The sequence below is a fragment of the Ylistrum balloti genome, unplaced genomic scaffold (genome assembly GCF_031769215.1).
Source record: "Ylistrum balloti isolate Yb309-2 unplaced genomic scaffold, AGI_CSIRO_Ybal_v1 Utg371054, whole genome shotgun sequence".
Taxonomy (NCBI): domain Eukaryota; kingdom Metazoa; phylum Mollusca; class Bivalvia; order Pectinida; family Pectinidae; genus Ylistrum; species Ylistrum balloti.
Genome location: NW_026782583.1, coordinates 175,744 through 319,922, shown reverse-complemented (window position 1 = coordinate 319,922; position 144,179 = coordinate 175,744). Strand labels below are relative to the sequence as shown.

General features: G+C 35.3%; 12 protein-coding genes across 12 annotated transcripts; 9 read left to right on the top strand and 3 right to left on the bottom strand.

The window, feature by feature from the left end:
• Nucleotides 1–4,357: 4,357 nt before the first annotated feature.
• Nucleotides 4,358–5,851, top strand: LOC132560368 (zinc finger protein 862-like). Its single transcript, XM_060225038.1, has 4 exons — nucleotides 4,358–4,470; nucleotides 4,689–4,778; nucleotides 5,100–5,262; nucleotides 5,597–5,851. The coding sequence occupies exons 1-4, from the start codon at nucleotides 4,358–4,360 to the stop codon at nucleotides 5,849–5,851; spliced, it is 621 nt and encodes a 206-aa protein (XP_060081021.1).
• Nucleotides 5,852–6,154: 303 nt separating this feature from the next.
• LOC132560366 (zinc finger protein 862-like) lies at nucleotides 6,155–7,678 on the top strand. Its single transcript, XM_060225037.1, has 5 exons — nucleotides 6,155–6,311; nucleotides 6,531–6,660; nucleotides 6,785–6,919; nucleotides 7,043–7,220; nucleotides 7,409–7,678. Exons 1-5 carry the CDS (start codon nucleotides 6,155–6,157, stop codon nucleotides 7,676–7,678), a joined length of 870 nt encoding a protein of 289 aa, XP_060081020.1.
• Nucleotides 7,679–9,722: 2,044 nt separating this feature from the next.
• On the top strand, nucleotides 9,723–22,334 carry LOC132560365 (solute carrier organic anion transporter family member 2A1-like). The gene is made up of 11 exons (XM_060225036.1): nucleotides 9,723–9,805; nucleotides 12,170–12,541; nucleotides 13,055–13,404; nucleotides 14,918–15,004; nucleotides 15,506–15,706; nucleotides 16,716–16,880; nucleotides 17,717–17,891; nucleotides 18,254–18,371; nucleotides 18,726–18,883; nucleotides 19,161–19,225; nucleotides 22,069–22,334. Exons 1-11 carry the CDS (start codon nucleotides 9,723–9,725, stop codon nucleotides 22,332–22,334), a joined length of 2,040 nt encoding a protein of 679 aa, XP_060081019.1.
• A 5,047-nt stretch (nucleotides 22,335–27,381) lies between these two features.
• On the bottom strand, nucleotides 27,382–41,494 carry LOC132560388 (succinate dehydrogenase [ubiquinone] flavoprotein subunit, mitochondrial-like). Its single transcript, XM_060225055.1, has 16 exons — nucleotides 41,404–41,494; nucleotides 40,427–40,528; nucleotides 39,633–39,794; nucleotides 39,342–39,485; nucleotides 38,617–38,781; nucleotides 37,771–37,919; nucleotides 37,264–37,388; nucleotides 36,898–37,066; nucleotides 36,158–36,353; nucleotides 35,261–35,458; nucleotides 31,050–31,142; nucleotides 30,355–30,453; nucleotides 29,986–30,129; nucleotides 29,415–29,528; nucleotides 29,150–29,258; nucleotides 27,382–28,279 (listed from the first exon to the last, which is right to left on the bottom strand). The coding sequence occupies exons 1-15, from the start codon at nucleotides 41,461–41,463 to the stop codon at nucleotides 29,172–29,174; spliced, it is 2,007 nt and encodes a 668-aa protein (XP_060081038.1). The 5' UTR covers nucleotides 41,464–41,494; the 3' UTR covers nucleotides 27,382–28,279; nucleotides 29,150–29,171.
• Nucleotides 41,495–41,673: 179 nt separating this feature from the next.
• On the top strand, nucleotides 41,674–51,517 carry LOC132560389 (ankyrin-3-like). Its single transcript, XM_060225056.1, has 7 exons — nucleotides 41,674–41,722; nucleotides 44,088–44,239; nucleotides 45,826–46,008; nucleotides 47,178–47,332; nucleotides 47,581–47,775; nucleotides 48,413–48,640; nucleotides 49,962–51,517. Exons 2-7 carry the CDS (start codon nucleotides 44,107–44,109, stop codon nucleotides 50,313–50,315), a joined length of 1,248 nt encoding a protein of 415 aa, XP_060081039.1. The 5' UTR covers nucleotides 41,674–41,722; nucleotides 44,088–44,106; the 3' UTR covers nucleotides 50,316–51,517.
• A 6,971-nt stretch (nucleotides 51,518–58,488) lies between these two features.
• LOC132560392 (zinc finger C2HC domain-containing protein 1A-like) lies at nucleotides 58,489–78,977 on the bottom strand. The gene is made up of 9 exons (XM_060225060.1): nucleotides 78,965–78,977; nucleotides 74,422–74,486; nucleotides 74,079–74,201; nucleotides 73,186–73,324; nucleotides 72,773–72,921; nucleotides 72,057–72,190; nucleotides 64,125–64,221; nucleotides 62,189–62,361; nucleotides 58,489–58,741 (listed from the first exon to the last, which is right to left on the bottom strand). The coding sequence occupies exons 1-9, from the start codon at nucleotides 78,975–78,977 to the stop codon at nucleotides 58,489–58,491; spliced, it is 1,146 nt and encodes a 381-aa protein (XP_060081043.1).
• A 3,753-nt stretch (nucleotides 78,978–82,730) lies between these two features.
• On the bottom strand, nucleotides 82,731–94,809 carry LOC132560381 (uncharacterized). The gene is made up of 6 exons (XM_060225049.1): nucleotides 94,689–94,809; nucleotides 92,641–92,787; nucleotides 91,288–91,343; nucleotides 89,970–90,049; nucleotides 87,729–87,820; nucleotides 82,731–85,971 (listed from the first exon to the last, which is right to left on the bottom strand). Exons 1-6 carry the CDS (start codon nucleotides 94,807–94,809, stop codon nucleotides 85,928–85,930), a joined length of 540 nt encoding a protein of 179 aa, XP_060081032.1. The 3' UTR covers nucleotides 82,731–85,927.
• Nucleotides 94,810–95,488: 679 nt separating this feature from the next.
• LOC132560382 (zinc finger protein 704-like) lies at nucleotides 95,489–113,269 on the top strand. Its single transcript, XM_060225050.1, has 7 exons — nucleotides 95,489–96,118; nucleotides 97,639–97,796; nucleotides 98,075–98,325; nucleotides 106,619–106,719; nucleotides 107,130–107,307; nucleotides 107,443–107,598; nucleotides 107,767–113,269. Exons 1-7 carry the CDS (start codon nucleotides 95,607–95,609, stop codon nucleotides 107,974–107,976), a joined length of 1,566 nt encoding a protein of 521 aa, XP_060081033.1. The 5' UTR covers nucleotides 95,489–95,606; the 3' UTR covers nucleotides 107,977–113,269.
• A 1,116-nt stretch (nucleotides 113,270–114,385) lies between these two features.
• Nucleotides 114,386–115,344, top strand: LOC132560364 (uncharacterized). The gene is made up of 2 exons (XM_060225035.1): nucleotides 114,386–114,659; nucleotides 114,833–115,344. Exons 1-2 carry the CDS (start codon nucleotides 114,386–114,388, stop codon nucleotides 115,342–115,344), a joined length of 786 nt encoding a protein of 261 aa, XP_060081018.1.
• A 151-nt stretch (nucleotides 115,345–115,495) lies between these two features.
• Nucleotides 115,496–122,372, top strand: LOC132560383 (uridylate-specific endoribonuclease-like). The gene is made up of 5 exons (XM_060225051.1): nucleotides 115,496–115,591; nucleotides 119,315–119,474; nucleotides 119,646–119,848; nucleotides 120,287–120,507; nucleotides 121,191–122,372. The coding sequence occupies exons 1-5, from the start codon at nucleotides 115,516–115,518 to the stop codon at nucleotides 121,416–121,418; spliced, it is 888 nt and encodes a 295-aa protein (XP_060081034.1). The 5' UTR covers nucleotides 115,496–115,515; the 3' UTR covers nucleotides 121,419–122,372.
• Nucleotides 122,373–126,541: 4,169 nt separating this feature from the next.
• LOC132560363 (uridylate-specific endoribonuclease-like) lies at nucleotides 126,542–130,518 on the top strand. The gene is made up of 5 exons (XM_060225034.1): nucleotides 126,542–126,587; nucleotides 128,457–128,616; nucleotides 128,774–128,976; nucleotides 129,412–129,632; nucleotides 130,291–130,518. Exons 1-5 carry the CDS (start codon nucleotides 126,542–126,544, stop codon nucleotides 130,516–130,518), a joined length of 858 nt encoding a protein of 285 aa, XP_060081017.1.
• Nucleotides 130,519–132,355: 1,837 nt separating this feature from the next.
• LOC132560362 (forkhead box protein N3-like) lies at nucleotides 132,356–138,495 on the top strand. Its single transcript, XM_060225033.1, has 3 exons — nucleotides 132,356–132,434; nucleotides 136,516–137,123; nucleotides 137,818–138,495. Exons 1-3 carry the CDS (start codon nucleotides 132,356–132,358, stop codon nucleotides 138,493–138,495), a joined length of 1,365 nt encoding a protein of 454 aa, XP_060081016.1.
• The last annotated feature ends 5,684 nt before the right edge of the window (nucleotides 138,496–144,179 follow it).

The following is a 144,179-nucleotide window of genomic DNA, read 5'->3' as shown; positions in this document are numbered from 1 at the left end:
TGTTACTAAGATCTGTAGCCCCTAGAATATATAGAAAACACAATTCATTTTTCCCGTGTCGGAAGTTACAACCCTCGTTACTATAATGCACTTCGAAATGGACAAAGGATCGGGAATTCGTGCCAAGTCCCCGTGTGTGGGAAGCCTGTTATGGGAATTTGTGATTGCGTCAGCGGATTGACAGGTGCTCCCGAAGAGAGATTTCTGAGCACGCGCACCATTGGTGAAGGCCATTGTAATGCACAGATCATAAGCTACGTTCCAACATCTATAACAGAAAAACCTGGAGAAACTTTAAGAATATTTGGTCAACAGCCTTCTTCCTTTACAATGCATTGTATTTTTTTTCAAAAGGGTTGATACCAATAAAATTTGAATATAAATTGTTCTTTGGTTCCAATTAAATAAGATCTAGTGAGGATTTGGATTACTTAGTGTTCAGTGTGTTAGGTGTACTGTTTAATCCCTTTCAACAACAGTTTCAAATTTCTTAGTGGTATGGCCTGCTGCTGGATTTATCTAGTCCCTCAGGTTTGTCTTCTCCGGAGGAACCTTAAGCATATACAGCTGATAATCTTTTTCCTTTATCATATCAGAACATAGTAGTCGTTCGCCAAGAGTTACGTCCCCTTCACATCTCCGTCGTAACAGGCTTCCCATTAGAAAGATACGACATTTGGCATGTTTTTATTAAAGTTAAGGTACAAATGGTTGTTGCTACATCTATTACATTTCGTGACAACGACACAAGGATGTTTTATGCATGCTCCAGTAGTTATAATGAAAAGCAATCAAAGGAAACATCCGTAAAATTACTCGAGTTCATCTTGCAGCTTGCTGCTATTACAACGTGAAACACCATGGCGGACGAACGGGTTTCCCCAAGTTCAATATAGGTTGCTATAAATATTTATCCAATAAGCCATTACGCTCGATATGACGCATTAGGGATTTAATCCCATCTGTCAAATGAAATTGGTCAACAGAAAATCTATTTTAAGCCCGTAATTACCGGCATGACGATGCAGTGTTGATGCAAATAGACGCCTTCAGAAATAGTTCCGGGCCAAGGAAAAACGGACCAATGACAACAAAATTGAAACAGTAACTTTATTAACAACAATAAATTGACATTCCTTGTCAAATAAAGCATATATCAAAACTAGATATACATATATCCATTATCAAAAGCCATCACTCCACAACTATTTTTTTATTTAAAACGAAGTCAGAAACACTTGCATATTTATATGTAGCCACAATAGCTTGTCTAGATAATTAAGATAATAAAAATAATTTCGAAAAGTCCCTGTGATTTTGCTACTTCTGGTTATTAATTTTGTAAATATGCTTTTTTTTTTCTCACATGATGTACAAAATATTGCCCCATTAGGATATTCTGACAAGGTGAAGTTAACGACGCCATCAAAAGACCATGGCTGCAATAGTAATAATGGTATTGACTTATCTGCAAATAAATTGGCAACCATACAACTTAATGCTAGAATCACTGTAATTCCTCCACCAGTATGAGTGATTTACATTATTCTGATAGTGTAACAAACAAGCTCTGTCCCGTCAGTTTATCCTAATAGGGATCTATGAAGGTATAATGGAATGCTGACAATATTCATATATTGAACAATCATTTTAATTTGTCACACGAAAAAAAAAAAAAAAAACAAGAGCCTGTTTCAGGTCACGAAATACGCCTGTGATTTTGTCTGACTATCACCTACACTATTTATGCTGTATATAATATATTGCATTTGTTTCAATGGTAATTGCGTAATACTTTGCAAAGTTATTGCACCGACATTGAAAAGGTTACAGACATTAATGGGCCGTAACTCTAAAAGTTGTGGATCAAAAATCATGGAAATCAAACTCAATCTAGCTTTGATTGTACTTAAGCTTGCAATGAAAGTTAAAAGAAATCTGTTAAGGCTTAATAAATTCCAAAATCGCAGGGACATTGAAATGTTTACGAACAGAGGGACATACGGACGGAAGATGGACGGATGGAAGACGAGAATACCATAATATGTCCTGCCATTTGACGGATGTATAAAATACATAAAATATCAAACAAAAAAAAGAAGTAAATAAATGTAAAGATCATAAATCTAAAATAATAAGCAAAATCACTTGAGGTACGCATATTGTGCATAAAAATACATTGAAAAATTAATTTAAGATTAGAAACAAGAGGCCCATGGGCCTTATCGGTCACCTTAGAATCAATCACTTCACAAGCAATGGTAAGAACTGACAGTATTTCTGATATTGATTTACATTTATTATTAACAGCTAATAGTTGTCTGCTGTTTAAAGAATTATAAAAAAAATCATCACATGTTTTGTTTTTTATTTGTCTATTTCATTATATCTAGGAACATTTATCTTATAGTGATATAGTGACAGCTGTCAGTTGCTCACTTATTATGAGTCCATACTAGTTTATGGAGAAATTACTGAAATTAGCATGTCTATGTGTGCTTGATGATGAAGATAATGATGTTGACTGTGTCTAAGAATCTGCAGCATCCTTATGCATGGAAGTTAAAGTGTGTGAAGAAGCTGATAATGAGGATGTGTGATGCTGCTGTGTGATGCTGCTGATGTTGGTATATATGATGATGTTGAGGTGTGACGATGCTGATTTGGTATGTGATAATGCGGATGTGTAATGCTGCTGAAGTGTGATGATGCTAATGTTGATAGGTGACCATAATGATGCTGATGGTATGTGATGATGCTAATGTGTGACGAGGATGATGATTGTATATGATGACGTTGATGTCAGATGCTGATGTTGTTTGTATATGTAATCAGGGTTCGACACTAGCGGTAGCCCGGTAGCCCGGGGCTACCAAAATAACTGACGGGCTACCAAAGATCCCATACCCAGTAGCCCGGCGGGCTACCAAATCTTTTAAAATATACCAATTCAGTATACCCACATTTATTTAACGAATTCGTCCGTGTTTGGTCGTCAAAACTAAATCTAAATGTAGAACCATCCCGTTCACATTATTTACGTTTCCAGTCACAGATTCGTTAATGCGCTTGAATCGTATTGCGTCATTTCAAGCGTGTTTTGGAGTATCTCACAGCGTCATTCGGGCGTTTGAATTTCTAGCGATCTTCCGCTGAGCACGGGAAGCGCTAGATTGACAGCGAGAACTTCTGACATTTCCAATCATGGCTTCCATGTGGCGGTGGCTGGACGGCACCCCTCCTCCTAAGAAGCTAAAGAAGACGAAGACGTCACCAGAGGAAAGCGTCACAAAAAAGGCATCGCAATATGAAGCGGTCAGACAGAGGACTTTCCAGTCGAACTGGAAAATTAACTATAATTGGTTAATTTTTCATGACGGGAAAATGTACTGTCGGGTATGTCAAAAGTACGACAGTAGCAATAGTAATAATTTCGTGAAAGGGACAAATAATTTCAGGCTTGATCCAATAAAAAAACACGACCAGTCAGACAGTCACCGTAGGTCAGTTTTGAAGGAAAAGGCAGTTACATCAATGCCAGGAACATCAAAAGCTGAAAAAACACTTGTGATGATGAACAAGGCTGCAGTGGGGAAATTATGTACATTGTTTAGAAACGCTCATTTTGTAGCAAAGTCAAGAAGGCCTTTCACAGACTTTGTTAAGTTGTGTGACTTGGATCAGGCCAAGGGTACTCAGATAGGAAACACATACAGGACAGATAAATACTGCCAACATTTCATAGCTGCCATTGCTGACACTCGCAGACATGAGCAGAACTGGTGGAGAAAGCCCCTTTCCTTAGTATTATTTCTGATGGAGCCACAGACTGTGCATCAAAGGAAACAGAAATAGTCTACCTACGGTCATCGTTCATGTGCAAGGTATTCATTTATATTTTCACGATGTCTTTCGCCCAGTTTGAAATTCCAGATGATCACGTGATGTACTTGCAAATTTTGACTGTCTCCTATCAAAACAATACATGCTTGTTTCCATGCTGAGAATGTAAAGTTTGAACATAATGCTAATCTTTGACATTTTTGCATATATCAGATGTTGTAATTATGAAAATAGTCCATTAAGTACTTCAATGTTTACCACAAAACAGTTAGTTAAAGAAAATGACCAAAGTTTAATGATTTAGTAACTTTAATTTCTTGTCTTACTTATGACCAATATTATCTTGATAATTCTAAAAAAAAATAATCACTTCTTTTGTCTCTTAATATAGGTATCTACCTTCTTTGCTGGTCTGAAACATGTAGGAAAAGCCGATGCACCTAACATCACGAGGGCAATTTCTTCCTTATTAGATAGGAGGTTTGGGGACTCATGGAGAAAAAAAATTGTGGCAATGGGTACGGATGGTGCGTCAGTTATGTTGGGGAAGAAAAGTGGTGTAGTGGTCAGGATGGCGGAGGAAACAGAACGACCATATTTGAAAGCCATACATTGTTCTGCTCATAGGCAAGTGCAAATAATTGATCATTGAATTTTAAAAGAATTGTATAGTAAGTCTCTCAGTATACATAAGGTAGCTTCAAGTAATCTGCAGTCTTTGTGATCAATGTTATTTTTATGGAATATAAAAAAAAGGAATAGATTTTTTTACAGATCTGAACTACTTTTGCAACTTTGAAAGTTTGTTTATACAAAATATAGTTTCCTTTCTTTTTTGACCTTAGGTTAGAGTTGGCATATAAGGACTCCATCAAAGACATCCCAATACATCAAAAGTGTGAGCTTCTCCTGACCAACTTGTATTTATTTTACAAGTGAGTAGTTAATTATAACTGGCTTAAAATAATAGACATTACTTTTTGAGTGTAGAATAAAGTAATTATACCAATTGTAACAGTTACCATAGGTACATTCATAGTAAGTACTGCAGTACCACATGATGATTGAATCTGATTTTCATTTCAAAAACATGCTACCCAAAGGTGTGATTAAAAGTGTTACACCTGCTAAATCATAACCACTTGGCCACATGTCCCTTAATTTTATAAGCTAGCAATGCTGCATGTACAGTCTAGTATTTTGATTTTGTATAAATGATTTCATAACGTTCTCCTCTTCTGACTGTTTTTTTCCAGATACAGCCCTTTAAACAGGAGCAATTTGAAACTGGCTGTGTCAATTGGGAAAAAAGCCTATGTACCATCACGCACAGGAGGGACCAGGTGGTTACCGCACACTAAACGTGCTTTGCAGAATTTTAAAGCTGGATCAGAAAGCATTGTCCTTCATCTTGAGCAGGTAATTATGATCACACCTATCTTACAAAGGTGTTGTCTGTCATCAAAGTCTGCTATTTCTTGTATTATGTTCCAGGAACAGTTCATTATGTAGGGTAAGATTTTAAGTTAGATTAGTAGTTGAATATGTAATTACATGTGGTATATTATAATTATGTCTAAGATGGAAAGATTGAAAACTATCTACAACTGTTGTTCATTCTTTTAGTCATATTCCTATAATGAAATAATTATATTCATGTTGTCTTGACTTTGTAAAATGACCTTAGCTGTTGAATGATAAGACTAAAGTCCCATAAATTAAACTAATGATAATGTGTCAATTGAAATCACAGATGCAACAAAATCCATCCAAGGAAGCTAGTGCCAAAGCCCGCAACTTCCTGAAAGTGATAAAGGAAAAGCAAACAGACTACTGGATGCATCTCATGATGGATGTAGTAAACACCCTCAGCTACCTTTCACAGGCCATACAGGAAAGGGAGAGCACAACCGCGGATATAACCATGGAAATAGAAAGTGTCCTTTTAACACTGAAAAAGTACAAAACAAGGTACTTGATCCTTGACAGTGTCTTGCTATTCAAATGATTATGTCTAATTGCACGCCTACTTTGCTTAGTGCTTGCTCATGGTGGTATGGTCAATACAATATTGAGTGTTTTATCAATTACTGCACTAACTTATAGCTGCTAGTCTGTCATTGATAGCTTTCTGTCTAACATTTCACAGTATTCTGTAGTCTAGATATGAAATATCTGAAACTTATATTTCTGAATGCAGCAATGTCTAGCTTACCTATTATTTCTGCATGTCTGCTTTTCCCTACTAAATCTTACTAATAATCATAGCAATGGTACATTCCTGAGAGAAGTGATGTCATCCCTTGGTAACATGTCTTTCTCGGACTCCCTCATCTCCAGAAAAGACAAACTTCTTGACAACTTGATTGTAAATATTGAGGCAAGATTTGGAGGAGATTCAAACCTATTTAAAGCTTCTTCCATCCTCTCCTTAAAAACATGGCCTAGAGATCTGAACTTGGATATAGGTAAAGAGCTGCTGTACAAAACAATGTAATATCCTGAATATGGCGCTAATATTATTGTTCATTATTATACTACTAATGTATTGTAATTGCTCTGACAAGGACAAGGGTTTAAAGTATGAATGATGATACTTTCTCTCTACAGACACGTGTATGTATGTTGAATTAGTTATAAAACTTCAAAGAGCTGATTGATGAAATGATATGTATTGTCCTTTAAAGATTTTGGGGATGAACACATGCATTCATTACTGCAAAGCTGTGGCCCAGCTCTAAAAGGAACCTGCCCTGACATACATCTAGAGAATATTGAACACGAGTGGACAAGACTTAAAACAACATTGGTATCTAGGTAAGCAGGCTTGCCTTCAAAATACCAACATGTTTTCAGTGACAATCTTATCTTTACTAAGTGTAATGTAATAAATATTAATGACATTTGGAATATTTCATTTCATTGGATTATGTATTTTCAGAAAGCAGGGTAAACCATCTTCACTGACAGAACTTGAGGAAGCCTTTGGGGAAGATTTTCCCAATCTTTTTCTGCTCTTCAACTACCTCCTGACACTGCCCGGGTCTTCTGTTGAGGCAGAAAGAGGGTTTTCCTGGTGGGTTTTTTCTTTTCTCTTTTTCAGATATACTGTTGTTTAAAATTAATTGTTTGGATTGAAGCAATTCCAACATTTTGGTTTTGTTGGACGGTGACTAATGGTATCCATGTACTCTTGTAGTATGAAAATTGTAAAAAATGACTGGAGGTCACGGTTAGGAGAGGACAATCTGTGTGACCTGATGCTTGTCACACTGGAGACAGCAGAAGTTGAAGCCTTTGATCCCCTTCCAGCCATTAACCTCTGGTATGGACAGGGCCAGAGAGCCAGACGTCCCTTCTACAAGGATGAGTTAAAGGTAGAAGAATTTTAAAGAATTTTTACATAATTGAAAATGATAACAAAATGATTCCTAGTTGCTAATCATGAAGTCAAATAAACAGTTATCACTTTTGAAAATAAACATTCCCCATTAGTATTGGGATAGGCTGAAACTTCTGTTGAAACTGATGCCTTAATCTTTATGTCCATTTTATTATAATTCAGCGGTGTAACATTCCAAAGCAGATGGTAGTGTTGGATCCACAAACACAGGAACAAATTTCTGTGGAGGAAGACATCAGCTATGATGATCATCACATTTATCTTGATGGACAGCCTTTGGAGAACGTTGATGATGTAGGATCTACAGTTCTTGACAACTCCAGCAGTGATGAGGAAAGTGATGAAATGTCACACAGGGATTTGATTGAACTACAGCAAAAATCCTACAAGATGTTTTTAGATGTTATGAAACAACAGTCAAGTGTTTTCTGAAACTACATAAAAAAATCATCTCTGCTTAGAACTTGTTTGTTTTTTATTTTGAATTTCATAACAAGAAAACAAGTAAAAATGGTGGATTGATTATCGGGCTACCAAGTTTGAGGCAGGGCTACCTGAAAAAATATTTTGGTAGCCCGGTGGGCTACCATGGTAAAAAAGTTAGTGTCAACCCCAGTGTAACAATGCTGGAGTGCTAGTATGGCTGCAAGTTATAAATATATGTTTAGAGTGATTGTGTTACATAGTGTCTATGATAGTTAAGATATAGTGTGCAACTCAAAATGCTGTGTGTTTAGTGGTAAAAATGATGCATGACTATACTCTGTAAGTGTGTGACGATGGGAGTTATAGACTGATAGTATATATGAATCTATTTATTCCTCATGTGTTTTTCGATAAATAAAAAATAAACAAATATATATAAATAAATAAAAATAAAATTGATATTATCCCTGTTAATAATTAACATTTAAAATTACTTTTGCTAAATGATTCTCTTGGCATGTTTAAATGGGTTAAAATTTCCCTTGCACCGGTTGCAGTGCGCTTCCATAAAATTCTACAACGATACTACGCGATCTCTAAAAACTACAGCTCAAGCACCATTTCATCAATTAAATAATATTAATATAATACAAAAGAACTATTACTTACGCATAAGAACTCACCACAGTTCCCCCGTAAGCAATTTCTTTCCGTGAGGTGCGCGTAATACCCGCCATGCTTACATAAAAATAAAATCAAGTAGGAAAGCTCCGTGCGGGGAGGTAACTCTGCACGAACGTCAAAAATATTCTGATATGAAAACGTTGTATTTTTTTTCTTTTCAAAAATGTTGATGCTAATAAACATTTGTGTATAGATTCCCTTGTTTATATTCAAGTGAGAGCTCTGGTAATTTTATTACAAAGTTTTCCGTGTACTTGACGTCCAGCCTTTCTGAGATTTCTTAGTAGAATGCTCAAATGCTGCATTTGTTAAGTCCCCAAGTTTGCCCTTACCAAACTTGCTATCTATAAATTCCTATTAAATCGATTTTGAAATAACTGCTTTCCAAAATTAACCAAACGATTGTAAAAAGGGGTTTATTTATAGTTCCTCTGTTGATTCACATGTTTATTACCGACAATTTTGGATTTTCTTAAATATCTCTCCCCCTTTCGGACCTCCACTCACTCCTCTGATTTTTACAATTTCGGTCTCTACCATCACAGAACAGGGAGATGCAACAGCTCTACGAGACAGTTTTATTCATCAATCGGCATGTATGTTATGGGTTTTTTTTACCTATTTTGATTTTTTACGATTCAAAATGGACAAAATACGAAATTTATTACATCTATGAGTTTTCATGTTACATAATTGTGTATTACAGTGTAGGTAAAGCATATCTCACTAAATATATTATTTTATTTAGTACTGAAGAGCATCTGAAAGTCTACCTCAGCCCTTCCTTAACAGAGATGGATACTGCGGAGAAGATTTTATTTTCACGGATAAAAGTGTGTAGAAACAAACCGTTGAGATAACTGTGATTAGTAGGAGTGCCTGACTTTACCTGCTGATTAGTCAGCCAATTAAAACGTAGTACTTGCTGTAACCAGCCGTCTATTGGTCTATATAGATTAAATCACATTATGTACGAGATTCACAGTTAGGATAAATGTCTTGCACTGTTATTCCGGTTTTTCGCTATGTAATTACCTGCTTACCAAAACTGATAACTCTGCATTACATAAAGACACTATACGTGTATCCATTGTGGAACACCATCTAGGGCGTCAATAATCATTCTGGTTTTATGCAACCAAGTGCACGACGAAATGGAAGCATGGACTTCGTAATGTAGATGCATCACCAGGTCTTAAAAACCGAGAATGTGATTATAACTAAACAGAAAACACTCCGTACATAATGTTTACCTGAGTAAGTGAAAGCCTGTGATGGGGCGTCTACTCTACCGAGACACATAAACATATTTCCTCATTGCCGTCACTTGTAATTGTATGTACATGACGTAGTGGCAGTGGTTTTGATGTATGACACCGACATCCTACGACCAGCATGGCACACCAGCAGTAAAGCAAACATTCAGAACACCTGCACTATGGATCACAGGTAAGTCTACATTTATATAGGTATTTTAGAACATTTCCATGAAAAATTCTAACCGAATTAAATGGTTATTAACATAATTTATCAGATAACATCACTGGCATTGTTAAGAATAGATACCAACACTCTACAGATGAATGTATGGCAACGCATTAACGATGGCCAAACAGTTGTAATTTAACCTAATTAATGTATCTCTATATAAAATATTTGGACATGATCGTCATCGTTAATGAAGAATAATAAAATTCTTTATGACAGAGAAACCGAATTTGCTTCCACTCGGAGTAAAGTAATTCAAAAACCGTTAAGTCGTTTTTCATGTTTAAATTTTAGTAATGATATTAAGGTATGTGTGTGTCAGTCCGTACAGGTAAGGTTTTTTTTACCTTAACAGAGAGAACCTGGTGTCGACTACCGCATTGTAATTGATCTATCTATTTATTTCTTAGGGAATAATGTATCTTTAAACGCCGCTTCAAAATACATGAAACATATAAAACAAAAGCTTGTTTACTGCCGTAAGATATTATTATAAGTATGACTATGGACTGAGGTAGAATTTACGTTAATATTCATAAAAAGTTACAGCGAATTGTCGATAATCAGATAAACCGATAATTGTAGAAATGCATATTTCTGTGTCCTAGAATACGATATTTTTACCTGAAAATACGGCGAGGGTAAGTTTATTACATTGTACAACAAAGACAAAACAGCATTAAATCATATTTTATTACCATTATTTTTTTTTGTAAAAGAGCAAACCCCCAGAAATCTATTATTAATATTTTACATTAAATATCTGATATTGAATGAATTGATTCTCTCTCTCTGTATATAAATTGTGTGTGCGTGTGTGTGTGTGTGTGGGGGGGGGGGGGGGGGGGGGTATATATATATTATATGTATATGTTATTGACCTGTGACCATGTTTTGCGATGAATTATCTCCTTGCTCACATGCGGCATTTAAAATGTTGATTTTTTTAAAAAATAAACCTTTCCTTATCTATGAGCATTTTGAGTAACTTGACAATTGAATTTTTAACAATATTCGGTCTGTTTCATGTTAAATCTCTATTTTATCTTATTTCACACGTGGGTTTATATATTTTTCACATATTTGATTTTTAAGCAGAAAATAAATAAAAGCGTGAAAAATCAGCTTATAAAGATTATGATACAATCCAGTGTGTTTCAACAAACACAAATTTGTGTGAAATATTTAGGGGAAATCATAAAACAAGCATGTGATACCGGCGATGACCCGAGCAGGCAACTTGGTAGACCAAAACAATCCCAACATTAACAGAATACTGACAGGGACATCAGGACAATGACAGGAGCGTACACTTATCTGCATAGGCTTATCATGTACTTTGGTGTCTTGTTTGTGGCCGACTTCAGTTATATCACACACGACATTAGTGATTGATCACAACCTTATATGGCTGCGAGGTCAACGCCTCTCTATGGTAACTGTGACAGATCATAACACCAATACATAATGTAATTCACCGTTTAAAAATGTTGTCCTGATTCATACACATGTACTTGAACGATATCTAGTGTACATCGCCATTTACATCTTATCTTCTTTTATTTTCATAATTAACTTTACAAAACAACAAATATGTTGACATCAAATACATACGTACATTTGTATGTGTATGCAGTGTTCTACACAGGGGCTCTGCAGTCGGTATTAGTTTTTGCAAACGGGTAGTATTTTCCAGGGCGACTAAAAATTCGGACAATAATATCTTGTGTCCCTACCGTCTTTGAATATTTATGATCATGATGACATGTTGGTATTTCGTTCCTTCCCCCTCCCCCCTATATAGTGGTGATATAATATGCTTTATCATTGATTTATGAACTTTCCATTACCTGTATGACACTTGGTTATTCTACAACATTGATGAAAGTGCACGAAGGGTCTTTCTGTGGTAGGAGACCGGAGTGTCCGATAAACCTCCGTGATGCTAGGGGCCTAAATTGTAGGAACGTTGGAGGAACGTGTTTCAATTGTATCTTGATATCATGAAATAGTATTCGCATCATACCCCAAAGATATCTAAAACGGTGTCTAAATATTCCAATCATCAGCACCATTGCAGAATAGTAATTTTACACCACGACCTAATCGTGACATATGATATTTCCATGAGCATTAAGAAAATTGATGTTCAGTAGCCCAGGAAAATCTCCATTCGGTCGTCAAGCGATCCCATCCTGTTTTAACCTTGCATATGAATAGGAGTGTGATGTAACGTAGTAGCTATTGAGATCTTTAATGTTTGTCATCGAAAAACACTTTTTAAAAATTAAGTGTAGGACATGATTTATCATTGTTTTTCATCAGGGTTAAAGAACAAAATGACAATAGTAATGGAATTCAGAAATCCGGAACAGCGGAAGGACATTCGACAGAAGATGTAAACTCTACAAACATTATTACAGACAACGTTAACAAGTTCGACATGGAGTCACCGGAAACAGAATCCAACACTACAGAAAACACGAGATGTCGATGTTCTAGAAATATTGTTACTTTTACATTAGCATATGGGAGCTCTTCGATGTTGACCAGTGCCCTAGCACTTTACATGTCGTCACAGATCACCACGCTGGAGCGACAATTCGGACTTAGTAGCGGGGAGAGTGGTATCATCCTCAGCTGCAATGATATTGGGTTCCTCCTGACAGTTCTACTGTTCGGCCATTTTGGACCGAGGTAAACATCTGAATATTCACGAGTTGTAGCTGTTAAGTACGAAGGACTTAACAAGTCGGAAATATATTGATTTCGTTCCTTTTCATAACTTTTTTTTCTTACATGCAACAATCAGCACTATTCATCTTATCAAAATACCAAAATTACAAACTGGTAACCCATTACATCTAGGCGGAAAGCATTGAACAACGTATAAGAAAAACATTCGTCTGGGTATTTTTTGCCCTCGCACGAGACTTCATTTTTCTATTGTGTTGAATATGCAAACAAACTGTTAAAAAAATACATTTTAAATGTAATTTCCAAGTTATGTACATCTTTCATCTTCGCCCTCTAACCGAAAAGGCGTGGAAGTTGAACATCAGCGAAATTGGCTTAATGTAGATCCTGACCGTAAAAATAGATTTGATAGACACGTGCAGTTGTAATTACATCATAGCTTTAACCCAAATCAGAACTTAACAGATGTACCCACTGGATACCTGTGTATTTATAAGTTATTTTCTTTTGCAGATTTCATATCCCCCGACTTCTGTCCATGGCGGTGGTACTCTACGGAATATCCGGTTTAATGTGTAGTTTGCCTCCATTCATTTCCGGTTTCAGTTCGTCGGTTGATGGCAACAGTGTGTTAAACAAGTCCGAAGATAACTCTATGACAAGTTTGTGCAAACCCGAAGGAAATAGTTCCATCCATTCGTGCAGCTCTGAGGAGACACTGAAGACTGAGCGAGTGAAATGGGTAGTTGTGTACCTGGGGATTTGTCTTGGTATACAAGGAGTAGGGAAATCCCCTCGCTCTCCTTTAGGGACACTCTATATTGACAACAATACAGAAAAGGGGAAGACAGGACTATACCTAGGTATGTATATAAAACATTTATCAAACTGGACCCAAAATATTAACCCTATAGCTTTTCAAATGCATATCTAAAATTAGGACTGTAGTGATATGAAAATTATTCCAAAAACATCCCCAAAAGCAACGTAAATCTTACCTAACAATGTCCTAATATATTTTTTAATAATTTTGCAATAAGACTTTTGAAATAAAAAAACCCTTTGTAAGTGTATGATAGGCATAAGATATTAGGGTTGGTAGAGTTACAGGAAACGGGAAATTAGTTTGTTTGGCCTTGTAATATATCAATATATTCATAGAAACGTGTGTCAGTTGTATATTGATACGTAGAATTATGCGAATAAGGCCACAAAATTATCCCGTTAGTATATGAAAGCATGGTAAACAGTACCCGAGTGAGTAGCAGTCACATTGCTTCATTTTAGAATTGCTTTCTAACAGTATCGTCACGATCGCATCCTGAAATCAACTTTTTCCATGAGCAGTATAAAGTTTGATGTTTAAGTAGTTCGTTAATAAACCGGGAGGGTTCTTTTCTGTGTATCTCGTTCTCATTAGGGAGGGTGATGTTGGTTACTAGCATGCATTTCCCTAGAATTACGTGTCGGGTATCGTTAATGAAGAACATCGCCCTATCGTAATATCTGGATGTATTCTCGTAGTACTGTTTCAGTGGTTTCCGTGTAAATATATTTTTCCTGTAGTATTCTACCAGTATTTAAATAGCATTGAAGTAGCACTTTACAGAATCCTAATATCATGCCGATATTATCTTTCTAGTATTTCTATAACACCCTACCAGTATAGCAGAACCACCTTTACTGCATCTTAATACATGTATCATACCTATAGTGTTTTGGCAGTATTCCATTTTTGGCAGTTTTTCCGCGTCACGCACTTGTAATGTACGAGATTAATACGAGGTTTAGATTAAAGAGAAAATGTAGTTAGTTTACTGCGCAGGTTAATTTTCCTAACCTTTTAAAGGCCTGCTAGTTAGTTAAGAGCTTATTGTTTCCTTCAAACCTGTAAATACACTTGTCTATCCTGTCTGGCGTATTTAAATTCAATTAAACAACATGTGACATTTTTTTAGCGGGGGTTGGGAGTGGGGGGGGGGGGGTTGAAAATTTAATATTCCAAATGTTCTTCTACTGTTTGCTATTATGATGTGATTTTATAAGAAAGTATCTTTATACATATATATGCAATTCGATGTGTAATTTGGCCCATTAACCCAAATTGATATGAGTTAGGCTAATCCGAAATAGTTTTGATAAAAACACAGACTCAACCATTAGTTTAACATTAAAGTACTTTACTAAATAGATTCATCTACAGATGAACAAATATTACAACGAAATTACTAGCTAAGATTGAAATATTCAGTTGAAATACAGGTGATGCTTTCAATGTGTTGGTAGAATTGAAAACAAATTCCCGGCCAAATCTGACTCTAAATTTCATGCTTATTTTACGAGTACTCTGTGACATTTGTACAATGCTTTCTACAGGAATAACGACGGCACTCGGAATGATGGGCCCATTCGTTGCTCTTATGCTGGGAGGAGTGTTTGGCAAACTGCCTGTAGACTTGAAACGTAAGAATGTCTTTTAACTGAATGACGGTGTATTCAAATATATATAAGCTTATTATGTATAGATAATTAAATATTATACTTTGTAAGCAAATGTCGACTCTGTGAGAAACCCATTTGATAACAACATGATTTTTATATTTTTTTTATATTTATATTATTTTAACTTTGGAGTAAATTGGAATCACCATGTTTTTGTATTTAATATTTCAAAGAATATTTTCCAGCGATTGTCTCTGTATTCAGCAATATTCTGCATTTTCTTGTTACTTAAATGTACTTAAATGTTATATATAAATTCGTGAATTGCACGACATAAAATAGCTATGATACCCTGTGCTCACAGAAACTGATATATAGTGTCTTTGCCGGTGTGTGTGTGTGGGGGGGGGGGGGGGGAGGGGGGTGGATGGAGTGGGTATTAGTTATCCACAGGATGACAGTTCAGTTCAGTTCTTTCACTGACACGATAACTTTGCTTTGTTTGTTACCTTCTATGAATAGATACAACAATGACACCAGAGGATTCCCGGTGGATAGGAGCATGGTGGCTCGGTTTTCTTCTGTTCGGATCCTTATCACTTTTAGCAGCAATACCACTGGCAACTTTTCCACGAAGATTACCATCGGCTCCAGTTCTTAATGAAAGCCGCCTGAAGAAGATCGAACAAATGAATAGGGAATCTTTTTGTGATAAGATCAAATGTAAGTACAGCTACATTTAAGTAACAACATGTTTTTATTTATTCTCGAGATTTCTTTTTCTATTGATGTAAAATGCTGCGAATGAAAATCCGAATGACATTGGCCTGTTAATTATCTTTAGTGTAAAAATAAAAGATCAATTTTTTTATTTGTTCATTTATTTTTTTCCGACAATTTTGATTTGTTTTGATTGTCTTTTTTATTTTTGTTATGTTTTTGTTTTTGTTTGTTATTTTATCTATACAATGAAATAAGTTCAAACATTTCAATTTAAAAAATCACGGAACTCGATAACATTTGCACTGTTAGATCGGTCTGTGTTTGTTTACACTAGATCCAACAAAAAATCGCATTCACTGTGTAAAACAAAATAAACTGCCGTGTAAAATCCAAGATATTTTTACCTTTTAAAGTGATTTCAAGGAATATTATAAATAATTACACGACCCCCTTAAAACCGTAGTGACTTTGTCAATAAGACAAGTGGCAAACCCACGACACATTAAGATTTTGAAAAGTCAATTACGCCAAATAAAGACCATGTTAATCAATAAATCTAAATTGATAAATAAAGAAAAGAGAAAAACAGTGGGGGAAAAAAACCAGATCCTAATTTTTCTTTCCATAGAACAAAGAGGGTCTAAAAATAGGACATTATTGAAATTTAACGATACTGAGAGATATTTTGACAATAACATGACAATATATGACAACATATCACTTTACTGTATTTTATATTTACCATGTTCCATACGCTAAACATCTAAGGCTTTTTTCTTGACATAAAAAGTCATCGTGCATTCTGAAAGGGCTTCCATCAAATTATGATTTATGTCAGCTCAAGGATATGTCACGATTGCGAAACCTTGTTAATACCAAAACCAGGCAAATTAAAGAGCTTCGAATACCTAACTACGTATCTTAAAGACAAATAGAAATTTAGAACATGATATTATTTGATAAGAAACCTATTTTTTATGTCATATAACGATGTTTATTGTACTTACAGCCTTGCCGAGAGGTTTACTTAAAGTGTTCCGATGCGCTGTGTTTGACGTATGTTTAGTAGCGACATTGTGTCTTTTGTTTGGAGCCATGGGAAATACTATATTTGGACCGAAATATTTGGAGAATCAATTCAATATTCCAACGTGGAAAGCTAATATGATCTTAGGTAAGGAAGCTGCCAGAAATAAACCACTACTCCCCACTCCCCCACCACCCCCTCCCCCTCCCCCTCCCTCTATTTTTTTCTGAGCTTCTTTCTTTCAAAGGGATTCCCCTACTTTTGTCTTTGTGTATCAAATTATGTCACGATTTTATCGATTTGAATTTTTATAAAGTTTTGTTTCAATTTTGATAACAATGTTTATAGCCTTAAACATGTGTACTTTGGGGCCTACATCGCTCATCTGGATTTGTTTTGACACAAAAACACGATTTGATCAAAATAGCTTCATCCAATCAGAAGATGCCTTTCTTTTATTTCCACTTGGGGTTAGATTTACTATTTATACCCAATTGAGTTCTCTACAACTAAGAATACTTCAGACCAAATTTCAACAAAATGCTGTCATTCCTTTGGGCCAGGCGAACTAATTGTGTGTGTTTTGCTTTTGTATAAAATCCATTAACCGAATTACAACTGTTCAGTACACAAGAGACTAAAAAAAGTTTTAGGTATGAAGGTGAGAAATTTGCGTCAAAACTAATGAAATATATCAGATTTTTGTTTTTGTTTTTGTTTTTCTCACTTCGTCATGGCATATTTAGTTACTTTTACATAGGTTAGTATTCATTCCTTATTCACTTATATATTGACCTGTTGACGTTGAACATTGCTCATAGTTTCGGAATTATCCTCGCATATGGCAGGAGGCAGGTTTTACACAAATATGTGAATGTTATTTAAGAAATTAAAATAATCCTTATATAGGTAGCTTATCGATTTCCTTTTCTTATCATATCACTTATTGTATGTCGACGATAATATCATTTCTTTATATGCAGGAGTTGAAAAGTTAGGAACTGGAATAATAGGGGTGTGTCTTGGCGGATACATAACGTCACGTCTGCGCATGAACCGACGGAAGTGTCTGAAGATGGTTGTCGTTCTCAGTTTCTTAACAACGGCACTGTCCAGTCTCGAGTTCATTTTTGGTTGCGAAAACCCACCAGTTAAAGGGTTAAATGAGAAGGTGATGTAAGTATGAACCTTTAAGATTCTTTCCCTTAAACTGATTTTAAACAATATTCTTTTCCAGAATTTTTGTCTTAACTGCGATTACCTATGCAGAGTGAAGGCAAACCATCCATCTTTGTATCTCCTAACTTTCATGGTTCTCTCAAATATGAATGGTTCCGTTTGTTTCAATAGAATGCTCGAAATCTAGTCGACCTAGCAGAACAATTAAGTATTTGTTGTGATGCGATGTTGTACATAATCTCATCTCTAACGACAAGCGTGTTGTAAAGCCACCAGTTCTCAACCACATTCTAGATGGCCGCGTACGTAACTGTGTGATATGCACGAGTCTCCTGTTTCAGTCCAACGTCCGTACAGAGCTGCAACTGTGAGGACGTGACATACCAGGCGGTATGTGGATCAAACGGACAAACATTCATCACACCTTGTCACGCGGGCTGCCTTAATGTCACAGACAATGTAAGTTATAACACTGAAAAACTAAATCTGAGATTTTTATTTTGGCACTTGATTCGTCAATCAATAGTACAAACGAAATTCCATGGCATGAACAATTGATGTCAATCTTTAATTGATAATGATTACCTGATCATACATACTGTACACGTGAAATAACACTCCCCGTGAAATCGACGGAAATAAAAAAAAAACACACCAAAACAGATGACTTCATGGTATTTTCCCTGTGATAAAAAAATTTTAGAGTAAAAAATGAAACCAGGTTAATTCAATTATGATACATGAAAAATAGTATTTAAAAATGAAACCATTTTCATGTCTCTATTTCATTTTGTCAATGTTGTTTCATTTTAGCTGTACAGTAACTGTCAGTTCGTGTCGGGTGATCAGAAGGCACGGCCTGGTATCTGTGATAGTGGGTGTTCGTTCCTTATTCCTTACGTTGCCGTTTCCATGATTTCTACTCTAGTAGCCACAATGGGCATTATGCCAATATACCTTGTATTTCTGAGGCAAGTATAAAAAAGAACTCTTTTATCTCTTATTTTTTCATGTGGAATTGTGTTACTAATAGTAACAATGAATCCCATATTACACTCTACATTTGTGTATTACAACCATTCATGTCAGGGTCAGAAACCATCCCAAAAATCAGAAATGATAATGGCGTCTGCCAGGCAAATTATCGAATGTTCAAGAAAGGGATGAGCGAAAACTTGGGCTAATAAATATTGTTATAAATGTAAGACAAAAATGCTAATTAAAACCAATTTTTTTCTTTTATATTAGGTCGGTTCCAGAAGAGAGTCGGGCATTAGCGTTGGGTATTTTGTCGGCTGCCGTGGCGTTACTTGGTAAGAATAACAGTAACTATTTTATACTATCAATATTGTGGCAGTAGCAAATCTTACATACTTAGTGAGGACCAATGTTCAGGAATCTCGACATTTATATCAAATAGTGAGAACCAATGTTCGGGAATCTCGACGTTTATATTTCATAGTGAGAATCAGTATTCGGGTATCTCGACGTTAATATATCATAGTTGTCGCACGTATGCGTGTGGGTTTTTCTACATAATAGCATAATGTGTAACTCAACAATCCAAGGCCGTTTACACGACACACAGTTTATTGAACATAATATAGAACTTACGCGCATAAACATGCAACACCCAATATTCAATACCGTAAAGTATTAAATATTTATAGACATTTATTAACTTGTATATTCTATTACAGATACTTATATATTTACAATTACAACTCTTGTTTTGACCCCACCCTATGATATACAGAGCCTGTCCACGTATGTATTTACTTCTGGCCTAACATATTAGATAGTTAAAATACGGACGGTCAATTAGATGAAAGTACTATTTTACATAATATTCTAGTAGCGTAATATTTAAATGTAGTTTTAAATATTTTTAAGTAAACAACACTTACCTGCACTGTGGCAGTAACCCACACAGGCAATATCAGTGAGTGTATACAGTGTTAAGCCTGTTCACAGGACAGCGACCTGTAATCCGAATTTCACCCAGGTAAGGAAATTTGGGAAACTTCACGTGCGAGGACAGGGTCATGCAGGGTCAAAGTGCAGGTCACTGTCATCCAATCACTTTCACCCACCTCTCATACACAGTACATTACTATACACAGGCACACAATACACAGCGCAAGTATTAACATACACATGTACACGGTATATATCACATTAATTAAATTACTGGCCGAACTATATATCTAACTATATGTATATATAAGTTTGACCACCGTGACATAATGAGAACCAATGTTCGGGAATCTCGACGTTTATATTTCATAGTGAGAACCAATGTTTGGGAATCTCGACTTTAATACATCATAGTGAGAACCAATGTTTGGGAATCTCGACGTTTATATCTCACAGTGTGAACCAATGTTTGGGAATCTCGACGTTTATATCTCACAGTGAGCACCAATGTTTGGGAATCTCGACTTTAATACATCATAGTGAGAACCAATGTTTGGGAATCTCGACGTTTATATCTCACAGTGAGCACCAATGTTTGGGAATCTCGACTTTAATACATCATAGTGAGAACCAATGTTCGGGAATCTCGACGTATATATATCACAGTGAGAACCAATGTTTGGGAATCTCGACGTTTATATCTCACAGTGAGAACCAATGTTTGGGAATCTCGACGTTTATATCTCACGGTGAGAACCAGTGTTCAGGAATCTCGACGTTTATATCTCACAGTGAGAACCAATGTTTGGGAATCTCGACGTTTATATCTCGCAGTGAGAACCAATGTTTGGGAATCTCGACGTTTATATCTCACAGTGAGAACCAGTGTTCAGGAATCTCGACGTTTATATCTCACAGTGAGAACCAATGTTTGGGAATCTCGACGTTTATATCTCACAGTGAGAACATTATCGGACTGGAATAAAAAAAACATTTCGTCTTGCGATATAAACTATCAGTTTGCCAAGATTTTGCTATCAATTTATTGTAAAACTTTGAATAAACACTAGACGGTGATGACCAAGTACAAATATATGCTACGACAACGTCAATACAAGAGGGTGCCAATGTCATTTCATTTTAACACACAAGTATTGCAACTGCTGAATACAAATCACTCGAAACAAATCGTAAATGGTGTTTCAGCTCTGTTTATACATAAAGTGCAGAATTAACATACCGAGAGCATGTTGCGTTAGATTAACTTAAGTGCGGATCAAATCTATTTTGCTCCATCCTCCTCTAAAATAATCAATATTTGTCGACCCTGAGAGCATCCTTATCCACCCCTCATCAGGAGGGACACTGCTTAAGATTGGATTAGACTAAAGCATTCTTTGTTGGATTTTCTTTTAGAGTGTTAGCAGTTTAATGTATAAAATGTAAGCGAAATACAAGTCTTTATTCCTTGATGACGAAATCAAGAGTCCACAGATAAATTCTCTTGAATAACCTGATTCTAGACTGCAACATTGCCACTTTCCCGGTCTGCGGGAAAGAAGTATACTTGCTCGATAACGAAGGAAATCATATATATAATTCAAAAGACAATATACATTACTATTACAATAATTCGGATTTCCTATAAGTAATAAGGATACGGACCTTTCTTGTTTATATTTGATTCTTTCTTTAACTTCAGAAAATTGATATCTTTCTCTTATCAGAGCTTCTTTCCGACGGGTTATAAACAAATTCGTGAAAAGTGGATCAGTTAATCTTGTCGTAAAAGTGTTTTTCCTATGTCTTATTTTCGATGAATACAGCTGCATGACAGATGGACTTACAAACCAAGGCTTCTAGATGTGCAGGTTTATAGAAGACTATAGAAAATGTTATCGTTGTCAACATGATCTCAAAAGAAATATTATTCCGTTTTTTGGTATGAAGTAATATTTGTTCGATACTTTGTGATATACCTGAGGTGATTTCATGGCTGACGGTGTTCTCGTTTAAGAACGTGAAATTACTTAAATGAATTCATAATGTCGCTGGTGAAACAGAAGACGATTGCGCTTCCAATAAACTTTAGTTTTAGTCTCCTTTCGCTTTTTAAAGTCTCAGTTTAAAACTTTCTCTTGTCAAATATTTTGCACTCTGTCGTTTAATGGTTGGTTAAAATGGTAATATTTCCTCGCTGTTCCTACATGTAAGTGATGTTTATTCTGCTCTATTTCAGTGTTCATTCCTACACCTATTGCTTTTGGAAAGATCTATGACAGTGCCTGCTTAATATGGAAGACAACGTGTGGAGTGCGAGGCGCCTGTGGCTTATACGACATTGTAAATATGCGCTACCGATTGGTCGCCCTAGACGTTGGCTGTCGTGGCTGCGCACTCCTTCTCCATATGGTGGCTTTTTGTATAACAACTCGACAGGACAAAGACGACGATTCTGATGAAATGAACAAAGAAAATGCAGACATTGTCATCAAAAGCATTTAGCCTATACAACTTGACTCCATGTAAAGACCCTAAATACTCTTAAGGTTACGATTACTTTCGGTTCCAGGACGCCTGGCAAAATGTAAGGAACAAACGAAGTAATTTGATTGGTCTAAAGCGGGTTTCAGGAGTAAAAAACTGACTAATCACAAACTGTTCATGTGAATATCACAAAGGTGCGAACACAACTTCAAAGCCAGCTAAACATACCATTATGGAACACCTCGAGATTCGTTTGATGTATATTACAGTATCAAACAAGTCTTCTCCTCTTATCCACAAGGTATCGAACATGGAAACTTCAGCTTTGCCAAAAAATATTCCAAGGGTACAGAGTTACAGTGAGTGAAACCTTGGAACATATAGAGAATGTAGTGAGAAGGGCTGAATCAGTGTACCTGTATACAGTGATACTAATCAGTGTACCTGTATACAGTGAAACTAATCGGTGTACCTGTATACAGTGATACTAATCAGTGTACCTGTACAGTGATACTAATCGGTGTACATGTACAGTGATACTAATCAGTGTACCTGTATACAGTGATTCTAATCAGTGTACCTGTATACAGTGATACTAATCAGTGTACCTGTATACAGTGATACTAATCAGTGTACCTGTACAGTGATACTAATCAGTGTACCTGTATACAGTGATACTAATCAGTGTACCTGTACAGTGATACTAATCAGTGTACAGTGTATACAGTGTATACTATATCAGTGTACCTGTATACAGTGATACTAATCAGTGTACCTGTATACAGTGATACTAATCAGTGTACCTGTATACAGTGATACTAATCAGTGTACCTGTATACAGTGATACTAATCAGTGTACCTGTATACAGTGATACTAATCAGTGTACCTGTATACAGTGATACTAATCAGTGTACCTGTATACAGTGATACTAATCAGTGTACCTGTATACAGTGATACTAATCAGTGTACCTGTATACAGTGATACTAATCAGTGTACCTGTATACAGTGATACTAATCAGTGTACCTGTATACAGTGATACTAATCAGTGTACCTGTATACAGTGATACTAATCAGTGTACCTGTATACAGTGATACTAATCAGTGTACCTGTATACAGTGATACTAATCAGTGTACCTGTATACAGTGATACTAATCAGTGTACCTGTATACAGTGATACTAATCAGTGTACCTGTATACAGTGATACTAATCAGTGTACCTGTATACAGTGATACTAATCAGTGTACCTGTATACAGTGATACTAATCAGTGTACCTGTATGATACTAATCAGTGTACCTGTATACAGTGATACTAATCAGTGTACCTGTATACAGTGATACTAATCAGTGTACCTGTATACAGTGATACTAATCAGTGTACCTGTATACAGTGATATACAGTGATACTAATCAGTGTACCTGTATACAGTGATACTAATCAGTGTACCTGTATACAGTGATACTAATCAGTGTACCTGTATACAGTGATACTAATCAGTGTACCTGTATACAGTGATACTAATCAGTGTACCTGTATACAGTGATACTAATCAGTGTACCTGTATACAGTGATACTAATCAGTGTACCTGTACAGTGATACTAATCAGTGTACCTGTACAGTGATACTAATCAGTGTACCTGTATACAGTGATACTAATCAGTGTACCTGTATACAGTGATACTAATCAGTGTACCTGTATACAGTGATACTAATCAGTGTACCTGTATACAGTGATACTAATCAGTGTACCTGTATACAGTGATACTAATCAGTGTACCTGTATACCTGTATACAGTGATACTAATCAGTGTACCTGTATACAGTGATACTAATCAGTGTACCTGTATACAGTGATACTAATCAGTGTACCTGTATACAGTGATACTAATCAGTGTACCTGTATACAGTGATACTAATCAGTGTACCTGTATACAGTGATACTAATCAGTGTACCTGTATACAGTGATACTAATCAGTGTACAGTGATACTAATCAGTGTACCTGTATACAGTGATACTAATCAGTGTACCTGTATACAGTGATACTAATCAGTGTACCTGTATACAGTGATACTAATCAGTGTACCTGTATACAGTGATACTAATCAGTGTACCTGTATACAGAGATACTAATCGGTGTACCTGTACAGTGATACTAATCAGTGTACCTGTATACAGTGATACTAATCAGTGTACCTGTACAGTGATACTAATCAGTGTACCTGTATACAGTGATACTAATCAGTGTACCTGTATACAGTGATACTAATCAGTGTACCTGTATACAGTGATACTAATCAGTGTACCTGTATAGTGATACTAATCAGTGTACCTGTATACAGTGATACTAATCAGTGTACCTGTACAGTGATACTAATCAGTGTACCTGTATACAGTGATACTAATCAGTGTACCTGTACAGTGATACTAATCAGTGTACCTGTATACAGTGATACTAATCAGTGTACCTGTATACAGTGATACTAATCAGTGTACCTGTATACAGTGATACTAATCAGTGTACCTGTATACAGTGATACTAATCAGTGATACTAATCAGTGTACCTGTATACAGTGATACTAATCAGTGTACCTGTATACAGTGATACTAATCAGTGTACCTGTATACAGTGATACTAATCAGTGTACCTGTATACAGTGATACTAATCAGTGTACCTGTATACAGTGATACTAATCAGTGTACCTGTATACAGTGATACTAATCAGTGTACCTGTATACAGTGATACTAATCAGTGTACCTGTATACAGTGATACTAATCAGTGTACCTGTATACAGTGATACTAATCAGTGTACCTGTATACAGTGATACTAATCAGTGTACCTGTATACAGTGATACTAATCAGTGTACCTGTATACAGTGATACTAATCAGTGTACCTGTATAGTGACTAATCAGTGTACCTGTATACAGTGATACTAATCAGTGTACCTGTATACAGTGATACTAATCAGTGTACCTGTATACAGTGATACTAATCAGTGTACCTGTATACAGTGATACTAATCAGTGTACCTGTATACAGTGATACTAATCAGTGTACCTGTATACAGTGATACTAATCAGTGTACCTGTATACAGTGATACTAATCAGTGTACCTGTATAGTGATACTAATCAGTGTACCTGTATACAGTGATACTAATCAGTGTACCTGTATACAGTGATACTAATCAGTGTACCTGTACAGTGATACTGATAAGTTAAATATATACCGATCTTGCATTAACTGCATGTTGTATTCTAACCTGCAGTAATTATGATTGTATGAGGACCACCGTCATCGAATTAAAAAGGACGCACACTGAAGAGCTGTCGATGTGTTGTTCCTCGGCAATCACAGTGTGCTTAGTCTAACTTCTTGTATCTATTTATGATGAGAAAACATTACCTTCATCAATTACCTTTCACTTGTTGTACCCCCCCCCAAAATGGACAAAGTACAATTAAAAATTACAGGGTAAACCTTCACATGAAATTTTTAAGAATCGGGCATAATGTAAAATTATAATGTAAGATCCTAGAGAACGACAATATTGTTTGTCAAACACAATTTCAAATCTGACATTATTTCTGGTCAGTCCCAAAATCCTAAGGGTACTGGGACCAACTCGGGAATATTCATTCTTTAGTTCTCAAAAATTATCAATACCAAACTTTCAAAGTCAAAATAAGGTGATGGCCAGATGTCACAATTTTTTTTTACTCGGTCCCCGAATCGATAGGGCTCATTTAGTTTTTCTTTGATCAAGCCCAAAATAAACCATGCTTGACAAGGGATCATGGGGTAACTACTTGTGAAATGTGAGAACGACCCATCCAGCATATATATAGCAGCGACAAAAATTCTGTAAGTTTAACAACCTATTATCTGATAAATGTGGGACTAAACAAGATCTTATAACTACGACTAGATCCCTTCAGGATATCCTTAGTGTATGACAATTCAGCTGTGCAATAGCCAAAGACAGCAAAATATAATTGTCTGTAAGTAGTCATGGATTTCTTATCATTTCGCGACTATTATTCAGGATACTTTGAAACTATGTATTTTCAATGGCCTACAATTTTGTGGTTTCCAAAAATTGGCATTTTTATTTAGATTTGATTTTAAGGATAAATCTCAGAAATCTTCACACTAAAATCCATGTCAGTTTTTTCTAATTATTATTTAATTTAAGGGCCAATTCAAATATACATCCGCCAGCAAGTAGGACAAATATCTATGTGAACTCTTTTTCACCTACTGCTATTACGGAATGGAATGGCATACCAAATAACATAAGAAACTCTCCAACTTTGAACACTTTCAAAAACACCTAGATAAACAAATTATTAAACCTCTATACTTCTTTGTTGGTGAAGGCTGGGCTCAGGTAATGCACACTCGTCTTTGTCTAGGATGTAGCTCTCTCAATTATCATCTCTATAATAATCATGTTTCAGATACAGATCTGTGTGTATGTGGGCAGGTTGAAACTCCTTATCATTATCTGATGCAGTGTGTACGCTATAATGGACTAGAGAAAATACCCTGGATACATTAACTTTCAATTTATCACTGGAATTACTCATTCATGGTGACCCAAACCTGTCTCAAGATATCATTATATTTGAAAAGGTGCAAAGGTACATCGTAAAGTCGGGTAGATTCTAGGTGCCGGATGGAGTTTCTTTGTGCTCTCTTTATCTCTTCCTTTCTCCTATCTTACCAACTTATGTTATCTCCTTATGGTTTACATATTAACGGTCAGTGTTCATCAGTGAATGTTAAGTTAAAAAAAAATCTCTTTCAATGTGTTTGATGTAAATTGTACTATTGTAACTGTTTTATATTGGAGATGGCTTAATATAAGATTTATAATCTTGTTGCCAGATCCATTTTCAATTTTATAATTTGTGTATGTGTATGTTGTAAATGAAAATCTGAAAATAAAATATTGTTTAAACCATTTATTTTGTGGACATAATGTCTCCAGGAATATTTAAGTTTTTTGAAATAAGTAAGAATGTTTATCAAAGTAAAACTCAACAAGTGTTTACAAATGAATTATTTAATTAATATGAATCTTTTTGTGAATTGATAAAATAAGCACTAAAGACCACAAGACATAATTTATTTACAAAGTCTAAGAAAGCTTGCATTCTCTTTCTCATAAATATACAAACAATATATTACTATCTGTCCACAGCAGAGTGAATCGCACCATAAAGATGAAAGATTTTGATGTGATTGAAGTTAACACAGCAGCCTTATACAACCCTGGAAGAAATGACATCAAATGTCTCGAAAATGGACATCAAATAATTTAGGATACATGTTAATTACAGAGTAGAATTAGTGATTTTTTCTGTACACAACATTTCCTTTACAATGGTCAATTCTTCTCTTCTTGATCACCATCCCAATTTTATTGATGAAATGTATGTTATAAGGTTCTTCACAATTTAAGAAAAAAAATTGGAGAATTGTATTATCTATTCAAATGTGCTGAGTTACTCCATTTTGATATCACTAGGAAACTGAGAAAAGAGATGTTACTGCGACAGTTTTCTGTTACAACACACTCAGTTTCTGGATCATAAGACTGTGCGAGGTAGCATTCTACAGCTATGGTGGTAAATTGATCAACACCCCAAACATTGAAATAGTAACAGAATGGCACAGATCCAGTAACCCACAATACAGAGTATGTAGGAATCACCAGTAAGCTCAATTTCTCTCAAGGATCCTTACATTAAAGTAGCATTTTGACTAGGACTTTGACTGTCAGTGTTCAGATTATGCACAATATTTGTAAAATCAGCAGCTTCTGTTTCCAAATATTCAGATTTTATGCACTATATTTTAGATATACTTGAACCCTCCATCCAAGCTCAGCTACTTAAACACCTCTGTTCAAAATGTCTGTTCAAAATGTTGTCTGCTCAAAATGCTGCAAACAAAAAAAAAGAAATTATAACCAAAAATTTCTTTATATATATATATATATCATGTACGCTTTAAAGATGTTTTCAAAATGCAAGCTTCACAATAATATCAAAACAGCTTCATTTATTCACCTGCTAAAAAAAATTATATGAAATATTTCATTCCTTGCCAATGGCATGACATCACTGTATATAATTTGATATTGGTAAACTCTGATTCAGTGTGTTTTCATTCAGTAATATTTTATATCAATAAAGACATCAGTCAGTAATATTTTATATCAATAAAGACATCACTGTGTGTTATTTTAAAATGATAACTTTAAAACAGTATATTTCCAGTGAGCAGTGTTCAGCTTTAATTATGATGTTCCAATATGATAGACCAATAGGAATTTCTCTATTTGTTCAGAGCTTATAAATTTGGGGAAGTCTACTGTCTGGTACTTTTCTATCCCTTTCATCATTTTTACAACCAGGAACTTACTACTAGGAACTTTTTATCATTGTCATCATTTTTACAGGAGAAAATGGTTAACTAACTCGAATTCTGATCTACTCATTAGTACAAACTGATCATGCTGAACTGTGCCATTCATAAACACAAAAGTACTATTCTGACTTTTTGTGGTTGCTACTGCAAACATTGATAATTTAGTGTTTTTCAAACTGAAAATATTGGTCGCATCAAATAAGTCTGTTTACAGTACATAGCACAATTAATTCATCATGATTGTGAGTTTCTATGCTAGAGTACTGTTTAACTTATTTAAAATATTTGTGGTCCGTTACACAAAATAATCTAAACAACAATCAACCAGGAAATGTTTTCTTTGCATTATAACATTAAGGTGAAAATTCATTTGTTTACTTACTGAAATTTTAGGGTGGTCAGATCTAATAGGAACGGATTGCTGGTGGTATGGTTTCACATTTGTCCTTGTCAAGGGTATCATCAATTACCCGTCGATACTCCAGTGTCACCTGTTGGTAAACATCAACTCTTTAATTAATTAATACAAAACTTTGATAATAACACTGTAAGCACTTTTAAATGTTTCATTAATGAGGTCTGTCTATGGGTTACAGGAAAAATCTATTATAAAGTCTTCAGCAAGAATGAGACATATATGTTCTTACCTTTCCAGTTTGGTGGTCCTGATAAGAGAGTGTGTGTTTCCGCCAATGTTGATCAAAAGGTTTTGGGGTCTGCCCTGCAATATCCTTACCATAATCATATTCGTCCAAACGTTCCTGAAAAGCACAAGTATTTGAAAGTTTTTTCATATCAGTTTTATTTTACAGAAAATTTTGTTCATCTCAATTAGAGTTTCAAAAATTAAGATGGTTTACAACCTACTTTAAATAATTATTTCGTAATTTTGATGATGATGATGATGATGATGATGATGATGATGATGACGACGACGACGACGACGACGACGATGATGATGACGATAATGATGATTTTTTCTATTTTTTTTCTTATTTTGAATACCACTACATTACATATACTTTCATAATCTACAGAGGTTGTAATTCTATTATCAAGTTCAAACTAACTAACTCATTCATTAAACATACAGCTGTCTGTCATCATTATCCTAGACTACAGTCAAAAGACAATCCTAACAGAAGTACAACCAATTCATAAACTTATTGTATTACTAAGACTACATGAACTTATGTTAATAACAATCATTTGACAAACCTGGAAGTCTTCTCTTGCATGAGCGCCTCGACTCTCCTTTCTTGCCTCAGCTGATACAATGGTCTGCATACCATTCAGCATTAGATTTTGTAGTTCCAAGGTCTCTACTAGATCTGTATTCCACACCATACCTCTGTCTGATACCTACAACCATGACAAGTGTTGTAGTGGCCATGTCAGAACAGTTCTAATGCAATGTACAGTTTACTGACTGAGAAACTGTACGCTATAATCGAGCTAGAGAAAACACCCTAGATACATTAAATTTCAATTTATCACTGGAATTACTCATTCATGGTGACCCAAAACTTTTCAGTTAAAGTTACTGGTTAAGGATTCGCCAGCCTTATGTTTCGTTGTGATTTCTACCTTGATATCTTCCATCTGGTCATAGAGATCATTCATTTTATCTACTCCTTCCTTGAGGATAGGTCCGTCACGGAAAACTGCAGCATTGTTCTGCATTACCTACAACAAAAAAATTAATAACTAATTAATCATTACAAATGATTTCATTGAGTGGATCAGAAGTGACTATCAAAATCTGAATATATGTCAGTAAATTATGATTTATAACTATTGCGAAAAAATAACAGTAATGGTGTATGTAAGTCCATAGTAATTTAGTAAAATAGTATTTTTCGGCAAGAATTTCACAAGGCGATAGTAGTGCCAGTTTCTGTAAACTGTTAATATGGCTGATATTGATACACAAACCCGTTGATTTGTCAAGAGAGAGAGACATTGGAGTTATCTCACACTCATACATGTATTAATTTCTTTTATAATAAGGATGCCTATTTTCATTTACCTTTTTCATCTTTAGTGGTTGTTGTATATAAACTAATAAGTTATCATTCTCTAACATTTCCAATTTTTAGCCTAAGATCTGTGGTGGGTGTGCTCATAAGAATAAAAGCTATCATTCCCGAACATTTTCCATCTTTAGGTTAAGATCGGTGGTGGGTGTGCAGATATGAATGAAAATTATCATTCTCGAACATTTCCAATCTTTAACCTAAGATCCACGGTGGACATGCAGATAAGACAAACTTTTCTCTTACTTTTTGCATCTTTAGTCTAAGATCAGCGGTGGGCGTGCTTCCATTGGCGTGTCTGAGCTTGTCGAGGTTAGCAATAGATTCTTCACCGGCATTCTACAATGATGGGAGCTTTGTAAGACTTGTGATAAAACAAAAATCTCAAACACTTCCTATAACAATTATCTAACACTTCAGAAAATATCACTGAGAAATGAAATGTGAAATATTTCACAGATTTGACAAACATCTAATACTTTACAGTTGTCCTGGTTTAGGAAAGTTAATGGGATTAAATTTTGCATATGTTTATACATTGTCATCAGTGTAGTCAGCCTATAATATAAATATCTTTACATTTTCATTCATGGTAAGATGACTGCTTGATAATTAATTTCCTGCTATTTTCAATGGCTGTGAATATAGCAAAATTTAATCCCCTGTAAATATCACCAATTAACAATATGTGATGAGTGATACAAGATTTAAATACACATGAATCACATCACAATTCTGTTCCGATCAGCAACTTTATAGTAATTTTTTTTTATATTTTAAAGTAATTGATTTCAATTTCATGAAGATTGTGAATTTTCGTAACAAGAAACACTACCCGATGTCATCTTAAGTTCAACAAATATCATCATCAGGTTGTTTTTACCCTACTGATGCACTGATTTGCATTTTATTTAATTTAATTTCAATTGAATTTCCTTAGTAGAACTCATTAAGCAGTTTTAGGATTTTGTCAAACAACAGACAAAACATTAATTTTGTTTCATTCTCACACAATACATTGTATATATGAGCACTATCTGTTATGTAGAAATAATTTAAACTATCAAAATTTAAATTAATTTTTTTTGAATGACTGGATACCTATTTTATATATGATCAGTATCCCTCACCATAAATGACTGTCAATGCTTAATCTGACAAAAACGTGGTGTCATACTACTGTAATTCTGTAACCAAACTTACAGGCAAAGTTTAAGCTGAATCCATGTGGTAGAATTAGGAGTGAAAATAAGTGAAACTCACACCACAATGTATTTACACAAATGACATCAGGTTGTTAGACATATCCTTCGACATAATTCTGATTCAAACAAATCAATCTAAAACATCTTGCAAAGGATATGTTTAACAAAGTATAATGTAGTCCCTAAAAACAGGTATTATCACCAGGGTCAGATTACTGAGGTATGTAACAAAACAGGTACTATCACCAGGGTCAGATTACTGAGGTATGTAACAAAACAGGTACTATCACCAGGGTCAGATTACTGAGGTATATAACAAAACAGGTACTATCACCAGGGTCAGATTACTGAGGTATGTAACAAAACACGTACTATCACCAGGGTCAGATTACTGAGGTATGTAACAAAACAGACTATCACCAGGGTCAGATTACTGAGGTATGTAACAAAACAGGTACTATCACCAGGGTCAGATTACTGAGGTATGTAACAAAACAGACTATCACCAGGGTCAGATTACTGAGGTATGTAACAAAACAGACTATCACCAGGGTCAGATTACTGAGGTATGTAACAGAACAGGGTCTATCACCAGGGTCAGATTACTGAGGTATGTAACAAAACAGGGTCTATCACCAGGGTCAGATTACTGAGGTATGTAACAAAACAGGGTCTATCACCAGGGTCAGATTACTGAGGTATGTAACAAAACAGACTATCACCAGGGTCAGATTACTGAGGTATGTAACAAAACAGGTACTATCACCAGGGTCAGATTACTGAGGTATGTAACAAAACAGGGTCTATCACCAGGGTCAGATTACTGAGGTATGTAACAAAACAGGGTCTATCACCAGGGTCAGATTACTGAGGTATGTAACAAAACAGACTATCACCAGGGTCAGATTACTGAGGTATGTAACAAAACAGACTATCACCAGGGTCAGATTACTGAGGTATGTAACAAAACAGGGTCTATCACCAGGGTCAGATTACTGAGGTATGTAACAAAACAGGTACTATCACCAGGGTCAGATTACTGAGGTATGTAACAAAACAGACTATCACCAGGGTCAGATTACTGAGGTATGTAACAAAACAGACTATCACCAGGGTCAGATTACTGAGGTATGTAACAAAACAGGTACTATCACCAGGGTCAGATTACTGAGGTATGTAACAAAACAGACTATCACCAGGGTCAGATTTCTGAGGTATGTAACAAAACAGACTATCACCAGGGTCAGATTACTGAGGTATGTAACAAAACAGACTATCACCAGGGTCAGATTACTGAGGTATGTAACAAAACAGACTATAACCAGGGTCAGATTACTGAGGTATGTAACAAAACAGACTATCACCAGGGTCAGATTACTGAGGTATGTAACAAAACAGACTATCACCAGGGTCAGATTACTGAGGTATGTAACAAAACAGACTATCACCAGGGTCAGATTACTGAGGTATGTAACAAAACAGACTATCACCAGGGTCAGATTACTGAGGTATGTAACAAAACAGACTATCACCAGGGTCAGATTACTGAGGTATGTAACAAAACAGACTATCACCAGGGTCAGATTACTGAGGTATGTAACAAAACAGGTACTATCACCAGGGTCAGATTACTGAGGTATGTAACAAAACAGGTACTATCACCAGGGTCAGATTACTGAGGTATGTAACAAAACAGGTACTATCACCAGGGTCAGATTACTGAGGTATGTAACAAAACACGGGTCTATCACCAGGGTCAGATTACTGAGGTATGTAACAAAACAGACTATCACCAGGGTCAGATTACTGAGGTATGTAACAGAACAGGGTCTATCACCAGGGTCAGATTACTGAGGTATGTAACAAAACAGGGTCTATCACCAGGGTCAGATTACTGAGGTATGTAACAAAACAGGGTCTATCACCAGGGTCAGATTACTGAGGTATGTAACAAAACAGGTACTATCACCAGGGTCAGATTACTGAGGTATGTAACAAAACAGGTACTATCACCAGGGTCAGATTACTGAGGTATGTAACAAAACAGGTACTATCACCAGGGTCAGATTACTGAGGTATGTAACAAAACACGGGTCTATCACCAGGGTCAGATTACTGAGGTATGTAACAAAACAGACTATCACCAGGGTCAGATTACTGAGGTATGTAACAGAACAGGGTCTATCACCAGGGTCAGATTACTGAGGTATGTAACAAAACAGGGTCTATCACCAGGGTCAGATTACTGAGGTATGTAACAAAACAGACTATCACCAGGGTCAGATTACTGAGGTATGTAACAAAACAGACTATCACCAGGGTCAGATTACTGAGGTATGTAACAAAACAGACTATCACCAGGGTCAGATTACTGAGGTATGTAACAAAACAGGTACTATCACCAGGGTCAGATTACTGAGGTATGTAACAAAACAGGTACTATCACCAGGGTCAGATTACTGAGGTATGTAACAAAACAGGTACTATCACCAGGGTCAGATTACTGAGGTATGTAACAAAACACGGGTCTATCACCAGGGTCAGATTACTGAGGTATGTAACAAAACAGACTATCACCAGGGTCAGATTACTGAGGTATGTAACAAAACAGGGTCTATCACCAGGGTCAGATTACTGAGGTATGTAACAAAACAGGGTCTATCACCAGGGTCAGATTACTGAGGTATGTAACAAAACAGGGTCTATCACCAGGGTCAGATTACTGAGGTATGTAACAAAACAGGTACTATCACCAGGGTCAGATTACTGAGGTATGTAACAAAACAGGTACTATCACCAGGGTCAGATTACTGAGGTATGTAACAAAACAGGTACTATCACCAGGGTCAGATTACTGAGGTATGTAACAAAACACGGGTCTATCACCAGGGTCAGATTACTGAGGTATGTAACAAAACAGACTATCACCAGGGTCAGATTACTGAGGTATGTAACAGAACAGGGTCTATCACCAGGGTCAGATTACTGAGGTATGTAACAAAACAGGGTCTATCACCAGGGTCAGATTACTGAGGTATGTAACAAAACAGGGTCTATCACCAGGGTCAGATTACTGAGGCATGTAACAAAACAGGTTCTATCACCAGGGTCAGATTACTGAGGTATGTAACAAAACAGGGTCTATCTCTTACTATATCTTACTGAGATAACAAAAGCATTATCATTTTCAACATATCTAGATTTGTCACTCTGATATTGTTTACAATGCACGTCTGTGTATTTGTTACTTACATCCTTGATGTTTCCAATAGGTTCACCAGGTCGATTCTCTTCTTTTATGGTGTTGGCACATGCCCGTCCAAAGACAACTAGATCAAGAAGGGAGTTTGCACCAAGACGGTTGGCCCCATGTACAGATGCACATGCTGCCTCTCCACAAGCATATAAACCAGGCACCACTACATCCTCACCATCTTTCACATAGATTGCCTGAAATGTTCAGTCAGATATTTCTTTTAGGACTTCTAAACCACGGCAAACTTCAAAACCTTTGACCTTGTTCCTATCAAATCATTACAGCTTCATTAATCATCATTTGACAGAACAGATGGATTAGAAGGTATCAGAGAAACTGATGTATACTCCCTGAAAATGATATTGTTGAAACAGCAGTAATTCAGTGATTAAGAAATTGCAGGCCCTGAATTTGTTACACTGCACATTTTCCTATCATGACCAATGTATACACCAAGTTTCAGTAACTCCTAACTTATTCAAAAGAGAGTTCAGCTTCTTGTAAACTCTACCTCTCCTCATCGAGATCTATCCTCCTATGAAGTTTCATGTTTATAATTCTAATAGTTTTTGTGATGTGCTCCGGACAAAATTATGACAGATGGACAGACAAACAAATGGAAAAATCAACTATGTACTCTCCCTTCAAAGAGAATAAAAATAAACTAGAAACATTAAACACCAGAAAATACTTAATTATTCAAAATGTCGATTGAGGATGGAGTAAGACTTAATTTTCACAACAAAATTTTCAGCATATTACTGAAGCAAACAAAATATTGCTAGATCCCAGGCTGATCAACAAACATATTAACATTAAATATCACATCATGACAACAGAATTTATTATCCAAGTTTACCTATTAACAGACCAGGAAATTTAATAATGCTTACTTGTCCTTTGTAGTTCGTGGGTACTCCACCCATATTGTAGTGTACGGTGGGAAGGACAGGAATTGGGTCTCTTGTCACATCAACTCCGGCAAAGATCATGGCAGTCTCAGAAATACCAGGAAGTCTGGCTTTTAATACTTCTGGATCTAGATGAGACAACTGTAGATATACATGATCCTTATCTGGGCCAACTCCTCTGTAAAATCAGGAATTCTTTATGTTAAGTCATTACTACCTCTAAGTATTGGTCAGTATTTCTGAATAAATGTAAAGGAATGTTTGTCATATCCAAGTATAGATAATTATTTCTGATTCAACATAAAGGAATGGTTTTTATACCCAAGTATGGATAATTGTTACAGAGCCAACAGAAAGATTTGGTTTTTTTATACCCAAGTATTGATAGTAATTTCTGATTGGACCAGGGGCCCTTAGAATTGGGAAAAATAACGGTGTTTTCCTTTGAATTGGGAAAACTTCTGGTCTAAATTGTGAAAAAAAGATACTATTTTGCATTGGGAATGGGGCCGAATATCGGCCCCAAATCTGGCAGATCAAGAGCCCTGTTAAGTTATGGTATTTATACCCAAGTATGGATAATTGTTTCTGAATCAGTAAGGTTGGCTCTATATCCAAGACTAAGCAGTAAGGAAACACTTAAATATTGAAGTATACCAGAGTACTTCTGAATCAGCATCAAGGTAAGAATTATTTACATATAAACCAGTAAGCAAACGCACCTTCCTTCTCTAATTTCAATAGTACTTGAACGTGACACCACATCACGAGAAGCCAGATCTTTAGCAGTAGGTGCGTAACGCTCCATATATCTCTCTCCCTCAGAGTTTATCAGAATTCCTCCCTCTCCTCGTGAGCCTTCAGTGATGAGACAGCCAGCACCATAGATTCCTGTCAATACAGTGAAACATCAATACAGATTTCTTTGATAATGAGGTGTATTTTTGAGATATCAAATTTTCATTTAAGCAATGATTAATCAAGCCATCAGTGATTTTCAGCACCTGGATTTTTGAGTCCTGAACTCATACTTTTCAATTTAGAATGATCTATGTATGGCCAACATGAAAACTTTAGTGTTATATTACCAGTAGGATGAAACTGTACAAATTCCATATCCTCATTAGGTAGTCCAGCTCTGGTAACCATAGCAGTACCATCTCCAGTACAGGTATGAGCTGATGTACAGGAGAAATAAGCACGGCCATAACCACTACAACAGTACAATTTGAGACAATGACTACAATGATCTTCACAAGAATAGCTTTTAACTAAAGGTCTCTTAAGAAGAGACTGACATATTTAAGAAGTAAACAGAAGTCTTCACAGTTAATAAATATTCTATAAAATTTGGCGAAGATGAACCAATTAATAATTCAATGTCTCTATAACAATGAAAAACATCAGAAAATAACTCAACTGTACATGATATGACAGAAAAGTCAATGCAAAAGAATAGCATTTGAAGGGGCGGAGGTATTATGGCTTCAAGGAATAAATATCTAGGTGTTAACCACTACTAAAATTTCATGGAGAAAAAGCATTTTGATGATTATAGTCAAGAATTAATTTTTGATCGATGTAAATATCCGTACCCGGTAGCTAAAACTGTGTTCTTGGATCTGAATCGGTGAATGGTACCATCTTCCAAACAAAGGGCAATAACTCCACGGCACTCTCCTTCTTCCATGATCAAATCCAAAGCGAAATATTCAATAAAGTAATGTGTATCATATTTCAGAGACTGAAAGGAAAAACATAACCAATACAATGAGATTAAGGTTAAAATGATTTTAGATGCCTTTAAATTTCTGCTACTATTTATTTTCTCCCAGAGCATTATCTCATGTTCTGATACAGAGCAATACTTGATTATGGGTAAATCATAACAGTTCTGTATATATAACATTAGGTCCAGTTATCAAGGAATTACTTATACATAAATATACAGGTCTTGAAACATGTTGAACCTCGTTATCTCAAACTTTTAAAACTTGTATGTAGACCATGTTTAATTCAAAGTATTTCATCAGTCCCAGCCATATTTCACATTAAAGATTCAAACTCACTTATATCGAATTCTCTGATTTATACTCAAAATTTCCCCAGGGTTTCCCTCACTTCCTGATAATGCTTTTCGACAGTAATTTTTGTTCTTAACGTTTCCACAAAATATAAGGTCATTAGACAACAAAATGCAGAAATAAAAGCAGCAAGACATGTATTATACACAGAGCTCAACATACTGACAACAGTCTAACCAAGATTTGATTTATTTTTTAATGAGCCGTCAACAGTCAGGGTCATTTTGGGCTGAGCTGTTTGTAGCAACTGTGATCTGTGAAAAAAAGTTCTCTACACTATCACACTTAATCATTTTCTGAAAACCAAAACACAATATGACCTAAAATTTGACCTAGAGAAAATATTTTAATATGTACCCTTCCGTATAGTGTGTGAAGTAGAGAGTGACCAGTGCGGTCAGCTACACAGCAACATCTGTGGGCCTGTCCACCTTTTCCATACTTCAGACTCTGACCACCAAAAGCTCTCTGATAAATCTTCCCATTGTCCAGTCGACTGAAGGGCATGCCATAATTTTCCAGCTGTAAAATATGAAGAATAACCATTAGCTTTTTAGTACCATATCCTTCAGCTTTAATTTTTTTAAAGTTTTTTTTCTTTTCTTTTTTAAAGATAAGGTGTCTTAACATGTAGAGTGTATTCTGAAATTCAGCCTGATTTTTGTATCATACATAATATAGAGATTTTTACTTACTTCATACCAGTATGCCGTGTAATTTCAGAGTTTGAAATAATCAATATGATTTCTGTCACAAAAGTTTCAAAATTTAACTTATTAATTTTCAGTATCTTCCTACCATGAGTTGCTCAAAAGAGAGATGTTTCAAAAATTTGTTCATAACTTTTGTTATTTTTGATGTTTCAAAAATTTGTTCATAACTTTTGTTATTTTGTCTTTAGAAATGAAGAAAACTTCTTTGACATCTATGAAACTCAAAATTGCAAAACAAAAGCAATCCATAGTCCTTAGATGTGTGGAAGTTAAAAAAAATAGTAAGATAACCAACATGATAAAAACAAGTTTCAAAATATTTCAAAAGAACCTTACAATAAAATTATCATGACTGAAGCCTATGCATACCTCAATGACAGCTTTAGGGGCTTCTTCACACATGTACTGAATGGCATCCTGGTCCCCCAGCCAATCAGATCCCTTCACAGTGTCATAGAAATGATATTGCCAGGAATCTTCTTCCATGTGTCCCAATGCAGCATTGATACCACCCTAGAAAAAGAAAATTGACTCATACAATTCAAACTGATATCTTAAATGCATTTTCATTCTTAATAAAGAAATTCTACAATTACAATTGCACACTAAGGGAAGGCTTCAGTGTGTTTAACCTGTGGGGAAAAGGTTTTTATTATTTACCTGTGCAGCCACTGTGTGTGACCTTGTAGGGAAGAGCTTTGTAATACATGCTGTTTTAAAACCATCATTTGCCAGACCAAAGGCAGCTCTGAGACCAGCACCACCTGCTCCAACGACTACAGCATCATATGTGTGGTCAATCACAGGATACTTCCTTGTTACCTGTCAATTAATATCACTGATTACAACAATACTTCATTTTATATTTTGTTTTTCCTATGAGATTGATATTAAACATGAAAGAGATCACAATTTCATTGGCAGATTTTATGTCAGTTCTTATGAAAGCTTGTTAATTAAAGTCGAAAAAGACCCCTATGTTCTGTAATCTATCATGTCGAGTCACAGCATGATGTTAATATGAAATATTATTTACCAGTAGATTACACACAATAAAATATCTCAACCTAGCATTATCTATAAGAATCCATTGTGTACTGTCACACCCAACTCAAGAATCATTGGTCTGATGCTACTAAAAGGAGGATATTTAATCAAAATTTTCTAAAGACTAACTATAGACCTTACAAAGACACTAACTCTGACCTAGTAAGATAACTATGAGAAGGAATGTAAGGATAACTTCCATGATTACTGCATGCGCTAATTTTCTAATCAGGTAGAGGCATAAATCCTATATATCTGGGTAACAGGTCTAACCCTCCTTAAAACAGTTGACTCCTCTGATTAAGTAATAACTTTTCACATTTGATTTATGAAAATTTTTCCTACCTAATGTAATTGTCTCATCATGTTAACCTATAAATCGTGAATAAATATAACAGAATCTTTACCGATTGACCGTTTGATGATTTTGCATCACTGTTACGACCCTGTATGTAGAAGTGAAGGTTTCTCTGACTGGAGCCTGCAGCTGGTGTAGCTGTTTTGGTCAACTGTAGATAGAAAATCAGCATAAAATTAGTACTAATATTTCATGTTATGCTCAATAATGACTTAGTGATCAGCAGATATTTCAAATAAGTAGAATAGCAGCTCTGATATGTTACAAATGTCAAATAAAAATAAGAACAACATTCAAAACATTCTCATTTTCATTTAGCAAAATTAGATGTGTTAGATTTTAGGTCTTAATGCAAACCTCCATATTTCCATGACAGTCCCCAATGACCACTCCAATTTATTACCATTTGGTTCCCCATTATCTATAGACCCTGCATCCAAGCTGAAGAACTGCAGCCAATGCATCACAAAAAACCAGCTCAATTCAACTATTCTGTTTTGTTTGTGAGATGCAAGTTTTTCATACACTTAAGTTTTGGCAAAATACTAATCATTTTCTCTGTCTTCTCCCGAAGTTCGTAAGATGACAATTAAGCTTCTTGGTGTCAATTTTTAAATTACAAACTCTTCCCTAAAAAATCAACCGGAATGTCATGTTTTTTCATACTAACTCCCTTTACTGTTGTTGAGCAACACATTGAAGTGAAAAACCTCAAGGTCAAGAGATAAGAAAACGATGAAATATACAAATATACAACTCTGACAGTATTACCTAACCTCCTCCAGTAAACGCCACAGAAAGTTAACACAGTAACAACTTCCATGAGTGAAGCGTGCTCCTAAAGTCAACATCAATGACATCTTGCAAAGATATTGTTTACCTTACGCAACCAAGTCAAACCGTCCAACGTGACCCACCGGTTTGTCCTATCTCCACCATTAACAACATTCCTTAACCAATTTTCGGATGGATACTTTTCAACTCAATTCCATAATACATCCAATATGTTGACAAAGTTATACTTACTAAAGTTTTCAATACAGCTCTGTGAGCTGTTTGAGAGGTCAATTTCAGCGCACTGGCCATTTTTACAGGAACTGAATCTTACACATGCGCATTGACTTTTATGTAACACCGAAGACCACTATTTACGTAACGCATTAATACAGCGCTTCGGAAATTTCCATTGGGTTTGGGAATCTTTCACAGCCTATTGAGTAACGGAAATAGATTAACATATGTATACGAAACACATATTCACATAAAATACGCAATTTTTTTTCTGTGTTCCGGAAGTTATATTCGCTTCCGGTTTCAAGCCCAACTTGTTCCAGCATCCTTCGGGGTGAGATAGTCTCCTACTTTCATTTCTTATTTCGACTGATAAACATTAGCGCATGCAATGATTTTTCATCATAAAGAGCTTTAAGTTTAAGAGCAGCGTTATGGAATGTGTTTTCGATCTCGATAAACTTAAAAAATATTTGACCTTGACACTATTTTGACCTTGAAAGTGACCTTGAGGTCTCAAAGTTTTCAATTAAAGGAAATTATGTGAATATCAAAATATATCGGGGATGCACTGATTTGGACCAAATATGATGTGTGTAGCATCCTAGGAAGGGGTCTTGTCTGTCACTACACTAGTACACATACTACCTTAATAGATTAATTCTGGTAAAATACTAGCCACAATGTAACGCTTGGCAGGAGAGAACTTCTCTTAGCTCAATTAATCCAAAAGACTGGAGCTTGTATGTGACACTGCACTTTCAAGGTACAGAAATAGATAACCGACTCTGTAAATGACCTTAAGATTTCAAACTCGGTATAAAACAACTGGTGAGCTGAGACAAGTAACATGATATTAAAAAGAATTTTTTTTTTTGCAATTGAACTGCTGGGGCAGTGGGAGAGAGGTTGAGGGTGGGGTTAAGTCAACTCTCCAGATTGAGGCTTCATCAGTTCCTACTACATCAAATTCTTCTTGTCCATCGTGTCAGAAATATTGCTTTAACAACCTTAACAGCTGAACAGGCAGAAATGAAATGGAAATAATTGGCCAACAATTGGATGAAGTAGACATTGTTTTGTATGTTACCCTTCTAATGCCTTGTGTAAATGTTTTTTAAATCTTTCACACTTGGCAATTTCTAGGCTTTATAACTACAGATTAGAAATGATGTTTTCTTGGACAGAATTGTAGTTGTTTGAACATTTTTTGAAGAATTATTGCCATTTTATATGTACACATACTGATACAATATATATTTATTTTTTCTCCTGGAATCTCCATCCTCAATACTTTAGGGGTTACACTCACAATTATTCTCTGCAAAACTGAAGACACAAGCAAAGTAATTTGATTGCTCTAGGGTGGGTTTGTGGAAAAAAAAAACTCCTTTAAAGATTACGAAAAAGGGACATCCAATATCAAAGTTGCTACAACATATTGTTAAGCGATTGCAGTATTCATTTGTTGTACATCAAAGGATCAAACTAGTCTACTTGTCTTATCCACAAGGTGTCACATAGAACCCTTCAATTTTCCTTGAAATGTTCCAGCAGAGAACTAAAAGAAGTGTATGGGTAACCCTGGAGTATAATTAGTGTGCCTGTAACATGATACTAATCAGTCAAATGTATACAGATCTATGTAGAGAGAACACAACCTTGGAATATCAAGGATTAGGGAATTAGGGATCTACCCCCCACCTCCTCCCCCTCCCACACACACACTCACAAAAACACAAAAAAACACACAATTTTGTGTAGTTATGATATGTATTATTTTCATGAATTGCGTAAGATTTCATGATTTTTGGATAGAGAATTTGTTATTTTCAATATTTACATTTTGCATTATGACCTCCCATTATGTCAGTACTAATCTGTGTGAATACATTTTAGGTCGTAAGACAACTACATATCATTTTTCCACTATTTCAATCTCCATGACAGCAATTGCTGCACTTTTCACTTGTCAGGTCTTGCATGTTATTATAGTCTAGCACTTTACAATCAATCATTTTGATGATTATGATCTTCAGGAGGCGGTTCCAGTAAATAAACAAACAAACAAAAAAAACTAGAATATAACTTGATAAAATAGACACTTTACTGTTTCAAAATTTTCTGGAATGTAAATACAGCTTGTCAGATTTAATTTATCAACATAAACTCAGTTTTAGTGACCGGAAAACTGTCATGGCTTCCTAATGGACATCTTTTAATGTCTGTCCCCTAGACTGAACTAAGTATCTTCTCTCTGTTGTCATCAAATCTCTCTAAGTATTGGAAGACTTTTTTGATTTTTTGGGGTGACTAAGTCAGAGGTCAATCTTAAGCAAGACTAAAATATTTAATTAGAATTATATTGAACAGTAATATGTATAGGCATACATTATGTTAATGATGATGACGATGACGATGTTGATGATGCTGATTTTGAAGTGAATATTCTTGTATAATGTTTATGATTCCTACGTGTGAATTTGGGGATGGTTGGTGTTGCTTTTTGTATATGTATTTTATATATTGAAAATAAATGAAAAGATTAAAAAAATTACAGAAAATTAAAGGTGGGCTTATTACCAGACAATGGCTTATTACTGAATAAGTACTTTTGTACCAATAGATATTAACCTTAAATTTTACACTTTATACTGGATAAATAGGATAATTACACTCAAAAATAAATTTGGTTATAGGATAAAGACAACATCTTGAATGTCAGAAGATTTGGCAAAGAACCTTCACCAGGCAATCAAAGACAACAATTTGAAAGCTGTTGATCTCATTTTACAAAATGAAGTACAGAAAGAAGACCCTAATTTCACAGTGGACCACAAGTCAGCCTTAGGTAAGTATGAATCTGTGTAGACACTTTTTTAAAAGCTTTATAAATCTTTATAAATTCTTCTCAGATTCGCGGTAAGTTGACGTCAATTTGTTATTTACTAGAGTGATGGTAATACAAGTTGTGACGGTGGATGGGACGATGATGGAGTCGATTATTTAATCATTTCATCTTATCTGATGTCATGCTTGATTGTAACTTTTTCGTAATCGCTCATTGTACCTTTATATTTTGTTGTGTTTTATTAAAAAAAATCATATTATGCATAATAAGGATATCAGTTGCCAGTGATATTCATTCTTATGCAAATTTAGGTCAAACGATAAAACAAACCGGAAGAAATGCTGCAATAGAAAATGCATCCACATCAATTCTACTGATATTGAACTGTCAGCTGATTACGTAATTGATTAACTACATCGAAAATCTTATCCAATTATAATTAACAATCAATTATGGATTTTAACTGATTTCCATAACAAGTAACAAAGATTCTGGAATAAATATTATTGAACATGCAGTCATCGAAAAGCCTATCCAATTTTGACCAATTATCAATTATGGATTTTAACTGATTTCCCATAACAAGTAACAAAGATTCTGGAATAAATATTATTTGACATGCAGTCATCGAAAAGCCTATCCAATTTTGACCAATAATCAGTTATGGGTTTTAACTGATTTCCTATAACAAGTAACAAAGATTCTGAAATAAATATTATTGAGCATGCAGTCATCGAAAAGTCTCTCTAATTTTGACCAATTATCAATTATGGATTTTAACTGATTTCCCATAACAAATACTAAAAAAAAAAAAAAATAACAAAGATTCTGAAATAAATATCATTGGCACATTTTAATGGCCATGAAGTCAAAACTGCTTTTACAATTGTATGTAAACAACATTATTTAGAACGACAACCAAAACCGATAAGGACCGTGATATTGAACAAGATGCATTCTGTGACCAAGTTTTATCAATTTTTTAATTGACTGACTTAAATTAACGTCGATATAAAAAATGCTTTAACGTCTTACTGCATTGTAGCAACAACTTTTTTTATAGCCAAGAGTTAAATGAAAACTCCTGCTCTAATGAATGGGTTGGCCTAATTTCCAAGGTCACAGAGGTTAAATGAGAGAAATCTTTTGTATCACTAAAAGAAACATGTATCATGATGGTGTTTAAATGAATATGACTAATTGTCACTTTAAAGGTAAAAAAAAGGGGTCATAATTCATTGCATTAAAAGGAATGATTTTATTAGATGTAATGCTATTTGGAAAGAAACATGCTGAACTTTGCACTATTGATTGACCTTAAGGCACAAAACCAAATAGAAACAAAGAATTGGATTTCAGTTATATCATCCATCTTTTGTTCACTATTTGTTTTCACTATATTTTCAAAAGGCTGAAATGACATTTGAAAATTTAAATAGAGTGAACGTTTCTTCCATATACAGCACATATATATCTTCTTTCATGATACTGTTAATCTACTAATGATTTTTAACCCAAGAAATTTAATATTCTTTACTTACTTTAAGTGTAGGATTTTATAGAGAACTATATTCTTCGTTTTTAAGGTGCTGCTGCTGAGTTTGGGAACTGTGCTATAGCAGAATTATTGATTAAACAAGGATGTGACATCAATGTCGGGGCAGCCATCTTGAAATCCCCTGTATTCTTAGCGGCAAGATGTGGACACCTGGATCTTGTCAAATTCCTTATCGAGTCTGGAGCAGATATTTCACTTAGAAATGCTGCTGGTAAATATACCTATAGCTGTGTTACTAGCTAACCTGATTAGTCTATTCTAAATACTGGCCATAATTCCCGACTTACTCAAATCCTGATATTCCTGTGTATATTGTTTACGTATAAGAACATTACTGACACATAGCTTCATCATTTTGCCAATTTGCCAAAACCTGATAATATATTAAAGTTTGATTGTGCTAAATTGATTATACTTCCAGGATAATCACACTTAAGTAGAGCTTTTGTTTGCTGAAAATCCCCATTGTTTCAATTATGACATCATAACTTAACGACGTCATTTGAATTGTGATATCAACAACTATATCATCAAATTACTTCTTCTGTTCCACCTGTGGATTTGCCTGAAAGGATTCTGAAATGGTCTTGATCAAATGTTGTTATTTCTTGGGTTTGTCTGAAATCCAGTATGGCCATCCTCTTGAAATACACATTTTAAATTTCTTCTGAAGTTCCATTTCTGTCACTGAACTGGGATTTGGTGAGAATGTAATGGAATGGGAAGCCAATACAGTATTGTTATTTTATGCCTTGTCAAAAGATCAATATTGCAGCCATGGCAGCCATTTTGAAACAGGATTGTGCAATCTTGGTGTCCCTGAACAATACATATTTTAAACTTCTCAAAGTTTCACTGGTGAGATTGAGCTGTAACATGCTTGAAATGGTCCTATGATGGTTCTGATTGAATGTTGTTATTTTTTTAGTTGTTCTGAAATTCAATTTCACTGCCATGGCTTCCATCTTGAAAAACAAATTTTAAACTTTTTCTCAAGTTCCACTGGTACAAAGACTGCTGAATCAATTCATTAATGTCCATACTACTACTACCTGTTACTGTTAAAATAAATAGGTCTTTATAGTCAGATGACCGTTAAGGCCCGTGGGCATCTTGATCATTATACCTCATCAGACAAAGCTCAGAAGGTCGCTTAGTGTTGCAAAGGACCCTTAATTGCCTACAATTTTTGCCTGGTGTGGCTTTACCAAGACTTTTATTAAGACGCCAGAGGAACCTTGTTGACTTGTTATCGTGTCTGGGGTTTTTAAGTTCATGAAATAAGTATCAGTAGTGAAATTAAGCCAACAGTAATAAGTAATAGCATAACAGGAAAACTTTTAATTTTCACTGGCTCTCTTCCTTTGCTTCTGTAACAAGGTAACACACCATTCCACGAGGCCTGTTTGAATGGTCACCTGGACATTGTGCAGTACCTACTAGGTCAGCCAGGCTGTGATGTGAATGATCGCACCAATGGAAAGGAGACAGCCCTACATATGGCCTCCTTAAAGGGCCATTTGGATATTGCAAAGGTAAATAAATTTGAAAAAAGTTTTCCAAAAAGGCCACTCTGAGGTCAATGACAGATGGTTAAAATCAAATTTTATCAAATGAAGTATTGAAAATTAATAAGATGCTTTACATTTGAATGTCTGCTGTGTTAAATTCTCCATATCAGGACATTAAAGCTGTGAATGATTCAGGCACCAGGGTTCTCTTGAAAAGTCAACATTACATCTACTGATATTAATTGAGTTAAATATGGTTATTTTTCTTTCAGGAGTTGTTGAGAGCTGGGGCAGACATGTTTGCTGTGAAGGGTGGTGTAGGACCCAGTGCTATACATCTAGCCACAGCCAGTGATAGTGCTGAGATTGTGGATCTGCTGATACGGTCCGGAGTGGACGTGGACACTGCTATACAAGGGAATGATCGGACAGCAATCCACATAGCCAGTATCAGCGGTTCTTTGAAGGTACATGTACATCATTTCTCAATTCTGTAGCTGTAACTTGCCTTCAACATTGTCTGCTGTTGAGGCTAAGTGTTCAGTTTTTTTTATCACCTGTCGTTTTAAGAGTATCTTGATCTCCCAGAGTTACTTCCCTTTTATTCACTTGCCAGCCTTGTGGGGATGTTTTCAGAAGAACAAAAAAGAATTGGTTGAGTCAATTCATACCCAGTTGAAGGAAAAATGAAATAAGTGTTTTGCAAAGAAGTATCTATCCTTCTCCTAAAGGTTAAAATATTGAAATCTTATAAACATTGTACTCTTACTATCTGTGTCTTGTAATAGTTCATCCAAATTTTGAATTAAGTTTCTTTAATATCATTCAGTCAGATGTTTTACCAGAGAGACAATTATTCTCCTTGCTTTTATTTAAAAAGCTCAAGAATACTTTGGAACAGTAGAGACTGAGATATAATTTGCTCTGATGTTTGATATTTCAATGAATAATACCTATCTAGGCCTCTTGCATTCACTTGTTCAATGAAACGTTCAAATAAAACATAAATAAAATATAAATATGATATGAATACATAATTATACTTTTTATTCAATGAAAAAATTGACCAAAAATCAATGACCATCACAACTTTTTGAATTTCAGTCTGCTAAGGTCCTTATCTCTCATAATTGTGATGTAAACAAAATAAGCATGGAAAATGAAGAAATGAAGAGTCCGCTTTTAAAAGCTGTTGAACTCAACAAGACAGAGATCGCTTTTCTGCTGATGGATGCTGGGGCGGATCTTGATCATGGTGACCACTATGGAGCCACACCCCTTATAATGGCCACTCACCACCACTTCCTGGATCTCGTCTACTTGCTTGTACAGGTAAGTATTTCCAGGTAACTTCTATTAGAATTACAGAAACATGATTCTGTAGAAGGGATTATAGGTTAAAGCTCTTTAAGCCAAAATTTGTGAAGAATGACAGAAACAATGCTCCGCAAAGCATCATTACTTTTGTTGTTGGTTTTCAGTGAAGGGATCTATTGTAGACTGTAAGATATTCAAGAAACACCCTATCACGTGTTGTTCTTTTTGTAGAAGTCCTTGATAAGCAATATGGCATTTTGATTTTAAAAGATTAGAAGATATATAAGGATGCCTGAATGATGTTATTTCTTACACAAGATAGTAGGCTGTTCAAATTGCCCTTATCTGTTGTCTGTCATTTGTCTATTTCTGTTTGTAAACAGTTATTGTCTTGGCTATTTCTTCTAGAAATACTGGATGAATTTGGATCTTCTTGATCCCTAAATTCTACTTACTCCATTTAGAAACTTTTCAGGAAAATCAAAATGGCTGAAGAGTGGCTATCTGGGATTTAGACAGTCATAGATTGTTATGGCTGTTTGTTATGAAATGGATGGATCATTCTCAGATTAAGCACAGATACAAGGAAAGACCAGAAAAGATAGAACTTAACCTACATGCCATGTTTTATTTTGATTCATTTAAATAGTGGCATGGTTAAAAGTATTCACGTGTACTTCATGTTCATTTGAAATCATCAAATATTTTTTCTCGAGCCCGTTGAATTCTCCTCAGTCACCTTTTAAGTTTAAAATTTATGCCTTTCTCATCATTGACAAGTCTGTAAAGGACAAATAAGCTGTTTAATGCAGTTTAATTCGTTATTTTGCACTAATGTGTGTAAAAAGATGTTATTCATTAGTCTGTTGTTAATCTTATACAGAAATTATATAGATGATACGAAAGTGGGATCTCTAGTGTAGTTACCGATATTATGTCTGATGGATTTAGGCCAACATGGAATGAAGGACCACTTTCCTGAAGTATTCATCTATCAAAATACAAAAATAATTGTTCTTTTCAGTTAGACATTAGGTGTTTAGGTATGTGAATCTGAAATCCTTATTTTTTGATGTAAGACATCTGTCAAGGTTCACTATATGCCTATAGTTTCCCATTAAAGCATTCACCCAAGTGTTAGTGTAAACAGCTATTAAATGTGTTCCTCAAGCATAATGTTACTTCCAGTAAATTTTTTTTCTGCACGCACATTATTCTGTTCGTTCAATAGAAAAATAAAGTATATGTTTATACAGTTATATTTGAGTTTAACTTTACAGTAAGAGGTTTATTTTACTAAATGTAAGACAAACTTTTGCCTTTACCTAATTTACAGGCAGGATGTAACGTCAACAAGAAAACAAAGAATGGATTAACTCCCTTTAGAACTGCTCTTCAACCTTACCCTCAGGTCTGGATGATGACCCTGTTGATAGTTACAGGTGCAGTTGTTTCAGACTCTGAATTATCAATTTTGAAAGAGATGACAACCCAAAAATGTTACTTTAGTGCTGGTGATATGCTAAACTTAGTAATGCTCGCTCGCAATCCGCTAAATCTGAAGAATTGCTGTCGTATTGTTATCCGTTCTGCAATAAAGAAACCTGTGTGGGCCTCAACAAGTGCACTACCCTTACCTTCTACGTTGATAGACTTTTTACATCTGGAGGATTTACGACGCAGAACTTAATGTTGTAATTTGGACATGTCAATTAATTGATATCTGCTCTGTGAACTCCACATACTTTGAATCATATATTTTTGTAGGGATTAAATTTTTAGGTTTTCCAAAAATATACATTTTCATGTTAAATCTTGAAAACAGAATTTGCTAACACTTTAATCCATTTCAACTGTTTATCTTTTTGTGGACATAAAGTCATGGATTTAGAAAGTACACTTATAGATCTCTCACAAAAATACATAATTTTGCAGTATTGTATGTGATAAGATTGGAAATATCTAACATATGGTATTGGTATTGACAATGCAGTGATCTGAAATATGATATCAAAATTTCTTCTGACAATTAAGTCAAGGAAACATTTTTATTTTTGTGTTTTCTTATGGAAACTTAATCTGCAGAAGAAATCTATATACTTAGATGAGTTTTATCGTTAGCTTTTAAAAGGAGACTTCATTTTGTTTAGGAAAGGAAATATTTATTTCAAATCATTTGCAGATTAATCTATTACTGTGCTGTCTATATTGCTTAAAATGGGTTTAAACAGAGAACAGAATAATAATGTTTTAAAGGATAGAGGAGTATGTTTAAGAATGAAAGCTGCCAGAAACACATTTTTGCATTCAAGCTATATCTGATATTTATAAGTACCGGTAATATTTATTCATTTGAAAAACTACCTTGTGTGGTAGACTTTCACTGACATTTTGTGCTATTGCTTCATAACATGAAGTAGAATCCCATGTCAATCTTCCACTGAAACAAAAAAAAGACTACTGATACTTTCAGAAATAATCTCTCTTTTTGTGTCATGAAGACTTGAAACTTTATGAAATCAGAGCTTGTACTTAGTTTTAGAAACAGAAACTAACTTTTGCTCTTTGGATATTTCTCTTGATATTATGTAACAAAATAATGTATAACTATAGAAATTATGAGTAAAGGTTGCCTTACTAGCCTTGTCTAGTGAAAATTTCCTTTTTGGTAGATTAAGAAATTGTCTGGCTAGAGATCAAAAGGTTGATATTTCAAATTCCTGCGATGGCAGTGTGTTCCATTTCTCCTTCCTAATACAGATTTGGTGCTACGACCAGGACTTATGTTGTATAACATGTCGTGTCTCTTGTGGTGTGTAATTTATTTGTTGATTGTTAATTTCATATATACAAAGCATTCATGCAGATACAATAAACCCTACCTAAACCATACTCCTGTTGTTGGGTGTTTTTTCTTACGTTCTGATACCGAGATGGAACCTCGGGCCTCAACCTTGCACTAATCATACCGATTGGACGCAGTGCACTTCAGTGTTAGTTTTAATACCATTTGGTAAGCATATTTTTTAACAGATATATTTTAGTTACCAACCTTCACATTATTGTGCATGTAAAGTCTTATTTACATAAAGAAAGGGTCTTTTCATCTTATGCAATCACCTTTTAAAATTAAAAAAAATAGGAAAAGGTTCCTTAAAAATGCATTTCTTAAAGAGTATAAGTACAACTAAAACAATTTATACATTCTACTGACAACTACTTTGAAGTTACTGACAATGTTTAACACAGAGAAGTCTTTGAAGTTACTGACAATGTTTAACACAGAGAAGTCTTTGAAGTTACTGCCAATGTTTAACACAGAGAAGTCTTTGAAGTTACTGACAATGTTGAACACAGAGAAGTCTTTGAAGTTACTGACAATGTTGAACACAGAGAAGTCTTTGAAGTTACTGACAATGTTGAACACAGAGAAGTCTTTGAAGTTACTGACAATGTTTAACACAGAGAAGTCTTTGAAGTTACTGCCAATGTTTAACACAGAGAAGTCTTTGAAGTTACTGACAATGTTGAACACAGAGAAGTCTTTGAAGTTACTGACAATGTTGAACACAGAGAAGTCTTTGCAGTTACTGCCAATGTTTAACACAGAGAAGTCTTTGAAGTTACTGCCAATGTTTAACACAGAGAAGTCTTTGAAGTTACTGACAATGTTGAACACAGAGAAGTCTTTGAAGTTACTGACAATGTTTAACACAGAGAAGTCTTTGAAGTTACTGCCAATGTTGAACACAGAGAAGTCTTTGAAGTTACTGCCAATGTTTAACACAGAGAAGTCTTTGCAGGTAGTTTTTATACATTGACCTTTTTATGTGTAGGGTTCACATAGTGAATATATAGTATCACCAATGACCACCCCACCCTGTCCTATCTTAAATTGATGACATCACTCTTGCAACTTAATTAATTTCTTAGTGGATTTTCATAGATGTTTTCCAGTCTTTAATACAGATGTTTCCTACTTTTTCTATACACAAATTTTCTAGTTTTTTTATACACACATTTATAGTTTTTTTACATACTCATTTTATAGTTTTTATACACATTTTCTGTTGTTTTTATACACAAATTTTCTAGTTTTTTTATACACACATTTTCTAGGTTTTTATATACACATTTTCTAGGTTTTTATAAACACATTTTCTATTTTTTATACATACATTTTCTAGTTATTTTGTACAAACATTTTCTAGTTTTTTATAAACACATTTTCTATTTTTTATACATACATTTTCTAGTTATTTTGTACAAACATTTTCTAGTTTTTTATAAACACATTTTCTATTTTTTTTACAAACACATTTTCAAGTTTTCAGTGTTCCCTTACATTAGAAACATTACAAAGAAAACAAACAATCGTATTCTCCTTCATTGTAAGTAGCTTTATTACAGAAGATAACATCATACAGTTACAAGAAATTAAAGTGATGCTCTAGATAGTGAAGTTGATGTGTTAATGATATCTATAAATAGCTTTGTGTAGGTCAGACAAACCAGCAGAATAATTGGTCAGTTTTGTACTGTAACCCACTCAATATACTGGTACATTGTATGTACAATGTAGTAATGTTCATTTTGTGAAAAGACCAAATGCTGGTGACCAATGAATGAATTTAAATCCAACATAGATATTATAATTCCAAACTTTTATCAAAACTGAGACGAAAAAAAAAACCCACATTTGTGTAAATGTTTATGCAAGCCTTTTTCCAGACTAGTTGAAATTGTAGAACCACAAAGATTTTTTTCTGAATTGAAAAGAAATGCACAATAAAGTGTGAAAATTCCGAGGACCTTACTGCTGGAATGCTGAGAAAATTTTGAAGTGTCAAGTAAAGAATGTTATTCATTTCTCAGCTAAGCATGTGTAAGGTGTGTAAAAAAATACTATGAAATAGGATACAACATTCAAAGCAAAGCACTCTCCAGTTATTTTTTTTAAAAAATAAGCATAAGGCCCCAGTCATAGCAATATGGATTGATATTAAATATATCTGAAAGTCAATGGAATAATATACATTGTATTAATGTAACTCCACAGATTAAAACTAACACACAATGTATCTATTTTTCTTTTTGTCATTTCCCAGTTTTGGTTAAATATACTTTCCTTATTCAGGAATAGTACAGTTATAATAAAAAAAAATTTACCTACTGATTTCATTTCAAAGTACTGATGTCTGTAGTACATTGAATACAATGTCTGTAGGAATTAAGCTAACTCGTGTAACGGACCACACTCCCAGAATGGTTTCCTTCAAAATTTTAATATTACTTGTTCTTATTGTTTAATTTTTTTTACATTTCTCATACTTAATATTCATTAACAAACAGATTTAACACAAAATCATCCAATCACAAAAAGAAAAAAATTAAAAAGCCAAAACAATGCATAAGAAAACATTCACAAACCTTAGATAATATATATGCATTTATATAATGTATACACATCTTGATTCAGACAACTGAAGTTACACATTTAATCTCCATTACCAAGATAAATCTTTTGTATGCTTTCCACATTACACTAGCTTGTAAACAACCAAATCAAAAACATTACATGTTAAATTCAAGCTATCAATATACTTCATCACATATCTTACTTAAAATCACTATCTACAAGCTAGCTATTTTAGCATCTGAAAATGGGCACGTGCCCCCTGCTCTGTTTTCATAAGTTTGTAAATGAATCTATATTTCGTAATTTTTGGTTGAATTAGAATAAAACTGAACAAACATTTATCACACACCGATTATTTGCAAACATTTCTGATTAAAATGGAATGGTTGAAGTAACAATATAACAACAGTTAAACATTTCATGTGAGCTGTTATGCATAGAATACATCTGAAGTGAAAGTAAACACAAAACATATGTAAAATGAAAGTAGTAGATAACTGATTTCTAATATAAGCGATATACAGAAACATTTCTTTATAGCTAACAAACATTAAACCAGATAGTTTGGAAAATAGCACCTATTTTGATTTTATAAAATCATAAATGCACTTCTTAAAACTAGTACGTCGCAAAATGTACAAGTTTGAAGAGAAAATTTGTATAAACAAGGTACATTTATTGTATGTAGCAAGTACCGGTAGCTGTTAATTCAATGGACTTGCAGCATAACTCTAACTTACATAAACACGCTAACAATGAATTCTTCTTTACAACAAATCAATGATTTTGTTTCTGGATGTGAAATTTCCATTACAACTAATTTCTATGGTAGTACATGTATGTAGTTTGAGTTGAATAACTGAAACTAGTTGGTATTTCTTTATTTTTTGTTTTTGTTTTGTTTTTGGTTTATTTTTCCAATGTTCCAAAATCAACTTAGATGAATGCTAGCAGCTAGATGCAAAGATTTGAATTGAAAATATGAGAAACTAAATGGGCTATTTATCAGTTCAAGATTATCAATAGAGAAAATCTGATTTAAAATAGACATACAGTGTACATGTAGATAATACATATTATACACATAAGTAAAAGAAATTTGATATCAGTTTAAATGTAGTTAGTAAGGAAAGATTAAATCATTTTTATCTCCTAAATTAGTCAGGGTCTATAGAACTAGAAATTTGCTATATTTTCCACACATTGAAATATTGAAACTTTCCCTGTCTGAGACTAAGATTGAGACATAAATCCATTTTATTGTGATACTGAATAAATAATGCTACTTTGGTTTGAAACAATCTTTTTTATCACAGTCAAAAGAACGACTAGCTTTCTATAAAGAATTCTACTGGACGGCAGATATAAATTGTGTATTACCTTGTCAATTAATAAAATTTAATACATATTAATTATGTTTAATTCTTAGACAATAATACCCAACCCAAAAAATAGTCATTCTTGCAGGCGGATAAGCTAGAATGAAGTTTAATATTCCAGTTCATCCTTAAAAAATATTTTATAACATCATTTCAGGAAGTACGTAAAGGGAAACAACTCTGATATTGTCTAAACAATAAAAGCACATGATAAATCATTTAATATATGATAAATTATTTAATATAACATAGATAACTATGAGTGCACACTAAAGAATTACCAAGTATACATCTAACACATCACAAAAAAATAAATAGATGACGAAAACAATCCAGACCTGTTTACATTGTTTAAACAATTACGTCTTCACAAAAACAAAAATATCAATGAGTAAATATTAAAACAATTAAGTAACACTGTCACAGCTCAATATAATTTATTGCCTTTTAATCAAAAGTCTAACACTATTCTTTTGAAATCATTTCATCAATAAAAAAATGTGCATTGGAATATGTATTCAAACTAGTAGTACGGAAAAAAAAAAAAAATACATGAACGCTATGAATGACTCCGAGCTATTCATTGTTCATATCACCTTACAGCAGCAGTACAGGAAACGGGTCAAAGTTCAGTTGAAACATCAGCTTGATTTTACTGATGGATTCATCGTAAGTAATTTCCTACTTATACCCTGAGTTTAATGTTAACAAACACAATTCAAATCAACATGGGAGATAACTCTTTCATTTTTATATTTACTTGGGAAAATGGACAGATTTTTTTTACTTCAGCTGTCTATAAATATGAACTCTGTTTCAACCAGCTCATGGAAGTGAAATATGAGATACAAGTGATATGTAAATTCAATGATATGTAGATTTCTCAACAACTGGACGGAGAATGGAGAAATCCTATATCCTGTATCACATGTAACAGCAAATTGTGATATTTGTGAGAATAAACAAGAATAAAAATGTTTCTATACCCTGGTATTTCATCATCTTATTTTATCTTTCTAATCAAATGATGACATATCATTATACATTAATTCTTACTTAACACATCTATAGGACATTTATCATACATGATAATACAAATGTACACCTATATATATGTGTGTCCGTGGGTATATCTGTGTATATATGTTACAACTTTTCACACATAACATATTACATACACTTACTTATAATATCTTGAAAAATTTACTTTGTGAATAAAAGGTCTGGATGGCCTGTAACCTTCCTTTTTTTCCGGTTAGTATCTATTTATATGATTGATATCTATATAATTGCCATTTTATTTTTTTCTCATTTACATTGCATATCCTTTTAAAACAGGAAGTAACTCAAATTTCAAAATTTTGAAATATACAGATTTTGTGACCTTTGACCTTGTACGTAATCTTATTATTTTTGGAGACTTAGCTTGGTCTAACTCATTTCATAAAAGTTATTGATACAAAATTTTAAATATTTGCATGACACCAGCGACCTTGGATAAAGGCCAAAGACATTTATTTAAAAAAACTCCTTAAGCTGTTTATCACTGCCATAGACAACATACATATATCATTTTCTGAAAATAAATTCTACTTAAAAGATTCCATTTTAACGTTTTTATCACAGCAACCTTGAATATAAATCTACACACTGGAAGATCTCTAATTCCAGAATAATATCCCAACCCCTTGTCTCTAGTCCGTCCTGACCGTCAAATTATTACCTAAACTTATTTTCAGTGTTGGATGTCCAGGATTAGAAATTTTCAAGTAACAGTAAAACATCTAAAGTGGCATGGGAGAATAATGCTCTAAAATTTTATACGATGTAAAGCTCTTAAATATGATGTGACAAAAACTTTTATTTAATACTTCTACATATTCTCAATCTAATACTGAAGAAACTATTATAAAAATGCTGTTAGGACCCAAATAGTATACCATTTAAAAAATGTGAGACAGTGATGTATTTGGTCCCTGACTGAAATCCATGAATCGTAGATGAGATATTACTATGATCACACATACTACACAGGAATGTAAAATCTTCCTTTAATCTAAGTTGTAATACAGAACAACCGAAGTCTTGAGCATTGCATGTATCATCGTGAAAATTATAAATGTTTAGGTCCGCAGCTAAACCTCTTGGTCTACATTCGTTTATTTTTGTCATTGTCAGGGTTGTTAATGCTACATATATGTTTGAAAACACCGTAAAGGTTGTAATTTTTGACAGATTGTTATTTTAGAGGACAGAATAAACCACAAAAATAAAAAAACTTTAAAATAAAAATTATCAAAGAAAACAATGTCTCATTTCATGACTTCTACACAAAATCTATCTATTTTGAATCGAGCAACAAGTAAAACAACATAACTTTTAACCATCAGAAAAATCTGTAAATGATGTGACAAGTGACATATATCGTGGTCTAAACATGGACATTTTTATATCTAGTTCTTCCTATTGGCAAGTATATCATCCATTTATATATCGGTAAATACATCACAACAGCCGAACAAAATAATGAATTAAAACATTTGACAGTGAGCTTTCAGTAGAAATGAACACACAGGAAAGGTGGTAACCTCATAAAAAAGAAAATCAGAAAATTTTGCAATAAGATATTGGCTTACACTGTTTGGTACTTCTGAAAAGGTACCTTCATTACTTATTATTGTGATCAGAACAAAAAGGATTAACCCCAGACAATAGTGTTTAAAGTCAGGATTTTCGGTTGTCTTATGAAATTTGGCAATTTCAGAAATAAAATAAAAATCTGAAGAGTCAAAACACATGTTCCTTTAAACCCAAAAGTCAAAACTCAATTTTAGGAGTCATAAAATATTCTCATTGAATGCCTTGTATTTAGTTTAATTCTGATTTCCAGGTAGTTAAAAGTTTATTTATTCATTTCATTAATTCAACTTCAAATTACAGAAACATTTTTCAAAACCAAATAGAATTAAATATCTTAAATTAAAAACATAAAGAGAAAGTATATCAACATCGATATAGTGTGTATTGATGTTGATGTTAAATATCTAAAAACTTCCACATTTTAATCAGGATATCACAAATCGCTTAATTCCACACTCACAACAAAACTTTGCAGTACTAATCGGATATTTAGTTCCACATTCATGACAGAATCTTGACACATTTTGTTTACTACCATACTGACTATGAACTTCATTTTCTGAACTGCTGCTATAGTAACCAGACTCATTCTCCCTTGTAATTCCACCTGTAAACCCCGAAGGCATAGATGGACTGTGTGATCCAAAAGCTGGGGAGCTAGAACCGGCCCCCGCGACTCTGAAAATAGACAGAAAGTGAAGAAAATGAAATTTCTTGTCATGGAAACAAATTCCTTTCATTTTTTTATAACAGGAATAATTTAAAGAAAATTTGCTACATACTGATTTGTTTCAGATGCGTACAGAGAGTTGAGGAATTAAGACTTTCTAAATTAAGTTCTTTATATGCCTACCATCAATAACTCCAAATCACAAAACAGAATCTGGTCAGGTGTGAAATGTTATGTTATGCTATGGATTAAATGAGAACCAACTCTGTTATGAGGTTCTCAGGATATGATATAATTTGGAACAGGAAGAGAAGGATGGATACAGGTATTAATACAATATGCCTCCATCCTCATAAAATGGCTGAGACTTGAAATTGCGATTTTTTACACCTGATCTTTTGTTTATTTAGAAGCAACTTGAAATTCAATGTGAAATATACAAAATATATACAGAAATGCAACAATTTGTTGACAAACATCAATGGTGGAATTCAGGATGTGTGACATTTCAAATTTTTTCCCGATCAAACTCTTAAACTAAAAATTAATTAGAGCCTCCGTAACAACTGTGAATTTCAGCTTTAAAAAATTCAACAGTCTACCAATGGCTACCTGGAGGCAAACTGAGTTCAAAAACTGAAAATGAATAATGAATGAAAGGTGTTTAAGGTAAATGATTAAGAACATTATAGAAAAATAAATTTCTAGATATCATTCAGTCATGACCCCCTAAGGATGTTTTCCTGACCTAAAGGTGTCACTAACTGATGACATATGCAGTAAAGTCCAATGTCAGACAAAATGTTTCTTCCAAACTGGGCTAGATGGATTATTTTGATCAAATAAATTGAAGTCTTCACATCAAACGTTATTAGATACATGTAAATATCAATATGGGTGATATTAGTAACAGTTAGCACTACATACCATTATGATTGAAGTATTGATTATACATGAAGGAGAAGGCAGAGATCCATAGGGTACAGGAAGAGTTATATCATTCAAACATTTGTCAACATGGCCATACAAAGCTAAATATATCACAGCAAACTGATTCATTAAAAATAGATTAGAAAGTTTTGATAGTATCAGGTTTACCTTGATGAGTTTCCCCTCCAACACTACAGAAATTGATGAGTTTCCCCTCCAACACTACAAAACTTGATGAGTTTCCCTCTAACACTACAGAAATTGATGAGTTTCCCCTCTAACTCTACAGAACCTGATGAGTTTCCCCTCTAACTCTACAGAACCTGATGAGTTTCCCCTCTAACTCTACAGAACCTGATGAGTTTCAGAACCTGATGAGTTTCCCCTCTAACACTACAGAACCTGATGAGTTTCCCCTCTAACACTACAGAACCTGATGAGTTTCACCTCTAACACTACAGAACCTGATGAGTTTCACCTCTAACACTACAGAACCTGATGAGTTTCACCTCTAACACTACAGAACCTGATGAGTTTCCCCTCTAACACTACAGAACCTGATGAGTTTCCCCTCTAACACTACAGAACCTGATGAGTTTCACCTCTAACACTACAGAACCTGATGAGTTTCCCTCTAACACTACAGAACTTGATGAGTTTCCCCTCTAACACTACAGTCCCCTCTAACACTACAGAACCTGATGAGTTTCCCCTCTAACACTACAGAACCTGATGAGTTTCCCCTCTAACACTACAGAACCTGATGAGTTTCCCCTCTAACACTACAGAACCTGATGAGTTCCCCTCTAACACTACAGAACCTGATGAGTTTCCCCTCTAACACTACAGAACCTGATGAGTTTCCCCTCTAACACTACAGAACCTGATGAGTTTCCCCTCTAACACTACAGAACCTGATGAGTTTACCCTCTAACACTACAGAACCTGATGAGTTTACCCTCTAACACTACAGAACCTGATGAGTTTCCCCTCTAACACTACAGAACCTGATGAGTTTCACCTCTAACACTACAGAACCTGATGAGTTTCCCTCTAACACTACAGAACCTGATGAGTTTCCCCTCTAACACTACAGAACCTGATGAGTTTCCCCTCTAACACTACAGAACCTGATGAGTTTCCCCTCTAACACTACAGAACCTGATGAGTTTCCCCTCTTAACACTACAGAACCTGATGAGTTTCCCCTCTAACACTACAGAACCTGATGAGTTCCCCTCTAACACTACAGAACCTGATGAGTTTCACTTCTAACACTACAAAACCTGATGAGTTTCCCCTCCCACAATGCAGAACCTGATGAGTTTCCCCTCTAACACTACAGAACCTGATGAGTTTCCCCTCTAACACTACAGAACCTGATGAGTTTTCCCTCTAACACTACAGAACCTGATTAGTTTCCCTCTAACACTACAGAACTTGATGAGTTTCGCCTCTACCACTACAGAACTTGATGAGTTTCGCCTCAAACACTACAGAACTTGATGAGTTTCCCCTCTAACACTACAGTCCCCTCTAACACTACAGAACCTGATGAGTTTCCCCTCTAACACTACAGAACCTGATGAGTTTCCCCTCAAACACTACAGAACTTGATGAGTTTCCCTCTAATACTACAGAACCTGATGAGTTTCCCCTCTAACACTACAGAACCTGATGAGTTTCCACTCTTACACTACAGAACTTGATGAGTTTTTCTCTAACTTGAGGACAACATTAACTTCTAAGATAGTTGATGACAGTGTTAACCTGATACTTGAGGACAATGTTACCTATACCTGATACTTGAGGACACTGTTACCTATACCTGATACTTGAGGACACTGTTACCTATACCTGATACTTGAGGACAGTGTTACTTATACCTGATACTTGAGGACAATGTTACTTATACCTGATACTTGAAGACAATGTTACTAATACCTGATACTTGAAGACAATGTTACTAATACCTGATACTTTAAGACAGTGTTACTTATACCTGATACTTGAAGACAATGTTACTAATACCTGATACTTTAGGACAATGTTACTTATACCTGATACTTGAGGACAATGTTACTTATACCTGATACTGGAGGACAATGTTACTTATACCTGATACTAGAGGACAATGTTACCTATACCTGATACTTGAGGACACTGTTACTTATACCTGATACTTGAGGACAGTGTTACTTATACATGATACTTGAGAACAGTGTTAACTTATACATGATACTTGAGGACAATTATACTAATACCTGATACTTGAGGACAATGTTACTTATACCTGATACTTGAGGACAATGTTACTTATACCTGATACTTGAGGACAATGTTACTAATACCTGATACTTGAGAACAGTGTTAACTTATACATGATACTTGAGGACAATTATACTAATACCTGATACTTGAGGACAATGTTACTTATACCTGATACTTGAGGACAATGTTACTTATACCTGATACTTGAGGACAATGTTACTTATACCTGATACTTGAGGACAATGTTACTTATACCTGATACTTGAGGATGACTTAGACTTAGGCATTCCTGTGCTGCCTGGTCTAGTCCCCCGCTTGGCATCGTTGTACACAGCAGAATTACGCCCTGTCCGTAAAGCTCGTCCTGTGGGCACCCCCACAGCACTACCCTCTAACCCTGTCGGAGAAGAGTCGCTGTAGTCAATAGCCTAGAGAGGTAACAGAGCAGGCCGATAAAGCAGTGACTCAAGCAGCTAAAAGCAAGCAACTTTCAAGAGTTGATATATTTAGACTAATCAGGGAAAAACAAATTTGCATTAAGTGATTTTGTCTATAAAAATTGTTGCTCCAAAAGAGATACTATTTTGATAAGTTTTATCTATTCTCTAAAGAAAAAAAGTTTACTTTAAATACTACACTGAATGGTAGCTAATAGCAATAATTAAAAGTCAACTCCGACCTTTCTGAAATAATCTTAAATTGGAACTTTCAAAACGTGATTCTGGTATATACTGAAGAATAACTTTGATAAATATATCAATTGAAATATTTAATCACAATCAATACAAAGCACAACAAAGCTTATTTTCTCAAATTCTCAAAAGCAGAAAGTTTTATGTTTTAGTTCCACAAACCATGCTACTCTGCTAAATATATATCATGAAGTAAAAAATGCCCTATGTTGACAAAGTTTAAGACTTAATTGTGATAATCCAGAGTAACTCACATTATACAACATTAATCTGATCCCACCTCTTCACTAACCAGTTTCCAAACCTATACATATTAACCAGGTGCTAGACTAACCAGTTACCAGATAAATCTGGTCTAAAACTTAAACCAGACACAAATCAACAGTGTCAGACTCAATGATAATTTAGATAACTCAGTGTACTCCTCCTACAGTAAGACCAAGACCCAAAAGTGCACTTCCATATCCAGTAACAGGGATGCTTACAATAGTTTACATAACATGGTTTTATGATATATATAGTTTACAGTTTTTCAAGGCATCAGTGAATCTCTGTACTATCTCGTGGTAAACATAGAAATATGAAGCTCTAAGCGTGTCTGTACTATCTTGTGGTAACCATAGAAACCAGGCACTCAGATAGCGTTTGTACTATCTTAGAAATAGGGACCCTGAAAGTGACTGTATTATCATGAGGTAATCATAGAAATTAGAATCTTAAAAGTGTCTTAATATTTGTAGTAGCCATAGAAACCAGGCACTCAGAAAGCATATGTACTACCTTTTGGTAACCATAGAAACTAGGTACTCAGAAAGCACCTTTACTACCTTTTGGTAACCATAGAAACCAGGTAGTCAGAAAGCACCTTTAATACCTTGTGGTAACCATAGAAACCAGGAACTCAGAAAGCATCTTTACTACCTTGTGGTAACCAGAGAAACCAGGCACTTAGAAAGCATCTGTACAACCTTGTGGTAACTATAGCAACCAGGCATTCAGAAAACATCTGTAATACCTTGTGGTAACCATAGAAACACCGCCACTCAGAATGCATCTGTTCTTTCTTGTGGTAACTATAGAAATAGCAGCCCCAGAAGTGTCTTTATTATTTTGTGGTAACCATAGGAATATAAACCCAAAAAATGTGGTTTATCTTGTGGTTACCATAGAAATAGGGATCCTGAAAATGTCTGTACCCTCTGGTAGTAACCATAGAAATAGTGACCCCAAAAGTTTCTGTACTATCTCGTGGTAACCACGAAAATAAGCATATATTTGATACATAAAACACAAAAAATTTTGTTAGTGAGATTGTTACTTAGAGAAAATAGATTATAGAATTAAATATTAGATATAAATGATAAAGGAATATTAATTAGAACTAATCTACAGAAATATTAAGTTCAAGCAAGCATCCTTCAGTCATATAAGGGATAGCAAAAGTATTTAAAATGTTAAATGTCACACAGAAAATAATCAGCTCTAATTCAAACACTTACCTGATACTGATTTGTTGATGGTGAAGGACGCCCCCTGGAGGCAGGTGCTGGTTGTCTGCCATACCCACTTCCTGTAGTACCAACAGGTGTCCTTCCTCTTCCTGTAAATCAAAGTCAGAAATAATGTGTTGTTTTTTTCATATTACAACTATTTCAATGATCTAATATATTTAACCAATTTTCAGATCATTACATTTTTACTGCTATCAAGTTTATCCAAATCCTCACACATAATTTATCCAGACTTTTTTTTCTTAATCTTAATCAGAGACTATTCTAATTTGGAACGATACCCTAGGATGTCAGTGAGTGAAAACATGACAATGATGTTATGAAAAAAATTTCCACATCTCAGATTTGTTTTTTTTTTCTCTATTTTTCAGGACAATCCTGGATTTAGTAAAGCCTTGATTTGGAGATAAATAAAGAAAATCACTTTAATGTTTAAGATTTCTTAACACATACTAAATGGAGAATAATTCTGTAAATATCAGATCTTTGTAATTAACAAACCACATTGATACACTAGCAGTAAGGTTAAAGAAACATATAGGATTGGTACACTAGCATTGACTGTCTTGTCTTTTTACCTCCTTTTTCTTCCTTTCATCAGTTTAGCCGAAAGTCTCCTTTTCCAAACATATATTGTAACACGTATATATACTTTACGGTGTTCAGTTTTCGTTGTCTTTCCAATAATTGCTATTTCATAGATATTTCAATTTGTTGTCAGATATACCTCAATAGCTTTACTTATACTGATTCAATAGTATATGGACATATAAATTTGTTGTGAAGATCACCCCAAAATCAAGGAAAATAAATCCCTTAGAGACCACAAAAATTACTGACTTAACAGTAGCTCTAAATTTATTTGAAAACTGGCATCCAAGGATTCTAACATAAGACATACAGCCATTTCAATCACAAAAATTTTATGAAATCTGGATACAATTAAAATTGTCGATTAAATATTCTTAAGTAAACTAAATTATTAGTTAACATTGTGTGATTACTGCTGTTCCAACATTTGCTAAGTAACAGTAAATAAACAACCAACAGAACAGTTATCTGTGATTATATATATATGACGAAGAACATTACTGAAGGAATACTGTATATTTACATGACATTGCCTGCACAAATACTGCTATCAAAATGACTTTTGTTATTTCAAATAATCAATAAAATCCTCAATTTGTTATCAGATAACCTTTGTTTTTGATAAAAAATACTTAAATCCCTTTTCACATAACAAACATTAATGGCAATTGTTCATCGGTCAATTTTTGAATTTTTTTTTTCTAAATGACTGAACTATATTTAAACAAATTAAAATTTCACAATCAGCTTTTAAAAGGACATCTTATACACATGTCTCATTATTTCACATATTAAATTTAAAAATCATTTTAAAGTACAATGAAATAGCAAAAATATCACTCTCCCAAAATAAGCAACTAAACAGTTATTGACAAACATCCGAATGCCTCTCACAAATAACCAGTTATATGGTAATTGACAAATCTCTTACTAAATTGTTTGGGAACATTTTAAAAAGTAACCCAGTGATTCCATTGTCATTTAGCTTGTTCTCCTTTAGGAATGTGACATTACGTAATTAGATTGACCTAGATTTATATGTCGGGTGCCATCGATGAAGCAGAAGATGCTTACTCTTCAAGAACATCTAGTTTTATTATCTGTTGTACATTTTCGTGTAATGGGTTAGTATAATAAGATAAATACAGTAACAGTCTGTACTAATCTTGATTAAGAGAGCACTATTCCTCATTCATTGTAGAAATTATACAATGAATTAATTTCATTAATTTTACAGGGAGGCTCGAGTCAATGAATCCGCCTCTAAAATTTCCCCTTCACTTCAAATGAATCTCGAGCTAAAACAGATGTGTTTTATAGAAAATACGACATGGAGTTGGTTAGTTTGAACAGTCTATCTGCCCAGTAATGTTATAATTAGGTCCACACATTAGCAAGTACTGTTTAGTGTGCCTTGAGAGGGACAAGGAAACAAAAACTCTTAAGAGTGGTATTTCAAGAATAAAGTTTCAGAAATGAAGCAGAATCGTGAGATTACAACTCTAGCTTACAATGTGTGCCTGTCAAAATTATTCAAACATACAAACGAGTCAATGAGTCAGAAGCAAGATAGGTCTTTTCAATAAAATATTAGTGCAACACATAGTGTGTTTTGTTGCCTAACATGTGCAGCAGGCCTTTTCTGTATGGAGTCCACCAGGTTTATTTTGAAGGGAGCCCTGGGGAGGTATAATCTGCTGGTAGTCCAGCAATTCTATTCTCTAGGTTTAATCTTTAGAGAGTCACGAAGGTCTCATCTGTGGAGAGCAAGTGTGTCTATACTATGGGGAGCCCAGTAGGTCTATACTATGGGGAGCCCAGTAGGTCTATTCACAGGGGAGCCAAGTAGGTCTATTCTGTAGGGAGTCCAGTGGGTCTATTCTGTAGGGAGTCCAATGGGTCTATTCTATGGGGATCCCAGTGGGTCTATTCTATGGGGAGTCCAATAGGTCTATTCAATGGGGAGTTCAATAGGTCTATTCTATGGGAAGTCCAGTAGGTCTATTCTATATGAATCCCAGTAGGTCTATTCTATGGGAAGTCCAGTAGGGCTATTCTATATGAATCCCAGTAGGTCTATTCAATGGGGAGTCCAATAGGTCTATTCTATTGGAAGCCCAGTAGGTCTATTCTATGGGGATTTCAGTAGGTCTATTCTATGGGGATCTCAGTATGTCTATTCTATGGGGATCCAAGTAGGTCTATTCTATGGGGATCTCAGTAGGTCTATTCTATGGGAATCCCAGTAGGTCTTTTCTATGGGGATCTCAGTAGGTATATTCTATGGGGATCCCAGTAGGTCTATTCTATGGGGATCTCAGTAGGTCTATTCTATGGGGATCCTAGTAGGTCTATTCTATGGGGATCCCAGTAGGTCTATTCTATGGGGATCTCAATAGGTCTATTCTATGGGGATCCCAGTAGGTCTATTCTATGGGGATCTCAGTAGGTCTATTCTATGGGGATCCCAGTAGGTCTATTCTATGGGGATTCCAGTGGGTCTATTCTATGGGGATCTCAGTGGGTCTATTCTATGGGGAGTCCAATAGGTCTATTCAATTGGGAGTCCAATAGGTCTATTCTATTGGAAGCCCAGTAGGTCTATTCTATGGGGATCTCAGTAGGTCTATTCTATGGGGATCTCAGTATGTCTATTCTATGGGGATCCAAGTAGGTCTATTCTATGGGGATCTCAGTAGGTCTATTCTATGGGAATCCCAGTAGGTCTTTTCTATGGGGATCTCAGTAGGTATATTCTATGGGGATCCCAGTAGGTCTATTCTATGGGGATCTCAGTAGGTCTATTCTATGGGGATCCTAGTAGGTCTATTCTATGGGGATCCCAGTAGGTCTATTCTATGGGGATCTCAATAGGTCTATTCTATGGGGATCTCAGTAGGTCTATTCTATGGGAATCCCAGTAGGTCTTTTCTATGGGGATCTCAGTAGGTCTATTCTATGGGGATTCCAGTGGGTCTATTCTATGGGGATCTCAGTGGGTCTATTCTATGGGGAGTCCAATAGGTCTATTCAATGGGGAGTCCAATAGGTCTATTCTATGGGAAGTCCAGTAGGTCTATTCTATATGAATCCCAGTAGGTCTATTCAATGGGGAGTCCAATAGGTCTATTCTATTGGAAGCCCAGTAGGTCTATTCTATGGGGATCTCAGTAGGTCTATTCTATGGGGATCTAAGTATGTCTATTCTATGGGGATCCAAGTAGGTCTATTCTATGGGGATCTCAGTAGGTCTATTCTATGGGAATCCCAGTAGGTCTTTTCTATGGGGATCTCAGTAGGTATATTCTATGGGGATCCCAGTAGGTCTATTCTATGGGGATCTCAGTAGGTCTATTCTATGGGGATCCTAGTAGGTCTATTCTATGGGGATCCCAGTAGGTCTATTCTATGGGGATCTCAATAGGTCTATTCTATGGGGATCTCAATAGGTCTATTCTATGGGGATCCCAGTAGGTCTATTCTATGGGGATCCCAGTAGGTCTATTCTATGGGGATCTCAGTCGGTCTATTCTATGGGAATCCCAGTAGGTCTATTCTATGGGGATCCCAGTGGGTCTATTCTATGGGGATCTCAGTAGGTATATTCTGTGGGGAGTCCAATAGGTCTATTCTATGGGTTTCTCATTGGGTCTTTTCTGTTGGAACCCATCCCTAGTAGGTCAATTCTTCTGGGAAGCTTTGTTCTAATCTGCTGGGACTTAGCAGGTGTAGTATTAGAAGATTCTCTTATCTCACAATGGCTTTATCAGATGCAGAAGTGTACTCAAACTGAAAACAGGTACCGGGTGAATTAATGTGGAGGAAAAAATTAAGAAAATAAGCATGACAATTTTCATTTTTTAGAAGTAACACATCCTTACAGTGTATTCAAGTTACAATGAGACTGGTTATATCTAAGTACATGTATATATATATCATTTCTGGTTAATAATTATACAACAGATAAAACTCACTTCAATCAAATCACTAATAACACTTGGCAAAACATATCGCTAGTAGGTATCTAAATATCTACACTAGCATTGTCAATAAATCGCTCAGCCTAACACAATATTTCACTTTAAGTCTCAACAGTAGAATCTTTCTAGTATCAGTGAAAATTATTTCATCAGCAGTAAAAAAATTTGATAAAGCTCTCTAAATACCAGTGAAGTAGTTTTGTATCACAGAATTATTTTATTAATCAAAAATATTTTCGTACAATTAACAGAGTATGAAAAATATTGGATATATGGTTTTTGTATTACAATTGTCACAAACTGTTTGAAAAGTCAATTAAATTAGTTTAGTATTAGTGAAAGAGTTATTTCCCTTACCAAGAAACAGATATTTTGCAATAAGGAATAATTCCACTTTTATGTAAGTATTACCAGTGAAAACATGTAAAACAAGAAAAAATTATTTCTTTTAATTTTATGTCAGCCAGAAAAGTCTAAGAAGAAATAATTTTGTAACAAAAACCATCAAAAAACAGACACTCTTTTCTTGTTTGAAATATTAAAAATCCCCTTTCCTGATACAGGGTTTCACTGTATAAGATTTGATTTAAGGGGATATGCTACCTTATATTTATATCACTATTCATATATGAATAATTTCATATAGTAATTAAGAAAATCCAGAATAAACCAGAAGTCAAATTGAATTTTTTGTTCCAAATATGAAGTTTAAGAATCTATAAAACTTTTCAGTAAATGGAATTTTTCTGAAAGTGTGAATTTAGATACAGGCAGCATATCAGCCTTAAGGTCAGTCTTTCTGGGATTAAGTTAACACTAAGCTAGCTAGGTTAGCACTTTTCTTTTGATGATACACACATCATAAATAATTTGTTCTCTCACAGGAAACACGAATTGAAACCAAAACCCTCTTACAGTATATGTTAAACTGCTAACATATCACCAGGATTAAGATATCAATAGTTATGTGAACCGTATGATAAATTTTCATTTTTTCCAAAAATGGTGATCCCATACATTTGTTATATGCAAATATAGCACAATAAAAATTCAGTTGATGAAAACGACTGTTGAAAATCCCAGAAAGACTGACCATCTAACTTATTCCTACAGAGATATCAAACCAATCGGTTAATCACGCTCTAACTGGTCATGTGATACCTTGTCATAAGATGGCACAACTTCGGGACTCGTTTCCTAAACACAGAGTGTAAACAAAATGGAAGGGATATTATTCTTTAAGATAAAGGACAAAGGAACAATTTTTTTTCCAAATTTAAAATATTAATTCTAACAACTCATGAAAGTTGAAACAATTTCAGATTAACAGTACAGAATCCCTACCTCAATGTAACCTAAACTTTATCTTTCTAATCTGGTTACTGTTTTTTAACACTGATTCCTTTCCACCTAAGCATACCTTCATGTTGTCGGTGTCCTTTTTTCCCTCTCTGACAATAGTGACACCTTACCTAAAGTGAAATCTTAGCATTTTTCTGTCTTTAAAAGGACAAGTTATCTGTCTTTTCCTTGTTTGTATCAGACAATTTCTGTCCAGATCATCACTCGAGATACCAGAATAGTATACATATATTCACAGAAGAGGAGATGCCCATGACAAAGTGACAAACACTTAACAAAGGGACATAACTCTGTGTATAATCTGACAAGGGATACAATTACATGATGTAACACTCCATCTTATCAAGATGTCCTCATATATATTTGGATGTTATGAGTCAAACAATACAAATTTGTTATGAACACAGTGTTCAAAGAGCCTTATCTCACTATAATCACATTGACAATCAAGACCTATTTTGGGTATAAGACACTCTGACATCTAAAACTATAAATAGGTAGGGTAAGTGTAAATTGTACCAAGTATACAGTTCTGATATCTGCCCCTGAAAAAAAAATTGTATACAGACTGAACTGATAGTCCAAACCTACACATGTCAGAAGTATCATCTTCAGGACTTGATGGACAGATAGTCCAAACCTACAGATGTCAGAAGTATCCTCTTCAGGACCAGATGGACAGATAGTCCAAAGCTACAGATGTCAGATGTATCATCTTCAGGACCTGATGGACAGATAGTCCAAACCTACAGATGTCAGAAGTATCATCTTCAGGACCTGATGAACAGATAGTCCAAACCTACAGATGTCGGACACATAGTCCAAACCTACAGATGTCGGACAGATAGTCCAAATCTACAGATGTCGGACAGATAGTCCAAATCTACAGATGTCAGAAGTATCACCTTCAGGGACTGATGGACAGAAAGTCCAAACCTACAGATGTCAGACAGATAGTCCAAATCTACAGATGTCAGAAGTATCACCTTCAGGGACTGATGGACAGAAAGTCCAAACCTACAGATGTTGGACAGATAGTCCAAATCTACAGATGTCATCTTCAGGGACTGATGGACAGATAGTCCAAAGCTACAGATGTCAGAAGTATCCTCTTCAGGACCTGATGGACAGATAGTCTAAACCTACAGATGTCAGACAGATAGTCCAAACCTACAGATGTCGGACACATAGTCCAAACCTACAGATGTCGGACAGATAGTCCAAATCTACAGATGTCGGACAGATAGTCCAAATCTACAGATGTCAGAAGTATCACCTTCAGGGACTGATGGACAGAAAGTCCAAACCTACAGATGTCGTCCAAATCTACAGATGTCAGAAGTATCACCTTCAGGGACTGATGGACAGATAGTCCAAACCTACAGATGTCGGACAGATAGTCTAAATCTACAGATGTCATCTTCAGGGACTGATGGACAGATAGTCCAAAGCTACAGATGTCAGAAGTATCCTCTTCAGGACCTGATGACAGATGTCAGACAGATAGTCCAAACCTCTACACATAGATGATGTCAGAAGTATCACCTTCAGGGACTGATGGACAGAAAGTCCAAACCTACAGATGTCGGACAGATAGTCCAAATCTACAGATGTCAGAAGTATCACCTTCAGGGACTGATGGACAGATAGTCCAAACCTACAGATGTCGGACAGATAGTCCAAATCTACAGATGTCAGAAGTATCACCTTCAGGGAATGATGGACAGAAAGTCCAAACCTAGAATATCAGATGTAGCATTTAAATCGATAGAAATTTTACATGTATTACCTCACACCTTCCCTGTAACTTGTGAAAGCCTACCAATACAGAAACAAGCATCTAACAGTAGAAACAAATGCCTGTTTTAGTCCTACATACTCCTTCAGTGTATTATTTGGGTAAGTAAACTGAAAACACGACAGTCTAGACCAAGGATTTATCTGAGATATCAATAAATGATGACAGTTGTCAATATTGGAGAATCACTGACCTGATGAAGGGGATGCCCTTGCTGCTGGTGCACCTCTAGTTGCTGCTGGGGAACCCCTGGCTCCTGGACTACTGTATCCTGTTGATGGTGATGGTGTCACTCCTTTACTCTTTAGTTTTGGTGGCTGGTACTGGTAGAAGAAGCCATAATTGATGTTTGTTAATTTTTAAAGGAAAGGTAACAATAAGTCTGATGTCTTGCAAAAAGAAACTTAAAAGTCAGCTGCTATATGTTTTTTTTTTCAGATTTCGTGTTGGCATATAGAAAATGTGAGGATCAAATTGGCAGGAGGCTGGAGAAGGGGGACAGACTAGTTGTGCTAAATGAAAAATTCTCTTGTAAAATTTGGATTGAAAATTGTACCCTTTGTGTTCCTGTTAATTCAGTTGTATAACATGAAATATATACACTTCCCGTTAGGTCAAACATAAACATTAAAACTTTTCAACCAACCATTTACATATATCAGGTAATTATACACATGATTTGTTCGTCTGAAGTGGAACCAGTATATAGTTTCCTTCAAAGTTCCATTTACAAACTGTAAAATCATTACCACTACCTCAGTACCTACTAATAATAGTCTATACCTGGCAGGTCACTGTCCCTACGGGTCCATAGCCCCAAAAGTCTGATGATAACATAGCATATCATCTACCCTAAATGTCAATACCTTTTCTACATGATTAGGTCCACATATCTTGATATTTACCGAATTTCTGGCATCCATCTTGGCTTTAGCGTTGGCGTTGGGTTGTGGTTTTGTGCTAATTCTCTTCTGTTGTTCTTGACAGAATCCGATATGACGTGCTGCAGCCTTCTCATTGAACCGACGGCCACAATGAGGACATTGTACATAGTCTGGAGAAAAGGAGTCAGAATGAATGAAGGTGTATATTAAAAGCCTATTGAATCTCATTATCATCTGTATGCAGAATTAATATCAAGTCTGGTAGTGATCCTAACCCACTATCAAGTGTAATCGCCACTTTCTAGCGAACTAGACGAAGATTAAGGTGTCCTCTTACCGACTGCCTAGTATAAAAATAATATACAAATTATTGGAAAAAGATAGATTTTTCATTCATCTATCAACAAGATTTTTCAGACTAAAGGACAGAATACCTGGGTTGATAGAAGGTGGAGGAGGGGGTGGTAGGGGATCTCCCCGCTCCATGGCTACGGTAACTTGTCTGGCTGATCTGACAGTGTTGATGAAGTCCTGATGCTGTGCCCTCCAATTTGTCTTTGGTGGCCTTACCTCCTAACAGAATATAAAATATCAAATAAAATGTCAGTCTTTTGATATTCTGGTTATATACATGACAGCTTTTCACAAGAATTCTAAGCCAAGACTTCTAAAAGAATATGGCAGAAAAGAACCAACCATAAAAAACCTTTTACATATCTCTAGAGGTGTTCCTGTTTTGACTCTCTTACATATTCAAATCACATATGCATTTAGAATTAAAATTCCAACTTAGCATGCTTAAAACCTGTTTTGAATATCAAAAAATATATACAGTAATTAATTGCAAGTGCTCAAAAACTTACAAAATGATGCATTTAAAATATTATAAAGGACTTATTGCCGACCCTCAAAACTCACCAAACTTTCTGGAAATTTTAATGAGAAATTGAATCCCTAACTATCAGATTTGACTTTTGTGTTGCTTTCTGATAAAATGATCTCACTGCAACTTTCTAAAGTTGGTCAGAAATGCTCTGTTTGGAAACACTAAAAACCTCCTTTCATCCACTCAAAGTTTAAGAAAGTTTCAAAAGAAAATAAATATAAATTTTGGAGAAGTTCTCACACTCATGACCCTTGAACTTTCCACAAACCATTAACCACAGTCAGGAATCCTTGGTTTAATCATGAACCACTAATTACATGTGTGAAGTATAAATTACTATTCAACTGTGACTGGAATCATAATTCTTTATGTTCTTTCTCCTGTCTTGATCTGTAAAATGGACAGTCTTTGTTGCTGAGTTTATTCTACCTGAGAACATACCTTCTTTTGTGCTTGCTTCATTTGTCTGTAGCTAACTTCGGTACCCTCAGCTCTCTGTTTGGTTGAATCAAACACTTTCCTCTTTTTCGCTGCTTGCTTCATACAAATAGGTTCATGTTTGGCCTAGAAAGGGAGAAGATGATTTTTTTATAACAATCCATTTCCTGTACATAACACATAAATTGGAGACTCTCCATACTTTCTCTTTTAATAAATTGAATTTCAGGTTTTTGTTAATTCTTCAAAGTGATAAAAGTGATAATATAAGTTTGACATGAAACCTTGGGTACCATTTTTAGGATTTCTATTGCTACAAATAGGACAAGCTGTCAGGAAGTATTACCAATGATTCTTGCACAAACTGTCTGCCACAGGAGCGACATGGCTTCCGCTGAATTTTCATATTAGCTACAATGAAAAAATATTTAAAATTACTTTTAAAAAAAAACAAACACTAACTTCAATTTCAATTTTCATCTTGCTGACCCTCTATTTCGGCAAAATAAAAGGCTCTAAGAAGTTTTTAAAATATATAACTTGGTATGGAGTGATGACAACATGATTGGTTCAACTGCGACAGATAATCAACAAATATAGTGTTACATGTACTGGCAAGGTGATTTTTGGGTCTCAGATATTTGAGTCCTGGATTTATACTTTTCTTGTGCCACTAATACAGATTGCCGTGTAGTAAGATTAAAACCAGTCTCAATGTCCTGTAATAAGCCCACTCTCTGACCTTGAGCAAAAAGTACATCACAAGTGTTTGTTCCCCTAGAGGATTGTAAGATAAATGATGTATAAATGTGTTGATAATGTAATTTATGCAACAGGTAGTCTTAGACTTATGTATATCATGGAACTTTATGTTATAACTTTCTATTCTTACCGATTGCTGACCTGGACGGAAGAGAATAGAGGATCTTTTGATTTGCAAGTACGGAGAAAACATTTAAAACCCATATGGCCAGTCACATGACCAAAACCCTTTTTGCATCATATCAAGAAATCATTATTAATATAATCAAACATCCTTGATTAGAGACACTGATTTGTTTTCCATTTTGCCATGAAAACACCCTAGAAACTAATTTCGAATGCCTATGGAAAGTTTGTGGAAGAAGGAGGGCCACCATTATTCTTCAACTTGGTGAAGATTTGAAATGAGCGCTTCGACACTCCCTATTCATGGCTGATTGTGATTCATAGGATGTTAAGATCCATTCTGCCATGGTTGTTTCCTTGGGCAAAACACTTTAAAAATCAATTCTAACACCTAAGCATTGTTTTTTAAATACAATAAAATCTGTGTTAATGACTTAATATTGTTACTTTGTAAAACGTCATGAAACACTGAGGCATTGTTTTTTAGTTACAATGAAATCGGAAAGTGAATGAACAAGCACCAAAGTTTAATCAGGTGTAAAACTTGAAAACATGCCACCATATTGTGAATCTGAACCAAGTTTGTAAAGGAAACACCCTGTTTTCATTTATTTAGGTATATGTATTTCATAGGTATGATGTCCATGCACTAATACAGTCTTTCTGCCATTAAGCGGATAAGATCGGAACCAAGTTTGTAAAGGAAACACCCTGTTTTTATCTATTTAAGTATATGTATTTCACAGGTATGATGTCCATGCACTAATACAGTCTTTCTGCCATTAAGCGGATAAGAAAAGATAGGAAATCAAACAGAGGAGTTAAGTTTTGAGGGATCTCATATATGGATCATCCTTTGATCTCAATAAAGGCCAACCTTTAACACTGTAAACTTATAATTAAATGACCAATGTACACTGAAATCTTTTCACATATATAGAACTTGGTACATCAGTATGGTGAAAGTTCATCATGCATGCTGGAAAACCAATTCAAAGCAAATTACAACTTCTCCTCAGGAAGTTTTCTGTTTGATACTGGATCAGAGTATCTAGTATAATTTCTTTGTGTGTCTACAATGATGTGTCTGTTCGAAACAAGTGCTGAAGTAATACAGTGGGTTTACTAGACATTTAACTTAATCTACACAAGAAATAACTCGTCCAGTATGTCAGTGTCGAAAATGTTATGTTACCCCTGGTATTTAAAACACAACATGTATGACTAATGACATAGGGGTATAATTATACACCTTTCATGTCAGGAGTAGACACACCCTTAAATGAAATCAAGTTTGAAGTTTGTGATATATAGATCTCTCAATATTACCTGTAGCTCCTAAAATCTAACTTTAATGTAATGTATCCCTCTACAGTTACTTAAATTTTAAGTGCCTTTTTACATACAGTTTACAAATTCAGGATATTTGCTTTGATATATTCCAGGTAAAATATTACAAAATATGCTAATTATTTGCACAAGTTGTTTAAACTAATACATTATACCCAGCATATTCTTAAATCTAAATTCTATAAAGTATCTAGCTTAAAAACTTAAGATCATTTCTTCAAGCTCACAGTTTTCAACAGAAAGAAAATGATACTGCTTATCTGAAATTAATAAATCCTGTATCATAAATATATTGACAAGACATTGGAAATAATTTTTTATCCTACTTTCTGCCAAATGAAGCTGACAACACTTCAAACACAAAGTTTCTCTGTTTATCTCTGATAAATACTACTTTAAATGTATACATATACAAGCTCTTGTGTAAATGTCCTTCATTGAAATCAACTCTGACATGTCCTCAGCAAACAAACCCATAACTACCACTAGTACTACGAGAACCTCATTTCAGTAATCCATGTTAATCTAAATGTTCAGTACCTTATAAACCAAATATCTTGAACTCAAGTAAAAAGCTTTGAAAATTCTCCATTAAGTTCACAAAGACAATCAGACCAACTATTGACTTTTCAGGATTTCAAATCTTTAAATGACGTTATGGACATATGTAGGAAAAAATCCATATTTTTTTACTTTACTTTTTCTGGAATAGCACATGTGCTGAACAGTTTGAAATAAAATGCCCCGTAATTTCATTATCCGAGGCCTGTGTGGTTAGTTTCAGCACTCCTTAACATTCCTTAGTTCTAGTCTATTGCCATGGTAACCAAATACATGTATAAAGGACAAAAATACTTTGACACTTTTCAATTCCCTAACTTTGGAAAATAACCGTAAAACAGGATAGGAAAAGGGACACCCTGGCTGTAGGAAGTTAATTTAATGATTTCATGGATAGGAAATATAATGTTTCACTGTCTAGACTTAATAATAAATCTCAGGTACGATAGCTGTATAGATATTGGCTGCTTAAATCTTACATTTCTGTGATGAAGTCATAAACATTCAGTATATGAATAAGTGATTTTTGAATCAACACTGAAGAAATAGATATATACAGTATGTGTGATACAATGGTATGAAAAGGACTTATGTTACAGCGTGTGGTATAATCTGCTGTAGAGAATGTCAACAAAGAACTGTATTATTTGTTACATTGCCTTTTTGTATCAATAGTTTTAATACATTTTTTTGTAACTTGGGATAAACTAACAGATGCAAGGGTATCATAGGTGCAATTGATGTCCATCAAATATTGTATATCAAGAAAGGGTCAAAGGGTAGGCTGGGAGAGGAAGGTAGTTAAAATGCAGTGTCCCTCCAAAGAGGTTATAGTTTCATAATGGCAGTGAGAGTATCTTGTGTAGATCATAAATTTCTGTAAATTACCAGTTTGATAATGGATTAAATATGCCAGCTTCTTTTTTATATTAACACATCAATGAGAAATACACTTTTTTAACATTCCTACTTAGTGATGAATCATCTTATTATCACAGTCAAAATTTCATCTTTATAGGCTTATAATCATTATTTTCTTATATATTTATCTACTCCTGTAGATCAATTTTAACGCTCCACTTAACACCCAGGGTTAGTATTGTTAATAGTCACTATAACTTATTAATGACATTACTGAAAGATACTGTAATGTTAAAATATTTAAAGAAAAGACATGTAGATCTTGGTTGAATGAATTAAAGAAATCAATGTCTTCTTGATACCTATTGCCTGAACTATCAAAAATAATTTTCAACTTTATTTTATATCAATCTAATGTTATCGATTATGTAAACAGCCAACAAAAAAAAGCATAATTCAAAATATCAATTGAAAAAGAAAATGCTTTTTGAAAACATGAACCCAGTTAAAGAAAACCTGAAGGATATAACTCTTTATGCATTATTCCTGAAGCTTTCTTATCTTTCTGATGATCAACTGCATAAAGGCTGTACAACAAAGAAAGTAATCATACACACAGAACATATTCATTGATTTTAGCACACATGTTGCCAGCAAGGAATGTGTATTTCTCACTTGGCATTAATGCAAATTGCATTTTTTATCAACTAGCTCTCTGTTACAAATGAAAACAGCAATAAGATACATCAGATAGACCGTTACAAAATTATAAATAATTTTTCTTAATTTCATTTTTACGGTCCATAAAATGTCAACAATAGTACATTGTAAGTAGTTTTTTAATATATTATTATAAATACCTGAAAACAAATAAAAATCATAATTACAAGACAAAAATGTTATGTCACTTATTAAGTAAAACATATACTGAATATTTACACATTTTAACATATGATAATACTGGATATTAAGAGAGTTGATGGGGTACATAATATAGAGGTAATGTTTATGTGTGGCCTTAGCTACCGAAATGCCGGTCAGAACGTATGTGAACTTGTCCAACGCACGTTAAATATTTAACAAAACAAAATAGAGGTGTTGATGATACAGCTACAAATAAAATGAAATGTGAGTTTTCTATATCGCTTATATGAAATTAATGACAACATAATGACCATGAAATCGGTCAAAATTTAGATAAAAATGCTAAGCGAACGAAAATTGTTTACCTTGGTCCGCCATCTTGAATTGTACTTTATCGACCTCCGCAGTGAATAATTGAGGTTTTGCGACTGGCTAACGAAGGTAGATTAATCGCTTACTTTGTTTCGGATGGATAGGGAGCGACTACGAATACATCTCCCGGACTTCTCTTCAGAGTTGTCCTAAAACATATAGAACATTGTAAGAGCTTTTCCAACTGCATATATTTTTATTAACTTCATTTCTAGGTGATAAAAATCAGAACCTTCTGAATGCATTTCGAAGTTTTTGAAGTTTAACATTTTAGTTAAAGTCAGTCGCATTATTTTGATTTCACAAACAGGAGTACTATTTAATTATTTCTGGCTTATATACCGCTGTATATATGGAAGTGAAGAATTATAGGTATGACCAACAGCCACAGATAAAAAGGACGGCCAGAATGACTTTCACTTATTGATGTTTTAGATAGATCACAAAACAGTTTTATATCAAAGTTTTAAATCTAGTTTATTATTTACAGGGCGCCAAATGACGTCTCAATCCTAGTTGACTTGTTTAGAATTTACACTGTTAATATTCGGAGAGGGCCGAGGCAACCAATAATTTGGTTATCCTCTATGTCAAATATCTGTTTATTAAATGCAGGAACTTTCCGATTACCGTAAAAATTCCGAAACTGTATAGATTTACAAAAGATAAAAAAAAAATCAACAATAAGTTGTTAAAAAATAATTTTAAAACCCAGAAAATTTCACTTTATTAATGGTGAGATTGAACGGTCACAATCCGAGGTGGGTGGGGTTGGGGGAGAGGGGCCAAGCTTTTTTCGTACCTCAGACAGGGATATCCAACGTAATACCTCGTCCTAGATTTTTCTATCTCACTCGATCTGTCAAGCATGTACCCTAACGTGCGTTTTCGCGGATTTTTTTACGCATCGGTGTATTCATCCGCATGTAGGCGTAGGTGATACCAGAGACGTACATATCACGTCTGTGTCATATATGTCTCTGGTGACACCTACACCCGAACATTTCTACAAAAACGTAGGTCATGTCATTGTTAAAATTTCAGATATATTCTATTTAATTAATAATTTTTAAAATGGAATAGAAAATGCCACCCACGCTCTTGAAAGGTAGTATGGTATTTTTATTTGCGGTCAATAATGTTTACGCGGCACCATCGGCAAAAAAACGTGGAGAGGCTGTGTGGGTAGTTGAGGCTCCCACGGGCTACGCCAAACTCGGATGAAATATCGAATAATTTTCAGAGTAGTAGGTGCCAGAAAAAAATCTTTTATTGTGGCAGAATTTTCAGTCTCGCGCATGTGGAACTGCAAATGGAGACAATTTATCTGATTAGAATAATTCGACATTGAAATTCCCAACACAAAGATGTACGAGGGAAAAATATATTACGCGTATATGTTGTCGAGGTCGATTTGCCGAGAATGATATGTTACAGAATTTCAGCTGGAGACTGAGGTAACAGATTATAACGGCAATATGTATATGGCTATCGACATCTTAAAGATGTTTGTCATTTCAAGTTGGACTTTGAATGAAGAAAAAAAATCGTTGGATTAGATCTAGAATATAACTTTACGTTTATCAGTTCACTGGTAATATTCGTAGGAGAGGTCTTCTCCATGAAGTGACTTGTAGTTACCTCACTGACTCAAAGGCACTGACCAAGAACATATAAGCTCTCAGCTTCGATCACGTTAAACACACACACACACACACACCGCCAAGGGTCGCACCACGGACCTCGCGCCTTCACCCGAACTTCCGTACTGAAGTCAAACGCCTCGCTGATTCAGCTACCGCAGTTTCCATGTATTTCCGAAGACTGACAGTAACTGACTTATTCATCAAACTATACATAGCGTACTTTATCCCTAGTGGACGAAATTAATATGTGTTTATATAAAAACTTACACTACCAATCCATGCATTGAACAGACAAAAAGAACGACATAAATGCATCGAAAAAATCTTGTGGCGTTCTAATTTGAACGCGACAGTACCGTACCGTCGTCGGCATCCCTAGATTGCTATAACTTGACGTCAACTATCTAATGCGGTTGGTGATTTTTTTTTATAAGACGTCACAACTGAAAAAACTCAACATCATTGATTTTCGTGTCGCAGATGTCTTGTGAATTAACTCTAATACTGTGAACACTGTATTTTCAGAGTTAAGCTCTATTCAGTGTCGAAAGGATTCAGTATATCATGGTTATTACCTGAGGTGTGAGAGGAATTACCTGCTTTTGGTGATGTAGTAGAGAGTGGTAAAGGGGGGAGGGGGTGTGGGGGCGGAAGGGGCGATCAAGATGGACACTTTATAAACAGGTTTGCTTTAAAAAAAACAACAACAGTGAACTAACTTTAAACCTCAAAACGTCTCCTGAATAACCCATAGTATTGGTGTATGACTAATAGCATACATGTACGATAGATAGCTATAGTTAATGATCGAACGTGAAAAGCATTTCTTTTGAACAACGATGTATTCTCTAGTCTGTCTGCTGGAGTAACGCCATTTTAGAATTATTGGAATGATTCACCAACCACAGAATGACAGAGATGACACCGCCAACAAGTGGTGCAAGTCAGCATAACTGATCTCTGTTTGAACTAATAAAGTAAACATTATTTATTTCAGTCAACATTGCTTAAAATCTATTCATGTACTGATCACATGCACTCCGTCTGACCGTACCAGGAATTTCCGTTGTTGTTTTGTTCATAATATTGTCTTTCTTATATCAATGCATGTCGTTATAGCCATTTTTGATAGCATTATGCCCACTTTAGGTTGGATGTTTTTTTTTCTTTCGTTTTCCGATTTTCTTATTAAAGATAATGCGATTAAACATGATTGATGAATTTTTAAATGAAATGTTTGTTACGTTCGAGTGTGGTCTCTTTTTTTTTAATAAAAGCTGTGCTCTTTGGAATCAATTTTTCCTAATTTGGTGTTCGTAACTTTGTGCTAAAGTGATCTAAATCAAGTACATTTATAAATGTTTGAACTTGTTTACGTCCTACTTTTTATTACCAGTCCCATTGAACTTAAGTTTTAGATTCATTTTCATTTTTTTCATGTGGCTATGTAATGAAGGGTTACGTATTAAGTAAAAGTTCCATTGTGTTGTTTCCCTTTTCAACACTATTTATATCTTTGTTATCCTGGCGTTTCTTGTTTTTGTCGGGGTTTTTGTTGGGGTTTTTTTTTGGTTTTTTTTTTTTTTTGGGGGGGGGGGGGGGGGGGGGGTTGTTGTTGTTGTTGTTTTTTGTGTGTTTTTTTTTTGTGTGTGTGTTTTTTGTGGGGTTTTTTTTGTGTGTGTTTTTTGTGGTTTTTTTTTTATTAATATTTCTTGTTTTTATTTCATCTTTATTTTGGCTATTTTTTCATATTGTTATTTTAACACTGTACCAAATTGAGATTACGTTTCACTCATGATTACCCATTTTGTCATTTTTTTCTTGTAAGCTTGTTTATGCAATTTAATTTCATAGAATTTTCTCCTTGTTTGGAAAAATTATTGCCCTCTGAAACAAGAAATCTTAGGAGGGGTAGTAAGAACAAGGACTGGTGGACAAATGTGAGACAATGACAAGGGCTAACCTGGTCTCAGACCAACAGAGCGAAAAATCCTTATATGGATCATTTGTTTGGTTTACTGCCCTGTTAACAGCTAACAATTGGTGTAAAGTATTTTACTATAGGACAAAAACATGACATGTATTTGGTTTTACAAAATAACAAACAAATATATTTCCCATATAAAATCTAAATTTATTTTTATCAAATGTGTAGATCGTGGAGTAAATGGTAAGGTTACATAATGAAGTTACAATTTGTTTTCTTGGTAGAAATGAAGCATAAATTCTGTACATGCTTTTTAAGAAGAGACATCAACCCAACATATAAAGTGAAATTATAACATGCTAAAGACTTGAAATGATCATGATACAAATTAAAAGCTTATCTTTAGAAAAACACATACATTAAACCACCAAAACAGCATCAATATACACCATTCAGGATTGAGAATCAAACCTAATGAAAATACAATAACAGCATGATGGTCTTAAAGACGTGTCAAACATGGCACATATATAAAAACACATTACAGTCCAAAGGGAGACAACTGCAGTTGTACATAAATTTCAAGGCATCTTCACATGTTAGTTAAAATACAACAAATATCTGTAGGTTTACATAAAATATATACAGTTTTACACATATATCTATACCATATGTAAATATAGGTAAGATATTTAACAAGTCCAAATCAGTGTCTCTCTGGAGACAACCTTGATTATACAATGGATATATATGAATCTGAGATCTTATTTTTTTTTTAACTTAATCAAGGATGTTTGAAACTTCAGTGAGAAACCTCCTTTTCAATGTCATCCATGAAGACTTTGGCAATCTTTAATTGTATAATTAGTTCTATGTACATTTGGATGTCAGGAGCTACACATCACACAAAATCATCTCATTATGACATTAAATCATCAATTTATGGAACACCATGGTGTGTATACCTGAGGTACACATTATCAACTTTACATTTCTTGTCTAGCAATAATTAAATCTATAAAGTATACTTGGTGGCAGTGATGAGGTCAACAATTTGACCCCTTGGTTTTTAACAACAAATTTATTTCCGTAAAATGCATCAAAACGTGATCTGTACAGAACTCGGAACAATTTATACAAACAATGACTTGAGCAAATGTTATATATGTGTCCACAGACTTGGTATATTCTATTTCATGTAAATAACATTTTTACAAATAAACAGGCAGTGATTCATTAACTATTTCCAGTACACTCCAGTAATGTCCAGATTCTGAACTGAACAACACTGGAGAGTGATTTTTATACATATATATATCTTTATATCCACTTTACAAGTGTGGATCTGAACAGCATAACAAACAAACAATAAGTTCAAAATATTTCCTATTTGCCATTTCATGGCAGGGATCTAATATAGTCTACCTCACTAAATTGTTAACAATTTACCAGTTAAACACCTCACAGCATCTTTTAGCCCAGTCACTGTGTAAATTTCTGAAACCCTCATTTGAATAAAAACAGAAAATAAATAAAACCAAACACTTACATGTAAAGTTTTGCATTTTGTATATCCAGTATCTATAATTGGTTTTAAAAAGAAAGAGTCAAAAAATGAAAGGAAAAACAGAGAGTGTATAAATACAGTGTGTTATGCATCGGTATACATTATGATAGTGTTTGCACGACTAATGTAGGACATTTCAGTGACCATTTTATGATACAGTTCAAATGATAAAGAAAGTACTCATCATATTCAAAATGATCAGCACAAGTCTACAACTAAGAGTGTGCATTGGAAATATCTATATTAGATATGCATTGCATCTATGACCCCGCTCCTCACTATTTTAATCTGATTCACTTAAGAGTATCAAGATGGATCAATTTCTTTCACCAAGTTGTTGAACAGATTGCTCTCTCTATTGCTAAATCAATCTTTTACATACTTACCTACTTCAATTCGATTGTCACATCTTTGCTTAAAGAGAAGAAAAATTAGCCTGTTGATTTGAATATCATCCAAAACATGTGACACATATCAGTGAACTTTTACTTTAATGGTCATATGTCAGATGAAGGTAACTGAGAATTGGCAGTTAAACTTGACATCTCAGGTTTGAATCAGTCATTCTATATGAAATACTACTAACATCATAGATTTGGCAACCTTAAGAAAATACCTAAGTGTATTATTATATTGATATCATACACGATAAATGCTATTTGTATATATTTACATCAGTATCCGTAGATTAATAATCTCATCTAAAAACCCATTTCTGAGTTACTTATATTTAATTAGAAGAGAAACCAAAGACCTTTAGATGCTACTGCAAAACCAAAATACATCCCCTTTACTTCAAGCTTTTTTTTTGAAACTATAAAAATTTGAACCATTACAAAAAACAAGAGGCCCAATGGACCTGTATTACTCACTGGTATTCAATGTTCATTAAAAATAGAATTAGTATCTATCACAAATACATTAACACATACACCATTTACATTCAAATAGGCATATCCAATCCATTTCCACAACAAACTGCTTTTAATTCTTAACTCTATACAGTCATAGTTATGAGCAGGATTATAGGTAATCTAGATTTATTTTTTTGTCAAAATTTGTCAGACTTGGACCAAAAACATCCTGCTTCTCAGACTTTTGGTTTACCAGAAGTTATTTTTACTGATTTTGACAATTTGACCCATGTGACCTTGAAAATAGTTAAAGGTCATTTCTTTCTTGCAAACTTAGATGGGCTTCATCCCAGAGACCTATCAGCCAAGTATGCTTTTGGGTTTTTTAGTTAGTCTGAAGAAGCTCTTTTATGGTTTTAAGAAATTTCACCCTTGTGACCTTGAATAAGGGTCAAGATCAATTCTTTTGTAAAATTGTCAGGATTCATTTTAGGAACCTAGCAACCAATGCTTCTATGCCTTTTGGTTAGTCAGAAGCAGTTGTTTAGAAGTTTTAACAAATTCAACCACTGTGACCTTGAATAAAGGTCAAGGTCATTTCTTTTTGAAGATATTGTCCAGATTTATTCAAGCAACCCACCAGCCAAATACCATGACATATGGTCTGTTGGATATTGAGAAGGAGTCATTTAAATGGAAAAGTTGATGCCAGATGGACAGACAACTGACGAGGGAAGGACAATGGACACTGCTCCATGGAATAAGCTCACATGGCCTTGAAGAAAACTTATATTCAGAAGTACTTGAAGGTTAATTGTAGTTGCCTAACAGATCAGATTAGGGAATGGTCAGATTAGAAATTTTCGGAGAAAGTCTCTCCACAGATTTAAGTTATCACAGTTGAGTTGTGTGTAGAATCTTTGTGTGCTGCATAGTATGAGGCCAGTGGCACAGAGTTACCATTAGAAGCCATAGGCTTTGGGAAAGTGAATTAATGATTCCGCTTCTGAAATATGGAAAATATTAGCTTACTACTGGTATAAAAATCAATTTATTATCATTCTAACAATAATACACCAGACATTACAGAAATCTTAAATAAAGCAACAAGCAAAATAAAGAATGACTCTCAATGGACCATGCATATCATATCACCATGCATTATACACAGAGTATAAACCATGGGAAACTGCAATACAGCCATTTATGAAACTATGGTTTATTTTCTGCATGAATCTCTTAATATTGTCTTTCTGTACTTGAATGAATCTTTTACATATTTTGGAATCCCTCCTAACATGTAGGAAACCCCTAAACCTGTTGAAATCTCCCATACATAATTGAATCTCCCCATTCTGATGGAATCTCCCCATACTGCTAGCAATAACCCTGTACAGGGACAACTCTTCCAATACTGATAGGAATTTCCCCATACTGCTAGCTGTATCCCCATACAGAGATGAACCTTCCCATACTGATAGGAATCTCCCCATACTGCTAGCTGTATCCCCACACAGAGAAGAACCTTCCCATACTGATAGGAATTTCCCCATACTGCTAGCTGTATCCCCATACAGAGACGAACCTTCCTATACTGATAGGAATCTCCCCATACTGCTAGCAATAACCCTGTACAGGGACAACTCTTCCCATACTGATAGGAATTTCCCCATCCTGCTAGCAATATCCCAGTACAGAGACAAATCTCCCCATTCTGATGGAATCTCCCCATCCTGCTAGCAATATCCCAGTACAGAGACAAATCTCCCCATACTGATAGTAATCTCCACAGTACAGAGACAAATCTTCCCACAGTGATATGAGTCTCCCCATCCTGCTAGCAATATCCCAGTACAGAGACAAATCTCCCCATTCTGATAGGAATCTCCCCATATAGAGACAAATCTCCTCATACTGCTATTAATATCCTTGTACAGAGACAAATCTCCCCATTCTGATAGCAATATCCCAATACAGAGAAAAATCTTCCCACAGTGATAGGAATCTCCCCATACTGATAGGAATCTCCCCATACAGAGAAAAATCTTCCAATACTGAGAGGAATCTCCCCATTCAGAGACAAATCTCCCCATACTGATAGGAATCTCCCCATACAGAGACAAATCTTCCCATACTGATAGGAATCTCCCCATACAGAGACAAATCTTCCAATACTGAGAGGAATCTCCCCATTCAGAGACAAACCTCCCCATACTGATAGGAATCTCCCCATACTGTTTGTAATATCCCTATACTGAAAGAAACCTCCGCAATCTGATAGGAATCTCCCCACACTGCTATTAATATCCCTGTACAGAGAAAAATCTTCCCATACTGATAGCAGAGCTCTCACACCCCATTTTGGGACTGGGGCTCGGGGCCCTTTGAATTGGGAAAAATAATGGTGTTTTCCTTAGAATTGGAAAAACTTGGGGTCTAAATTGGGAAAAAAAGATACTATTTTGCTTTGGGAATGGGGCCAAATATCTGCCCCAAATCTGGCAGATCGAGAGCCCTGGATAGGAATCTCCCCATACTGCTAGCTGTATCCCCATACAGAGACAAATCTTCCCATACAGATAGGAATCTTCACATACTGCTAGCTGTATCCCCATACAGAGACAAATCTTCCCATACAGATAGGAATCTCCCCATACTGCTTGCAATATCCCTACACTGATAGAAACCTCCCCAATCCGATAGGAATCTCCCCATACTGAGAGAAATATCTCAATACCTGTTTGTATCAGATAGAGGACCTACCTTTTAAATCCAGTAAATTTTCTAATACAAGGCCATAGAACTGGTCTGGTCTGGTATCTGTTGATGTTCCCTGAGAATTTATTCTGTATGTCCTGAAACAGAAGAAAGAAATTTCTTGTGATCTTTTGATCAGGAATACATATCCTTGTTCACCATTTGTCTTAATCACTTAATATTATCTCTATATAAGAACAAAACAATACCATCAAGAGGGTAGAGAAAGTACTTTCCCCCAGTGAAATTACATTATGTATATGACAAAATGCACTGCAAGTGAACTCATGCTTGTAGTTAGATGTCCTAGTCACTAGCAGTGTTACAGGAGGAGATAGAACCTGGACAAACTTTTTCTTTGATGAAGGTCGATGTCAAAGTCAAAATGCTGACCCACATTTGTCATAAGACACAATTGTCTTATCAAAGAAAATCCATAACCCAATTATGAAGATCCATTGACTAGAAGTGAGGGAGATGTTAGCTAGGAAAACCTTTTCATTTGATGTAAGTCAAAGGTCAAAATGCAGGTCGAAGTGACTTAGTTGTATTACATGTCAGACTTCTTCACCAAGATGAACTAATACCCTAGGTACAAAGTTCATGTGACAAGTTGTATAGAGGGTAGAACCTGGACAAACTTTTTATTTGATGTAAGTCGAAGGTCAAAATGAAGGTCAGAGTGACCTACTTTTGATACAAAACACACCTCCTCACCATATCCATATTTTGCAGCCAGTATTTTACCAGGGTTACATACTCCCAGTCATACCAGTTACAGTCACACAAAGTATATAGAATTCCTAAGTCCCTACATCATCAAAAATGAAACAAAATCTTTTGATTTTAACATCAGAGCAAGAGTTCAAACACAGGACCTCAGACTTACCAATCTTATGCATTAAAGAGAAGACCTACTCCTAACAGCAGAATTTTCAGATAATTTTACCTACCAAAGTTACATGGGATATCTGCATCAAGATATTATGAAAAAATACTGAAGGAAAAAATAGATATCTGTGGAGTACTTTTTACAGCAAACATGCATACTGAGTATTGCTAAAGCAACAAGGGCTTTCAGAGACCGGTAATGCTCACCGAATGAGACAAAATTTATGAAAATTGTATGTAAAATAACAGGGCAATAAGAGAGTTATGATTCTTGTGCACTGCTCTCCTTCTCGTTGAGATCTATCAATCTATGAAGTTTCATGTTGATACCTCATATAGTTTAAGAGTAATGCTCCAGACAAAATTTTAGTGTGAAAAATAACAAAGGGCAATAACTCCTTAATTGTGCAAATAGAGTTATGGTTCTTGTGCACTGCACGTCTTCTTGTTGAGATCTAACTACCCATGAAGTTTTATGTTGATACCTCTTATAGTTTTTGTGTTATGCTCCGGACAAAATTATGATGGACTGACAAATGGCTGACAAAGTGGCAACTATATGCTCTCCCTTCTGGGAGCACAATAAAAGTTCATGTCCCTTTCTGGCCCATTCATATCCCTTGATGAGAATCCCTCAAGGAATGAAGCCACCAGAGCTCTGATAATGATTTTCTAAAAATAGTAACAATGACCTTGACTTAAACTAAACATTCCTGTAACTCAAAATTGTAAATTATAAAAATCATATAACCATATAGAATTAATAAGTGATTAATAAAGAATTACTGACTCACTGAACTGGTCATCTTCATCAAAGAATACCTTTTATCACCAATACGAACTCTTGTGAGTCAAAAAGGAGGCATCACAATGTACTTTAAGCAATAAGCAGCTTTGACCTCAAAATTTTTTGTTATCATCTGACACCTACATAATACTGTGTATATTAGTTGAGTTTGATTTCTGTGATAACTTTTAGAAATAATAGTATTGTTGGTGGGATAGACAAAAGGACTGATATCACTATCATTATAATTTGAATAAAAATGTGAAAAAAATAAGCCCATACAGAGACTTTGAATAAATTGTCCGGTCAAAAATAAACCTAAACCGGGACTTTGAACAATAATGTCCAGTTATGAATAAGCCAATCTTGAGACTTTGAATAAGATCTGAACAACAATGTCCAGTTACAAATAAGCCAACCACAAGTCTTTGAATAAGAAAATCAATAACAAAGTTCAGTCATAGATAAGACATCCAGGAGACTTCGAAGAGGAGATAATATGCAAGCCCAGCCCCAGAAGGCATACTGCAGGGTATTTATTGTATAAATCAATGTAATTTTACACTCACCATCCTATGTGTTGACCACAATGAGGACATGTAATTATCCACCAGCTGTAGTTAGGAAACCATGTGTCATCACTGTATTTCTGTATAACAAAGCAAAACAATAGCCATCATTTTAAGTGGTATTAAAGGTAAAATTTCACATCATTCAGATATGAAAAAAAAATAACGAGGCAATGCAAAACAGAATGGCCCTTGGAGAAAAATGTGTAATTTGTTTTTTTATTTTTTTTTTCATTTTTGAAAGACTTTATATGGTAAATTTGATGACATAAAATCACATTTACATGCTCTAACATTCACTGACGACGACAACGACGACGACACCGACGACGACGCCGCCACCACCACCACCACCACCACCACCACCATCATCATCATCATCATCATCACCGCCACCACCACCACCACCACCATCATCATCATCATCACCACCACCACCACCACCACCACCATCATCATCATCATCATCATCACCACCACCACCACCACCACCACCATCATCATCATCATCATCATCCATAACAAAATCATTGTCCATACATCATCATTTATCAACAAAACCAAATTTTAAACTACATGATGTCAATTAAATGATTGTCCTCCCCTTGAATATCTTTAAAGTTTGAGAATTATGCTTCACTCATGTACTCACTGTCACACATCGACACATCCCTCGTCCCTATAATGCTACGTAAAGCAGTATGTAGTGATGTTGTGTGTAAGAAACCATTGCTGAGAAAACTATACATGTATGAACGCACTTTTTTGATGTTGGTTTTTAAAGGTGTACACTGACTTGTCTGGGTTAAACAAAGCTAAATGCCAAGGTCAATTAATAGCTAACAAGGCACAAATAATAAGTTTTGAACTGCATGTACATACAAATTCCAAGGATCATAACTCTGACTCATAGTCAACCTGAACCAAATATAACTTTTTTTATCTGCACTTTTGATTATGCAACCACAGAGAAAATCTCAGTAAAAAAGTATCTCCATCCATCATACCCAAGATCAGCCAAAATCAAATTAACACAGAATAAAGCCATTACAGAGTGATGGCCAGGACCAAGTGCTGGTGATTTCATGGCATCAGTATCAAAATGAAATGTTGGCTACGGTTTAGATTACAGTATGTTAAAAATATCTTAACATCGTATCTCAACATGTCTACAAAGTTTTGCTATTTTGTGACTTACACTTTTGGTGAACAAGTATTCACAAGAAAACATGACATTATATATTTCCCTCTTCTGACTTTCCTGTTAGACTGGAAGGAAATTAAAGTATCCAGATATACATTCTTCCTTCAGACTTACTTGTACATCTTCTAAAACATCTGCTTTGCCTGCTGTTATAATTTCGAAATTCATACCTGAAAAACAAGCACACTGAGAATTGCCACAGCATTAAATGTTCCCTAACAGCCTCCACAAACTATTACCTCCACTGTAATGATTTATAAATATGGTGATATTTAGTGTTCATTTGAAAAAAAAGAAAGCATACAATTAATGCCATTAGATAATGATTTTCCAACACTAATAGCAGTGACCTTGACCTTACGACTCAAAGATATTTCTATACTTAATAGGTGTGTGAAATTTCATGAGAATCACTGAAGGAATAAAGCTACTAGAGTCCTATCAAACTTTGACCGACACAGGGTCAGATGCTCGGACAGACAGACAGATAAGGAGTAAAACTATAGCCCCCCCATCTCCCTTGCCGCTAAAACATGAGGCCCATTGGGCCTGTATTGCTCACCTGACCTTGATTAGCTGAAATTGCTTCATCAAAACTAAAAGAATTCTAAATATCCAAGCACACCACACACATATATATTTCCCATTGTGCCCCAACCCTCGGTCCTAGTGGGGTCAGCAAAACCATATATGCCTCAGACCAAATATTGAGACAGAATCCTCATTTTCCTACAGAAGGATTTTAAATAGAGGGATTTTGAAGAATTTGTTCTATTTCCCATATAAATGGTCCTGCCCCCTCCTGCTCAATGGCATAGAGACCCACCACTTATACAAAATTGATTCCTCTTCATTCAAGAATGCTTCAGACCATATTTGAGCAAAAAGCAAAAACGGTATGATCCTTCAGTCCAGATGAGCTAAAAATGATTATAAATTAGCTTTCTAAATGATGTCTTACATTTTTTTATATAAGAAGTTAAAATGACAGTAATTTCTATCAGCAGGCCTTTGTATCATATCATTATTTACAGGTGATTGTTAAAATCAATCAGAAAATTATCTTTCATGATTTCAATTTGCTGTGATGCCTGAAACTTTATTTATCTATTTACACAGGGTTTACATCTGTTATTATGGCATTTCAGCAGACTACATCACCACATCATCCAAAGCTACCCAAACAATGGAGGACATAAGCCTGAAAAAGTTCTAATAGAAAAAAAAATCTGGGTTATAATTCAAAACTGAAAGTGAATTTTTTCCACTTATAACATATGTAATACTAACAGTTTACACTTCAATAAATTATATAAAAAAAAAAAACAAGAAAATACCAAAATGTCAAAATTATCCTAATCCAATCTCAAATTTAATAAAACTAGGGCAAAATATGAACAAAAGAAAGATTTACACAGAGACTCCTGAAAATGTACAAGGAGAATATGACCTGGTGCTCTATCTTACCATGTGGATTTCTAAACCTTTGAATAAGAATTCCTGGAACACCTCCAAGAGTAGAATTTCTTTGTCTGAGTGACAACTTGCTTGGAATGTTGATCAAATGTGTAGCTCGAACAACTTCATGTCCACACTTCCGACACAGCAGGAAATCTGAATGTGAAATAAGTAGAGATAAACGTTGGTTTGTTTTTACAGAAATTGGACCGAAGGAATAGGCAGAGCAACCTGGCTTTGCTTGGCTATAATTTTTCATCAAACAAAAGGACACAACATACAACATATTTATTTTCCCATTTCACCCCAACCCTCTGTCCCAAAGGAGTCAGTTGAATCATTTGTGCTTCAGAAGAAATTGATAAAGGTTAACTATGTGTGTCTCATTAAACTGTCATCCTAAAGTAATAATTCTAATCAGGTTTGAACTTTTTCCGATGAAAAATAAACAAATGATATTCAAAAATGTGATTTTCCTATATAAACTATAGTAAACTTTGCTCCTCCCCTGGGGGAAATACAAGACCTTGGGGTCATGAAATTTACAATTTTGGGTAAAGCATCTGAAGGCCTTTCAATCCATGAGGAGTACTTGATTCCACTAAACCTGGAATTTGAGAGGAAGATTTCTGAAATTTCAGTCAAGTTGACCCATTTTTGGCCCTGCCTTCAGGCCCCTTGGGGTTGAGGACCATTTAATTTAGAATTTTGGTGCGCCTATAGCCATGGAAGGTTTTTGTGAAATTTCATTGAAATTGCTTCGTAAGTTTTCCAGCAGAAGTTGAAAATTTTAAAAGTTTACGATGCACATTGCATGATGCAGAACAAAAGGAGATTACAATGAGTCAGCCCGAGACTTTGTTTCAGGTGACCTAAAAAGACAATAGTCCTAGATAGTCTTTTAGAATTCATTATATTTTGAATTATGTCTTACATCTGGTCAAAATATCTCAGGAGTATATTAAAAGTTATTTCTAATTTTTTTTATTTTTTGGTTATCTCAAAAATAAGAAAGCATGTTTGCTATTCAGGTAAAAAACAGAATAATATGTTAAACATATATTGATGCTCTTATTGGAAAAAGAATGAAGCAACATATGTACTGATTTTTTTTTTGCCTTTAAAATTACTTTTTGAAAATCAACCTTTCAAAAACTCATCACCAATTAAATTTTAGAAATTTTGGCCATCACAACATTATGCATCCTTAATAAAAAATTATGTATTTTTTTTAACATAGACTTATCACTTACCATATTCTACCTATCAAGAGTCCAGGGGCTTTACAAATATTTTTTTTAATCGGATAAGACCATAATAACACTATTTTATGACCAGATCAGATTCGTTCACAACAAATATAACCCCATTCTTCATCTTGATTGTGAAGGGCGCTTATAAGAATATAGGCACTGAATGGGTCGAACATGGTTATAGCACAGATTATAAAGGATCAGGGAAACTTCAACATTTTGAACCTGAATCACAGCTGCTTTATATTGATACAACACTATGCCTATATACAGATAGAGCAAGTGATATTTGAATTCTTGACGTTTTTTCTTTTTTCTTCTTTTTCCTGTTTGTTGGAAGTAAGGAAACAAGTGTATGACTATGGTTATTCATATTCGCAAATAAGGAAAAAACACATCAAAGTCCTGAGTTGCATTACAGATTGCAACTGAAGTATATCGACCACAGGTACTTGCTTTGTCTAGCAATATACTACAATAGACTAAAATATTTAGTTCATGAGTGCGTTGACAGATAATACTATTATTTGTGTTTCAACCAAGTAGATCTATTTCCATTTCAACAATGAATCTACCTCGTTATTTGTATTCATACTTTTTAACGGAAACAGAAAAAAAATAATGTCGCAGCTTGGAGGCTACAAAATGTTTTTCAGTCAACACTTATGATACGCATGTTACTGGTTTGCACCACAGGCAACTGTGGTTTGCACGGCAAGGTGTCAACTGGTTATCGTGTAATTCCTTGATATATTTAGATCATTACATGTAAATTGTGATCATGACAATTCTGACTGTTTATACCTGTTATCTCATCGGCAACTGAAGCAACATTTTCTAAGCTGAAATATACAATCATCAACGTAAAAATAAAGTTTAAAACGTTTGAAGCCGACAACGAGCACCTGTTACTGGAGGCTGCCATTTTGTATAAATGCATTGTGGGATTTGCTTACATTCTCTGAGTTTGACAGTTGTCACGTGGGCAACCGCATTTAGGGCGATATAAACAATTGCTGTTCCATTTACTATCAATACCCCCTTAGCAGTATACATTTACTGGCATATTTCTAGATTGATTGTGGAAAAGCAAGTAAGTTACATGATCATCATGTTTAATTTATAAATTATTTCAGTGGATAGTAAATGAAGATAGTCATAAGAAGGCTAAATAATTAAGATGACTTAATGCTATCCGTTTATTGAAGGGTGGACATATCTAAGTCACACTCTCCATAAACATTGTGATGCAACTTTTTTGATTGACAGATTCGCCTCGCAGTCAACAGCGAATATTTTTATCAAATCTCTGTGATTTAGACGTGATTTTTTATCGGCGTTTGAAGATTTTGATGTTTCGAAACATACTTAAGAGATTTGTATACATGAAAATATCAAAAAGTTGATCTATTTGGTGTGATCCATAAATTGTCAAAAATATCACCGACCGTGACCTTGGCAGAAAACTCCGTCAGCAAATGGAAACACGGAGGTGTGTCACCACTAGCCAATGAATGCAGTGATAGCAATCACGAGGTTTTGTTGATACCGGAAAATTAGCTCCGCCTACCCTAGCACCAAAACAAACCGGCGCAATATACCGGCATATGTTTACGTCGACCAGCTGATTTTTGTGGAGCTTATGTAGTATAATTACTTAACAGTTTGATGTGAAACTTTGTGAACTTTATCTCTGGATGTTCTTGATGTGACTTAATCAAGATGTTTGGAAATCGGCGACTGGCAAAACGCTCAATTATAGGCACAAAAATTTGTGCCGCTTGGCAAGATGGCCGATATTACCCTGGCACCATTCAGAATCACCCAGCTGAAGGGGATTTACACAGAGAGCCAAAGTATACAGTCCGATTTGATGACGGTTTCCAGAGGGAAGTTAACGTGAGTGACATTGTGGGACCAGGATTTAGCAACATCTCGTCCATCACGCTGAAGCACGGCCAAAAAGTGTATCTGACGTTAAACGGGCGGGAGGTACAGGGCTCTGTAGCTGAACATAATCGTACACAGGACGAGGTCATCATCATTGTTCCAACACAGAGCGGGGACGGGATTGAGCTTATCCGGAAAATTGATGATCTCCGTCTGATGGAAAGTAGGAAATCGGCGAGATTGGTGGACCAGGCGACTGATTATTCAAAACTTGCAGATTTAAATGTGCAGGGAGACAAAAAAAGAACTGTATCTCACGTCATAGATGTCCCGTCCAAGTCACAGTAAGTCACTATTTATAAACTTTTCTAAAAATCTTTATTTTAAAATCTATAGATGGATAACCCTACTTTCCATTTAACTGTCATTTATATTGCATATTTATTATATATATCATGTTATTGCACTCCTCTTCAAAGGCCTTTTACCTGTATTTATATACACGTGAATATCCAGGTAAAATCAATGACATAAGTTACGGTGTATGGTGAAACCTCTGGCCGGTTAGTTACATCGGTACTATAAATAGACACCGGCCGGCACGTACTTCCCTAGTGATCAAATTGTACTAACAGCGCACATACGTACTTTGTGAGTGATTAGTCAGTATAGAGAAAATACACATTTTCAAATTTCCTAATTTAAAAAAAAGTGGGAAACGTTATTTCCAGGAAGTATTGAAATATTATCGGTGAAATATAGTTCTTGAATTTTTGGATACCACGAAAAGTACAAACGGAACATGTATCTTGGTTGCCGGGAATGTCGTTTTTGTCAAACAAACCATCATTCTAATGAAAATGACGGGAAAATATACTCGAGGAAGAGAAAAAAGAAAATTGTACGTCACATCCGAACGGTATACAGTTTGACTCGCCTTACTAGACGGTAAGATGGTTAGATCAAAATACTGTTGTTTATGAGTGATTATGGAGTACTGGAAAGGCATATGATATGGTGTTGTAGCTAATGTCTTGTACTGAAGTTGTCTTAACTCTTTCGGCCAACAGGTTTGGACTTGTGACCTTATTAGTTAACCTGTATACATGTATGTACGACTCTTTAATCAATTTTTGTATTATGCTCATTTGAAGTTAATTGTCAGCTTGACCTTTAACCTCTGACAATAGCTGATTGAATGAAATTGATCGTTATTCAACATTGTGATTTAAATCGGTTTCATTTCAAGTGTCGTTTCAGACACTCCGACGTGTCTATATCACATTTTGTTTCTATGATTTATATGGGAGTGAGAGAGAGTGTGTGGATTGGGGAGTAACGCTTTCATTTTGTGTGTTATTTACACATTGAATCAAATACCGAGATTGCGGTTGCTTGGAAGTGAGCGAGTAAGAAGAAAATACATGTACTTCAGTAGTCGGTTACTGTCCGGTAGCACACTTCTAACTATATGTAATGAACAGTAGGTCTAATGGTAGAAACCTCACTGAATTCCGAGATTATCAATAAAAAGTTAAAATGATATTGACGTCACCACGCAGTTCATAACTATGTGACGTCACAATCGATTAGGATCCGAGTATAATTTATTGCTTAAAATACGTTTTCCTGTCACTGAACAGTGCATAAAAGGTCATAGACGATTAGACTTTGGTAGGATAAAACTGAACCTTTGACTAAAACCCAACGGTTTGGGGTCAGTATGCCGGTCTGGACCAGTTATTAATCCAAGGTAATTAGGCACGTGATAGCGGCTGAGCCGGCCATCGGCCTAACATACGATTAACGGACCCTCTATCTGTACCACTGAATTCTTTAAGACAATTCTTGTTTTCTTATCCAGGCGTTATCGTCGACCAAGTATTGACGACGAGGAAAAAGACAACGTTCAAACAGAAGAAAATGACGTAGAGATGATGGATGAGACGATAGCGGCAATGGTTCTCACGAGCCTGTCTTGTAGCCCACAATCTCCCAAATTTCAGATGTCACAATTAACAGGTGTTTTATTTTATTAAATACATAAATATTTTTATATTATTATCTTGTAAATATGTCCCATTTGTAAACAAATTCGGCTGTATTGTTTAAAGTTCAATGATTTATATATATATAATATCTACATGACTTGCAAGCAATTTCATGTATCTTCTTCAGTAAACAGAGAAATGTATCCTTTTATATATATGTATTAGTTCTTACCAATTGGTTGGTCGAAAGGTTTGCTTTGAAATGAAAATATAAAACTGACCACGTTGTACAACGTTTATGATTGCAAGATCTGACCAACAAGAGCCCCGCTCCCTTGTCCAGCAGTGTGGCAAGTAGTGGATTCCATTCTGAAAGGAGTGACCCCTCCCCTCCCCTCTCCAGCAATCTCAGCGAAAGCGCTCCGGCAGCGTCAGGGAGCTGGTTTTTTGGATCCTATCCGAAAGATGACGGTGTTGTGCTGGAAGAAAACGACGATGAATATGACGATGTGGAAAATATGGAACCGAAAAGAAAGAGGGTTGAAAGTCATGGATACGAGGTAGGCCTTACTAGTTTTTTTTTTTTTTTTTTGTTCAAGGGTAAAACCATATTTCCATTAAAATAAATTGATCTTGTAATCATATACATCAGCAGGTTTTGAAATTTTTTTTAAATACGCGATCTGTTATAACAGGTGACCTGAGCATCTGTGACGTCTACATTTATTAGTTACGAACTGCTGGCGATGATAAATTTGCATTTTAACAGTTTGATAAGTGATCATAATGACATACATCGAGAGGAAGCTATGTTGTGTATTAGCCGGAATAGATTCCGCTGTGTCATCATATTATAGTAAAGCCCACTGAGAGCGTACAGTTACCAGAGTGTTGTATGTACTGCATGGTAAGCAGATTTCGGAGATTCTGTAAACATCCACCGGGTTCGTTGCTCAGAGGCGGAATAGAAACTAATTTGTTGCTACGTAGATAGACATAAAAATGTATACGTCCACAGGTAAACATTCCTTTGTTTATGTGCTGGAAAAAAACCTGCCCGTACTTAGACTTTCGGACGGTCGGACAGACAAGTTCATCGGTCTCGGACTAAGAGTCCACACCGCGTTCAGTATTGTGAGAAATAAAAAAAAAATTCAAGTAAGCGATGATGACAAAGATTATGACCTTTATGTCTTCTAAACCAGACATTTTATTAAGGACGGACATAACGTTATTTTGGACATAGAACTGAATTCTTTCTAAATCAAATCTGGAAATATTTTAACAATGTGTAGTTTTATAATACACATTAGTGATAGAGGTCAAAATAGACGCCAAAAACAGCCTGTAGCTATAGTGTACATCTGAACAATAGATTCAAAACAAAGAGTAGACTTTGAACCTCCGTATCAAAATAAACAGAACATCGACCTTAAAAGACGGTAGACAAAGTTGTTATACATGTAATCTGTGCTGAATAATAAGCCATATTCAATAGTCATGGTTGAAAAGTACTGGTTTGTACAGGTAAGTTAGAATGCAGGTGTATGTATACTAATTTGTTTATGCTTATTACACTCCTGTGGGTATTAGATATATACATTCTGTCGTGACCTACTTCCAACAGCTGATCGCTAGCTGATGTGTCTATTTATAGCGCAGGTCATGCTGACGTTATTTAACCGCTAGCACTAAATATTCTAAACAGTGGTAAAAATGTAGGTAAACACACACTGTCCAAAGGCGACTTACTTTTAAAAATTCCAATTTGTTTTATAATTCATGACTACTGGAAATTTGAAATCAGCGTAAAGGAGAATTTCACGTGCTCAGTACTGTTGTTTCTAAGCCGGTGACGTTGGCAAATTGACCCGAGTCAAGTTCATTGCCCGTAAAGATCAATCATTGCGACCACGTGATAGCTTGTCAAAGCGTCTATTTATAGCGCTAACAATCAAGAATGTGTATTAGCTACCGATTGTTTACGCTGTTCCAGTTATTGAAAACCACCCTTTGTATTTTGTGTAACTCAGTGCAACGCTTGTTTGCAACATTCTTTCCTTTATTTGCGGACGTGGTATTTACATTATATTATAAAACACATTGTGTGCTAAGAGTCGCTTTGAATAACACAACCTATTCCGGATCCTGTTTTGGCTGACGGTTTGGATGAGAAGGATGGCGAAGGAGATTACATTATACAACCACAGGGATTTGGCACGAATTCCCAAACCACGGTCGGACCACAAGACCAAGTTCTCAGGTCCCAGTGTATATATCTCACCGCATAGGGATCTGATAGATTGTTACATTGTATCCACCATATATGGACATGTGTGTGTTATTTACAAGGAGTCGATAAAAGAGGTGCCCAAGTACTAATGACAGTTCCGTTAATGAAATACCTGTGGGAAGTTACCTGTCCGTTATTTTGGCTGGCAAGTTTCCACATTGGGTCAGTTGTCGGTCAGTGGTGTAACTGACCTCTCCGGACACCACATATGTCACGGATCGTCACTGCCACTGTCCAGAAAATAATTTTACAACTTATTATACGGATCGCATCGCCACTGATATTTTCAGTTCTTGTACATCGATGAATTAAAATAATTAGATGAAGTACTATAACAGGGAGTGTACCTAAATCTGTTTGCCGGGAACATTGTATACCTATATCTGTTTGCCGGGAACATTGTATACCTAGATCTATTTGCCGGGAACATTGTATACCTAATTGCCGGGAACATTGTATACCTAGATCTATTTCCCGGTCTATTTGACGGGAACATTGTATGCCTAGCTCTATTTGCCGGGAACATTGTATACCTAGATCTATTTGCCGGGAACATTGTATATCTAGATCTATTTGCCGGGAACATTGTATACCTACCTCTATTTGCCGGGAACATTGTATACCTTAATCTGTTTGCCGGGAACATTGTATACCTAGATCTATTTACCGGGAACATTGTATACCTAGATCTATTTGCCGGGAACATTGTATACATAGATCTATTTGCCGGGAACATTGTATACCTAGATCTATTTGCCGGGAACATTGTATACATAGATCTATTTGCCGGTAACATTAAAAGTTTTAAAGCTCCGAAACAGTTTCAAGAACGCTTTCAGAAACAAATTAACTCAATTATTGCAACCTGGCTACGATGACTACGGACAGGGAATGTTAGAGCCGACACGACAAAGTTAAGTTGTATAACATAAGTGACCAGACCCGTCCCTTCGAGTGACCAACATTGTGATAGATTCACACCTCCGCAAGACTTAACGTGTAGGAGGTGCCGTCATTAGGCTAGGGATAATGCTACACAGATGACCGACACCCAGACCGTTACTTAGTAACCTGGATCCTCCCCCCCCCACCTTCCATGTAAATATTATCTATGGTTATATAACATAAGATTTCACATGCGCATGTCCATTATTTAGGACAACATGTGCGTAGTGTACAGTTATACAGACGTATGCATATTGTCATGCACGCATGTGTTCCTTATAAATAAAACGTGTTTACGGATATTAACAAGTACATATATTACTACATACACGAGTGCGTTTGTGACTTATTGCGTCATAAAAACATGTGATACTTCTTGTTACATGGCCAATGAATGAAGTCAGGCGTGCACCGCGTGCGAACGCGCTTCCGCGTGTCATATGTACACGATCCGGTATCTGTGGTATTCAGCGGATCATAATTGATTGTATGCAGTATATGAATTCTAACCTACTATCGTACGACGCATGCAAATGAAGCTTGATACTATTGATGTTTTTGCACGTTTGAAGCGTAACAAAAAAATCATAGTAACCAACGCAGTAACCACAGAGAAGTGCGATTTATAGAACCGTAAATGACATAAAGCGCCCTACGACTTCGTTATTGTGGCAACAAAAATGACGTCGTTTCACCGTCAAAATGGCTGTTCGGAAATCGACCGATTACAACATCGATAATTCATATTTATTTTAGTTTAAATTAAGTTGTAATCAGCATAAGACAGGAAGGCTAGTAGCGGGTATAAATATTAGTGTTGAACTATTTTGTTACAGCAGTTATAACGAATATGAATACCAAAACATTACAATTTACTGTTTTTTTTAGTAAATACCCCTAACCCTCCACATCGTCCTAAATATTTCGCGTTTCTGGTCCCGCCACACATTGTAGGCTACAGTGTACTATCCTATTTACACACTGACCTAGATTTAGCTTAGATATTCTTAGGGGGTCACTGAACTCTTGAGTATTAAAAGCTTCAGAGATCAGAGGCAGTCATCTAGATTGTATGGTATGGCATGTCAAGATATTACTGAACACGAGAATACTCAGTAGATAACTGGACATTGTTCGCTCCCGTGCTTCCTCGTAGAGACGGATTAAAATTGGGTTAAGAAGCCATTGTTAAACGCATTAAGACACTTTAAACAAACATTCGTGACACAATATCTGCACAGGTACTGATTAGGGTTTCTGTTATAATGTACAGGTGAATGACAACCATACACAAGATTATATGTAAGTAATTCAAAGATTCATTGTAGCATGGCAGAATAATTAACGAAAATATAGACCGTATTTCTTATACTGAAATGAAAAAAAATATTACAAAATCCAAACACAATAGGAAATCAATTCGAAATGAAATTTTATCGGATTTTTTTTTCGTTAGATCTGTTATCACTTTCCGTAAACAAGATATGTTTCCCGATTGTCGGATCCTGCTTACCGGAAACACATTAAACATTATTTGAACACGTAAGCGTAATTTTGGTTAACACATCCAAGGGAGATAACCAGTTAGTCAATGTGCCTGACATATCTTTTACACCTTGGTTTACATATTACACAAAAGACAGAAAAAAATATCTCATAAATATGACAGGATTTAAAACATTATTAATTTGAAAACTTTATCTTGGTGACAGTAAAAGTACGTGGCCTATATATGGCAAAATGCCAAATCTACATAATACATTTACCTGTATATATATGCATTCATGGTAACGTTATACATTAAACTGGCGATACATGAATGCTTCGCATGTGTATGACAGTGAATTGATGTGTTTTATCGGCAATATTCTCCACCATGACACAAGTATAACGTATTGTGTCTGTAAAGCTTTAAAATATATCCTTGCACCTTTATAGATGTTGTCAACCGCAAAGGAACAGCTTATGGAAAATTCTTATTGGCGAAAACAAACGGAGACTGTCTTCGAAAAAAAATGTATAGGTTACATTGATGTTCGATTTGCAGAACACTGACAGATTAATCGATAAAAAATATCGTGAAATAAGATCCATGGTTGTTATATTAGTTGCCAGTACGCAACGCAATATTCACGTGACGCATCTTCGGTGCTGTACTCACATGATAAATTTAATTCTAGTTTTGAGTGACAGATAAATTACACATTTCAATAAATGATTAAGTGTCAGATACAGTATATATATAGCCAAACAATGAATTTTAACTTAACCATAAGTTACTTTCGTCTTCTAAAACAGATATACTTCGAACAGCTCATTTTATATAAATATCTTTTTCATACCAAATTTTATATTTAAACAAAGAAAGTGAAATCCGGAAACAAGTTAATAAGACTTGTGTCTCTTTGGTAATTATATATCCTTAACCGTGCCACTCTCCATGTTAATATATACATAATATGGCACACCAAACTAGTCCATATATAGGATCCGCGAAATGACCCCAGGTTCATCTGTCAATCAATGTTACGTGTCTCTTAAAATAGCGGAAATGAATAATATTAATACACCGTTTCGTCATGGCCCAGCTGCGAGTCATTGAATTGCAGATGGCCGATGCGGTATATAACGGTCTCATTATGTGTAATGCATGTTCGCGATGTAGTTTGTTCTGAAGATATTGAGTCAGACCATAATGGTGTGTTGTATGAAACAACCGCACGTTGTGTCCAAATAAAGAGAGACTATCAAACGTAAAATTCTGTTGTAACTGACAATACATTGCTTTCATAAAAAAACGAGGATATTTTTTTTCCGAGTTGGCAAAAACTCTAGATGAAATGTGACGATCGCTTTTTATCTTCATAAAATTAAAAGTAGGAAAGAAATCCTCTAAATAATAGCAAAATGAGAAACGGGACGAGTGATCCTCTGAATCAAAGACAAATTTGGAACGGGGCAAGTTTTCTTCCAAATCATAGAAAAATATGAAGTGGGGCGAGTTGTCTTCACAGTCAAAGAAAAAGGTGGATTGGGGCAAGTGATCCTCTGAATCAAAGACAAATTTGGAACGGGGCGAGTTTTCTTCTAAATCATAGAAAAATATGAAGTGGGGCGAGTTGTCTTCACAGTCAAAGAAAAAGGTGGATTGGGGCAAGTGATCCTCTGAATCAAAGACAAATTTGGAACGGGGCGAGTTTTCTTCTAAATCATAGAAAAATATGAAGTGGGGCGAGTTGTCTTCACAGTCAAAGAAAAAGGTGGATTGGGGCAAGTGATCCTCTGAATCAAAGACAAATTTGGAACGGGGCGAGTTTTCTTCTAAATCATAGAAAAATATGAAGTGGGGCGAGTTGTCTTCACAGTCAAAGAAAAAGGTGGATTGGGGCAAGTGATCCTCTGAATCAAAGACAAATTTGGAACGGGGCGAAAATCATAGAAAAATATGATGGGGCCTCACAGTCAAAGAAAAAGGGTGGAATCAAAGACAAATTTGGAACGGGTCGAGTTGTCCTCTAAATCACCAAAAAGTGGAAAGGGACGAGTTGTCCGCCAAATCATGTAGACGATAGCTGGAATTGATTGAGCGGCGGTTGGCTCAATGATAACGCAGTCGCCTTTTACTTAAGTGACTGGGGTTCGATTTACTGGTAGGACGTGGAAAGATAGATAGATATTCTTTATTTTCTCATTCATTTGAGATTACAAACAATTTAACATAGTACAGTGCATAGAATTATAGTATGTGACAAAAGAATTACCTTAATATTTCAAGATTTAAACAGCATTTCTTTGTATGCTTTTAAATAATGGTTTGTTGTAATTTGAATTCAATTGATCAAATTAGAATTAATGAAATCTAATCGCAAAAGCGGACATGCTTTATTTATTTCAACAGTAGACAGCTGACAGGAAAAGTTCATGAAACAGAATGAGACTTAGCGATTTAAACTCTAAACTTGAGTATAATTACATTATGCTACCGTGTATAAAACATTTCTTAGATGGCATGTCTAGTTTATAAATTCCATAATCAATTGATATACAAAACTGAACACGAAAAACACAGAATTTGATGCATATCCTCCTGTTAACAATTCAGAAAGTAACTAAGGTAACCGATCGTAATCGACAAGAATTTGGTAACATGAAAAATCCAACATGTAATCCCCGTGGTGTACCATCAAAATTGCTGTTTACGGTATATTTGAGAGAAACCCATTTGAGTTATACCATTTATTTATTTATTTATTTATTAACGGGTTTTACGTTCACTATTACGACCTCTCGGTCTTTCAGCGGACGATTTAACTCGAGTTATACCAGATTGGTAAATTCATTATATGTGTCATAGCCATGATTATTGTCGCTCTTAATTGTTAGTGATCGATAAAATCTGACCATTATGGCTTGACATGTCATTGACCACGACGTCCACCTCTCCATAGTGGTCAGTATGCTGGTAATTATAGGTAAATTGTTTACTACTCAAACAAGGACATACTTGCCCTGACCGTATTGGAGGGGCGTCATCATTTAACCTCGACCGATAGCCGGGAGCTAGTGTGCTTTAACTAATAGGAACAGTGACTAGATTTTTATGACCAATGGTTATCTACACTAAAAACAGGTTCTCGTTGACCTGGATGGAGCTATGCTTGTTAAAAAGACTTCAGTTGTTCCCTACAGATGTAGATCCACGAACCTTTGTCATGGAACGCTGGACTCGACATGACAAACTCAGAGGTGTTTTCATTGAGGAATCGATTTCGCAACATTTGATGGAATTTTAAATATACAGTAGCAACCCTCAAAATATTTTTAAGAATAAATTTAAGAAAACACTGCACGCAACGTCACTTGCACTTTATAATCTTGGCGCTGACGACATGAAAATTTGAGCAGTCTAGATAGAGGATGTCCGACACATTCGGGGAAACTTCCGGCACTCTCCATACATGACAAAACATGTTCAGAAGGTTGATAGTAGACAAGTAAAATGCAAAAAAGCCAGTAAGGAATTTTGTGTTATAGATATGAAATTGAAATTAGAAAGAGGTTGGAAATACGGAGACCTGTCAAACTGACCATCATTATCATATAGTATAACTTCACCAGAAGGCACGCGTGTACATTCGACTTTTGACAATACCATTGAAGGATTATTATTAAAATTACATGATTGAAAATATTTATTGGATTTTCAGTACATTGGGATCGATGTTTATGTATACCATAAAGGGACGCAAACAAATACAGCGCAATACCATTGGATCAAAGAAGTGATATGAGAACATATTTTTGTGCAAGTCTAGCCACTTTGCTAATATCGATAAATACAAACATAAGATTTGTTAAACTTGATCTAGAGGCTAAACAACGCCGGGTTGAATATATCTTGATATGTTTTGTGAATGTCGTTTTATGATTGTTTAGAAATATAAACAAGTCTATGAAAGATATCACACTTTCAGACCTAACACGAGAACAAACGTTGATTCACGTGACGTAAGTTACGTAGAAGTCTTTTCACAGTCGTTTATTGATAATTACATAATAATTAGGATGGTCTCTAATTAAAAGTTTCTTAAAATTGTGATTTTTTTGTTTTACAGGGTCACAAAAAGACAGTGTTCAAATGTACTTGGAAGAAATGCAACAAAATTCACGACACAGTATCCAGTATTGAGGCTCATGTGCGAACGGCACATCTTGGGTAAGTATCCTGATACTATGTTAGTTTTCAATACTTAAGATCTACACTCGTCGATTGGTCTTTTCCTTGTAACTATATTCTCAGCCCCCATTGGCTGTCAAGCTTATCACAATACTATCTGGACCGACAGAGTGAAAGGAAAGGAGGTAATTCTGGGAAAGAGTAATTTTTGGGGTTTTTTTTTTTTTTTTGATAATAAAATGAGTCAAACAACAGGTCCGAATCCAAACAGGGTAGAATAGAATCATTATATAAAAGAAGAAGAAAATAATAAATAAAAATGAATAATTATTTGGGGGCCCGTTTATATAAACACAGCATCAGATGATGTATTTGGAAATTCGTTTTCTGATTGTGGACATCATACTGTTTCCTGAAGAGGTACATACAGTCTCGTTTTCTAATTTTAGACTGTCAGAAAGTGACAGTAATCTTCTTGACCACGAAGAAGAATTTTACTATACTGAAATCGAGGTCACCATGGATCATGTGACGGAGAAATTTTCCGATATGTGTACGTCATCACCTCCCGAATTGACAGGATTTGAATTCGGACGACCGATACCTGATCACGACTACCAGAAAAAGGTTGGTTTCAGGTTTTCTATTTTCAAAATATCATATTTAAAAAAGAAATGAAAAATCTTTTGATGTATAATGCCGTCACAATCTACAATTAAAAGATGTAAATTGAAATGATGTTTATATTGTTCCATGTTGCAGGAACACAGACAAAATGTCGGCAACATGTTCGCCTCATCAGTGCCCTCTGGTGGATTTCAACCGGTGACACCGTCTGGCTCTCTTCCAATAACAATGCCGCAGATCAAACGATCATTGTCCTGGCAAAATAACAATACTTCATCTTCTGGGTTGTCGGTAAGGAATTATCAATTACTTCAAAATGGTTCTACAGAAAGTGATGACGTAGTACACATATATTTGCATATGTTTTTATACTCTTCTTACCTGAATTTTATGCAGTTTGATTAAAAGTTGTTATATGCAATGCAAATTGTGAATATATATTTTTGACGTCCGTTCCAGATGTCACCTTCTGTCCGTTCGTCCAAACCATCTCCTCAGGAGCGTCTGCAGCAGCATCAGGCACAATCTCCGAAATCTCACCTTTTCTCCTCCCACAAGAAGCCTCGAAGTGAAGTCAGAAAATGTCGAAAAGTTTATGGGATGGAAAACAGAGACATGTGGTGCACTCAGTGTAAATGGAAGAAAGCTTGCTCACGATTTGCCGATTGAAGAATTACACTCATTCCTTTAAAAATATTCAACCAATCAAAGAATCTTCCTATTTGAAGATCAGTTTTGATTGGTTTCAAAAGTGGACACAAACGACAAGGAATCAGTGGTTACACTGAACTCATTCCACATTCTAACGCTGACCAACTATCATTACCATTCAGAGGATATTTAGACATGTATTTCAGAACAAATCTGAAATTTGATTGGTCTGTCACCATGCTTTCAAGAGAAAGCTGAAATTTGATTGATCCGTCACCACAACGTCATGAACCGGATCTGGTCATTGGTACATTATGAACGTAAATTGTGAGATACGTGCGCACAATTGATTATGATATTCAGGGAAAAACCGATGATAACCAAAGCTATGCACTGGTTATAATACTTGAACCCTTGTTTTTATATATACCATCTCCGTATCACAGAGTTCACATAACCTGGATGTAATATATCCGGGTAACCGGTCAAAGCCCCGGATGTCTATTTTTTAAGATATTCTTATATTTTATCCCTTATAACGTTTACTTTTCAAAATATCTAAAACGCCAAGGGAGATAATTTATATAGTTCATGTTAATGCTTCAATGACATTGTAAAATCATTTTTAAGATGTATTTTATTCTATGTTATTTTGATGTTGAAGGTCCTTTTCGGTTTCATTGACTTTGAATATGTCTAAGAATATGTTTGCTTTATCGACCGGTTATAGAAATTTGTGGTGATAAATTGAATATCCAAAGTTTATATATATATATATATATATATATAAAAAACAGAATAATAATCGATTTTGAAGCTCACGCCAGTGACGTCATCACCATAAAAAGTACTCAGGAATTGATTGGCTCACGGTATTGAAGTTACCCAGTGAAAATAAATGTTTTTGAGAAGCTTACTTGAATATTCCATCTTCAGACATATTGGAAAACTACCAGTGATTATCTACATAGACATTTATTATTAGTTGCATCACTAAGTAATGATCTCCATTAATTAATTTAGATTCTGGTCATCTGTTGATGTTGATTTACTTAAGTCCAAGTAATAAATTGTCTTAATTTCTGATAAATATACACATCTTTATGGTAATTGTGTGCATTGTGATATTGAGGGGAAACAATATTGGCATGTGCCAAATTCCCCACTTTTAGGAAATAGACTCGCCTACTCTGTATATACACCTGGATAGCAGACCAGTCTATTCTTGGTTATAAAGGGAGAGCAACTTTCTCAATGTCTTTCATATATGTTGCTGAATGCTACTTGTTGCCACTTGTTTTCTATTGTGATTGTCATGTTTTGAAAAAAGTATAAATGTAAAATTATTATATATGTAGAATGATAGTGTGGTATATTTTAGTTTCATATGACTTACACTATACAAAGTTGTCTTTCTTCTCTTAGAATGTCGTCCGCACTAATATCCTACCACGGATCTTTTCGCCCCATTTTGTCCTGAAGGTCATTGGTTGTCTCTCTGCCCTGAAAAGAGACCGGATGCTATTTCTGACCACGCCCCCTTTGTCCTGAAGTTATGTGAAATAAGAATTTTGGTGATAAATTGAAATAAATTTCGGCGATAGTACAAAACCCGTTAGTGTGATAAATTGACCTTCTCAGATCTACGTAAAGTGAAAGTCGTTTGTCTTATAATAATAATAACTCTTTTAATAGAAGATTGTGTTGTTGTTCATATAGCATATAACCTTAACTTGCTTTATGTTTTCATAAATAGGTGTCTATGATTATGTGCAATCATTCTGTTATTGTTTTAATCCTGTTAAGTTTGTATTAGAATTTAACCAGAGAAGATGTTGTTATATCGCCTCAACCATATTATTTTCTTAATGAAGTTATTGGCCCATAAGTAAATTTCAAAAGAACAATATATATATATATTTGAAAAGAATAAAATCAACGCGAAAAATGTATGCCGCTAAGGTTTTCAGGCCTAACGACCATCTTCAGGCGATACATTTATTTATATATCAAATGTAATTGCATACTTCGGGTTTGAAAAGAATCTTCACATGTCTCATTAACATAAATAGTTTCCATTCATTGTGGCTCAGATGGCGAAAACATATGCCTAGTATTATTTCAATCCATTTGGATTAAACGATCTCGTTCCATGATGACTTTGAAACAGAAATCATTGCTACAATTCAGTTTTTTAAAACTTATTCTACATTCTGGTGGAGGTGTGGGACATAGCTGTATATATATTACCGTTTAAGAAATTGTATATTTTTATGCCATATATAGTCACATTGTAGAACTTCCTTAGTGCTTCATTATTGTGAAACTGTTATATGCACAGGACGCCGACTTATCGTCCTTGATCTGATAACCATATGGCCTCGTGCTTGTATTTGTGTATCTAGAAATAAATTTATGTTTTGTTTTTGGGAGGGGGTGTCCTATTTGCTTTCAGATAATTTTTTATAAACATTCTTGTTATATTTCATCAAATTGAAGCACATGTTATCGAAACATACACTAATTGAAATGATACATGATTATTTTATATAATCTTCGTGAAGATAAGTCACACAAGAGTAGCCTCCCTTAGTTTGCATTATGAACTGTTCTTATTTTGTGACTTGTGATTCTACGACTTTTTTTGGTAGGGGTATTTGCCTTCTGTTTATAAGTTAAAAGACGCCCAGGCCACACACTGACTTTGCTACATCTATAACAGCATACACATAGACACTGTGATGTTAAATAAAGGATTATGTATTGAAGAATATTGAAAACATAATTCTAGTAGCATGTGAAATTACTTATTTTAAAATTATCGAGTCATCAATATAGCTTGATTGCGGTCATTGGTACTTGCACTAAAAACATACTAGTTTTTTTGGGTTTTTTTTATTAAAGTCGTTACAAACTTCAAATATTTACAGTATTTTATTCCTTAAGAGTTGCAAGGCAATTAAAGGTAACTTTCTAAAATTAAACTGTTAATCTGTTCTAGTAAACCATGCATTCGATATTCAAAGGGACATGTAGGTGAAATATATCGTTTTAAATATATCCGGTTAGAATATAAATTCCCGGTGTTCTTGTAGATCTCAACAAAATATTCCAGAAGAGTTAAATTCTAACACAGGATATATTGCTCAATCATAAAGACTGTGGAATTGCTATGGTGAAAGATGCTCGCCTTTCGTCCAGCAGAGTTCCCTCCCTTCGCATATTGTTCGCATAAAATGTATCTGATCATCACAATGTCTACATCCGCGATAACATTAGAAATACGTGGTTGAATTGCACTGTTGTACCAACACCTTTGAAATTATTTATAATTGTAAATATAAGACAACAAATCTATTCAGATCTAACGTATTACTTTCAACTTAAATTAAAAAAAAATTTTATTATATTGGAAGGGACACGAATTTCACTGTAGAGGTATTTTAATGGCAAATACTCCCGTTGTGTTGCATGACTTGAACTGTTTGGTTGTGTTTTTTTTTATTCGAAGACCATTCATGGTCTTTAGCATTATGCCGTCGTCCTGCTGTTTCATGCTCCCATCTGATTGGTCAATATTTTGTTACTTTACCTTATCTGATTGGTTAATATTTGGTTAGGTTACTTATACGTCATCTCCCGTTCATTTTGTCATTGTTATATATATATATATCATTTATGTACCTGTAGTAACTGTAGGGGATGCACATGGCCAGTAAAGCGTGGGCATGCGTAATGATCTGTTATTCACAATAGAGATTCACTTAAATTGCTATGTGTGAAAACAAATGGAAAGATTTTATAATTTTATCTATATAAGTAAAGTGACTATGGTATACAATATATTCATGTTTGGAAAATTTGAAATCTCAAATAACATGTTTTCTTATTGTTAGCGTATGAAATTATGATATTCAAATTAGTTTGAAACTATCTTTAGGAGAATTGCTTATGAATTTGAATATTTATTAGCTGATAAGATGAATGTTTTCACACGATATCAATAAATATGAAATGAAAATCACACACAGACATTATGACAAGTGCAGTGTAGAGGGAAAGCGGGTCAGTGATGATTGAATCTAAATAAGCGAGAATCATCCCTACACAACACATTTTCCCTGAAAATGTGAGTAAATATTTCTATTTTTGGCTACGTTTATATTTTCATGGCGATGTGATGTGGGATCGATAACCCTTGTACCGTTTTCCCGATACATGTTGTATGTCACTAATTAGTAAAAAAAAGTATAAGAGAAAGACTGTTTTTTTAACTGTTTTATTTCATTTCATGTAAAATCGATAATCTGATGTTGAATTATTATGCAGTATTATCATGTTGTGTTGTATACAGAAATAATATCTTGAATCATCATCTATGTTAGTATGCCTTTTCGACTGCTGAAGTATACAGGACAACGTAATCACTCCCAGAATGCATTGCAGTTACTTACGTCAATCTCTCCCAGAGTGACTGTTAAGGAACCATAACTCTGGTAGAGATTGCAATTATATGTCAATCTAGTAAATCGCAGTGCATTCATGGTGATTCTCGATTACTGAATATTTTCTATCGGCTTGGCATGAGTAGTTCTGGCTGAGGAAGTGGCATATAAGTTCCAGCTGTGAATGTAAGGAACAACTCTAGATAAGCTATATTAAATTTTTATTCCAGTTAGAAAAAGCTTACAATATCGCTCAGGTTTAATGTTTTGACAATTCCGGTGCAAGAATGGGCAATCAAAATTATATTTATGAACCAAAGTGAAATTTTCATCTGCTGACAGCCTTTACGTGGAGGTATTGTTTGTAAGTTTCCTAAGATTTATAGAAAATGCTTTCAAAGACATTACATATTTTCAAAGTGTCTGTGAGTTCGATACGTTTCGTCCAACTACTTCGGACTGACTCGACCGCATCTCTGGCTGTTCAACAAAATCAAAACTTATGATGCTGTAGTTTGGAGATTTCGGTCTGCATACCCGAGTTTTGGAGGTCTTCATTTGCGTTTATGAAAAAAAACATAACAGATAGGAAGTCCGTTAAACGTCATATAAATACCGGTAAAATGATAAACTTGTGATGGTAATCAATTTGTATTTATAGTTTCAAGGAAAATTTTCCTAAAACTTTGTAAGATTTGATTTGTTTACATTTTGATTTTAACATACAGAAATGTACACAATTATAGTGTTATTTAAAAACCCTTTGAACTTACACAGTACATAGTGAAAAATATTTTTTCATGTTTTGTAAATATAAGCAATCCTCATTGTGTATACCATTCAATACAAACCAATAAAAGATTATGATACCTGAAAAGTGTGTTAGTATCTATAATAAAGGTTTACCAACTGTGCAGACGGTGAATACAGAGGATGGGACTCACAGCAACTATGGTCTAATAAAGTGTATGCAGACGATGGGGCCTCACAATAACTATTGTCTAATTAAATTGTATACAGAGGATGGGGCCTTACTACAACTATGGTCTAATTAAATTGTATACAGAGGATGGGGCCTTACTACAACTAAGGTCTAATTACATTGTATACAGAGGATGGGGCCTTACTACAACAATGGTCCAATTAACTTTTATACAGAGGATGGGCCCTCACTACAACCATGGTCTAATTAAATTGTATACAGAGGATGGGGCCTTACTACAACTAAGGTCTAATTACATTGTATACAGAGGATGGGGCCTTACTACAACAATGGTCCAATTAACTTTTATACAGAGGATGGGCCCTCACTACAACCATGGTCTAACAAAGAGGAAGGGGCTTCACTACAACCATGATCTAACAAAGAGGATGGGGCCTCAATACAACTATGGTCTAACAAAGAGGACGGGGCTTCACTACAATTATGATTTAACAAAGAGGATGGGGCCTCACTACAACTATGGTCTAAGAAAAAGGATGGGGACTCACTACAACTATGGTCTAACAAAGAGGACGGGGCCTCCATACAACCATGGTCTAACAAAGAGGATGGGGCCTCACTACAACTATGGTCTAACAAAGAGGATGTGGTCTCAATACAACCATGGTCAAACAAAGAGGACGGGGCCTCCATACAACCATGGTCTAACAAAGAGGACGGGGCCTCGCTACAACCATAGTCTAACAAAGAGGATGGGGCCTCGCTACAACCATAGTCTAACAAAGAGGATGGGGCCTCGCTACAACCATCGTCTAACAAAGAGGATGGGGCCTCGCTACAACCATCGTCTAACAAAGAGGATGGGCCTCGCTACAACCATGGTCTAACAAAGTGGATGGGGCCTCGCTACAACCATGGTCTAACAAAGAGGAAGGGGCTTCACTACAACCATCGTCTAACAAATAGGATGGGGACTCACTACAACTAAGGTCTAACAAAGAGGATGGGGACTCACTACAACTAAGGTCTAACAAAGAGGATGGGGCCTCGCTACAACCATGGTCTAACAAAGAGTATGGGGCCTCAATACAACTATGGTTTAACAAAGAGGACGGGGCTTCACTACAATTGTGATTTAACAAAGAGGATGGGGCCTCACTACAACTATGGTCTAACAAAGAGGATGGGGACTCACTACAACTATGGTCTAACAAAGAGGACGGGGCCTCCATACAACCATGGTCTAACAAAGAGGACGGGGCCTCGCTACAACCATCGTCTAACAAAGAGGATGGGGCCTCGCTACAACCATCGTCTAACAAAGAGGATGGGGCCTCGCTACAACTAAGGTCTAACAAAGAGGATGGGGACTCGCTACAACTAAGGTCTAACAAAGAGGATGGGGCCTCGCTACAACCATCGTCGAACAAAGGTCTAACAACTAAGGTCTAGGATGGGGCCTCGCTACAACCATCGTCGAACAAAGCGGATGGGGACTCACTACAACTAAGGTCTAAAAAAGAGGATGGGGCCTCGCTACAACCATCGTCTAACAAAGCGGATGGGGACTCACTACAACTAAGGTCTAACAAAGAGGATGGGGTCTCACTACAACCATGGTCTAACAAAGAGGATGGGGCCTCGCTACAACCATCGTCTAACAAAGAGGATGGGGACTCACTACAACCATCGTCTAACAAAGAGGATGGGGCCTCGCTACAACCATCGTCTAACAAAGAGGATGGGGACTCACCACAACTAAGGTCTAACAAAGAGGATGGGGCCTCGCTACAACCATCGTCTAACAAAGAGGATGAGGCCTCGCTACAACCATCGTCTAACAAAGAGGAAGGGGCTTCACTACAACCATGGTCTAACAAAGAGGATGGGGCCTTGCTACAACCTTCGTCTAACAAAGAGGATGGGGCCTCGCTACAACCATCGTCTAACAAAGTGGATTGGGCCTCGCTACAACCATCGTCTAACAAAGAGGATTGACCCTCATAACAACTATTATTATTGTAATGATGGAAATCAAATAACACGCCTGTTTATCTATGACGCTAACATGCATTAAAAAGACTATGCATGTAAGCACATAGAATTACTGCTGATAGCTATATATGTTCCCTACAATCACGTGTAACTGATCAGTCTGCATTGTCACTAATGTTCAGTCTGTATATAGCTATACACAAGATGGCCGGGCATATCGGTTTCATTTCCTTCCTGATCATTCTCCACTGTAAGTATACTTTTCTTTCTCCAACACATTTCATCCCATACCGATAGAATCTCATAACCTGTCCTGTGTTTAGATTCTTAAAATCCGTGGTTATAGTAAATAAACAAAAGTGCTTTCGTAAACAATCTGTTGACCCTGCCCATTTTATTGTTTTAGAATTCTGAGTAAGCTGACTGATCTCTATATGTCCTGTCCATTACCCAAATGAGATAGACTTGTTTGTTTGTTGGTGTCTTAAGTATTGTTCACTTTACGTACGTTTGATTGACAGACCGAGATACTACTACAGTACTGACCGGTAATGTGCTTTAACGGATAGGTGTTGTTATTACAGATAGTGCGAGGCAAAGTTCAACTTCAAATAAATCACCTGCATGTTTAGAGAATTAGAGCGATTTACATTTTTACCTGTTATAGAAATAGTATGATTTCGATAATAATGAATATGTATTATAATATTAAATCACGTGTGGAGTTGAAAAATACCCGATCTGAACTATTTGACTGTTTAATAGGTGTGCGACAAGGCTAAAACTTGTCCCCGTTTTTATTTGCGATCTTTTTGAATGATATTGAAGATTTCTTTCGTAAAAACAGTAGTTCCTTTGAGACATTTAAAGGAGAACTTTCAAAATGAACTTAACATATTTCTGGATATTTTTGTCTTGCTTTATGCTAATGATACTATTATTCTCTCAGATTCTGTTGAAAGTTTACAGAAGGCGCTGGATATCTTTCATATGTATTGTACCAATTGGAAAATTAATGTTAATGTCAAGAAAACCAAGGTCATGATATTTTGTAAGAATAGGTTAAAAAATGGTGAAGGTTTTAAGATTAATGGCCTTATAATTGAAGAAGTAGATAGCTAATTACTTGGGTGTAACATTTAATTTTAATGGTAACTTTTATAAGTGCAAGCAAAAGTTGCGTGAACAATCACAAAAGGCTCTTTTCTCTGTGTACAGGAGTATTAAAAATCAACATCTTCCAATTGATTTACAGCTCAAATTATTTGACACCTTAGTTAAGCCTATATTACTTGATGGATCAGAAATATGGGGCTTTGAAAATATTAAAATTGTCGAGCAAGTCCACTTGCAATTTTGTAAAAGAATTTTAGGAGTAAGAAACACGACACCAAATTTTATGGTATAATAATGCATGAGTCAAAGTTAAGAAGTCTTATGTACAAACTGATATGATATACAAACTTCATGTCAACAATTTGTGTAAGTTTAAATGGGTAGATTTTATTAAATCTTGCTTTGATGATGTAGGACAGAGCGCTGTTTTCCAGAATCAGGGTCAAATTAGTAAATACTATATAAAAACCAGTATTAAAAAAACTTTAATAGATCAATTTATACAGAAATGGAGAAACGAAACGGAAAATTCATCTAGAGGCTTACTCTATAGCAGTTTTAAAAATTCTTTACTGCTTGAGCCATACCTGACTCAACTCTCTGTTAAAAACAGACGGATTTTATGCAAAATTAGATGTTGTAATATGAAATTTCCCATTGAAACTGGAAGATGGCGCAATGTTCAGAGACAGGATAGGAAGTGTTCTCTATGTAATACCTCAGTAGGTGACGAATTCCATTACTTATTTCAGTGCACTGATATAAGATTGATTGAACTGAGACAGAAATTCTTACCTTCATATTACTGGAGAAATCCAAACGTGTTCAAAATGTACGAATTGCTCTCAGTTTGTTATAAAAAAGTTCTAAATGCCTTTTGTTTATTTTCAAACAGTCTTGACAATATATTGTAAGAAAGATAATGTTTTCATTATGTAAGTGATTTTATGAAACCCAAGTATATCAGCTTTTTAAAAAAAACTACCAGAAGCTATGCATTTACTTTAAAACAACTTAATCAAATATTATTATATAATATCAAAGGGTATTTAGATGTACTAATTGATATCAGTCTTTTACATATACGCTTGATGCCCTCTGAGTATTTTAAACAGCGTGGTGTTATAATAGCAAAGTGTATATAATGTGCAAATTGCTATCAATTTGATATAAATACTTAACACCCCATTTTATTTCAAAGTCTAAACAAAATACTATGTTATCCTTAAATAATGTGGTTTAATGAAACCAATTTGATATACAAAAGTACATAATGCCCTTTGGTTATCTTGAACAGATGTAACAAAATATTGTGAAGCAATACTGTGTTATCATTATATAATGTGGTGTTATATTAAAGTGTATTTGAATGTACTAATTGCGATCAATATGAAAATTGAAAGTACTAAATGCATGCTGTTAATTTTAAAGTCTTAACAAAATATTTTGAAGTAACACTATGGTATCCTTATATAGCGTGATGTTATGCTTCCATTTTTATTTATATAAGTAAATCGTATTGTTCTAGTTGTTATCAGTCTGATCTATGAAAGTACTGTGTACTTTGAATAGCCCTAACAAAATACAGTGAAGCGTTACGACTTTCAGTTACCATCCATTTTCTCACATATCTATTGATATAGTATTGTTTTACCTCATGTTATACATTTTCATGTATCTGAGGATCCAATAAACTTGAAACTTGAAAACTTGAAACTATGTATCATTAAGTAATGTACATGTATATTATTCAACATCAATAGCATAAAGTTTGTTAAACTGTATATAAAATGTTGAATTTTATGAAATGGATGTTAAACAGATAAAATTGGTGAACTGACAAAACAATATATATATGTATATATCCCTTAATTTCTATCATAATATACATGTATATTTACTATTGTAAACATTGACTAAAAGAAAGTAAACAATCAATATTAAGTTAAGTATGACAAAACACTGTGAAATGTCTGTACCTTTTGGTGAAACTCGATGAAAAAAAGTTTGATTTAAAAAAGGAAAAGCCGGACAAGTTCTGCAACTAAAGAAAAAAACAAAATATCTAGACTTGCATTCAATACGATCTTCCCCTAATGTCGTCGAGGTTTACACAGGCAAAATTATCCGCAGCGGCAATCACTCCCATGATGCATTGCGGTATCTTTTACTAATTGTGTTGATTTATTAATCTTCAATTTCACATTTTTCTTCATTTGACTTGGAGGGCAAAAGAAAGGTTTACTGTGGTAGAAATATATACTTATCGACAACCATGTATACATCCGCTGTGTTTTCCATGTGACTGTGGAGATTCCTCTCTCTCCTCTTTCTTACTGTTCAGTTAGGGTATGGTCCTATTTTTCTTACCTTCTTGTTTCATATAACCAAATACAGTAGATGTAAACAATGACACTCGCGTACGTTCTGACGATTTTGTATTATGATGGATGTGTCGAAATTCGACGATCACAGTGCTTAATTATTATACATTGACAGAATCCATAAAAAACGCTCAGAAGACTATGACTCAAAGACGAACCGATATGTTAACTATTCTCGACGTCATTTAAAACAGACGTCAAAATTTCTGTTGATGATGGTTTGTCCGTCGATGAGTAGACAGAAGTCGGTGAACTAATTCATACAGCACTGGGGTGAATATACCAACAAGGGAAGATTGACGCCGAATTCCACATAAAAGTGCTTAGAAGAGTAGAAACTATAGCATCCCTTGTAAAATCCTATACGTTTATTGTAAGGAATGAATAATATTTCCAACGTATTGTACCTGAACTGGTTTATTTTATAGTCAAAATAGATTTTGAAGCGCTTTGTTTGTTCTCTGATTCCGTAGGTTGTTCACCTGCACTGGGTAGCGTTTCTAAAGCAGAGTTATCGTCCTTTATTACTGGGATATGGAACGACGACCCCAATGCGGCTAACTCCTCTGACGTCACATACAACCTTCAATCACATACGTCAAGTTCCTCACCTGATGACCATGCCCATGACAGGTGAGGAAAAATAATGGACTGTTATTACACTTTTTACAGGGTTCCAGATACGATTGCAATTGTCTTGCTTCAGTGTTAGACTGTCGCTTTGAAGTGATATTGTACAAAAACCAATTACTTTTGAAACTCTTTTCTTTTCAAATTCATGTCAAAATTTGTATTTCCTTACAGATTGTTCCAGTATGTAAATGAGAGCCATCTCTTCACAAAACCCACTTACTCTGCTTTCATAGACTTGCTAGATAACTTCGATAGAAACACGGCTCACTCGGAGCACACCACATCGACGGAAACTACCGAGATCGACCGATTCATAACGGAAGTGACGGGAACAACGGTCATGACGGAAACTTACCTATTTCTGCACGGAAAAGGTACAGTAGTTTGAATGTTATAACACTTTCAGCCAATCCTGTTTTTGTTAGGACATATGATATGTAATTATAAAATAGATATTTATCTAAATCGTGTTAATGCATATTGTACACTGATTAAGGTGTACTTACATGTACGTTTTGAAATAAGTCGGTATCTGTATGAAACATAATTGGACAATGAAAAACGTTTCTAAATATCCATATTTACAGCAAATACTACATACAAATACTTGAAATTGATCATTAATCAGTCAAGGATGATAACTCCGGTCAGGCCGTTGGAATAAACTCGGCAGTCCGGAATTAAGACGAATTTTGCCAAGAACGAAGGATTACCAAGCACTCATTGTACACTGATAACAGTGTAGTTGCTTACATGATAAGTAAGTTTGCATTCATACGAATTATATAAATGCTTGACATGTTTCTTGAAAGGTTACACCTCATCAACGACGGATTTCCGCGACATACTAAAGAGTGTTTGGTTCACACAGTACTCACGTGCAGGAACTTCCATGGGAAGTAACGGTTTCGAGCACGTGTTTGTCGGAGAGACCACTAGCACAGGAGTTTCTGGTTTCCATAACTGGATTCAGTTTTACCTGGAGGAGAAAAGAGGTCACATAAATTATCTTGGCTACATCTACTCTAAAGAGGTAACGAGAACATACCTGTACTTACCAGGTGTATGAGGGATTTACCTAAAGTGTTATGTATACCATGTTTTACCTGAATTAAGTATACACCCACTTACGTCAGGGGTATATTGTAAAAACTGTGCGTGCGTGCGTGCGTGATAACTATATCTATCATATATCCCATGACCCCCCTCCCCGAACCCCTCCTCGAACGGTGAATATCTTCATTTAATTATCAAAACGGAAGCTTTTCAACAACAACACCATTTTTTTTTTTTTTTTTTTGCGAAGTTTCTATCTCGACCTATAAAATTATTTTCAGAACTAGATATTTGAGAGGGGAAAAAAATGAAGCTTATCTCGTTTGCTTGCTTCACACTTTCAATTTCAAGACATCTTTTACATTGTTTACGGTGTTTTGGAAATATTCAACCTATAATTTAATATGATAGGTTAACATTGAGATCGAAACGTTTAAATTCCGTCAACATAGAAACGTCACTTTTATGCTTCCTATGAAACGGGAAATTGCCAACAGATCAAGTTAATTAAGAAAAAATATTCAATTGTTCTGAGCATCCGTGAAAACCTAGTGCTCCGCTCTGACTTAAAGGTTAAAATGTGATCATTTTTCGAGGAAACCCTATTCTTTTGAATGTATGACTGTATTTAAGTCTATTTTTAACGTTTTTGTTCCTCAGCCGCGGAAATTGGGCGTCCATTTTACCTGGTTTGATAAACCCAAACCACTGACCACGCTTTTAGTTGGAACCAGTCCGGAGTTTGACCTCGCTGTTCTCACCACCTGTTTCCTTGTCCGAAAGAACACCAATTGCAACTTCAATATGGCGGGACACGATCTGACGGTGAAATCCTATGACGTCAACTACGTCCACGGCGACCAAGTCGCTACTGCCTATTTTAATTAAATGAATTTTATTTTAAAATATGTCTTCTTTTATTTCTTAAAGATGTAACTCGTGAGGATATGAAGTTCGTCCAGAAATTCGCGATAGACTAGTCAAAAGGCTGTTATCTTATTTGTATTTATTTTGATAAAGATATGTTCTCTGAATCAATATTTACATACGGGTACTTTGTAGTACTGGAAATAACATCAACCATTCGCCTCTCCGCTTGGCATCTAGGCATTTAAGTTTACTCAAAAGAAAAATTAATTTCCAAAAATATAAATATGCTCTCTCCCCATTGTAAGTTTAAATCTGACATAAAAGTTTCTTCACTATATTTATTACTGCCAATCCATAAATGCGGATCCTAACAGGAAAACAGATGTTATCACACTGATTTCTAGAGGAATAAACATTAGAATGCAGTGTTTTAGTCCACGTTTTGATATCACTCCTGAACTTAAGATCGTTAACATCTTCCTCTATGAAATGCCACGAGACAGAATCGAAGGTCTATTATAGTAATTATTGAAATTATACATGAGTATTTTATATGATCTTCGTGAAGATAAGTCACACGAGAGTAGCCTCCCTTAGTTTGCATTATGAACGGTTATCATTTTTTATGACTTGTGGTTGTATGACTTGTTGGTAGGGGTATTTGTCTTCTGTTTATAAGTTAAAAGACGCCCAGACCACACACTGACTTGGTACATCTATAACAGCATACACATAGAAACTGTGATGTTAAATAAAGGATTATGTATTGAAAAAATATTGGAAACATAATTCTAGTAGCATGTGAAATTACTTATTTTAAAATTATCCGAGTCATCAATATAGCTCGATTGAGCTCATTGGTACTTATGCCGTCGTCCTGCTGTTTCATGCTCCCATCTGATTGGTCAATATTTTGTTAGTTTACCTGATCTGATTGGTTAATATTTGGTTAGGTTACTTATACGTCATCTCCCGTTCATTGTTATATATATATAATTTATGTACCTGTAGTAACTGTAGGGGATGCACATGGCCAGTAAAGCGTGGGCATGCGTAATGATCTGTTATTCACAATAGAGATTCACTTAAATTGCTCTGTGTGAAAACAAATGGAAAGATTTTATAATTTTATCTATATAAGTAAAGTGACTATGGTACACAATATATTAATGTTTAGAAAATTTGAAATCTCAAATAACATGTTTTCTTATTGTTAGCGTATGAAATTATGATATTCAAATTAGTTTTAAACTATCTTTAGGAGAATTGCTTATGAATTTGAATATTTATTAGCTGATAAGATGAATGTTTTCACACGATATCAATAAATATGAAATGAAAATCACACACAGACATTATGACAAGCGGGTCAGTGATGATTGAATCTAAATAAGCGAGTATCATCCCTACACAACACATTTTACCTTAAAATGTGAGAAAATATTTCTATTTTTGGCTACGTTTATATTTTCATGGCGATGTGATGTTGGATCGATAACCCTTGTACCGTTTTCCCGATACAAGTTGTATGTTAATAATTAGTAAAAAATAGTATAAGAGAAAGACTGTTTTTTTAACTGTTTTATTTCATTTTATGTAAAATCGATAATCTGATGTTGAATTATTATGCAGTATTATCATATTGTGTTGCATACAGAAATAATATCTTGAATCATCATCTATGTTAGTATGCCTTTTCCGACTGCTGAAGTATACAGGACAATGTAATCACTCCCAGAATGCATTGCAGTTACCTACGTCAATCTCTCCCAGAGTGACTGTTAAGGAACCATAACTCTGGTAGAGATTGCAATTATATGTCAATCTAGTAAATCGCAGTGCATTCATGGTGATTCTCGATTACTGAATATTTTCTATCGGCTTGGCATGAGTAGTTCCGGCTGAGGAAGTGGCATATAAGTTCCAGCTGTGAATGTAAGGAACAACTCTAGATAAGCTATATTAAATTTTTATTCCAGTTAGAAAAAGCTTACAATATCGCTCAGGTTTAAAGTTTTGACAATTCCGGTGCAAGAATGGGCAATCAAAATTATATTTATGAACCAAAGTGAAATTTTCATCTGCTGACAGCCTTTACGTGGAAGTATTGTTTGTTTGTAAGTTTCCTAAGATTTATAGAAAATGCTTTCAAAGACATTACATATTTTCAAAGTGTCTGTGAGTTCGATACGTTTCGTCCAACTACTTCGGACTGACTCGATCGCATCTCTGGCTGTCCAACCAAATCAAAACTTATGATGCTGTAGTTTGGAGATTTCGGTCTGCATACCCGAGTTTTGGAGGTCTTCATTTACGTTTATGAAAAAAACATAACAGATAGGAAGTCCGTGAAACGTCATATAAAAACCGGTAAAATGATAAACTTGTGATGGTAATCAATTTGTATTTATAGTTTCAAGGAAAATTTTCCTAAAACTTTGTAAGATTTGATTTGTTTACATTTTGATTTTAACATACAAAAATGTACACAATTTTAGTGTTATTTAAAAACCCTTTGAACTTACACAGTACATAGTGAAAAATATTTTTTCATGTTTTGTAAATATAAGCAATCCTCAATGTGTATACCATTCAATACAAACCAATAAAAGATTATGATACCTGAAAAGTGTGTTAGTATCTATAATAAAGGTTTACCAACTGTGCAGACAGTGAATACAGAGGATGGGACTCACAGCAACTATGGTCTATTAAAGTGTATACAGAGGATGGGGCCTCATAACAACTATGGTCTAGTTAAGTGTATACAGAGGATGGGGCCTCACAACAACTATGGTCCAATAAAATGTATACAGAGGATGGGGCCTCACAACTACGGTCTATTAAAGTGTATACAGAGGATGGGACCTCAAAACAACTATGGTCTATTAAAGTGCATACAGAGGATGGGGCCTCACAACAACTATGGTCCAATAAAATGTATACAGAGGATGGGACCTCATAACAACTACGGTCTATTAAAGTGTATACAGAGGATGGGACCTCACAACAACTATGGTCTATTAAAGTGTATACAGAGGATGGGGCCTCACAACAACTATGCTCTATTATAGTGTATACAGAGGATGGTGCCTCACAATAACTATTGTCTAGTAAAGTGTATACAGAGGATGGAGCCTCACAACAACTACGGTCTATTAACGTGTATAGAGATGATGGGGCCTCACAACAACTACGATCTATTAAAGTGTATACAGAGGATGGGGCCTCACAACAACTATGGTCCAATATAATGTATACAGAGGATGGGGCCTCACAACTACGGTCTATTAAAGTGTATACAGAGGATGGGACCTCACAACAACTATGGTCTATTAAAGTGTATACAGAGGATGGTGCCTCACAATAACTACGGTCTATTAACGTGTATACAGAGGATGGGGCCTCACAACAACTATGGTCTAATAAAGTGTATACAGAGGATGGGGCCTCACAACAACTATTGTCTATTAAAGTTTAAACAGAGGATGGGGCCTCACAACAACTATGGTCTAATAATACAGAGGATGTCACAACAACTATGGTCAGTATACAGGGGATGGGACCTCACAACAACTATGGTCTATTAAAGTGTATACAGAGGATGGTGCCTCACAATAACTATTGTCTAGTAAAGTATATACAGAGGATGGAGCCTCACAACAACTATGGTCTATTAAAGTGTATACAGAGGATGGGGCCTCACAACAACTATGGTCCAATATAATGTATACAGAGGATGGGGCCTCACAACTACGGTCTATTAAAGTGTATACAGAGGATGGGGCCTCACAACATCTATGTGTATACAGAGGATGGGGCCTCACAACAACTAAAAAGTGTATACAGAGGATGGGGCCTCACAACAACTATGGTCCAATAAAATGTATACAGAGGATGGGGCCTCACAACAACTATGGTCTATTAAAGTGTATACAGAGGATGGGGCCTCACAACAACTATGGTCTATTAAAGTGTATACAGAGGATGGGGCCTCACAACAACTATGGTCTATTAAAGTTTATACAGAGGATGGGGCCTCACAACAACTACGGTCTATTAAAGTTTATACAGAGGATGGGGCCTCACAACAACTATGGGCCAATAATATGTATACAGAGGATGGGGCCTCACAACAACTATGGTCCAATAATATGTATACAGAGGATGGGGCCTCACAACAACTATGGTCTATTAAAGTGTATACAGAGGATGGGGCCTCACAACAACTATGGTCTATTAAAGTGTATACAGAGGATGGGGCCTCACAACAACTATGGTCTATTAAAGTGTATACAGAGGATGGGGCCTGACAACAACTATGGTCTAGTAAAGTATATACAGACGATGGGGCCTCACAACAACTATGGTCCAATAATATGTATACAGAGGATGGGGCCTCACAACAACTATGGTCCAATAATATGTATACATAGGATGGGGCCTCACAACAACTATGGTCTATTAAAGTGTATACAGAGGATGGGGCCTCACAACAACTATGGTCTAATAAAGTGTATACAGAGGATGGGGCCTGACAACAACTATGGTCTATTAAAGTGTATACAGAGGATGGGGCCTCACAACAACTATGGTCCAATAATATGTATACAGAGGATGGGGCCTCACAACAACTATGGTCTATTAAAGTGTATACAGAGGATGGGGCCTGACAACAACTATGGTCTAGTAAAGTATATACAGACGATGGGGCCTCACAACAACGTAGGTCTATTAAAGTACATACAGATGATGGGGCCTCACAACAACGTAGATCTAACAAAGAGGATGGGCTCTCACAAGAACTGTGGTCTAACAAAGAGGATGGGGACATACTAATAAAGACGGTGTCAGTACCGGAAGGGCGATAGTGAAACCAAAGATTAACCTGCTGTCTGCTGAAATATTTTATTGGAATTAAAGAACACGTCTGTTTATCTACGACGCTCACATGCTTTAAAAATTATACATGTAAGTATATAGGGTTTCTGTTACCAGCTATATATTTTTTGATGTGCATATCAATATACTTGGCACAAAATTCACGTGTGTCAACACTACTTACATTTTACCTACAATCACGTTTAACTGATAAGACTGTGTTGTCGCTAATGTTCAGTCTGTATATAGCTATACACAAGATGGCCGGTCATGGCTGTTTCATTTCCTACCTGATCATTCTCCACTGTAAGTACATCTGTCTTTCTCCAACGTATATTATCCTATACCGGTAAAATCCCATCACCTATCCTGTGTTGAGATTTTTAAAATCCGTGGTTATAGTAAATAAACAAAGGTAGTTTCGTAAACAATCTGTTGATAACCAATCCCGACCCTGCCACTTTTATTGTTTTAGAATTCTGAGTAAGCTGACTGATCTCTATATGTCCTGTCCATTACCAAAATGAGATAGACTTGTTTGTTTGTTGGTGTCTTAAGTATTGTTCACTTTACTTACGTTTGATTAACAGACCGAGATACTACTGCAGTACTGACCGGTAATGTGCTTAAACGGATAGGTGTTGTTATTACAGATAGTGCGAGGCAAAGTTCAACTTAAAATAAATCACCTGCATGTTTAGAGGATTAGAGCGATTTACATTTTTACCTGTTATAGAAATAGTATGACAAAACACTGTGAAACGTCTGTACCTCTTGGTGAATACTCGATGAAAAAAAAATGATTTAACAAGAGGTCCTCGGAACTGTATGTGTCGCCTGCATAAAGTGTCACGGTCACCCAAAAATTGACCTGGATGTGCAACGATCAACCATAAAGTTGTAATACCAAATTTCATTTCTATAACTTGAAGCATAAAGGGAAAACTGCGCAAAGCAATATTCCTGAGAAATTTTCCAAGTTCAAGCGGACATATCACTGCCAAGAAGGATCCAAGACAGCATATAGCAAATGTCATTCTATAACACAAAGCATAACCAAAGAAAGTCAAGAAAACAATATTCCCAGAGAATATTCAAGTTCAAAAGGACATAACTCTGCCAAAAAGGGTCAAAGACAGCCGGGAATCGCACTTAATCTGTACCCGTGCAACAAAAAGCCATATGCCAAATTTTATTTTGATTACTCAAAGCATTACCGAAAAAAGTCCGGAAAGCTTTCGTACGGACGCAGCCGCCGCCGCCGACGACGACGACGCGTGACGACGGACAAAGTGATCCCTAAGTGTCCGCCAGCTCTGCAGGCGACACAAAAAAGGAAAAGCCGGACAAGTTCTGCAACCTAAGAAAAAAACAAGATATCTAGACGTCCATTCAATACGATCTTCCCCTAATGTCGTCGAAGTTTACAAAGGCAAAAATATCCGCAGCGGCAATCACTCCCATGATGCATTGCGGTATCTTTTACTAATTGTGTTGATTTAATCATCTTTAATTTAACATTTGTGTTTTTTATTTGACTTGGAAGGCACAAAGAAAGGTTTATTGTGGTAGAAATATATACTTATCGACAACCATGTATACATCCGCTGTGTTTTCCATGTGACTGTGGAGATTCCTCTCTCTCCTCTTTCTTACTGTTCAGTTAGGGTATGGTCCTTTTTTCTTACCTTCTTTTTTCATATAACCAAATACAGCAGATGTAAACAATGACACTCGCGTACGTTCTGACGATTTTGTATTATGATGGATGTGTCGAAATTCGACGATCACAGTGCTTAATTATTATACATTGACAGAATCCATAAAAAACGTTCAGAAGACTATGACTCAAAGACGAACCGATATGTTAACTATTCTCGACGGCATTTAAAACAGACGTCAAAATTTCTGTTGATGATGGTTTGTCCGTCGATGAGTAGACAGAAGTCGGTGAACTAATTCATACAGCACTGGGGTGAATATACCACCAAGGGAAGATTGACGCCGAATTCCACATAAAAGTGCTTAGAAGAGTAGAAACTATAGCACCCCTTGTAAAATCCGATACGTTTATTGTAAGGAATGAATAATATTTCCAAAGTATTGTACCAGAACTGGTTTATTTTATAGTCAAAATAGGTTTTGAAACGCTTTGTTTGTTCTCTGATTCCGTAGGTTGTTCTCCTGCACTGGGTAGCGTTTCTAACGCAGAGTTATCGTCCTTTATTACTGGGATATGGAACGACGACCCCAATGCGGCTTCCTACTCTGACGTCACATACAACCTCCAATCACATACGTCAACTTCCTCATCTGCTGACCATGCCCATGACAGGTGAGGAAAAATAATGGACTTTTATTACACTTTTTACACGGTTCCAGATACGATTGCTTCCGTGTCAGACTGTCGTTTTGAAGTGATATACAAAAACCAATTATTTTTGAAACTCTTTTCTTTTCAAATTCATGTCAAAATTTGTAATTCCTTACAGGTTGTTCCAGTATGTAAATGAGAACCATCTCTTCACAAAACCAACCTACTCTGCTTTCATTGACTTGCTAGATAACTTCGATAGAAACACAGCTCACTCGGAGCACACAATATCGACGGAAACTACCGAGATCGACCGATTCATAACGGAAGTGATGAAGACAACAGTCATGACAGAAACTTATCGATTTCTGCACGGAGAAGGTACAATATTTTAAAAGTTATAACACTTTCAGCCAATCATGTTTCTGCTAGGACATATGATATGTAATTATGAAATAGATATTTATCTAAATCGTGTTAATGCATATTGTACACGGCATTAAGGTGTATTTACGTGTACGTGGTAAAGTCGGTATCTGTATGAAACATAATTGGACAATGAAAAACGTTTTTAAATATCCGTATTTACAGCAAATACTACATACAAATTCTTGAAATTGATCATTAATCAATCCAGGATGATAACTCTGATCGGGCCGTTGGAATAAAATCGGCATTCCGGAATTAAGACGATTTTTGCCAGGAACGAATGATTACCAAGCACTCATTGTACACTGATAACAGTGTTGTTACTTACATGATAAGTAAGTTTTCCTTCATACGAAATATATAAACGCTTGACATGTTTCTTGAAAGGTTACACCTCATCAACGACGGATTTCCGCGACATACTAAAGAGTGTTTGGTTCACACAGTACTCACGTGCAGGAACTTCCATGGGAAGTAACGGTTTCGAGCACGTGTTTGTCGGAGAGACCACTAGCACAGGAGTTTCTGGTTTCCATAACTGGATTCAGTTTTACCTGGAGGAGAAAAGAGGTCACATCAATTATCTTGGCTACATCTACTCTAAAGAGGTAACGAGAACATACCTGTATTTACCAGGTGTATGAGGGATTTACCTAAAGTGTTATGTATACCATGTTTTACCTGAATTAATTATACACCCACTTACGTCAGGGGTATATTATAAAAACTGTGCGTGCGTGCGTGATAACTATATCTATCATATATCCCATGACCCCCTCCCCGAACCCCTCCTCGAACGGTGAATATCTTCATTTAATTATCAAAACGGAAGCTTTTCAACAACACCATTTTTTTTTTATTGCGAAGTTTCTATCTCGACCTATAAAATTATTTTCAGAACTAGATATTTGAGAGAAAAAAAAATGAAAAAAATAAAGCTTATCTCGTTTGCTTGCTTCACACTTTCAATTTCAAGACATCTTTAACATTGTTTACGGTGTTTTGGAAATATTCAACCTATGATTTAACATGATAGGTTAACATTGAGATCGAAACGTTTAAATTCCGTCAACATAGAAACGTCATTTTTATGCTTCCTATGAAACGGGAAATTTCCAACAGATCAAGTTAATTAAGAAAAAATATTCAATTGTTATGAGCATCCGTGAAAACCTAGTGCTCCGCTCTGACTTAAAGGTTAAAATGTGATCATCGTTTGAGGAAACCCTATTCGTTTAAATGTATGACTGTATTTTTGTTCCCCAGCCGCGGAAATTGGGCGTCCATTTTACCTGGTTTGATAAACCCAAACCACTGACCACGCTTTTAGTTGGAACCAGTCCGGAGTTTGACCTAGCTGTTCTCACCACCTGTTTCCTTGTCCGAAAGAACACCAATTGCAACTTCAATATGGCGGGACACGATCTGACGGTGAAATCCTATGACGTCAGCTATGTCCATGGCAACCAAGTAGCTACTGCCTATTTTAATTAAATGAATTTTATTTTAAAATATGTCTTCTTTTATTTCTCAAAGATGTAACTCGTGAGGATAGGAAGTTTGTCCAGAAATTCGTGATAGACTAGTCAAAAGGCTGTTATCTTATTTATATTTATTTTGATAAAGAAATATTCTCTGAATCAATATTTACATACGGGTACTTTGTAGTACTGGAAGTAACATCAACCATTCGCCTCTCCGCTGGGCATCTAGGCATTCAAGTTAAGTCAAAAGAAAAATTAATTTCCAAAAATATAAATATGCTCTCTCCCCATTGTAAGTTTAAATCTGACACAAACGTTTCTTCGCTATATTTAATAATGCCAATCCATATAACATTTGTTTTCATCAGTATTGATATTCTGCTCAGATACTATTTTGCTGTAAGTACTTCAACACAGATAATGAAAATAAATGCGGCGATTGGATCCTAACAGGAAAAGAGATGTTACCACACTGATTTCTAGAGGAATAAACATTAGAATGCAGTGTTTTAATCCACAATTTTTTATATCACTCCTGAACTTAAAACAGTTAAAAACTTCCTCTATGAAATGCCACGAGACAGAATCAAAGGTCTATTAAAGTATCTAAAAAAGTATTTAACTAGGTATTATACTTTCGTCAGTATATTGCATAACATCGTACAACGTCCGGACATTTTCCACTATACAGCGATCTGTTAAAATGTCTGTTAGGTCATCAATTATTTTCGTTTGTTTAAAACTTTCCAAATTCTTTGAGAGATTATCACAGATGCTAGTTTTGCAAGTAAGTGATATTTTAAAGTGAAAAATGTCTCCAATTTTTTTTAATTGTTTTTGTAATGACATGGTTTATCTCCCTTGGATATAGAAAAACATGTCTGTTTACTTAAAATAATTCTTGGTCTTGATATTTAGTCTTAACCTTTCGTCTCAACGGTGGTCCATAAAAATATACACAGGTTTTTCAGTATCGCCACAGTTTCGAATAATTTATCTGCATTTTCAAAATTTTCAACATGAAATCATCTCATACTGAAGACTCACTTTCAATCGAAATTCGAATTTAGGTTTGTTTATTTTTATTTCCAAAAAACGTTTTCGATAACATATTGTGATATAAAAATTGCTTCACGAAAAAAGTTTTTGAAAAGAAAAAAAAATGAAAAATTAAATCAATCATAACGAGTTTTAGTCACTGGTTAAGTCCATGTTGACAACTGGTCACAAATATGACATGACTTTTGTAAAAATGTATTTTTCATTCAGCAAAATTCTCTCAAGACAATTGACATATTATTCTGAAGCATTAAATACCGGTTTTGGTTAATATGAATAGTTCTAGAACCTAAAACGGTAAACACTGTTCTGGCTAAATGGTGTCAGTTTCGACAAGAAGGGTACTAGTTGAGAATGAGAAAGTCTCTTCACGTCACTGCTAATTCCAGTATCTCAGTCGGCTGCTAATGATCACAAGTAGGTCTGAAATCCTTGAATGTTTTTACTCTGAGATAATTAAACGGTTTCAAAAGCGTTCCGTTAATCAGCCAATAACAACATACCAATCAAAACACTACCGGTCGCACGGGTCGTGAACCCTGCTACGTCACAGGGCAGAGGTGACACAGGTAAATCGAAAATGTCTATTTCACGTTCTTCACGCGCGAGTGAAATGAGTTCACTGTGCCACTGGGAAACTCAGCGACTGAAAAAACAAGGTGTCAACAGGATTTACATATACAGCCGAACATCGGTTGTATTTACATTTCCGATTCAAAACGATTTTGGATAACATCGTTGGAATTCTTGCACTTAGTACGTTTTTACAAGCAAACAGTTATTCAGACATGGGGAAGAGAAAGAGGTGCGATATGAATGATGAAGAAAATATGAATGAACTTCCGCCGTCAAAACTGGCCTTCACAGGTTTGTTGTTATCCTACATTGATATAATTGTTTACATAGATTTTGGATTTCATATTTAAGAATTACATCTTTATAGTATCTTCATATGAATAGATACTAAATCTGCCTGATGGTTGTGCATTATATTCTGTGTAACAGGTTATGCCCAGCCTTTTCGGCTACCGATTTTGGATAACTTTCGTCTCTTTCGGAAATGTAATAATAAAAAATCTTTCCTCTTAACACGGACTCAGAATATTCAAAATCCGTGTTTTTAAGTTATCTCTCTTTTTTTTTTAATTTCCTTCTTGCTAAAAAAAATCACAAAAAATACAAATAACTTACTACATTTCTAACGTACGAGTAGCATATTTCCGAATATTACATAAGTATTATAGTTTTCACTTTTTTGTAGTTTTTAACCATTAGGTGCTTTGTACTCACAGATGTAGCCGTAAATCATATCTAGTTCCAAATCGTGTGACAAAACCGTGAGAGGACATGTTATGTTCCCATATTGTTTTTACATATATGAGTTACAGCAAAGTTTACGGGAATCAAAGCGACAGATTTCAGGGATTTTTAAAAATGCATTTCGATTTTGTCTGGTTTCATATACAAGTATGCGATATCTAGTTATCGTTGGTAAAAATAAACATTAGATAATGTCATTGATTAAGCATCCCCCTACAGGACTGATGTTCTAGTGTTATTTAGTGTTAATGCTGATTTAGGTCACTGTTGATACGTAACTTTGTTATGTCGTCAAAGCACATATGTAATTATGAATAGTAAATGGAGTAATAATTTGTTGTAATAATTTTTGCAATGAATATGTTTAATTCAAATTCAGTGGAATTTAACTAACATACTTAATTAGCAGTTTGACAACAATTTATTAGTACCATAAAAAAAACCTCACAAATTAACATAAATATAAATGAAGCATTTCCACGTGCATATATTATAAAAAGCTGATAATCAGAAGTCCGGGACCTATCTTTTCAATAAGAATGACAAACAATTTACGATAAAATCTTTGAGTGTTAGGATAGATAAATTATCATTCCTAATAGCAGGGACGTATAATACAGTATTATACGTCCCTGATAATAGATAAAAAAAATAATGTGTTGTATTTCTGAATTAGAGTTATTTCCCTTGCTCTGTCTATCTGTATCTATGTTGGTACGACAATGTGACACATGGAAATCTCTCAAGTACATCCTTGATTTAGTTAATTTTATTAAATGTATCCTATAAATTGTATTTTGTTATTGAAATTATAAAAGAAAGAAGTTCGTGTGTATTTTTTTAGCATTTGTTATATGATTGAAAAGCATTTGGTTTCATGCAGTGTCATTGAAATCTCAGTGGTATTGATTGATTTCAAACAAACTTTATCAGACTGTTCTTTTTTACCATCTACACTTCAACTCTGGAATTCACTTTTCTTACATCTAGAAGTTTGCAAGTTAGGTCAGTGTAGAAGGAATTACAACTTACAAGAATTATGGCAAATACTTTTGATATTTGACATTTACTGTTGAGAACTAACCTTTTCCCTTAGTACATTACTATTGTACGAGATTTTGGACAATATCTGAATACAGGTATGTTATAATTTTTTCCTATCGCAACGGAAAGTTGAAGATGTCCAAGGGCTATAGTGTACGTCCGTAAGCCCCATATCTGCCGGGGCTCTAGCGACTTCATTCCAAAACGAAATTTGATCAGACATAAAGGACTACAGTTTCTCAGATTTTCAGGATTGTAGGATCAGTTTCAAGGTCATCTCGACTTTTTGTTAAAATCATGGTCTGCACTTTTGCAGTTATTTTCTTTGGAACATCATCACGCTCACAAACTTATCACAACTTTGTTGGGTTAAGGTCATCATTACTATTTTTAGAAATTCCTGACCAGCGTTCTTATTGCTTTATCTTTATTTTTTATGAGATCTTGGTGAAAAAACTAAAAAAAAAAAAAAAAAAAGGGACCAAAGTTTCCCAAATAATATTGAGTTTTCGCAGAATGTAGAGTTAAGGTCAAGGTCATCTTCACCTTTTTAAGGAAAATATCGCCAGCGCTTTAGCGGTTTCCTTTTTTTAGTTTGATCACATGTCATGCAATTCATGATAAAGAACCGTGATATCATGGACGGGTTTGATTTAGGAATGTAGGGTAAATGCTATCGTTATTATTTTTGGAAAATTCTGGTCACGCTTCAGTGACTTTTTTACTTGAAGAGTTTTGATGAAACTGCTTTTTCTTTTGAAGAGTCATAATATCTCAAAGGAGTTTTAAGTATTACAATTCTAGTGTTAAAGTCATTGTTACTAATTTCACATAATCCTTGTCAATAATCTAACGGTTGATACATGGAGGCCACTCAGTCTAAGGACAGTAGGGACGGGATCCAAGGGACGAACCTCGGTATGGATTTCTTTAGGTCTGCGATCACAAACTTAGGACCCACCCATTGGTAGATTAGGGCTAGATAAACTCATTGTGATCAGGAGTCTACTGAAGTGATACAGGCCCCATATACCTCATCATTTTATTACTGAATGGTACATTTTTATCTATGATTATCAGAGACAAAGAATGGTACTTGAACCCTTTCAAAATACTGTAAATCTGTACTTATATGTGATCGTAAACCACTGACCACAGATGTTATACTTACCACAACATTCAACGTAAATTCTATTAACTAACAGTTTAGTGAATTGATCATAAAGAATTATTGCTGTGCTATCTACTAGAGAAGTTGGGATTATAAAATGTGTGGAATAGAAAAAACTAACAGTGTATGTGAGGTGATAATGACCTGTTCAGATTGACATCAATTTATCCTAGTCTTTTGTATTGGAAGAAAACGAAACATGTACACATTAATTTCTAATTTTAGCCACAAATTTTTTACTTAGTAGGGCACCAAAGACCTTTCGTTTTGTATTCCATCGAGACATCTTCCTGTTTATATTATCGATTTTGTTTTGTTTACTTGTATTGTGGTACTCCTAAAAGGACTTCAATAAATTCAATGAATTTTTATCGAATTGTTAAATTGGATTGAAATCTTTTGAAATCCTTCAGTACACTAATTCTCAGAAAGAATTAGAAATCATGCAAAAAGATATTTTGATATATTTACCATGGAAATATATAGGCTTCACATAATTACATTATGCGCTGTATCTTTATAAAGTTGAACTTTTGACCTCATACATGTATTATGATACGTATTGAGTCGTAAGCATCACACGGAAATACGTATCGTAAGTTATGACTCGTCCGCTGTAAGACCGTAACAGTGGGTGTAAAACATGTTAAATAAGTTACAAATAAAGAAAAGTAAGTTAAGTATATTGTTGCAGCCCTATTACTTGAGGGACCTTAATGTACGCACACCCACTTTTCTCAGAGCTTGACACTAGAAAAAAAATCCCACGATCACACACATCAGTACCTGTCATACATAAAAATCTATATTTGAATCGTTATCTTTTTATCATCACGAAGATTTTGTTGTTTCTAAAAGCTGGAGGGATTATCATCTCATATTATTGTCCTTCAGAATCTGACTTTGTTTTATGTTCTATGTATGTGATGTAACATGTAATATTGATTTGTCAGCACTGTCGTTGTTTTATGTTCTATGTATGTGATGTAACATGTGTAATATTGATTGTCAGTGCTGTCTTTGTTTTATGTTCTATGTATGTGATGTAATATTGATTTGTGAGTGTTGTCGTTATAACTTCATCGATTATGCATCTGAATTTTTATGACCAACATCATATATATACCATATGGGTGGGGAGGAGGAGGGGTCTCTAACTCAATCAATTTTTAGGGTCTCGTGGTTAGCGTTTACTTTTCAATAGGTCGCCAGCTGACTACAAATGTTAATGGGTAGATGTTATTTGAAATAATGGACAAAAAAATCTGGATTTCATGGAATCCGATGAAGCTTACCCTTCCGGAACACCTGGTGTTAATCTCAATTTTTCATGAATCTCTGTTTTAAAAAAATCTGTTTCACAATATCTTCCTCGAATTTGATTTTATCTTCAATGTTTTCATTTTATTACAGACGATCCTGATAGAAATTCTAGCCAGGAACATACTGATTTTGGTGATCCTCTTCCAGCTTCCTTACAACAAATTGAGGCTGACCTGAGAAAGGTCATGGACGATTTTGTCCAGGTCTATGAGAGGCTTGACACGGGTGATGATCCAACAAAGAAGCCAAACTACTCCTATACCGAACTTGTGTATCTGGCTGTCTTGAGGTCGCCGAACTTCTGTCTACCCATCACAGAGATTTACAGATACATCAAGAGCAGATTTACTTTTTTCCGGGACTCGCACAGAACTCATTGGAAGAATGCCGTTAGACACAGCCTATCAAAGACAAAATGTTTCACAAAAATTGCGGTCGGAAAACGACATGGAATCCCGGGTCTGCCGAACCGATCATCATTTCTTTGGTGTATTCTTCCCAACAGTATCGTGAGCTTTGCCAGGGGAGACTACCGACCATCGGTGGACAAAGAAAGTGGCATGAACACTCTCAGATGGGGTTACTATAAGGTCAATGCCGGTCAGTTCTGGAGCCAAGTGGCTGTATACCTGGAGAAGAAATTCGAGAGCTTCCGATTAGTGGTGTCCGCCAGCAGCGACCCCAGACAAATCGTAAAGGTTGGCTATCACGTTTAAGATTATCGAACTAAGTAAATAGATAAATAGATAATAAATCGATAAATACGTAAAACAATATGTATCGGATCAGAACTCATTGAGAATATAGTTTAACATGTGGTAAACCCTCTTGTCATTCAGTTTAAACAAAAGAGCCAGGTTCATGTTTCCTGTTGATGGCAGTTTGTGTAGTTTTGAACTTATCACTACAGATTTTTTCCATTTGAACAACCCCACTTCTGTATTGACGAAGCTGGGCAGAGTTGAGTTTCTGAGACGAGTATGTACAAATCGGAGAATATATTGATTTCGAAAGCTTCATTATTTTTACAGATTTCTCACCAATGTTTTCGCAGATGGTTTCATCTTTAGAATGGCGCGAGGCAGTTTTTTAATCGTAAAGAAAGTGCTATAGTATAACCCCCAAACTTACCTGATAAGGATATTTAACACTTCGTGTTCTATATTTCTGAATATCTCGTCATATTTTAAATGGTGACTTCTACTTACGTTAAAAAAAACTTCTAAATACATCTTTGTGGTTTGGGACACATTAGAGAAAACCGGAACTAAGAGATATGTTTATCAACCACAAGAAACTGTGTTTTTATCGTATGTATGTTTTATGTAAGAAGTTGCTTTTATTTTACAAAACGATCGTAATACAATAACGTCTATTTCCTCCATTGATTAGTTTCAGATTTGCTCTCTACCGGATACACCTGTACAGTCTGGGTACGTCGAAACACCGGAAGTGGTGAAGCACGTCACTGACAGCTCAGGAGATATTCTCAGCACAAATTTCCATGTACGATATGGAGTGGAATCCGATTTCCTAAGCAAACAAGATATGGAAAAATCTACTGATACTGGAAATTCCTCGACAGACGACGATTTTTCTCCAAAATCATCCTCATTATCGGCATCCATTAATGACAGTGGTCACGAAACTCTAGAGTCGAGTCCAGAGGAACTCAGTGCCGATTTGTGTTCTTGGAGGCATCCAAGACATAATCTTAATTCCTCGTACCTATCATTTTTGCCTTCATATCCCAGTAATGGTCGTTTAACGCCTGAATTACCTGATCTTGGACACGTAAGTCCGTTTGAATTGTCTCCCTTGTCCAACCACGGTGCCTCACCACCACCATCCTTGCTGACGTCAACACAGAATCTCTTACGTATATCACCCGTTCCGATGATGTCACCTTCTTATTCAGAATCCTACAACTCTTACTATTCCCCGTATCAGTCGAGTCACGTGATGTATCCAGCTCTCCATGATCTTGCCTATCCGTACCCAGTCAACTACTATCCGATTCAAGGAAACGATCCAATGTTGTCTATGACGCCGGAATGGACAGGGATGTGAACTCTTCGGACCCTCATACATATTCATAGTGCTATTTGTTACACTCATAGAGCGAGTGTATTCAATGTACAGATAAGTTTGTTTAATATTTTTACGAAACAGTACCAATTGTGTATTTTATTTAGCTGTTAATAGACATGTGATTACCTCCCCTTAGTAGCAAAACTGGAACCAGTTTGTAATATATATATTTATTTATTTATGGTTTTATGACGTTAGTAAATACCCATTTTATACGATGAGATTAATGAGAGAGGTCACGTGACAATTTGTGAAGTTATTAGTTCCGTTTGTTTTTTAATCCGAATCTACAGTGAATTTTAATTCATCTAGTATCTTTTATCAAAATGGAAATGACTACTGTACATTTTGTAATTTTTATGCACATGGAAATTATAAAATAAATCTGAAAAATGTGATCGGAACACAAGATAAATTGTTTGTTTTAATTTGTTTATAGCCATGAAAATCCAATATCTACCGGATTTTCCTTGGTGGAAAACGGGAAATTAACGTATTTTGTTGTTACTGACCTCGGACCAGAATTAATTTCCCTTTATGTTCAACTAGAAAACCAGTAAAAACAAAAAACAAAAAAAAAACGGAATACAATGAATATAAGGGGAAAACAATCATCAAAATATCAACTGTTTTTAAACAGTGATTGTGGGGATTGAAATAATACGGACAACATTAATCTTATCTTCATTCTATACGGTAAATGTCCGTACTTGAAATTACTTATCAAACAAATTTGTCCCAATTTACTTACAAATTTACATCAGACCTAAACTATATGATGGTCACTACTACGACATCTACGACAAAAATAACCTGAAACCTGACAATAAGGACTTTGGAAGGACGGAGACGGGACAAAAGGTGATAGCGTTGGGTCCTCCTTGGCAGGAAGAGAGGGTATAAAAGTTGATAGTGTTGGGTCCTCCTTGGCAGGAGGAGAGAGGATAAAAGTTGATAGTGTTGGGTCCTCCTTGGCAGGAAGGAGACAGGACAAAAGTTGATAGTGTTGGGTCTTCCTTGGCAGGAGGAGAGAGGATAAAAGTTGATAGCGTTGGGTCCTCCTTGGCAGGAGGAGAGAGGTTAAAAGTTGATAGTGTTGGGTCCTTCTTGGCAGGAGGAGAGAGGATAAATGTTGATAGTGTTGGGTCCTCCTTGGCAGGAGGAGGGTAAAATTTGATAATGTTGGGTCCTCCTTGGCAGGAGAAGAGAGGATAAAAGTTGATAGTGTTGGGTCCTCCTTGGCAGGAGGAGAGAGGATAAAAGTTGATAGTGTTGGGTCCCCCTTGGCAGGAGGAGAGAGGTTAAAAGTTGATAGTGTTGGGTCCTTCTTGGCAGGAGAGGAGAGGATAAATGTTGATAGTGTTGGGTCCTCCTTGGCAGGAGGAGGGTAAAAGTTGATAATGTTGGGTCCTCCTTGGCAGGAGAAGAGAGGATAAAAGTTGATAGTGTTGGTTCCTCCTTGGCACAAGGAGAGAGGATAAATGTTGATAGTGTTGGGTCCTCCTTGGCAGGAGGAGGGTAAAAGTTGATAATGTTGGGTCCTCCTTGGCAGGAGAAGAGAGGATAAAAGTTGATAGTGTTGGTTCCTCCTTGGCACAAGGAGAGAGGATAAAAGTTGATAGTGTTGGGTCCTGCTTGGCAGGAGAAGAGAGGATAACAGTTGATAGTGTCGAGTGCCTCTGCATTAATGAAAACTGTTTTTTCATACAGTGAGTGTAGGTGTTGATATGATCGGGTAACAGACAGTACAACATTAAAGTCGTAAACCGTCGATAGCAAATAGGGCAGTTTATATATGTAGAATAGAATAGGTCTAACGCCATGGGATTTATTGAAACACAAGTGTTTATTTTAATGAATTCATAACAGTTTAAACGATAACAATAATAAATTAAAGATGGAAATTAAGTTGTCCTCAATACGTCCAGGTGTTCTGAAAAACCAATAAATAAATAAATATTTTAATGTAGATATATGCATACAATTATGTGAACCCATTGATCATGATGACACATATCACGCATTCTGTCTTTTTAAAATAAGAAGTCCACAGAAAAAATTAAACCACGCAACGACAGAACAAAATACTTGCTCTGCTGTTATTTATCGACCCGATTTCACATCAATTTTTTATCTAGGCGAGATGAAGTCATATTTTCACAGAAACGACGGAAATGAGATCATGTCGAAAAACTTTCATTCTTTATGAATGACCTGACCTACATTTTATCACTGATACATAAAGTTACCTGATGAGTTTAGAAGTAAAAACATCTGCACTTGTTGTCAACACAGTGGTAGTTTCCGCGGCCACTGTGGCAGTTTACGGTTGACGGACAGTCATCTTTGTTTTGGCATGCTGAAAATGCAAACGTGTTTAAGAAATAAATAACTTGAACTATAATCTTAAATATTGTCGATGTATACCGTGGTATGTGACTTAAACAACAAAACTCATCCACCATTAAATTTGACACCTGTTGATATAAAATCTCATTTATCTTTTTTTATTTGAATTTTTTTTTATTTATTTATTTTTTGTTAATTATCTGTATGCTTTCATTAACATTTGAAATGCAATGTAACATACAGGCATGCCACTGGCAAACTGATATACCATTGGCCTTCAATGCTACGTTTCACATTCATTGTTACATTTTTGACATACTATGTAACAATGCTGATATACCATTGGCATACAATACTACGTTTGAAATACATTGTTACATTTTTGACATACTAATATAAAAACACTGATTTACCATTGTCATACATTGCTACGTTTGACATACATTGTTACATTTTTGACATACATTGTTATATTTTTTACATACTAATATAACAACACTGATATACTATTGACATACATTGTTACAGTTTTGACATACTATGTAACAATGCTGATATACCATTGGTTTACAATACCACGTTTGACATACAATGCTATGTTTGACATACATTGTTATATCTTTTACATACTAATATAACAACACTGATACACCATTGACATACATTGTTACAGTTTTGACATACTATGTAACAATGCTGATATACCATTGGTTTACAATACCACGTTTGACATACAATGCTATGTTTGACATACATTGCTACGTTTGAAATACATTGTTACATTTTTGACATACTATGCAATTATACTGATATACTATTGGTTAACAATGCCACGTTTGACATACGTTGTTACATTTTTAACATACTATGTAACAATGCTGATATACCATTGACATACAATGCTACGTTTTAAATACATTGTTATATTTTTGACATACTATGCAATTATACTGATATACCATTGGTGTACAATACCACGTTTGACATACAATGCTATGTTTGACATACATTGTTACATTTTTTGAAATACTGATGTAACAACACTGATATACCATTGACATACAATGTTCAATGTAAAATTATTGACGTATTGGCAAAGTATTGACACACCATGTCTCATTTTGAAACACTTTGCATCATACTGTTCATTCTTCTACATAACCATACGTTATGTAAATATAAACAAACTATTTAGACAATTTGATACATATTGATTCGCTAAAACAAATACGTCCAGCTTCATGTCACACAATGAGATCACTATGGCGACCATAAAACTTAATATTTTATAAACCTGCATATGTATAATTAACCGTGTCGTGTAAATACCATGGATTGGAGATGTAGAGATATTGAAATGATAATAAAACAGGGTGACACATCTCTGTTAAAGTACTTACTGGATCCGGTGTTTGTGGTTTGAGACTCGCAGTAACAGGCACGATTATGACAGGTTAAAGCATGGTTTACTGCACACGTGGTAATGCCATTTTGACAGTCGGAATCCGATCGGCAGCCCTCGGAATTTACACATGCTGCCAGAAGAGAAAGACAATAACATCAGCCAGTTCCTCCGAGATAATGCATGGTCGTCACACCCATATACCAAAAACTGACGGTCCATCTCAATACATGGTCGTCCCACCCATATACCGAAGACTACCGACCAATCACAATGCATTGTCGTCCCACCCATATACTGAAAACTGGCGGCCCATCACAATACATGGTCGTCACACCCATTTACTGATAACTGACCGCCCATCACAATACATGGTCGTCCGACCCATTTACTGATAACTGGCGGCCCATCTCAATACATGGTCGTCCCACCCATATACCGAAGACTACCGACCAATCACAATGCATTGTCGTCCCACCCATATACCGAAACCACCCATATACCGAAACCTGACGGCCCATCCCTATACATGGTCGTCCCACCCATATACCGAAAACTACCGACCAAACACAATGCATTGTCGTCCCCAAACCATGTACTGAAAACTGACGGCCCATCACAATACATGGTCGTCCCACCCATTTACTGAAAACTGACGGCCCATCACAATACATGGTCGTCCCACCCATTTACTGAAAACTGACGGTCCATCATAATACATGGTTATCTCACACATATGCTGGAAAATGACGGCCCATCATAATACATGGTCTTCCTACCCATATGCTGGAAAATGATGTCCCGTTCCAGTACAACAATACTAGTTAACACTGATTTGTTAGTACTATCTGTCGAAAATATCAGGAATATACTGAAAAAACATAGACAGTCTAATGAAAGGTCGTTATGCAACAGAAAAGGGTTTTTAACATGTAGCATATCGATTCTGGTATTCAGGGAAATATTTTCAAAAATTGAAATAAGCACAACTGTAATTTATAACTCAATATTTTGTTATCGGTGGAATTAACGAATCTTATAAACTCGTTATTTTTCATATTTCTCTACTGATAACATTTTAATGATATAAATATACATATGGAGTTAGAAGGAAAAGTAACTGATTGAAATCGCTATCACCTTTTCCCTCCGGAACAACTTTTGAAACAACAAAACTGGTAATGCATCTAGAACTTGTAGGTTTAAAGTGACAACGACAAATATTTTATTCTCGTAAAGTAGTGGAGAGATTTTAAATACAAGTACAAGTAGGACATATGCAATACCACAATTACATCACATTAGTACAAATGACATTAGTTAGTTGTGAAGAAAAAATATCTATCATGTTATATTATAATGATAAGTGCTTACCAAAGCAATTTACTAAAACCATCTCACCAAAAGCATGATATTTTAAAGAAACACATAAGTGCTGTTCATACTCCAAAAGGAAGCATTTGAAAGTAGTTTTATAAAGTTTTGATTTGTTTTCTGGTTAGTAAATTTCTCCTTTGTCTGAACCAAAAAGAGACGCTGAACCTTTGGCTCGTAGTGTTGAACGTCCTATCAACAGCTACGTGAATAGCCAGTTTATAACGAAATATCGGTGAATGGATATGTTCGACAAACCTTCTTGTGACAGTGCGAAACTGCAGTCAATTTTATAGTGCTACCATACTGTACTATACTGCAGAAAGCCCAAAAAAGGACACTGGCTATCGGACTTTTGTAAAATGAAGGTCAAAATGATAATAAAGTACTTTCGATTGGACGAATAAAACGTTTTGGTATATGGGAGCAACCACAACGACAAACATGATGTTTTTAAAGAAACATATCAAAATTTCGACCTGTCTAGGAGAAAAAGCGAAAAACAGAGACTTAACTTACCGATGACAACTGCCAGAAT

Bases quoted from the DNA above. Each gene is read 5' to 3' on its own strand.
- LOC132560392 (XM_060225060.1), bottom strand. The intron at 73,325-74,078 runs GTATGTTCTCAG...ATATTCTGTTAG, and splicing joins TGAAGCAAGCACAAAAGAAG to GAGGTAAGGCCACCAAAGAC. The intron at 64,222-72,056 runs GTGATTCTCCAA...ATTTACAGGAAG, and splicing joins GCATCCCCTTCATCAGGTCA to AGGAAGGACACCTGTTGGTA.
- LOC132560365 (XM_060225036.1), top strand. From the start codon at position 9,723: ATGTATGACACCGACATCCTACGACCAGCATGGCACACCAGCAGTAAA. The intron at 13,405-14,917 runs GTATGTATATAA...TGCTTTCTACAG, and splicing joins GAAGACAGGACTATACCTAG to GAATAACGACGGCACTCGGA. The intron at 16,881-17,716 runs GTAAGGAAGCTG...CTTTATATGCAG, and splicing joins GAAAGCTAATATGATCTTAG to GAGTTGAAAAGTTAGGAACT.
- LOC132560388 (XM_060225055.1), bottom strand. From the start codon at position 41,463: ATGGCCAGTGCGCTGAAATTGACCTCTCAAACAGCTCACAGAGCTGTA. The intron at 37,389-37,770 runs GTACGGATATTT...GTACTGTTGTAG, and splicing joins AACACAGTTTTAGCTACCGG to TGGTTATGGCCGTGCTTATT. The intron at 35,459-36,157 runs GTAAGCATTATT...TGAACATTTCAG, and splicing joins CCACGAACTACAAAGGACAA to GCAATCTATGTGAAAGATGG.
- LOC132560381 (XM_060225049.1), bottom strand. From the start codon at position 94,809: ATGGCAGCCTCCAGTAACAGGTGCTCGTTGTCGGCTTCAAACGTTTTA. The intron at 92,788-94,688 runs GTATAAACAGTC...TTTCACATTCAG, and splicing joins AGTTGCCGATGAGATAACAG to ATTTCCTGCTGTGTCGGAAG. The intron at 87,821-89,969 runs GTGAGTGTAAAA...CTTCTGTTTCAG, and splicing joins TGTGGTCAACACATAGGATG to GACATACAGAATAAATTCTC.
- LOC132560362 (XM_060225033.1), top strand. From the start codon at position 132,356: ATGGGGAAGAGAAAGAGGTGCGATATGAATGATGAAGAAAATATGAAT. The intron at 132,435-136,515 runs GTTTGTTGTTAT...ATTTTATTACAG, and splicing joins GTCAAAACTGGCCTTCACAG to ACGATCCTGATAGAAATTCT. The intron at 137,124-137,817 runs GTTGGCTATCAC...TCCATTGATTAG, and splicing joins ACCCCAGACAAATCGTAAAG to TTTCAGATTTGCTCTCTACC.
- LOC132560366 (XM_060225037.1), top strand. From the start codon at position 6,155: ATGTCTTTCTCGGACTCCCTCATCTCCAGAAAAGACAAACTTCTTGAC. The intron at 6,661-6,784 runs GTAAGCAGGCTT...ATGTATTTTCAG, and splicing joins AAAACAACATTGGTATCTAG to AAAGCAGGGTAAACCATCTT. The intron at 7,221-7,408 runs GTAGAAGAATTT...ATTATAATTCAG, and splicing joins TCTACAAGGATGAGTTAAAG to CGGTGTAACATTCCAAAGCA.
- LOC132560364 (XM_060225035.1), top strand. From the start codon at position 114,386: ATGGGGCCTCGCTACAACCATGGTCTAACAAAGAGTATGGGGCCTCAA. The intron at 114,660-114,832 runs GTCTAACAAAGA...CGTCGAACAAAG, and splicing joins GGGGCCTCGCTACAACCATC to CGGATGGGGACTCACTACAA.
- LOC132560383 (XM_060225051.1), top strand. From the start codon at position 115,516: ATGTTCAGTCTGTATATAGCTATACACAAGATGGCCGGGCATATCGGT. The intron at 119,475-119,645 runs GTGAGGAAAAAT...ATTTCCTTACAG, and splicing joins GATGACCATGCCCATGACAG to ATTGTTCCAGTATGTAAATG. The intron at 119,849-120,286 runs GTACAGTAGTTT...GTTTCTTGAAAG, and splicing joins CCTATTTCTGCACGGAAAAG to GTTACACCTCATCAACGACG.
- LOC132560368 (XM_060225038.1), top strand. From the start codon at position 4,358: ATGGGTACGGATGGTGCGTCAGTTATGTTGGGGAAGAAAAGTGGTGTA. The intron at 4,471-4,688 runs GCAAGTGCAAAT...TTTTGACCTTAG, and splicing joins ATACATTGTTCTGCTCATAG to GTTAGAGTTGGCATATAAGG. The intron at 4,779-5,099 runs GTGAGTAGTTAA...GTTTTTTTCCAG, and splicing joins AACTTGTATTTATTTTACAA to ATACAGCCCTTTAAACAGGA.
- LOC132560382 (XM_060225050.1), top strand. From the start codon at position 95,607: ATGTTTGGAAATCGGCGACTGGCAAAACGCTCAATTATAGGCACAAAA. The intron at 96,119-97,638 runs GTAAGTCACTAT...TTTCTTATCCAG, and splicing joins GATGTCCCGTCCAAGTCACA to GCGTTATCGTCGACCAAGTA. The intron at 98,326-106,618 runs GTAGGCCTTACT...TTTGTTTTACAG, and splicing joins TTGAAAGTCATGGATACGAG to GGTCACAAAAAGACAGTGTT.
- LOC132560389 (XM_060225056.1), top strand. From the start codon at position 44,107: ATGTCAGAAGATTTGGCAAAGAACCTTCACCAGGCAATCAAAGACAAC. The intron at 44,240-45,825 runs GTAAGTATGAAT...TTCGTTTTTAAG, and splicing joins GGACCACAAGTCAGCCTTAG to GTGCTGCTGCTGAGTTTGGG. The intron at 48,641-49,961 runs GTAAGTATTTCC...CCTAATTTACAG, and splicing joins TCGTCTACTTGCTTGTACAG to GCAGGATGTAACGTCAACAA.
- LOC132560363 (XM_060225034.1), top strand. From the start codon at position 126,542: ATGGCCGGTCATGGCTGTTTCATTTCCTACCTGATCATTCTCCACT. The intron at 128,617-128,773 runs GTGAGGAAAAAT...AATTCCTTACAG, and splicing joins GCTGACCATGCCCATGACAG to GTTGTTCCAGTATGTAAATG. The intron at 128,977-129,411 runs GTACAATATTTT...GTTTCTTGAAAG, and splicing joins TCGATTTCTGCACGGAGAAG to GTTACACCTCATCAACGACG.